The sequence below is a fragment of the Podarcis erhardii genome (assembly GCF_964252035.2).
Source record: "Podarcis erhardii genome assembly, chromosome: 6".
Lineage (NCBI taxonomy): Eukaryota > Metazoa > Chordata > Lepidosauria > Squamata > Lacertidae > Podarcis > Podarcis erhardii.
Window position 1 is genome coordinate 41515767 of NC_138510.1, and position 103501 is coordinate 41619267.

The window sequence follows — 103501 nt, forward strand, 5'->3', positions numbered from 1 at the left end:
GTTGAAAAAATAAAAAAACCTTGCTCCTGTTAAGGTGATGTGGCCAGCCTGGTTGTGCTAAAGGGCTCTGTGTTGTTGTTTTTTAAAGCACACCACCCAACTGTGTTTTTGTATACCACAAAGCAGAGGTTTTTTCCAGTGTGTGATCCAGTATTTCTACCACCCAGATAGTGTACAGGCTCTCCTTAGGTTGAGCAAGCTATGCAAAGCAAACTGCTCTCTTTTTAAACATATTCTGTAGCTGTTGTCGCTGCTGCAAAGCAGTTTTCAATAAGCCGTTTGCAGAGCACCATGCAGTGCAGGCAGTTGTATCTTGGAGAGTGTGGAAATTGCACATCCAGTACTGAAAAAGTTCAGGGAATGTAAAACTCTGCGATTGAGAAGCCAAACTCTTTTCCCCAAAGTAAGATACCCTGTCCTATTGGGTTCAAGAAATTTGAACGAAAAGAAGTTGCTGTAACTAGCTCAGGACCAAACTTGATATGATGTTAATTATGTGAATTCAATTAAGGTGCACTTTGTGGGGGGTGGAGTGGGTGGGATTATATTACTAGCAGCCTCAAAGAAGCCTGTACAGTCTCTGGAGGGACCACTGTCTCTTTCCCTGCTGTGGTCCTAACAAAAATTACCCCTCTAAAGCTCCTATTTGTATGTCAGCAGAAACCTCTACTGGTGCCACAGGGAGCCTCCACCGGCACCAAAAACAAATTGCTAGGAGAGGAGAAAAGCATCCTGTTCTCCCAGTTGTCTAGCAGATGCTCACAGGAAGCCTGAAAACATCACTTGAGTGCAGTAGCACTCTTTCCTTATACTGGCCACCCCTGGGAGTTTTAGTTCAGGGCCAAAGTTCTCCCCAACTTGGGCGGGGAGAGGCTCTGACACGCTCTTCTCCAGTCCTGGATAACCCCACCTGCCTGAGTAAATGTGTGCATCCAGTTGCTCTACGTAGGCGCGTGTCAACCAGAGCGAAGGGGACATTTTATTTAATTTGCCTCTTCCACATTATTTCTCAGCCTATGGACTCGCCTAGTTGCTCTTGACCTTGACCTAACAGAAACGAATGGAGCGACGGCTTTCACCAGCTGCTGATGGCAGTTCCTGCTCAGGGTTTGAGAGGATGGGAGGGCTTATCTTACAGGCAGCAACCCTCCCAACACCTGTGACACCTCTCCTCTCACAGCTATTCTACAAACCCTCTAGAGCAGCCTTTCTCAACCTGTGGGTCCCCAGCTGTTGTTGAACTACAACTCCCATCACCCCTAGCTAGCAAGGCCAGAGCTCAGGGATGATGGGAGTTGTAGTCCAACAACATCTGAGGACCCACAGGTTGAGAACCGCTGCTCTAGGGAATCCTCGTTGATGGCTTAGGAACCCAGCATCAAGGTCAGGAATTTTCAGTCTTTTGAAATCAAGGACCCACCTTAAGCCCATATGTGCAACGGAGGACCCACTCCTTAACATTTTCCCATCGCACTTGGTTCTGCTGCTGTCATGCCCCACCTTAGTTCAGGCTGTGACCCAGGAGTGAGTCCCAACCCACCAGCTGAAGACTAGGAAGTCGAGGAAATGCGAGTGGTGCTAGCCAGGAAGCAGGTTTAGAGGACGAGCGCAAGCTGGGAAGTGGGAGAGGCTCCACTCCATCTCCAGTGTCAAGGGAGGGGTGTGTATGTATGTGTAAGATGCGCCCACAACCCTCTGGTGCACCCCTTCTAAGAAGAATGGCATGCTGTTACTGGGCAAGTAAGGGCGACGACTGTGCTTGGAAACTGGCATGAGTACAAATTGGAATAAATCAGATCAAGCTTTCCTCTCGGGGAATTGCGCATTATGGGTGTGGTCCAAGTGATGGTTATAGATTACTATGTAGAAAAAAGTTTGAAGCTATTCGTACTAGAGGACACTGGCATCTGCAGCTAACAAGAGAGAGCCAAGGGCTTGAGGGATGGGTTTAGATGTGGGGGCCATAAGGGCTGAGTCGAATATCCCAAGTAGAGCTTGTCACCCAAAACCTAAGCTTGAGCCAAAATGATACCTAAAAGCAGAGTCTTGCACTCTTGAGCACTTGCAAGTATATCAGATATGGGGACTAGAGAAATGTCACTTGTGCCTGTATTCTGCAATATGAAACTTTGAAGCTGTGTGCCATCCTCTTTGAGCCTCTTCAGTTTCCTGTTTCCTGGAAGCAATGAAATTTCTGTGGTTGTGCAGCTGGAAAAGAATATTTTGAAACTTAAACCTGCCCAGGCTGCTGCTTTCTATCATTTTTCTTTGGTCTTAATTTGGGAGGGAAGAGAATGTTGCTGCTTCTAACCCTGCCCCAAGATGGATTAGAAGAATTTTACAGTTGGAAAGGACACTGCCTAGTCCAACACTGTCCAGTGCAGGAATCCTGCACTGCTGCATCCCTGCCAGAAGATTGCCCAGCCTCTGCTTAAATGCTTCCTGTGAGGGAGACCTCTCTACCTCCCGGTCTGTTCTGAGCATCCACCAGCTCCAGTGATCTGCAGTGTTGTATTCGGCAACCAGCCACAAACCTTCATCCCCTAGCAAATAGCCAGCTCTAAATAAGCACGGTTGTTAGGAACGCTCCCTTTTTACACTTGATATGGATCACTGAAGAATCCACCCAGCCATTGGGCAACAGATGGACACATCCCTACTATGGCCAGTATTAGCTCAGATACATATGGGGTCCATTTTGCAAGCTTTCTTAGAGATCAGTTGGGTGGCAAGTTCTGACTCCTATGTTACTGATGTGCTTCATCTGTCGTCGTCGTCCCCGCCACCCTCCAACTTTATTTAAAGGGAATTTATTATAATTGTTTGGGCCAATGATTGGGTGGTGCCTTTACTTCTCGACAAGAGATTCCTTTGGATCATTTGTTTTGGGGGAATGTATTTCCCATTCTGTGTCTTGCAAAGCACTGTCTGCAAACAAATTGTGATTCTATTTATTTAGGGAAGTAAATATTTTGTACAGTTTATGTGCAGGGGGTATTAAAATTTATTAAGGAGTGGAAACCTTTAAAAAAAGTGTATGTGTTTGTTTCTTAAATTAACGGATGCCAAGTTTTTTTTTTAATTATTAAAAACAATTTGTATACCGCTTTACTACAATGTCTACAATAAGCGGTATACAAGAAATAAAATACAAAAAAGGTGAAAATCAATTAAAACTATAAAATCTGACTTCAGCCAAAATGCCTGCTGGTAAAATGATATAAAATATAAAATAATATAAAATAGACACTGGATGACCTCAACTGGAAGAGAGCTCCACAAAATTGGGTCCATGTGGTAGATACAAACCATGCACTCGAGTCATTAGGGACCACTAACAGTGACTCCCCCCAAGACCTCAGTGATCAGGCAGGGATATAAGGGATTAGGTGGTCCTTATAAATTCATACAAGAATATTGAACCTGGCCTAGTAGCATATGGGTAACCAGCGCAAGCTTTTGAGCACTGCTGATAATTGTCTTTCCCCATCAACAGTTTACCTGCAGCATTTGGTGCCAATTAGAGCCTCTGGACCAGGCCCAAGAGTAGACCCTCCTGGAGCACATGGCCATAATCAAGTCCTGAGTTACTAATGCGTGAATCACTGTGGCTGCACCACCCCTTTCTAAGAATGGCTGTCATTGATGCACAAACTATAGGTGGTAAAAGGCAGTAGAATGGACCCAGGAGCATCCCGAAAATCTAAGCCTGTTCTTTCAGTGGGAGTGCAACCCCATTCAGAACAGACTAATACCCTTGTAGTGGAAAGAAAGGTTACGTTCCAGCCGTACATATCCATGCATAAGAAATTGAAGAAAGGGGAAATTGTGAAGAAAGAGTATACATGAGTAGCCAGCAGTTGCAGGGTGAAGGTCAGGTGGGCTGAAGCTCAGAATGAGTGAGGTTAAAAATAATATTACAGGCTTATTCAGCTATGTTTGAAGCAAGAAGAAGAACGTGCAAGTAGGTGCTTTGCATGGAGAAGGAGAAATGCTATTGGGTGACAGATGGCAGAACTGCTCAACGTCTATTTGACTCTGTCTTCACCCAAAAGGAAAGCAGTGCCCATGCTTGGGATAACAGAATAAACTACGCAAGGAGGGAGATGAAGCCCAAGATAGAAAAAGAGGGAGTATGAGAACACCTAACAACTTTAAATGAATTCAGATCTCAAGGGCCTGGTGAGCTGCACCCAAGGGTACTAAAGGAGCTTGCAGATGTAATCTCAGATCTTTGAGAATTATAGGAGAACAGGTGAGCTCCCTGGGGACTGTTCTCCCCATCTTCAAAAAGGGGGAAAAAGAAGATCCAGGTAACTACCAACTTATAGCTTGACGTCAATACCAGGAAGGGTCCTAGAACAGTTGGTTTTTAAGCACTTAGAAAAGGATGCTGTGATTACTAAACCCCAGCCAGCATAGGTTTCATCCAAAACAAGCCATGCCAGACGGCTCTACAATTCTATGATTCTACAAGCCTTCATCCAGGGAAGTAGGAGAATTACACAGTTCAAAGATGCATTCCAGCCAGGCAAAGATGCTCAAGGAAGTCACTGAGCAGGGGCAGTGAAAGGTGTGGACTACAGAGAAAAAGAAATGGCCCAGAGCAGGCATCCCCAATCTTTGGCCCTCCAGATGTTTTGGACTACAATTCCTATCATCCCTGACCACTGGTCCTGTTAGCTAGGGATCATGGGAGTTGTAGGCCAAAACATCTGGAGGGCCGCAGGTTGGGGATGCCTGGCTTAGAGAGAGCCACAAATTGGCCCACATGCCAGAAGCTCCCCACCACTGGTAGAAACACACACATGAAAAACTGAGCTCAGTATTTTCTTTGCTAAAGCTTCTATATGGAATTCCATTAATTTTACCCATCACTGAATATTCATGCCTGGGAGGGGGGGGAACCACCCACTGATTGCTGCCTGTCATGCAGCTGTTGGCACAACGTCAGAAAGGCAAAAGTGTATACAAACAGAACAAGGCAATAGGAAGTAGAAGATATCAAAATAGGTTTGCCTCAATAAAACAACCTTTGGCCTCTCTTAACAAATACCCAGAATTTGCTAAGGCAAGGATGGTGAAATATTTTTCTTCCTGAGATCTTATATTAACCTAATTTCTGCTGCAACACTGAATGAAGAAAGAAGTTGAGGGATCATCCTTTGAGGCTATTTCTGAATTTGCAAGTATAAAATCATAGAATGGTAAAGTTGGATGGGACTCTGAGGGTCATCTTAAGTTCAACTCCCTGCAATGAAGGAGCTCAACTAAAGCACTCATGACAGATGGCCACCCAACCTCTGCTTAAAAACCTCCAAGGAAGGAGAGCCCACAAGCTCCATTCCACTGCTGAACATCTCTTACTGTCAGAAAGTTCTTCCTGATGTTTAGTCAGAATCTCCTTTCTTTCTTGTAACTTGAATCCATTGGTTAAAGTTCTACACTCCAGAGCAGAAGAAAACCAGCTTGTTCCATGTGACAGCCCTTTAGATATCTCAAGATGGCTATCAGATCTGCTCTCAGTCTCTGTTTTTCCAGGCTAAACATACTCAGCTCCCTCAGCTGTTCCTCATAAGGCTTGGTTTCCAGACCCTTGATCATCTTGGTGGCCTTCCTCTGCAAAGGATCTGGTTGCAAAAATAAAGGCTTTATGAACAGAAATCTGACCAACACTTATCTAGTATGGTAACCCTAGGCCCCAGCGCTGATAAATATCAAAGACAAAATGGGAATTGGGGATGTAGTACTAGATATAATATAGACTAGTAGAGATGAATATGTGCAAAGGGTTCTGCTTTAAGAGGTAATGTCGCACTTAAAACTTTTTTTATAGGTCTTAATAGATAAATAGGTACCACTCTGGCGGGAAGGTAAATGGCATATCCGTGCGCTGCTCTGGTTCACCAGAAGCAGCTTAGCCATGCTGGCCACATGACCCAGACGCCAGCTCCCTCTGCCAGTAAAGCGAGCTGAGTGCTGCAACCCCAGAGTCGGTCACGACTGGACCTAATGGTCAGGGGTCCCTTTACCTTTTAGTATTGTATGCCAATGAGTATAAAGAAAATGTACAGTTTTCCTCCCTAGTTGATGCTGTCACTAATAAGCTCTTAGCTGCCTGTATGCTGGGAGTGTAGCATTTATCTTGCCAAAAGCCGAGCATATCTTCAAAGCCATTAAAGAAATTCGTGGAACAACAAGCCATTGGCTGAGGAGTGGCTTAAAGCGTGGAATGCTATGCTGTTGAATAAACTAACAGTAGTAATTAGATCTAAATTAGGGGGAAATCTCAGCTATAAATGATGATTTTGAGAAATGGAAGGAGGGACTACTTTGGGGTATGCTTCCATTTATTTAAGCATTAAAAAGGAGGAACAGCCCAAGAGAAATTTGGCAACTGACCCATCGATACAGGCCCATGCAACTTTACGCTTGGAAATAAATCTGGTTTGTTTCCACTGCTTCGGTTGCAGACCAACTTCCTTTGGCAACAGGTACCTGTTGGGGAAAGTGGTACAGTGAGGGCTGAACCTTCAGGCTGAAGTCCAGTTTCCCACAGTCTAGCTCCCCCCCCCCATTAGTATCCAGAGAGTGGCAGATTACGGGGGTAGCAGCAAACAAGCCCTATGTCAGCACCTAGACCCAAGTGGGCATGTTTTAAAAATATCTTTTGTAGACAGGAGGTGACCAGCCAGTTATGTACATTTACTATGTTTACTACAGTATATGCTTGTTATAGTATTTTTACTTTAAAATATATATTGGACATTGGCCAACAGAGTAGTTCCTTGAAACAGTCACAGTATCTCAGCCTATCCTACCCCACAGGGCTGTTGTGATGGTGAACTGGGGAGGAGGATGACTCTGTACTATGTTCAGCTGGTGGCCTTGCTTTTTTAACTAAGGTGTCAACTCATCAAAAACTGAGGCTGATACACATCTTGTCCAGTAGGTGGTGCTATAAGATGTTGTAAAATCTAGAAAGCATCACTGTGGTTAGGATTTTACATTCGATGAAGTCCCTTTATTTTGTGGATTTCAGCTAGTCCTCTGGTTACTGTCAGTGCATCAGTCCCTTCTATGTTACTAAACTTTTGGTCATAAATCCCAGTTTAGGGATCCAGCAAGTCCCACTCTGGAAAAAGCTGCTGCCAGCTTGTTAAACCTGTGATGGTGTCATAGAATCATAGAGTTGGAAGAGACCACAAGGGCCATCGAGTCCAACCCCCTGCCAAGCAGGAAACACCATCAGAGCACTTCTGACATATGGTTGTCAAGCCTCTGCTTAAAGACCTCCAAAGAAGGAGACTCCACCACACTCCTTGGCAGCAAATTCCACTGTCGAACAGCTCTTACTGTCAGGAAGTTATTCCTAATGTTTAGGTGGAATCTTTTTTCTTGTAGTTTGGAACCATTGCTCCGTGTCCGCTTCTCTGGAGCAGCAGAAAACAACCTTTCTCCCTCCTCTATGTGACATCCTTTTATATATTTGAACATGGCTATCATATCACCCCTTAACCTCCTCTTCTCCAGGCTAAACATGCCCAGCTCCCTTAGCCGTTCCTCATAAGGCATCGTTTCCAGGCCTTTGACCATTTTGGTTGCCCTCCTCTGGACACGTTCCAGTTTGTCAGTGTCCTTCTTGAACTGTGGTGCCCAGAACTGGACACAGTACTCCAGGTGAGGTCTGACCAGAGCAGAATACAGTGGCACTATTACTTCCCTTGATCTAGATGCTATACTCCTATTGATGCAGCCTAGAATTGCATTGGCTTTTTTAGCTGCCGCGTCACGTGTCTTTGCTCAGCAACTGATCCTTCCCTTGTTTCTCTAGCATACAAGAATAATTATAGGTTTCTCTTGGTCTAGGTAAGCCACCACACCACTTTTTGATTATTCTGGATGGTTAGTAATTAATTAATTAACAGATTCATATGCCACTCCTTTTCAAAGCTTCAAGGGCAACTAATAATAAAATATAGCAGCAGCATCAGTACACGAGATAAAAATAGCTGCAGACTCAGGAAAATCCCAAGGTTTTCAGACATACAAAAAACACCTTCCTGAGCAGGAGTGGGGAACTGTGGTCCTCAAGATGTTGCCAGATTCTAAACAGCCAATACCATTTTCCCAGAGAACTATGGGAATTGTAGCTCTCTGAGGGGAAAGGGGTCTCCTAACAGCTCTCTGCACCCTTAACAAACTACAGTTCCCAGGATTCTTTGAGGGAAACCAGTACTGTTTAAAGTGGTATTATACTGCTTTAAATGTTGTAGTGCAGATGGGGCACTAGGGAAGTCCCCCCCCCCATATTGACAAGACTTGTTGCCAGGCTGGCAGCCTTGAATTAATGGAAGTTTCTAAGCCCTCTTCAAGGTCTGAACATCACAGAAAAGTTGTACTCTGCAGAGGGCAATGCCTGTGCAATCACAATGCAATTGCAAGGAATGCTGGAGTTGCTAGTTCTCCAAGTTGCAGATGGGCAGGGACAAATTCAACAGGTGCATCTCCAGGATGGCAAAAGGGGCACCCCTAGGAATTATTTGTGTCATACAGCTATTCACCACGTGAATTTGATACATTAAACCGAGAATCAGCCCCAGGCTACATGATTACATGCCGTAAAACCCACAGCCATAGAATCACAGTATTGTAGAGCTGGAAGGGACCCCATGGGTCATCTAGTCCAAACCCCTGCCATATAGGGCAGGTGAGAAAATTTCAAAATAATCATCATCATCCCATTCATGTTTACTACTGAAATCTTCTTAATTTCATTAATATCACAGTCATGCTATTATTTTGTTTGCATTTCATATGCCCTTTGTCTGCATACCTGCACCTTCAATTGACATTCCCAGGGTGGCTTACTTTTTTTAAAAAAACAAACAACAACAACAACAACAACAAATAAATCAAAAACCACAATATCAACAATAAAACTGCTTCAGCCTATTTAGTCCCATTGATGTCAATAGCGCAACTGCTTGTAAGTTACTGCCTTGGAAAAAATGGGCCAAAAGTAAAAGCTTCAGGCCATTAAAACTCATGGCTGTTCCCTGCCTTGGGGGCACTGCCTGTTAAAACATACAATTTCACTGTGGCAGAAATCTGGGTAGTTCCCTAAATAATTTAAAGAAAGATCAGGCATGCCGGCAGCCTGCAGAAGAGAAGTTAATGATGGCAACTTCTCATTACCATTCCTAGTTAGCTAATTATCTGCAAGTTAATGCAAGCGCCTAAAGCCTTCTGGGGAGAAAGGGGTAATAGTAACGATCATGCCGGATCATGCTCTAGGGATGAGAGAGTACAACGGCCATGGTGAATGAATGAAAGAATTTCATCCTGTCATGTGTGGCATGAGACATAGCAGTCCTCTGTTGACAGGATGCTTTCCCAACCTGGTGCCCTTCAGATCGGGGTGGAAACACCCGCCATCCCTGACCATTGGTCATGCTGGCTGGAGCTGATGGGTGCTGGAGGCCAACATCTGGAAGGGACCACATTGACTACCTCTGCTCCAGATGTTGCTGGATCCCAACTTCCACCAGCCCCAGCCACCATGACCAATGATCAGGGAAGATGGGAGTTGTATTCCAACATCTAGAGAACATTAGGGTTCCTTCTGGATGAAGGCTGTTCATTGAGCATTCATCCCGATTTGTTCCCACCAGGTTTGCAAGGGTGCTGGATGATGTTACATCACTCAAACCGTTATTCCATTACGTTGCATTGCATTTCCCCTCTGTGCTGCTACTTATAGGAAAAAGATGGATCTTTTGGTGAAGTGGGTTTGTTGCGCAAGAGCTCTGAATCAGTTTTAATTGTGCAACCTTAATTTGATGGTTTGTGATTGAATCCCACCTGAAAATAGTGACTGTCTGGGAGCATCACAGGTTGGGGAAAGCTGCTATAGACAAGCCCTGTCTTCTACTGCTGCTGCTTAGTACTAAAATATTGCTATTTGAAGCATTTAACACACATTGTCTCCATAATCCTTAAGACAGCGCTGTAAGATAGGGCATTGTGATTATCCCACACTGCAAGGGGAGAGGGGGCTTGCAGAAGGCTGTTTATGCTGCAGTCCTGCACCCATTTACCAGGGAGTAAGTCTTCATGAACTCAGTGGAGCTTACTCCTCAGTAGACATGCTGCAGTGCTGTTGAACTCCCAACTCCCATCAGCCCCAGAATGACCAATGACTAGAAATTATTGCAATTCAGAAACATCTGCAGAGCCACAGGCTCCACATCCCTTTGGCCCAGTGTTTAAATCACTGCGGGGGGGGGGGTGTAGAGAGAGGAAAGGAAAGGACTGGCATCCGCAGCCAACATCATTGAGCAACTGCCAGGACACTAAGTCCCACTGGTGCTGCCCTCTTCCCTTGCCCCCCCACCCCCCAATACTGGGCAGTCTTAGAGACAACATTTAAAATTTCTCACAATGAACTCAGGCATTGTAGCTGCCCTACATTACAGCACTGTTGCCCATTAGGCCTAACACAGAAGGAAGCCTTCCAGACTGAGGCCAGTTTGCATAGGACCAGGGCCTGACCAAGACATTTTGCTGCCTGAGGTGAAGGGAATTGGTAGGCCACATGCCCCAAACTCCCATGCAAAAACTGATTGGACCATCAGGTGAGGACAGCAAGTTTATTTAGGAGGTGCAGAGCACTCACAGCTGTTATCAAAACACCTTACCACTAGTTCTCGCCCTCCAGTGACTGCCACCTAAGGCAGCCACCCTGCCCTACCTAATGGTCGGGCTGGTCTTAAGCTGCACATGCCAAAGAGGGTCTGACACACACCCCTTATTTATTGCTTGTATTTATATCCCACCTTTCTTCCAAGATGCTCAAGGTGGCATACATAGTTCTCCTTCCCATTTTATCTTCACAGCAGCCCTGTGTGCTGGGTTAGGCTGACAGGCATTGACCAGACCAAGGTCAAATAGTCAACTTCGTGGCCGAGTAAGATTTAAACACTGGGCTCCCAACACTCTGACCACTACACCACACTGTGATGACCCCATGGCTATTCGTTTTAGAAGGCTACCGGGAAGGGTGAGGTATATGGATGGCCTCATACTTCCACCCCACATAATCCAAGCGAATTGTTTGGAATCATATTTGGAAGTTGAATCACATAAGAGATGCTCTGGCAAGGACGGCACATCACTGATAAAAGTGTTCCTTGCCGTGTCCTGTGCCCTTGGCAGGACAGTCTGCTCAGTTCCCTCAGCAAGAGAATTCTGTATTGTCTGCAGAATCAAGTCGCCAAACAACGAAGCTTTTTCAGAGGATTTCTAGATGGCCTCATATTTGGAGGGGTGTGTGTGTTGAGGGCAGTGCTTTTCCAAAAAAGCAGAAATAAAAATCAGGTAGGGTATAATTATAGACTAATAATAATGGCAATACACAGTGTCCCTGACTTTGCCTGCCATTTAATAAATGCTTACGACATACATCCAGCATGCCAAGTTTTCTCCCCATTTTCCCAACTACACACTAAAAAAACCTTGCCTTAAATTGATGATCTGATATGCAATAGCAATAGCATATGGTATGTTCGAAGTTCTCAAAATTAATGGAAATGAACAGCACCAATAAACATGTGACCAATTTACGGCACCATGCTGTGCTGTGTATATTGTACACCACACTACTCGTGATACAATGCTGAACCACTTTGAGGTTTTCTTGTTTAGTTTCTAGAATCAAGTGGAATATAAATTTAATGAAATACGTATGATGTGCAGATCATATAATAAACTGCAGATGATCTTCCCACCATCTAAGTATAACATTTCATTCATTTGTTTTTTAAAAATATTGTTAATGTTTAACTTACCTTGGACATATTTTTTTTTTTAATGTTTCTATTTTATTTATTTCATAAAATTTCATACACCGCTTGGTTGTAAACAGACAAGCAAACACGCAAAGCGTTTTACAAAAAAGAGAAGGCAATAAAATTGTAAATAATACTTGAGTCCTGATAATTTAAGGTTTTCGAAAAGTAAAAATAGGAATAAATAAAAAACAGATTAAAGCTCACATCAGCTTTCGAAATGTCCTTCCAGTTCTATGATTCTATCTAAGCAGGCTTGTCTAAACAAAAAATGTTTGTCTACAAGCACAATCTTCAATCAGCAGAACTGGCACCATCGCAAGTGCCACATAATACCCATTCTGCCGTTGTAAGAACTCGATATTCTAGTGTGGCAGCACCCAAACTCTGGAACTCCCTGCCTGTTGATATCAAGCAGGTGCCTTTTTTCAGCACCTATTGGACATATTTTTTGGAAACACATGCACCCCGATCTTCACATACCTAGGTCTGGGGAGGCACACACACCGGGTTGAGAAACACAGATATAACTAAATTGAATATTGCCATGATTCAGAAGGTTTGCATGCTATCAGACTTCATTCTCTGATGGGATTTCAGCATAGCTGAGCAAGGGAAGGACTTCCCCCAGTGAAACCCATACCGACCCTAATAAACAGCTCTTGCAGATGTGTCCACAGACATGTTCCTTAATTAATGCCAAGCTGTGTGACCCAACAGCTGCACAACTTTTAATTATGGCATTATAAGCTTAAAATCAGTTCAAATGAGCCAAATAAGCTCGGTCTCCGGCCTCAAGACGGACAGCTTATCGCATTTTGAAGTAAATGACCTAATACACGATCAGGTGACGTTATGTGTTCGCACACGTGTGCGCATTAAGTCCAATTAGCTACCTGCGCCCCTCTCTGCAGCCACGCGCCGCCGGGCCGTGTTCTCCGCGAGCGGCCGCCACGTGGTTCTCCGGGACGCAGGCGAGCCCCTGAGACGGCCTGCCCAATGGGGCAGCTAGGATGGAGCCAAGCCTTCGAGGGGGCGGCACCCTTGGCTCCAGCTGGCACTTTCCCCGCGTCATGTGAGCGGCAAGAGCGCTAGAGGCAGACCGAGCGCCAGCAGGGAAAGGAGCGCGACGTCGCTGGCAGCTGGGCGATGGTAAGGGCGAGCGGAGCAGCCGAGCCGGTGCGGGGGTGCAAGATAAGCGCCCCCCCCCCCGGATACGGCCCGTGAAAAGGGATGGGGTCGCTGGGGCGCGCGCGCGCCTGGAGCGAGCCAGCGGCGGAGTTCTGCCCCCGAGTTAGAGACCTGGTGGGGAAGGGGCACCAAGTGTAGGGATCGCTGGGGCGCGCCTGACTTGCCCCATCCTGTTCAGCGCACGCGCCCTTTCCCAAGCTAAGAAGTTTGATCACAACTGGCTGAGTGGCGGGGATGGAAATTTGGGCTCACCTGCCCGGCTAATCGAGGTGTGTGATGTGTTTGTTGATGAATGTGATAAAAGACGTTGCCCAATCACTCCCACTGAAATCTTTCGAGTTCAGGAGGCGTATCTTCCTGTAGATTTATTCTCATTTTTATCCGCCCCTTTTTGAGTTTATTTGGAGCCCGGGGGAAAAGGCGGGGGGTGGAATCTCGCGCGCCAAGTTAACTTCGGGCTTGCTGTTGAGTCCCATGACCTTCGGAGGGAAATCTGGACGGCGAGCGGATTTTCCAGCCGATCTTCGCCCTGTGAAAGCGCTACTCCAGAAATGCAGACTATGCGCGTCGCTCCCTCCCCGCTGACAGATGCAATCGGGTTTTAAGTGCGGGAATCCGGCCAAGCGCGCTCAACTTCTAGGGCAAGGGAGACGTGTTGCAATCGCGTGGAGCGAAAAAAAGGCTGCCTGGCGGACGCGCAGGTCCCTCAACAAACAGTGGCAACGGGGCGGGATGCGGCCTTGCGCCGCCCTATGGGAAGCGCGAGGACCCGTTGATTGACGGCAAGCCTGCCCCTGCTGCTTGATTGGAGGGCGGGATTCCAGGTTGCCCTGAATGGGGAGGGCAGAGGGGGAGGGTGCCGTCGTCACTTCTCCGTAGGGCAAGTCGCATGAGCTCGGCGGTGCCAAGAGCGCTGCCCGATTGCACGGGGTGGTCTGCGCCGGGCAAACGCATGATTTCCGACTGAGCAGGGTGCGCGTGGCCTGCGCGGTTCCTATTGATGCCCTTCAGTATCTGATCGGGACAAATAGGCAGAGGAGAAGCTCGGCCCCGCCTTCTCCATTCCCCAAGCCCGGTGGTTGCTGGAGTGAGAGACACTTTTCACAGGGTTTCTACCTCCCCCACCCCGTGTTTAACCATTGCCCAGGCCAGAGGCATATCTAGATGCTGGCGAAACCTGCCTCCATTGGGGGTGCAGGGCAAGGGCAGGGTGCAAACAACCACCACTCTCGAAATCTCTCGGCAGTCAGAGGATCCAACTCTGAGGGGCAGAGGCCACACATAAAATATTTGAGGCGGCCAGCCATTCAGTCAAAATATTTGAGGCGGCATTGTCAGTCAAATGATGTGTGTGCATCATGTGATCAAGTATGCAGGGTGGGGCTTACCTGCTCCCCCCCAAAAAATATTTTATTCAAGTTGGCACCCCTCTCTCCAATTATCTGCGTAATGTCATGAGTTTTAGATTAGAGCTGGGAACTGAGGGGTGGGAGAAATGGCAATCTAGTATGAAAGTAGATCACTGGAGAGTGGAGGCTATGGGCTGTATGTCATATACATGTGTGGCGATGCATCATTTTGTGTGTGTGGGGGGGGTACCTTATTTTGTTTTCATGTGCCATCCTTTATTTGTATTATGGCCAAGGACAACAAAAGCTGGAAGTAGCCTGAGCCTCTCGGGACCTCGTAGAGCCTTGCCCATCACTTGCTACAATGGTTATTTTGAATGGAGATGTTTTTATATATTTAGTTCCTGTCCCACTTGTCCCCTCAAAAGAGCCCAGGGTGGCAGACACCAAAGTGGAACAACTATGCAATTAAAAGTAAAATAAGAAATATAAGCAAAACATTTAAAAACATTTCAAGAATTTTAAAATGCAAAGCAATGTGCTCTACCGCTGAGCTGTGGTTCTTCTCCTAAATGGAGCGTGGAAAAATCCCAAAACTTAAAAACTGAGGTCATATTGTAGTGATCTTGGTTATAGCTCTTCAGGTTGCTAGAGGATTAAAGAGGAAAAATATGATAGAGACATGACACTAATTAAAAGATCTAACTGGCTATTTTATTTTTCAGTGTTTAGTTTGGTAAGTTGAGAATAAAAAATAATAATTTATGTTTGTTGGCAAACATAGGCAGAGCACACCTTAACTCTGCTCACAAAACTTTACTTATACCTGTATCTAAACCCAGTTCACACATCCAGTTTTCATTTGACTGTTTGTTCTTGGGAATGCACACAAACACCCAGAATAATTGTACCCAACTTTGTGTATATAGACAAAGGCCATTACAGTGCCAAAATAAATGTGTAGCCCATTAAAGATAAAGTGAGGATACTTTAAAACACAGGTGAGATTTTAAAAATGGATTGTAGCAAAATTCCCACAAACACAAAATGTACCTTTCCTGCCTACTAAAAATAAAGTGGGACTGAGCCTTGACAGTGTTCATTTTCTTTACCACCTGCCAGAACATTAATATGTGAAAAGCCCTAACCAACACCTTTTTAAGGAAAAAAGGAAGGAAGGAAGAGGCATGTAATTACAAACAGGAAACATTTTATCAGTGAAAAATGAATGGTGTCGACTGAAAACTGGCCTGTATAAAACTAATGGTCAGGTCTCTAGCTCTTACTATCTCTTTGTTGTGGATTTGTAGGGGAAACACACATGGAATGATTAAGATTCAACAACCTCTGGACTTAATTTTAATCAAAGCCTGCTACCAAACACTCCTAGAGGAAACTAAGAATGAGGCTGGCTCCTCCCATTCTGTCCTTTGTAAACACCTGGAGTGGGTGTTGATCTGGTGTGGGAGCAAGACAAGAGGCACTTCCAATCTTGTGAATGGGGTTATGAAATGCATTGAGCAACATCAGGTCTTTGACCCTGTGTTGCCGCTGGCAGACCTTGAAATACTTTAAATGCTGCTCCCTTAAAGGCTGGGTGTGTTTATTGAAGAATGCATCCCCAATCTCCAGCGGGGCTTTCAGCAATATGAGAAGATAGCAGTGGCAATGAGCAGCATGGACAAAGCTGAAGGAATTTCATGCCTTCACACTCTCAGAGGCTGTGGGTTCTCTTGATCCAGTCTGGGTTACCTCCTCCCCACTTGGCTATGTTGTTGGCACCTTGCTAATACAAGCAAACTGCTGTATTAGCAAGACCGAAATGATCTCCTGGGATGCAAGCCAGGGCAATGTGTTTGGAGGTCCTGGGCTGACCAGACTACAAGACCGCTCCACTCAGCCTTGCTGATGTAGTCCAAAGGAAAGCAGAGCAGTATGTTTGGCACCAGCTGGACTACAGGAGTTACCAGAGGGCATCATCCAACCATTGTAGGGACTTCACTCCCGATTTGTGTAGGGTTTACTCCTTAGCCCTTTCTTTTCTCAAAGATATCCTGCAAGGCAGTGGAGGTTTAGGGTGAGAGTTTTCCTTCTCCTAGATGGAAACCTCCTTCCCAGCTTGACCATCTGCCTCTCATTCCCCTCTGCAGCATGTGCAGAACCTGCCTTCCTGACAGTTGAACCCACTATTGGTCTCATCCATTCAGTCCCTTGGAGCCTGTCTTCTCATGCAGGGGAAGTCCCTGACACATCAAGGGTTTGAGACCCATCGGCTACCCACACCTGGTTTAGACAGCCAGCTGAAACCACTTCCTGGGGTGTAGCCACTGTCACATGCTGCCAGCTTTCAGGAGCCCAGGTGAATGCTGAGTGCAGGGTGGGGACCAAAGATGGAGAAACTGCCCAAGAAGGAGCAAACATACGCCACACCAGATTTTACAATCCTTCCCTAACATCCCATACACCCCTTTGGCTATATACACATCATATATTTAAAGCCCAAGAATCCTGGGAACTGCAATATGTTAAGAAACTACAGCTCCTAGAATGAACTACAGCTCCCAGCAGGGAAACTACAGCTCCCAGGATGATTTGCTGGAAGCCATCTGCCTTAAACATATAGGGTGTACCCAGTGCTTTTTTCCCTAAAAAAATGTTTTGGGGTACTCTCACTTCCGTCTGAGACTTGGGAAACACCAAGAAAGGAAAGGAAGCTGCCAAAGGGGGTAAGAATGGAACTGACAATTATTCATGCTAGAGAAGAAACTAAAAATTTAATTTTTTGAAGTTTCTTCTCCTGTTAGATTCACAAAATGTTTAGGGGTATGAGTACCCCTGCGTACCCCCAGAGAAAAGCACGGTGTACCAATATTGATGTAAGTGTGAAGAGAGACATGGAACAGAATCTGAGGCAACCATTGTTTTTTGAAATGCTTTTCACATTGACCCTTTCTAACTTTGGGTGAAATTGAGAAACCACTAATGGGACAAATACGATTTTTCCCAGGCAAACCTGTCTATCATTACCACATAGTTTTGTAATCCATAGTATGACCTGTTTGAGGTTAATCAATATTTCTTTTGATTCGGTTATCAGATGCAGGCCTTATTTTGTTTCAAAGAACTACATTCTTGCTTTCAAGTGGGAAAGAGCCCTGGCAGATAGGCCTTGAGTTGGACCCCATTAAAGAAATTGCCTCTGTTCTTCAGTCTGTTAAACCCTTAGGGCACATCCTTCCAGATGGTTCTGAATGAGTGCATTCAATGCACTGTGTTGGCTAGAGTTCAAACAATGGGTGGATTCTCAAATAGATTCTTGCAAATTTGAATTTGTATTATCTTTTTTTTCCAAAATAAGGATTTTAAAAGGGGGAGGAGAAGTGGTTGTTTTTTTTTTTTTTTTAATACTGAATCAGTTTATAGTAGTAAATCAAAGTAGTATATACGTCCCTTCAGGTGTTCTGTATTCTCTGTATTACTATTTTTAAATTAAGGAACCTCCTTGTGGTTGTCTTCCTGCAGGTGGATCTATAACCAATATTCATGATTTTCAGCTCGTTGGCATAATAGTTATATTATATACAGCGATCAATACATCTTTTTATGAGGAGGCGGCAAACCAATGGTCTCAGTAAATCATAGCAAACTGGTGTCTGCTTCAAGTCAGCTGACTGCTTCAGCTCCCATTCAGTTAGCCAACGCTGCAGATGCTCTCAAGCATGAGATGCCACCACTGAATTTGCTGCAGGACTGCAGTGGGGAGCAGGCTTCTAACCCATCAGCTATCTCCAACTTAATCTGCACATCAGAGACGGGTGTTTCGCAGTCCAAGGTAAAGAAGGATGGGGAGAAACCACAGACCACTATCTATGAAGCCTACCTCAGACTTCCTGATTTTTGCCCGGAACTCTCCAGGGACTTCAGCCCTACACTGGAGGAGATTGAGGAGTTCCTGAATGAGAAAATGGCAATTCTCAAAGATGAGCTGAATGACAAGCAGCAGGCAGGAGGACAGCTTAAGAGAAAGTCTGAGATCAGCTTGGTCAGCCCCGGGGAACAGTCTGTTCCTGTAGCTGTTCCAGATGAAGGCCTCTCCTGCTCTGCTCAGTCAGGAGTGGTGGTTTCTGGTGGTACAGGCATCCCAGGGACTGCGGGGACTGTCCCAGTTGTCCTTCAGATCCAGCCCAACCAAGCGAGTGAAGGCAACTCGCCAACCCAGAGCCCTGTTGGTGGTATTAGGGTGGCTCAGTTGGTCATCAGAATGCAAGGGCAGAGCCTGACCGTTCTTCCCCAGGTCATCCAAAGCCCTTCAACAGGCACAGAACAAAAATATGTACGGATAGCCCCTTTGCCTGTGACACTGAGGCCTGGAGTTCTTGGAAGCATGAAGAATGTGGAGGCCAGGGCCTCCAAAGCCTCCCCTCCTGTCATCCGAGTCCACAAGTGCACACATCCCGGTTGCACAAAGATGTACACTAAGAGTTCTCACCTCAAGGCTCACTTCCGACGCCATACTGGAGAAAAGCCTTACACCTGTACTTGGCCCAACTGTGGCTGGAGGTAAGTGTGTGGCAATAAAAACGGCTTGGTTATTTGATTATTTTTTTAAAAGTTGACAATTAACTTCGTTGCTCAAGGAAAGCTTTGTGGGATCAGATAGGCTCACTTAACTACTGGAATAAACTACTGTAGTACTTCCAGCCAACAGTGCAATCATGTATATTTCTCAGGCACCAGTCCCATTGGGTTCAGCAAGGCCTACTCCCAAATCCTGTACAAGTGTGTTTAGGATTCCAAGGTTACGTATTGGTTGAGAAATAATTAAAAATGTATTGCCTGAACGGAAGTATACATGCGTCCTGGACACAACCCACTAGACATTTCTCTACAAGCTCTGCTGAAATGGATTGGAGCTGTTCAAGAATATCGGTGATCATCATTGCTGCTTTTTAATATCACCACCTGTGTCTTTTTAAAGGAAACAATTCCAATGAAAACAAACAAATCTCATATTTAGTCAACAGTGAATGAATCTTTCACTGATGGGATTTAATTAGCAATTCATGTTATTTTTCCATCCCTGGTCAGATAATGACTGATCCATACACAGCACTGTTGCCATACTTTATTCTTTTATTTCTTCAGCAAGGTTTCTGTTCCTCCTTTGACTGCCAGGCAGCTCACAAATGATAATGCTAGGGATCATTAGGAGAGGAATTGAAAATAAAACTGCCGATACCATAATGCCGTTATACATATCTATGGTGCAACTGCATTTGGAATACTGTTCCATACGGTTCTGGTGGCCTCTCCTTGAACAGGATATTGTAGAGCTGGTAAAAGTTCAGAAAGGGGCAACCAAAACTGGTCAAGGGGACGGAGCAACTTATCTATGAGGAAAGGTTGCAGAATATGGAACTACAGAAAAAAGTAAAAGTAAAAGGTGATGTAATAGATATTCATAAAATGATGCATATCATGGAAAAAGGGGCTCGAGAAAAGTTTTTCTTCTTTTCTCCTAACACTGGAGCTTGTGGACCTCCAATAAAACTGAATGTTGGAAGATTCAAGGCAGATAAAAGAAAGTACTTGTTCACGCAGTGCATGTGGCCTAGGACCCACATACTTACGGGACCGCCTCTCCTGATATGCCCCGTGGAGGACCTTAAGGTCCACAAATGACAACATTTTGGAGGTCCCAGGTCGCAAGGTGGTTAGCTTGGTCTCAACTAGGGCCAGGGCCTTTTCAGTACTGGCCCCGACTTGGTGGAACGCTCTGTCACAAGAGACTAGGGCCCTGCGGGACTTGACATCTTTCCGCAGGGCTTGCAAGACAGAGCTGTTCCGCCTGGCCTTTGGTTTGGACTCAGTCTGACCCTTATGTTTCCCTCCCCTTATGGTCTTGATCTATCGGCTACTTTTAAAACGAGGCTGCATTTTAAATTGCATTTTAACCTGTCTTTTAATTTGTGGTTTTTTCTCCCCTCCCTCCATTATGTTTTTACTGTGATTTTATTGGTGCTAGCCGCCCTGAGCCCGCCTCTGGCCGGGGAGGGTGGGGTATAAATAAAATTTATTATTATTATTATTATTATTATTATTATTATTATTATTACAGTGGTACCTCGCAAGATGAATGCCTCGCAAGACGAAAAACGCGCAAGACGAAAGAGTTTTCCGTTTTTTGAGTTGTTCCGCAAGACGAATTTCCCTATGGGCTTGCTTCGCAAGACGAAACGTCTTGCGAGTTCTTGCGAGTTTGTTTCCTTTTTCTTAAAGCCGCTAAGCCGTTAATAGCCGCTAAGCCGCTAATAGCCGCTAAGCCGCTAATAGCCGTGCTTCGCAAGACGAAAAAACCGCAAGACGAAGAGACTCGCGGAACGGATTAATTTCGTCTTGCGAGGCACCACTGTATAGTTAAACTATGGAACTCACTCCCCTGGGAGACAGCCATCTAACTGGATGCCTTCAAAACAGAATTGGAAAATTCATGAAGTAGAAAGCTATCCAGCAGCCATGATGGCTCTGCTTTGCTTCCATGGCTGGAGGCAGTAATGCTTCTGCATACAATGAGGATGAGCCCTCTTGTGCTCAAGTCCTGCTTGTGGGTTTCCCACAGGCCTCTGGGAGGCCATTGTGAGAACAGGATGCTGGACTAGATGGGCCATGGACCTGATTCACCAGGTTCCTCTTCTGTTGCTATTGCTATGATTTTATTTTCTTTGGGGGAAAGGCCATAGCTCAGTGACAGAGCACATGTTTCAGTGGAAAGTAGCCCAGGTTCAGTTCCCAGCTTCCTAGGGAAGGACCCCTGCCTAAACCCCTGGAGCCAGTTGTAGACAATACTGAGCTGCATGGACCAACGGTCTGATTTGGTAGAAGGTGGCTGTCTGTCTTATTAGCAGTACAGTGGTACCTCAGGTTACATACGCTTCAGGTTACACACTCCGCTAACCCAGAAATAGTGCTTCAGGTTAAGAACTTTGCTTCAGGATAAGAACAGAACTCGGGCTCTGGCGGTGTGGCGGCAGCAGGAGGCCCCATTAGCTAAAGTGGTGCTTCAGGTTAAGAACAGTTTCAGGTTAAGAATGGACCTCCGGAACGAATTAAGTACTTAACCTGAGGTACCACTGTACGGGGGAAAGGCTTCCTGTGTTGCATTTTTGCTTATCTTGCAACTGTTCAAAGGCATAGGACCTCTTCCCTGATGGGAGAGGAAAATAAAAGGGTCATTGCACTAGCCTCCCCATGCACTATAATTGTGCAACCCACCATTCTTTTTCAACAGCTTTGTGAATAATTTCACCTTAATCGTTCTGCATTTCCCAGAATTAATTCCATGAGTAGATTAGCTGCCGTTTACAGACTTCTGTGAACTGCTGGGGTGTAACTGATAGTCCAGGTACAAGCTCAAGGCAGTCATGTGGCAAGGAGTTCCTTCTTTTAATAGGTTCCCTTCTTTGTTGACCCTTCCCATGGGGAATACATCTGATGTGCTGAAGTTGCAAAGCCTTCAGGGATTGCATTCGTGTCTGCCCATGCTGCCCCTTGTACCTTTTCCTCAAGCAGATGGTTTTGTTTAAAATTTAAAAGCCTCCAGCTGTCATGGCATTGGTGGCAGGGACTTTCCAAATGTGGAGAGGCTGCTCCTAGTGAACCTGCAGCTGCTAGACTTTGCAAGGGCTATGCAGCCATTGCTCAGGGCATCTTGTGACAAGAGGAGCTCGGTGAAATATTGATATTGTTTCCAAAATACGGAGGGCATGTGCAGTTTCCAAGGGTACCAAATAGGGGAGAAGGGCAGGGACTGGAACAGGCCCCCAGGCAAGGGTTGCACATATTTGCTCCTCTCAAGCAACCTGAAATCCTTAACAACATATAGGGTTGAATTTACTGTTTCCTTGAGAATCATTCTCAAGGGGGTCCTGTGTGATCTTGGCTGATCTGCTTCCTTCCAGCTTCTTTGGCTGTAATGACCTGAGACTTTGGAATGTATCCCTGCTTAACTGCAGAAAGTGAACTCAGTGGGGCTTCTTTCTCCCCCTTGTAGCTCTGGTAAATGTATTAGGAATCTGTTTGATCTCTGCAGTGCTCTATAAAACCAGACTTCTCCGCTACATTCTATATGAGCTGCAAATGGAGGAGGAGTCAATGAGCATAACAAGCTTCTGATTCCACATTCTTTTGTGGACATTATGCATGGGCCATCTAATGACTCTACCATATGTCTGGGTCACTGAGAATGCACGGTTTTTAGTTCTTTCCTGCAGCATGTATGCGTCTCCTATATCAGCGATGGGGAACCTGGGGCTCTGCATATGTTACTGGACTACAACTCCTAATAGGCTCAGCTACAATGGTAGATGGTTAGGGATGATGGGAATTGTAGTCCAGCAACACCTGGATGGCTGTTATAGGTTAGCCACCCCGGCTTTGTATTTTCTAGATTTTTAAATAAGATTGAAGGAGCATCTCCACCCCGATCGTTCAGCCCAGACACTGAGGTCCAGCTCTTAGGCCTTCTGGCGGTTCCCTCACTGCAAGAAGTGAGATTACAGGGAACCAGGCAGAGGGCCTTCTCGGTTGTGGCACCCGCCCTGTGGATTGCCCTCCCATCAGATGTCAAGGAAATATACAACTATCTGACTTTTAGAAGACATCTGCAGGCAGCCCTGTTTAGGGAAGTTTTTTAATGTTTGATGTTTTATTGCCTTTTTAATATTCTTTTGGGAGCCACCCAGAGTGGCTGGGGAAACCCAGCAAAATGGGTGGGATATAAATAAAATTTTATTTTATTTTTATTAAATAAGTTTTCAGTAGCCCAGTGGGTTAGAGTAGATCTCATAACTGCCACTGAGTAGATTACCCAAGGTCATCCAGGGAATCTGAGAAAGCAGATGATCCAACTGGATTCCTTCTTTCTAGGGTTGGTGACTGTGAGATCTCCTTCATACTTGTATATTTGCCTTTACAAGGTGCAGAAAGTTATGAAAGGGCAGTGTACCAGTTGGGATTTCTGAACTGTTTTCAAAGGCTGCACATGTACTGGCATATTTGAAACATATAACCTATTTGCATATGCGCCCTGAGGATCTGTTGCCAATTGCCAAACTCAGTGGCATGTACTCATGGGTGAGATGGACACATACCATTTCAAATGCAATAATGTATGTTGTATGTGCATGCACAAAATCTTTAATATGTGATATATTCATTGAAAGTGTTTTATTCTGCTCTTCATCCAAAGAAGACTTCTAGAAAGAAAAGGGATTGGGAGAGAAGAGGTGTGGGGGATGGGATGATTTCAGGCACTATTTCCTAGTTACAGATTTCTAATAATCCTTAGTCATGAGCTATTTCTCACAATCTGAAGTTGCAGGGTTTTGTCTGCCCATAAGTCTTTTTGAGATTAGAAAAAGAGACAAAGTCATTCCCTTACATTTCCCCACTCAATGGCACCACTTTGGTTCAATCAAGGCCCCTTGACAATTTAAAAAAAAAAAATCTTGTCCAGGGTTGTTTCTGATGTGACTCTGAGTGGATTGTCAGTGAGATCATGTCTGGACTGTTCCTGAATTATTATGTAACATTGGACAAGTTGTGCTTCCTTCTTCCTCTTTGTTTTCCTCACTCCAAACAGAGAGACAGTATTTCACAGAAGCTTGATGACTTTGTTAATATTTGTCAAGGTCTTTGAGTTCCTTTGTTGGAAGGCACTCCTTGAACTTGTTTTAAGGCTTACTGCTCTTGTCGAAGGCTGATTTTGTTCTACATCATGTCAGCCTTGGTTCATACATGAAAAGAAATGAAGGAACCAATAAGGGGTGGGAAGGAGAGAGACAGACAGAATGTCAGTGGTACACAAGAATGAAGGGTCAAGAATGGGCAATTAAACCTCTGTCTTTGTGCACCTTTGAGAGGTTATATTTTATTTATTATCACCTTTATATCCCACCAAGGAGCTCAAGGTGACATACATAGTTCTCCCTGACCCCTTCCTGTCCTCAAAGCAACCTTGTGAGTTTGGTTAAGCTGAGGGACTGTGGCTGGCCCAACCTCACCCAGTGAGCTTTATGAACTCTGGGCTCTCAAGTCCTAGTCATCTCACTCTACTACATTATCCTTTTCACCAGAGATGGTAAATCTGTGACCCTTCACAAGCTGTTGGGATTCTAGTTCCCATCAGCCTTGATCATTGGCCATGCTGGCTAGGACGCTGGGAGTGGAAGATGAACGACATCTGAAGGACCATCAGGTTGTGCCATCCCTGCCCTGTCTGAGCCCAAGAGTGGTTCATGACCTATAGTCCCAATGCACCAGAAGCCAATGAATTGCACCTGCCTGTTTCCAAGTGGCAAAGATTCATGTCTAGAGAAGCTGCTTTCTAGCATCTTGCGGTTTCGAAATGTGAGTAGGGAGCATGTTTTTCTATTTCTGAAATAGACACTGGATTCTTGAGAGTCACACTAGAGCAGCATCTGCTAGACAAATCTGTTTTATATCCCAGAATCCTCTCTTGTAGTTTGCTTTGACTGCTTGTGAAGCCATTTGGTGAGAACAACCTCCTTGGTTCACACAACTGTGCAGTAAACATCTCTTCTTCTGTCTGGTAGGTTTTCCCGCTCGGATGAGCTCTCTCGCCACAAGCGCTCCCATTCTGGACTCAAGCCTTACCAGTGCCAAGTGTGTGAGAAGAAATTTGCCCGCAGTGACCACTTATCCAAACACATGAAGATCCACAAAGGGTCATTCAGTTTGGGAATCCGGACAGCTCAGGGTTGTGGTCATAGCTGACTCTGCTTTTCCTGCCTTGCCAAGAAAATAATTCCTGCCCAAGTGAGATGACAAATGCAAATATAAAAGACGGCTTTGTTTGGAAGGGAGGAAAGGAATTGACTTGTGTAAAGTCTATTGGGAAGACCAAAGCCTACTTCTACCTGAACATGTCTTTCAATCAGGACCTGCCTCCAAACAGGTCTCTGATACTTGTGAACTCTTGTAAAACTTGTAATTAAGTTTGTGGGAAATATGTGACAATAAAGGATGTTGGGGTGGGCAGGGTGAGATTCACTGTTTAGATCTGAATTTTAAAATATGGACTGTTTAGGCTAAGGATGGAAGAACCTTTGGTCCTCTAGACTGTGTTGGGCTACAGCTTCTATTATTTCTGACCATTGGTCATGCTCGGTGAGATTGATGGGAGGTGGAGTCCAACAACATCTGGAAGGCCACAGGTTCTCCACCTGGGGTTTAGGCATTTCTAATGCTTTTTCCTGTGGTGTACACATAGAACAGTATTTGAATGGGAGGGTGTGGGTTCTTTTGCATTTCTTTCTGATTTAGTATCCTGCTTGATCACTCAGCCACTGATTCTGAAACTGTAACCAATGCAATGAAATTACAGGTGAAATATTCACTAAAATGGCAAATCTCAAAGTTCAGAGCTTGAATATCAGTACCAGGAAATCATATTTTCCCAAGTCTTTATTTTCAGACTATACCTCTCTAAAGTCATATTTTGTCACTCCAAATTGGTTTCATGGCATTCAGTGTAATTTGTGTGGTGCATAATGGCTTGTCTTTAGGAAAACAAATTGCTTTGTGGATTACTGTGAGTTGTTATTCTATAGCCCCAATTTAAATGTTTATTCTGTGAGCTGTACACCGCTTATGCCTGAGAATGGGACTTGGGGCCCAAGACCTAACCTGTACACATGTTAATCGATAGTGGGAAATGTAATCTGATTTGCCTCTGAAATAAGGCAAACAACAGTGTCCTGAGTCTGCCCCCAGACTGTAAAGCAGAAATGAGGAACCTCCGGATTGCTGGACTACAGCTCCCATTATCCCTAGCCGTTAGTCATGCTAGCTGGGGCTGATGGGAGTTGAAGTGTAATAAAAGCCAGAGGGCCACAGATTCCCCATTCTTGAATGAAGTTTGGTGGTACAGCCTTAAGTATTGCACACATTGCCTATGGTTGCAATTCTATGCCAATTTGTTGAAAGTGAGCCCCACTGAATACAATGGACTTGTTTTTGAGAAGACATTTATAGCATTGCACTGTAAATGCCTCACATGCCTTTCATTTGAACTTATTTTGATCATTGTTAATCCACCAGAACTGTCATCATGGTTTGTTTTGCTTTTATTATTCAGGTTGCTTAACTTACCTTGCATCCATGGAATTCAGGGCTGGATAGAGAGAGAGAGAGTGATTGATGCAAGTCCCAACACAGAGTCTCATGACTGGGTGGGGATTTAACACAGGTCTACCATGGTGTTTCCGTGCGCTGCTCTGGTTTGCCAGAAGTGGCTTAGTCATGCTGGCCACATGACCTGGAAGCTGTCTGCGGACAAACACCGGCTCCCTTGGCCTATAGAGCGAGATGAGCGCCGCAACCCCAGAGTTGTCCGCAACTAGACTTAATGGTCAGGGGTCCCTTTACCTTTACCAGGTCCCCTGTAGTAGCCATTATGACAACTTCCACCTGATGATTAGTTTCTTTAGTTAAAACGACAAAGAGTTGTGCAGCACCTTAAAGCAGGAGTGGGGAAGCTGTGGTGCTCCACTTGCTGGGCTCCCAACTCTCATCAGTCCCAGCCAGCATACTCAGTGGCCAGGGGTGGTAACTGCTAGCCATGATGGGTACATTCTACCCCCACTTTTGGACGCAGTATTACCTATGAATGCCGGCTGCTGGGAATCACAAGATGGAGGGTTGCTGTTGTATACGGGCCATGCTTGTGGGCTTCCCACAGGCATCTGGTTAGCCACTGTGAGAACTGGATGCTGGACTAGACGGACCTTTGGACTGACCCAGCAGGGCTTTTCTTATGTCGTTGTTATGCATAAGGTTGCAGGTTCAATCCCTGGCATCTCCTGGTAGGGGTGGAGACCCCAGAGAGCCACAGATAGTGTAGACATTTCTGAGCTAAGTGGACTCATAGCCTCACTCTGTATAAAATAGCTTCCAGTGCTCATGTGTCTTGAACCTATGTGGCAAGATGCCTTGTTTGTTGTGTGTCTCCACCCTGTTTTGATGCAATGGTTCTTGCCAGAAATTGAGAACAATAGCTTACCAAGTGCAAGTCTAGTAGCCTGCTCTCAAACATGTTTACTTGGAAGTGTTTTGATTCTGAGATACATATGTTGAGTGTGCTTCTTGTTGTTGCCTGCCTTGGTTATTCAAGCCTCCTTCCCCTGCGGGCACCTTCTTTTTTCCAGTCTGTGCCAGCCTGAGTGACTCATACACCACCTCTTTCTCTTTCCCTTGCTCCAGCTTTCTATACATAAAAATAACTTTCCTTTCTCCAGCTTCATTATCTCACATTACCTTCTTTGGATCTGCACACACTATACCTTGAAAGCACATTCTAAGCACATTCTTTCCCTCAAAAAAATTTAAATAAATAAAATAAACATAGGCACTGTAGTTTAAGGGTTGCTGGGAATTCTAACTCTGAGAGAGGTCAACTACAGTGCCCAGAATTCTTTGAGGGAAAGAATGTGTTTTGAATGTGCTTTCAAGGTAGAGCATGTACTAATGTTCAGGCTCTGAACTGGGCTCTAAATGAACATCTAAAGAAGCTCTGTCACCATTATTCCTCCCACAGAATGAGCTTTTGTTGGCAATATCGACTTGGTCTAAAAGGATGTTTGAAAAGCACCTCCTACGGGAAACTGTGCTATGACAATTCTAGCTATTTAAAGCGCTGAAAAAGAACTTGTGCTCACAGGTGCAGAAATCCAGGATTCATGCCCAGCCATGCAGACAGATATATTTGCATATGTCACAGTAAAGAAAAACAAACTGAATCAGTCGTCATAGCTGACAGAGTTACTTGTCAACTGCTGCATTCCCTCTCAGAAAGGAAAATGAGTTTTGGCAATCTGTGTGGTTCTTCCCCACCCCCACTCTTTTCTTAGTTTTCATATAAATAAGATGGATGGCTGTTTGACTACCTGATCTCTTTTTAGGCATCCATCAGTCATCCTTTGATAAAAGCCCTTTATCTCACATTGGCCTCAGATTAACTTCTTGGCTGTGTAAATAAAGTACATGTTCAAAAGGTCAATCAGAGGTTGCTGAAAGTTGAGAGAGTCCACAATCCATGGCAATACTGGAATCCCCATTTTCTTCCTTTTCGTCCTAGCATGACACCATCATGTCAATTCTACCAGAGTCATTAACAGTTCACAGTTTCATAGGTCGATTGCCAGTCACAGTGATTTTCTAAATTCAGCCCACAAGGAAGGATGGCTGGAAAACAGACTGGATTATCATTTAAGCAGATGGGTGGTTAGCTCAGGATAACAAGCTTGGGCTAACAAACCTGAGATAGCAGGTACCATTGTTGATTGCCTGAATCAACCTATAGATGGGCTGACCCAAGTATCTTCAGATATAACATAAGTTCAATCAGGGGCAAGCAACATGCCCTCAGCCCAATTTCAATTTGGGAGACAAGGAGGGGGGAAAGGGGGTTACAGACAGAGAAAATTGAATGAAAGAGGGAGAGAGGGGAGGGGAAGAGCCACAGAGGAAGGGTACTCCTTCCTACTTTTAACTCTAGCCCTACCCACTGCCAGCATTCAGCTGCCAATATGTTCTCTTGTTTGTTCATGACGCTTATAATTTGTCTTTCTTCCATCATGGAGCCCTAGGCAGTGTACATCTGGTTTCCAGGGAGGCACTCATTAAAGAACTCTGCTTTAACTTCAGCAAGGTGCTGGCATGTTATGATATTATCTTCACAGGAATACAACCCATTTCAGAAAAAAAAAGGTTCCTGGACCGTGATTTAAAGGGATAAAGAACTGCGATAAAACTGGCATGATGACTTTTTTTTGGCGTTGGCGGGAGTGAATTCTTACTTTCTCAAAGAAGCCTGCAAGTTGGGCTTCAAAGAAAGGAATGCCTGGCTGACAGCAATAGTTTTTCAAGCAAAGACAAGGGATGTGGTGCACTTAGGCACGCTTGGCTATCTGTGCCAGACTTGTCAAGGCTGGAATTCTTGAGGTCTGTTTAAATTGCCTGGTTTTTTGTTTTTTTTTAAAAAAAATATTTACAGTAATACGTGTTGGATAGGGAGGACAGAGTATGGCTTCACACAGTAGCTGTAGCCTGGTCCTGTGCCTGAGACGTCTTGCACTTGGACTGCTACATGATGCATGAGAGCTCTGACTGTATTTATGCAAGTGCTGGAGGAGGAGGCAATACAAAAACCTACCGCTGTTTGGTTTCCAGCTACCTACAATAAAGTATGGGTCAGCTATATGCAATTTTGTCCCACAGAATTACGTGGAACTCACATGTCACAATTTTCCTCATAACCTCCACCATTTCATAGGGGAAAATAGGCCTAGACCTGTGAATATGTCTTTGGGTGGGCCCAGGGGTGTGACTTGGCATATAAAGGCAGCTCAGGAAGGTGTGGCACTGCAAATGTACCACAGGCAGAATACAAAGCAAGTGAGGCACATAATACACATATGCAGTGTACAGTTGACTGTTTAGAACATGGGTAGGCAAACTAAGGGCCGCGGGCCGGATCAGGCCCAATTGCCTTCTGGATCCGGCCTGCAGACGGTTCAAGAATCGCTGCGTGGATCGCCAGCACACACATGCTTTCTCTTCCCCTCACACGGCGCAGCCTCCTACCTCCCTCCTCCTGGATTCTCCCTGCCCTGCCTAGAGGAGGAAGGGGGCTGGGCTTTGTTGGTGCCAGCAGCAGCAGTGCTTGAGCGGCCATTTTAAGCAGTCCTTTCGCATGCCACTCATCGTCCCTCCGCTGCCGCCACCAGCCCCTGCCACTCGCAAGACATAGGTAAGCACCGGGGCTCGTGGTGCTCTTGCATCATCCCTGCCCCCCAAATATAGTCCAGCCCCCCACAAGGTCTGAGGGACAGTGGACTGGCCCCCTGCTGAAAAGGTTTGCTGACCCCTGGTTTAGAAGATATTGTCCCATTTTATATGCAGGATTGTACTTAAGTATTTATTTATTTAGCCTCCTTCACTGAATGACATGGGGCTACTTGGTTATCTGCGTGCTTTGATTCGGCCGTTTCCAGTCAGCAAAGCAAAAGCTAAACAAACAAATCCTTAAGCACAGCTTAAGTGATATTAGTTGGACCTGTGTTAAAATCCCTATTCCACTATGAACCTAACTCTGTGATTGTGGGTCAGCCACTTTCTCTTCTTGTACGCTTGCCTCCTAGGGTGGTTGTGAGGATAAAATCACCATGCCTAGCACCCTCAATTTCTTGGAAGAAGGGTAGGATGCAAACATAGCAACATATAATTCAGGCTCTTCATGTGCTTGTCCACTGGTGTTTGTAGCAGTAAAGTGTGAAGAAGGCAAGCTTGTAAATGCACAATTGGCATGTACCAGGAGTCTAACCACAATTTTAACTTCCAGAGCATTCCCACTGCATGTATGCCGACGCAGTGTGCATTTCCTTTATAGTTTACGGTGTTTCCTGCAGCAAAAACTGGCACGCAGTGGCAGATGCGCTAGCGTGCGAAGCATGAAACAGCTCCAACAGCAAGTAGCCTCATCTGAATTGTGTCTCATCTGACTTCATCTAGATTGTATCTAGAGGTTAAAGTGCTAAGGAAAGCAGCCCAGAGGAGAGTTCAAAAAAGCGGCTTTTCATGGCCGCACCTTGTGCCTTTTATCTTTATTGTGAGCAGGGTTACCAAATAATTGTGAAACAAGTTGCTCTTTGCCTACTTTGTGCAATCACTGTAACTCTTAGAATTTTCACTTTAGCTACTTGATAATTGGGCTGCCTTTATGGACACTTGTGCTATATAATCCAATATAGCAGAATCAATTTTTACCTTTCTAGTTTTACAGCAAGACATCCAATGTTCTCCCTCTACTCATCCTATCTCTGCCTTTGAGGAAAGCACATCATCATCATTTGTAAACCAATGAAATAAATTGAGAAAAATAAATTGAAAAACACCACAGGTTTCAGTGTTTTATTGCAGCCACAGACTTTGGCAAAGTGTCCACAGGGCAGCTTTTACTGCGGCAAGTGGGGGGCAAAGTTTGTTCAGAACATGAATTTTACTTTAGAAAGAGTATATGCACCCATGCTCCTTTGTCTCTGAATCCTTGCCTTTTTCCCTATTGAAAGTTATCTCCTGCTTGTTCTCTAACATCAGACAATTGGCAGAACACCATCTCTCCTCTTAAATCATTACCTATTCATCCTTCAATCACATCCTCTGGCTTAGAAACCACTGGCCTCTATCCCGGGTGCCAACTTAAATAAAATATTGGGGGGGGGGCAGGTAAGCCCTTCTACCACATAATCACAAGACACCATTTGAATGGAATGCCCAACAGCTTGGGAAGGGAGGGGGCTGGCCCTTCAAATATTTTATTGGAGCGTGTGTGCAAAGGTACCTCGGCCCCCAGGAGCTGGCTCCTATGCTTCGTATGGGTTTTGGTCTGTGGATTTATCGCTTTAAAGCTCTGCAAAATGATCGTGGCATTAAACGTGAATAAAAGCAAACTAAACAGATTATCGACAAGAAAGTGGGCGTGCCTCCACGGGCGCCCTGGCCACTTGCTTCGAGTCCATGCAATAAATATTACAAAATGACAAAACACAAGCATACACTCCTCCCCTCTCTCTCTCTATGGCCTGTAGAGGCAGCCAGCAACCACTTATTAGAAGGGGAAAAAACTCCAATCCCCACAGTGCCATGCGGGCGGGAGGCGGGCCGAGCGTTTTCATTGGTCCACTCTCCGACCGCGCCTCCTTACGATTGGCTTGGCCCGCAAGTTTCCATCCCCGGGAGGGTGGAGGGGCGGAAGTGGCGGGTACGGCGGCCGTAATGAGACCGCGGAGTCCGCCAGCTACGGAGTGAAGCTGCTGCCCCGTCAGCCCCCTTTCGCGACGCGGCTCGCTGCTTCCGCGTCGGCCGCGAAGGGATGGGGACTCGGACTCGGCGTCTCCGCGGGGACTCCCGGCCATGAAAGGCAGGGACTCGGCAGGGAGCTCAGCACCTGCCGCCGCACGGGGACCGCTTGGCGCGGGCGGCGGGCTCCGCCTAGGTGAGTGCCGGGCCGGGACCCCTTCCCCGTCGCCCTCCGTCCCGCCCCGGGCCCCGGCGCCACACCCCGGCCCGGCCAGGATCGCCCTGGAAGACGCTCAGCCCGCGCGGTGGCCTCTGCTTCCCTAGGTGGGACGGACGGCTGCGTCCTCGAAGGCTGGCAGAAGTGCTCTCTGCCCATGCTCAGGGGAACCGCTGTGTTATTAATCCAGGGGCTAAGCTAGGGCTTCCGTACAAGATTAAGCTCACCCCCCCATCGCCCGCCCTTGTGGTTCCATGGGGGGCTGCTAACCAGTTTCCCCCGTTCTCTGTTGCAGCTGCTTTATGGGTTTCTTCCCATTCCTTCTCTCAACTCTACTCACAGACTTGGCTGTGTTGTACCCACTCGCTTCTGTAATTAGTAAAATCAAATTGGTCAGCATTTGCTGCCAGTTACATTAGTTCCACTTGCTGGTGCATAGGTGCTTCTCTACAGCATGTTATCTCGCTGGCTTCTTTCAAGCAGCCCTGCCCAAACTACTGCCATTTTTTTTCACAGGTGAAGGAAGGAGGGAATGGGTGTGAGACTTCTGGCTATGCAATAATTCGGAAATGCCTTCCTGGCTCGAGCAGCTGAAATCTGTCTGCTGGACTATACTGGCAGAAGCCCATTAGTTTTTCTTTATAACTGATGTTTGTACATTGTCCTGCATCCCCTGGGGCTTAACTACAGACCCAGCCTATGGAATTTAATCTCAGTTTTGTCTTCTGGTTTCTGCAGAAATCTTAAGATGTGGTTCCTCAAATATGTTGTTATCTTCCCAGCTGCCTTGCTTTTCAGAATCTTTCATCATGGCTTTCCTGGAGTTCATGTCCCCCTATTTTGTGTTGTCTGTTTCTTCTGGTTTCTAGCACTTATGACAGTCAGTTTCTTGTTACCCGAGGCTGCATTTGCATGAATGTGAGTAAACTGTGTTGGGTATTTCTGCAGGGTTTATTCAGGAGGACACAGCTTCTATACTGGTTGAGTGTGTCATAACGGGATGTCATACACAGCTATCCCAGAGTTATGTCCTTCCTAAAATACACTCTGTAACTTACAGTTTGGGAGTGGAAAGAATAAGCCCTTCTCTTGTAATGCTCATATGAACAAACACCTCTTTAAAGAAGAGTCCGTGCTCATTTTAGCTTCTCTTTTTGCGTTTTTCAAGAGGTTGTGACTTTAAAAATAATTTGTTAGTTGAAATTCCTAATGCGAAAATGATCTGGACTTGTATCAAGGTGGCTAACCTGTGGCTTATCAGAAGCTGTTGGACTCCCATCAGCTCCAGCGTGTGTGGCCAGTGGTCACAAATGTGAGTTGTAGGCCAAATACAGGTTAATCACCCCTGCAGAGCCTGCCATTATACAAGATCACATTGATTGGCAAAACAATCTGAACTGTGGCCTGGCAGTTGCACAGTGTGGCAGAGACACCTCTGCATCTATAGCCCTGTCACCCATACCAGCTGCTGCGAGGGGAAAAGGAGCTCTGTACCAGTGGAGTGATGTAATCCAAACAAACACACATACCCCAGTGTGGGCAGTGGGGGTTGAATTATACCCTAAGCCTAGTTCTGTGTTTCTAGCAGAGGCATACCTAGGCCTTGGCAAGGAGCTGTATCAGCTCCGCCCTGTAAAAAATAAAAATAAATAAACCATTTCTGTGTTTGATCTTGCCACGACAGTGGCATCATGTTTCCACACACATATATGCCATACACTCCATAGTCTCCCATGGTCTGCCTTCATATCGCCTTGCCATTTCTCCTACTGCTCAGCAATGAAATTCTTGGCTAAACTCACAACCTTACACAGATAACTAGGGTATGCCTCTGGTTTCCAGTCATTAACACAAATTAGCATTCTTTACCTATAAACAAGACACTTGGACATATGGGTAGACTCTGGCCTATTATCTTTTCCTATAACAATCCTGTGGTTCCTAAAACCAGTTAGAAGAGATAATAATTGATCTGAATTCTGCATCCCAGACATGTCCCTCTGTTACCATTTGACTCCTCTCCTGGTGTCCTGTAATCTCTATTGTCTTTTCTTCCCACTGCCCCATAGAGTAAAATCCATTCAGCCCATAGATTGCTACTTATTTCTGGACCGCTTCCTAATTTCCCCCCTCTTACACAACATGCTTACTCTTTTCTGCCCCATTCAGATTTTCAGAATCTGTTAGCATTTCCTCACATTCTTGTTCCCTTTAAGTTTACTTTAATCTACTCCTGCAGCAACTAGTTTGCTTCTGTTCTAAGGGAGTCCTATCTTTCCTTCAGTATCCCCATTTGCTTCATTGCATGTGACCCTCATCCACTGTCACCCTCTTCTTATTGCCATTGTGGCAAAATACCCCTTTCTCCACTTTGCTTGCTTCATACCCAGCTGCCCAGCTTTGTGTTGTGTTTGGTTTGCTGCTGCTAACCTGGCCAAGAGATGGGAAAGCAGTTGTGGGCAGGAACTGGAGCAGGGAGGCATAGTGGCATGTTTTTGTGGTTGGTAGGAGCAAACTAGAAAAATAAACAAATGTATATTTTTGAAAACGTAAACTGGCAGAGGGGTTCATGTTTGCAAACTGCTGCAAACACTTGAATTTGCTTATTATGGGGATCCTTCTACCTCTCTTCTATTGGAAAAAGTTGCAAAAATTATGTTAAGAACTCTTTTCATTGAGTGCGTAAGATCCCTGTAGAAATGCTTCTGAAAGCAATTGGTGAGATGGGATGCTCTGTCAGTGTCTGAGTTATTTGTATGAAAATCCTTGGGCTTCATTTTTGTGGTGTGAAGTCTGAAGTCTGGTGTGTGTGTGTGTGTGTGTGTGTGTGTGCACGCATATACAAGCCAGGAACTTGGAAAATGAAAGCAACTGAAAGCATTGAAATCTTGCAGTTCCGTTCAGGACTTTGATCTCTGTAAGGTTATGGTAGCTATGTGTAATCAGCTCTGTAAGCCTACCCTTTCTCCTGTGTAGTTTGATTTCCTCCCCGGAAATTACTGAGATCACAGCATTTTCTTAAAACAAAAATATCTAAACTACAATAAGGATGCATTTATAAATATTTCCCCCTATTATAAGAAAGTGAATGGCTCTGTGCCAAAAAAAGATGGCATTGAAATGGGGCCACCCAGGGAGAATAGCTTTTGGCATATTCAAGGACAGAGCCATCAAAGGGGGTGGGGTACAGGAGCTGCTGCTGTATTTGTCCCCAGCAGGGGACCTAGACTCTAAACCTTGAAGAATGAAAGTCATGAAGCAAAATGTGCAGGCACCATTTGAAGTAAGCCCATACTGACATCCTTTTGGCACCAGGTGTTGAATGAAAATGTCAGTGTAATGTGGGGTGGAATTTAACGTAGCTCTGACTGGGGTATGCTTGCATAATAGGACCTTCATGCCTCCTAAACCCTCTAGAGCTGGTGGGGTGTGTGTGAGGGGAGGAAAGTTTAGCTTCATGAGCAGACCTTGTTCCATGGCACATGCAACAACTTAGTTGAATTTATGCTTCCATTTTCAATGTAAACCACCTGGAGACCTTTTAAGTAACAAGCAACTAATAGGTCTAGTAAATAAGAATACCTTTGCAGCTGTGCTGGAGGAGAATCAGAGTTGTTGAGGGATAAAAAGGAAAGTGTCCTAGTGCACAAAGCTCCCACCCATCCCTGTAGTGAGGGTGCATGTGTATTTTTGTCCTAGCTATAGGATAGTGGCATAACTATAGGTTGGTTTTTTTCCTATAAGACATCATTATTTGCTAGCAAAATGCCTGAACAGAAGCAAAACGGTAAGCACCTTAGAAAGGTGGCTTCTATACTGAAAAGTAAACACCAAATCTTAGTTTCTTAGCTGGATTAGTGCAAAGTGACAGAGTTGATCCTTTGCATGTAAAACTGGGTTTTCCTCGGTTATCTTACCTGGTTGTGTCTTGAGGCAGATAATCCTGTTGGTTCTAGTCAGAAGTAGAGTTATGGGGGGTTGTGATCTGCTCCTTCTGTATATCCAGCAAGAAACAGTTTAAAAGACTCAACACAGGCCTGTTCTTTTAACAGTACAGTCTTCTAGTGTTGCATATCTGTGTGGTGCGTGTCTTGAGTTCTTTAAATGACTCCTTCCCTTGGCAAGGTCCCATTAAAAACAGACGGAATGATAGACTCTACCTAAAGGGGAAGCAGGGAGAAGTACCTGCCCCAAGGCAAAATTTAATTAGGAATGCTTAACCCTGTTTTGTCATGCTAGATTGTCCTACGAATCCTTTTATAGAGCCAACTACATTCCATCATCTCCTTTGAATAGGCCGAAGAGTTTCTCCTACAGAATTATTTCTTACTTTTTGTGTTGATTCAGTAATACAGTGGTGCCCCGCAAGATGAATGCCTTGCAAGACGAAAAACTCGCTAGACGAAAGAGTTTTCCGTTTTGGAGGTGCTTCGCAAAACGACTTTCCTATAGGCTTGCTTCGCAAGACGAAAATGTCTTGCGAGTTCCTGCGGGTTTTTCCCCCTCCCCCCCTTTCTAAGCCGCTAAGCTGCTTATCTGCTTATCCGCTAAGCCGCTAAAAGCCGCTAATCCGCTAAGCCGTCAATGGGCTTGCTTCGCAAGACGAAAAAACCGCTAGACGAAGAGACTCGCGGAACGGATTCTTTTCGTCTTGCAAGGCACCACTGTATGTACATGCCACCAAAGTTATTCTGGGTATCAATTTGCACCACCTGCCCTGCAACTGGCAGTTTGTATATCTCAGCAGTTAGTTTAGTGAAAGGACCTTGAGGATAGTGGTGGGCCAAGACTTCAGCTCCATCCTCATAGTGACCTTCCGATATGTCCTCCTGCTACAGCCTCTGCTGTTTCTACATCTCACTTTGGCCTGTGTGAGAGGAAAAGATAGCCCCCATTAGACTGAACTTTGCACACGGTTTGCCAATGGTGAATTTCACTCAGGTGAAATAAGAGCTAGGTGAGATGAATATTTCCATCACTGAAGAACCTCTTTATTTCAGTGTGCTCTTTATTTCAGTGTACCTGGGGACCTCTCCTGCTTTCTTCAGTTGTAGGAGTTTGGAGGACAATGTAATATTAAAGCTAGAACTTGCATGGTGCCTGCACCAGCGGGTAGCCTGGCTGCTCATCTCTCCTTCTTTGAACAAGGATGTGGTAGCAGGTTTCTGTCTGTTCAGACCCTACAGTTTTTCAGGTGTCCATGTAAGGTGGTCACATGTGAATATGACCCAACACATGTTTGCAAATGTGTGGATTTACTTGAACATTCATCAGATAGCCAGGATTGGTGGTTGCTTATGAAGGGTATATTTGTTTGCATAATATGAAAATTGGCCTGGGCGCCTTTCATTCTCTAATCCAGAGCTGGCCAATGTAGTAGCTTCCTGGTGTTGCTTGATTACAGCTCCCTTTATCCCTATTAGCCATGCTAGGAGGGGCTGATGAGAGATGGAGATCAACAGCATCTGGAGGGCACCACACTGACTATCCCTTCTCTAATGTGTTCTACTTTATAACTCGGATTTCATTCAGAAGTAGAATTTGAGTGCTAAAATAAAAAGCAACATGGTACCCAATCCTTGAACAAGACGACACCCTTTGCTCCTCTAGCATCCGTAGTAATGCATTTTCTTAAGAGAAAAAAATGTACCGGTAAATTGTAATTGTGGCTGTTTCGCTTTGTGTGTGCTATTTGCGCTATTTTTGTTTTGAACGTTCTGCAAAGAGTGAGCTGGCTGCTGCACTGGCACAGTTTCTGATGAGCAAAGCTAGACTTATGGAGGGACTTTTCATAGATAAATGTAATGTGTTAGTGTGGCTCTCCAAACGGTTTTGATTTAACTAAGTGAGACTCTAAATAGTCCCAGTGTAGAGAATGTGGCCCTCTTAAACTTTTGTCTTTTGTTTCTGTTGGTAACTCGTGTTTCTCCTCTGGCAGTACTGATTATTATTTATTTTAGGAGAGGTGTGCATGTGCCCCCCCCCAAAGCATTGTGCGTGACCCCTGTGAGAATCTTCTCAGCTCCTCTTCTTCTGCATTTCAGCTCACTGCTATGGACAGTGCGATCACCTTGTGGCAGTTCCTTTTACAACTCCTCCAGGAGCCTCGGAACAAGGATATCATCTGCTGGACCTCCAATGACGGAGAGTTCAAGCTGCTGCAGGCGGAAGAGGTGGCCCGCCTCTGGGGGATCCGTAAAAACAAGCCCAGTATGAACTACGACAAACTCAGTCGTGCTCTCAGATATTACTATGTGAAGGTAACTCCAGCATTTAGTTTGTATCAGATGTGTAACCCTCCTTTCCTTTTGCCTCAGCCTAATGAGCTTTTCTGTTTTCCAAGGGTAATGCAATGCTATGCAGTGGTACCTCGGGTTAAGTACTTAATTCATTCTGGAGGTCTGTTCTTAACCTGAAACTGTTCTTAACCTGAAGCACCACTTTAGCTAATGGGGCCTGCTGCTGCCGCGCCGCCGGAACACGATTTCTGTTCTTATCCTGAAGCAAAGTTCTTAACCTGAAGCACTATTTCTGGGTTAGTGGAGTGTGTAACCTGAAGCGTATGTAACCTGAGGTACCACTGTACAAGCTTGGGTATTATGAGAGCTGTTTTCTGTGGCTGAGAGTTTAGATTTTCAGGCCCTGAACTACTTCTAAAGAGTTATTAAGTGTCTTAGACATTTAAGTGAGGCTTTCCAAGAAAATCACCTGTCAGGTTGCCAAAAATGAGTACAAATTTCGGGGAAATGAAAGCCCTAAAAACACAAAGTAATTACAACTTGCTATACTCCTGTGATGCCATTTTGTATTTGGCACTGTCCTAAAATATTTTGTTTTAAGTCTGAATTCAAGTAGACTTTAATCTCCCCCACCCTTTTACTTCACATATTTATGCATTGTCTTTTCCAGAATAGTGAACGACATAGGAAGCTACCCCACCTCCTGTGCAAGTACATTGCTTCCCCCCCTAGAAGGAGCCTATTCAGTGCTACCCAAGAACAAGGAAGAGGGATATTTTCATATGATCTTTTATTGCAAACTGTCCTTGTGTGGGTGCATGGGATAAGAAAATAAATGTTCCAGAGGCCTGCAGATTAGAACTTAAAGTTGAGATAACATTGGCTTGCTCATTAAACTTACAATAAAGTACTTCAGTAAGTACAGAAGGAAATAAGTGTTGCTGAATACGGCTTAGAGGCATTGAAGTGGCTGCAGTTCATGCTGTTCTGCTGAATGTCAGCTGCTTATTTCCCATCAGCTACATAAAAGTTACATAAATCTTCTCTCATTTGAGTACTTCACCTTGGTGCTGTAACACAGTACGCCCACAGATGCAAACACAGTGCCCATCTTCAGTATTTGGGCTTAAGCTTCCTTGCTTTTTAAATCAAGGCCATAAAATGTGTAGGTAGCAGTCTGAGTCTGGGCCATTATGTGTGACATAAGTTCAGGGCCATTATTATTTAATGCACATTGCGGATGGGCTTTTTAGTGTGCGAGTGGCCAGACAGGAGAGAAATGGCAAAACTTTCCATGATGGGTGAATGTTCTGGATTCAGCCAGTGCTGTAGCCTTGTTGGAGCTAACTGTGGGTGTGACCTGATTACTGCAGGGATGAACAGTACCCAGGACTCCCCCCACCCCCTTAAGCCACTCTGAGTTTCTAAATGGAAGGGAGGGATATAAATGTAGGCAGAATCCAGGCTAAGCTAGTTATACTTCGTTTCCATTAAAATCAATGGGGCTTGGTCATTGCTGATTAAGTGTTAGCAACTTAGCCTGGATCCAATAACTATGTAACTAGGCTTGTCCTCAAATGTAAGTAATTTTCTTATTGAAGTGGGGCGTCCTTGGGTTGAGCCGCCGAAGCAAGACTTCAAATGAGGGGAGTGCCTGACGCCTTCTTATTGCTTGATGTTTCCACAGAACATCATCAAAAAAGTGAATGGCCAGAAGTTTGTTTACAAGTTTGTGTCTTACCCGGAGATTTTGAATATGGACCCCTTAGCGGTTGGCAGGATTGAGGGTGATGCCGAGTCTCAGACGGGCTTGTTAGACGTTAGCAGTGCTGCAAAGGATGTGGAGAACTATGGGAAGGAGAAGCCTCAGCCCTGTGCAAAGTCCTCCAGCCGCAATGATTATATCCACTCAGGCCTATATTCTTCATTCACTTTGAACTCCCTGAACTCTTCCTCTTGTGTAAAACTCTTTAAGCCAATCAATATGGAGAACCCGACTGAGAAACCGGTGGAGAAGAAAGGTCCTCAGGAACTGACACCGTCGGTCATAAAATTTGTGACCGTGTCCTCCAAAAAGCTTTCGATCTCCCCCCTCGCATCTACTGCTCAGCCACCCTCTACTCTGTCAACTGCTTCCACTCTCCCTTCTGGCTCAGATGAGAGTCTCCAGGCTTTGGAGTCCCTGGTAACACCGAAAGCTGAGACGTCCACATCCTTGCCATGCTTGAACGCCAATTTCGCCCCTTCGCCTCCTGCAGCCTCCGTTTCTCCTCCTCTCCAGGTTCCTCCCAGGTCTCCTTTGCCACCTTTAAGTTCTGATCTGGCTATAGAGACAGATCCTGAGCCTGTGTCGTGCCAGCAGCTGGAACATTCTCAGAACCAAGTCTTGGAGTTCAAAGAGCAGGGTTCTTCCATGCTAGAAAAGGAGTTTCGTCATAGCCGAACTAGAAAGCCTAAAGGGCTGGAAATTGCTCCCACTCTGGTCATTACTGGCAGTGACCCAAGTCCGCTGGGGATACTAAGCCCTTCTCTCCCTACTGCTTCTCTTACACCAGCACTTTTTTCACAGGTAATCCTGTCTTCCGTTACTTCTAAACCAAATCCTGTATGTGTACAGGAAGCATGGCAGAGAAATGACCTCTTCAGAAGAGGTGTGCTAACATTTCTAAAGATTATGAGTGAGCAGACAGGGATTTTTTGAAGCTGGATGGAAATCTAACCTGTTGTCTGTGATCAGGTACATAGCCAACCAGACCGAGGTGTGTTTAGTGTAATATGCACTGATCTTTACATGATGGAGGTAGAGCATAGTGTCAGTTTAGAATGCCTCAAGTTTCTGGAACTTTTTGACAAGGGTGGTATGAAAACCATTTGAGAGATCCAAACTTCTGAAGCTGATTTTTCATGTTTGGATACACCAAAAACCAATGCAAATGTAATGCTCTTTTTGCAGTGTGTCTGTGCTAGCTTTATTTCAAAGAGACAAAGTATACAGCAAGGTTTAGGTGCATGGTTGTTGTTGTTTTTTAAATACTAGCTGTGTGAGTACAGCATGAACAAAGCTTAGATGTCAGAAATTAGTTCAGATCACTGTTAAAAGTGGCCATCTTTGCTTGAATCTGTTCTATCTAGCTCATGTTCAATTGTAGATTTGCACACATTCACCAAAAGCTATTAAACTTAAGTATTGACTTTCCAAACTTGATCACCTGCTATTTTGGGTGTCTGGTGCTGAAACAACTGCCTTGGCTTCCTTAGAACGTGGTGCTGATAGTGCCAAGGTTTCAAGTTCGATCCCCGTATGCTGCACATTCTTGCATTGCAGGGGGTTGGCATAGATGATCCTCAGGATCCCTTCCAACTCTACAATTTGATGATTCTAAGCCCAGGTGACTTCGATGGCTTGGAAGTGTTAAATGCTTGCTAGTTATACTGCTGGTAATGGAAATTCAGGTGTTAAATGGTTTCTTATGTTAAGTTCCTATATTAAACTGGTGTTGTGACATTGTTTTGTATGTCTCACAGACGCCTATTTTGCTGACCCCAAGCCCCTTGCTCTCCAGTATCCATTTCTGGAGCACTCTCAGTCCAGTTGCCCCTCTCAGCCCAGCAAGATTGCAAGGTGCTAACACCCTTTTCCAGGTAAGTTCCAGTGGATGGCTTCAGAGGTGGAGCTAGCTGCTCTGGCACTCGGAGTGCCGCACGTGCTGTGTACCCGGGGGCGGGGTAAGCATCCCAGGGGGGTGGGGGGCGATGTCATCCCCCTTCAGGAATGACAGCAGGGGCGGGCTGCACCCACCACACCCCCCTTACTCCACCAGTGGATGACTTATGTGAAAGAGCCAATGAGATTTGCAAAAATAGAAATATCTCCTCTTCTTATAGGTTCATTTAGAAGTTCATCTCAATTCAGATGGTTCTCCATTTGAGAAACACGCCATGGGCTCCTGCGGTCCCTCCTCTTCTGCACAGTTTCACTTTCACTTTGCAGCTTACTGCTGACTTTAGATGCTGTGACAGTGAATCAGAAAACTGTGGTTAACACTTGCACTGCAAACCAGAATTTTTAAAAAGCATGCTTTTCCAATTCTGACTTGGAGGGTGAGTGCTAACAACAGTCCATGTAATCCAGACTTTGTAGTACCCTTAGTTCTGGAAGCCTTCCAGTTTAAGCACAATGGACTGGAAAATGTTCTTTTAATGTGTTCTTTTTAGCTTTGTTCTTTTAATGGAAAATCCTTAATGAACCATGGAACATGAGCACAGTAGAGACCTTGTGTTAATCCCAAAGAGTAAGCATAGTTTTGTCATTGGGATAATCCAATGGTAAAATGAGCAAATAATTGTTTGCTTTGAGTGCCACACCCGATTCCAGGTGAAGGATACCGTTTAGTGATTGAATAGGAACAAATTGAGTATGTTGTTATGTTGTGTACAGTGGTACCTCAGGTTAAGTACTTAATTCTTTCCAGAGGTCCGTTCTTAACCTGAAACTGTTCTTAACCTGAAGCACCACTTTAGCTAATGGGACCTCCTGCTGCTGTTGCGCTGCCAGAGCACAATTTCTGTTCTCAACTTGAAGCAAAGTTATTAACCTGAGGTAATATTTCTGGGTTAGCAGAGTCTGTAACCTGAAGCGTATGTAACCTGAAGCATATGTAACCCGAGGTACCACTGTACATAAGAGTAATTTTTTTTGTTGTAACCGCCCTGTGATCTTTGGATGAAGGGTGGTGTACAATTTTTCACTATTATTCAAGCCTTTCAGAAAAATTAAGGTACAGCTTGTATCTTTAATTTGTGTGACGCGGTGTGTACATCAAAATGGCGTAAGTAAATTACTCAGTTCTTGTATATGGATGCTGAGATGAAAGAACCAAGGTTGTGATATGCAGGTTCAGGTACACGTATGAGATATATATATATATAGAGAGAGAGAGAGAGAATACTCAATGTAATCTACAGCAAACTTTGAAGCTTGAAGTGGCATTTATATATTATGTGCTGGCAGGAGCTAGGAACAGCTGTCCAAAGCTGCTTTTTAAAAAGGTTTTCCAGTTGATCTGTTAATGGGCAGAATAAAAAAATAACAATCTCACAAGCATTTTGGAGTAAAAGAATTGAACCCAGGATAGCCTTTTATCTCAGTCTTGTACTGTAGTCAAAAGTGGCCCAGTGAAAACGCCCTCTAGTGGCAAGCTGTTATAGTACCAGGTTAGAAAAATGGAGGCATTTGTCGCCACGTCATCTCTGGTGACTTTGCTCCCCTGGTTTGTTTCTGTGAGATCATTTTACAGTGTGAGTAAACTGAAAAGGCAAGTATGAACAGACTTGAGCTTCTTAGAAATGGTAATGTTAAATTGTTAATTATTCTGCCGAAATGAATAGTCTCAACACAGCAGCTATCAGTGGAAAAGATAAATGCTAGTGCACAGAAAACTTTTTACACTGGTGCAATCTTAGTATCTGTTTCTGTTTTTCAGTTTCCATCGGTGCTGAATACTCATGGACCATTTACGATATCCGGAATGGACGGGCCCTCCACGCCTGGGCCTTTCTCCCCAGATTTGCAGAAGACATAGGGTATGGCCTTCTGGGAAAAGGACAGGTGGAAATCAAGATAAAGAGGTTTCATCGAAATGATGGAATCTGTTTTTCAATATGGGGTTTGCAATTCCACAGAGACGATATGAACAGGCTTGGGGTTTTTTGCTATTCCCGGTTTAAATGCCTTTTCAAAAATTCCTTTCAAGACATAAGGAAATTTTTATGGAAACGCCTTAATTGGAGACTGTTCTCCAAGATCACTTTTCTCACCTGGTTCTTCTGATTTAAGAAGGCTTCTCTTGGTAAAGCGATTTTTCTTGAGGGGGGTGGAATGCAATGATTGACTCTGCAGCAGCTGATACCAGTCACAACTTTCCTTTTTGACTGGTATCCTTTTGCCCCTTTGCTTCTTGTATAACCTATCAAAATATTAATCTCCATTGGAAGCTGGCATTCCAAGAAATACTTGGATTTTTTTTTGATTTTTTTTAAGGCTTGCTTTAGGGTTGATAATTTCTCTATTAGTAATGCAGGAATGCTGTACGAAAATATATTATCTCTTTGTAAGAGGAAACTTTTCAGGAGCATTTTATGGTGATATAGAAGAACTGGGCAAAATTTTAAGGGTGTTGCCTGTAAATAGAGAAGATCTAGTTGTGTATCCTTTAGCCAAAATTGTCGATTCATCTCCAGAGAAATGCATAGCACATGGAATGAATGAATCGTTTTGGTCTTTAGAAATATTTGGATGTTTTACGTCTGATATTGCTTGGTAGGTTTAAAAAACAAAACCCTGATATTTAAAGAAGCACACCACTCTAATTGCAGGTCTTGGCAACTGATGTTTTGTGGCATTGGGGTAACCATATATCTGATATGCTGTGTGTGGTGTTGTCTTGATGCTAGATAAGGTCGTATGTAGATCTGACATTTGAGCAGTGAATGTTTGCTTGTATTCTATTATTTTATTCTCCCCTGTCCCCTTTCAACAAATAAGGTATCCAAAGAACAGTCAGTGCTGCTCTTGGCCCCTGATACCTCTGGGTGATCCACTTTTCTTTTGGGCCACACTCACTTGGATTTAAGGTTTGAGCATGTTGATGCTCCTAAAAGTAGAAATAATGTGTGGTTATTTGAAAGTGTTCCTGTTGATAAGAAGGGTGTGAGCGGGAAAGGGCAAGGTGGTGTGGGTGCTTTATAGCCTGAAAGAGCTAAAAGCTGCTTTCAGACTGCACTTAATCTTGCGGCAAGGGAGTGGTTAAACCATACTTGAACTGTTCTTGGATGTCTCCACTATGAGGATAGTTTAGACGTAATTTGGTGGTCATGTTATGCTGGCTTCCTGATGTGGCGGTCTGGCGTATGATGGGAACCTGGATAGATGTTTACAACATTAGTTGTTATCTCTCCATAGAAAGAGATGCATCGAGAGGCATAGTATTTCTGCATAAGTGCTACCCTTATCTTCTAGATTTGGGCCAAAGTCCCGAAAGTACCACAAGACCTGTAGCATCACATAGCTATTTGATGGAAAGGTAAGATTAATACCAGGAATGGTGTTTGGCAGGGTTTTGCTTTTTTTTTTTTTTAAATTGGGAAGTGTTGACCAGCTACTTATTAAGGACTAAATGCAATTTCCCACCACAATTTTAATGATGACTTTTAGTAGTCTGCAGAAGCAGAGAGCGTGAAAAGCAAGCAACTATTTGAAATTTCACCTCCATTGCAAGATTAAACCTACTGGATTTGAGAGAAACTTGAAATGCTGTGCTTTTCATCCATCCCATTCTTTAAGATCAGCAGGGGACTTGAGCACAGTCATCCAAGCGCTTCTGCAAAATCTCTGTTAATTTCAAAATATGTACCTATTTATGAGAGTCCCCTAGGGCTGAGTACCATGCTAAAGGAGAAGACATTGGCTGGTCGCCCCCCCCCCATGCCCCCTGAAATACATGAACTAAATTTCTCCTTCTCCCATAGAGTTTGCGATGCACCATTCACAAGAACAGTCAGAAGTTAATTTCTTGGACTGCCCTTCCAAAACCATTTCTGGTAAGAGGAAAGGAATGATGTAATATAGCTTAGAACCCAAAGAGACAGCAGAAGGTGTGTTCTTGTGTGTTACTGAAGGTGCATTGCTGTCATTCATTTTCCAGACATGATCAGCTAAGTCATTTGAAAGGTCCATGTCTGTTGTGCCTAAATTGAATGTGCAATATTTCCATATATTCTGTTTAATGCAGACATGCAGAAAAATAGCTGCAAATAGTAAGTAAGAGGAGGCAACCTGCATTCCCGAGTTTGCGCAGGGGGTTTGTATTCTGCCTCATGGGCTAAAGTAATGATAGCACTTTTTAATAGGAGCCAATCTAGGCTGGCTGCTATTGACATATATATTGGGGGTAGGAGAGAAGTCAGAGCGAGGTTTTGTTTTGCTTTACATTTCTTCTTGAGCACTAAAGGAATGCAATCAAACTATTTGTTCTTTTGTCTTCTTTCTCCCATCACCAAAGGAAACAGGCAGGGCATCTTTCGTCAAATATTGTGTGGTATATGGTGCACCTGTGCCGTATGTATATTTAAAAACATGTAAGTGAACCAAAGTTCTTGGTAGCAGTTTTGTTTATCCAGGTTTCACAATCTAGCCCCACCAGTCTCAAAAAGATGCACTGTTGTAAGCTGGCTTGTTATGATAGAGCTCCGTGGCTTCATTTTGTGGAGGCTTTGCTTTTCTATTTGGTGTTGACTAGCTCTCTGCTTCATCCTTGACATGGTAGGTTGTTGGAGGGCTTACAGCGAACAACTGTCTCGTGCTTTTAGCCACTATGCTACAGCACCTTCTCTCCACCCCAGTGCCACCTTTGAAGGGTGGAATTGGTGCAGCTCTATTCTCTCAGTGATCCAAGTGCTAGTAGAATTGGGATTTCATGCTGCAAGGTTTCAAAAGAGATAACCAGCTAATATAGATATTTTGTATTTGTGTTTCAGCCAGTTCCAAGGTTGGACAGGTTTTTTTACTTTCATGCATGTTCTCTTTTAGTTTTGTTTTTTGATGTGTTGAAAACATTTTAATTTACACAAGAAGTTTTTCTTATGCTTTCAACTGTGTGCAAACCTAAGTTAGAGTCTGATCTAACTTTAAATGCTGGATGTTATATTTGTATGTGTGTGTATGTATGTATGTATGTATGCGGAAAAGAAAATAACTAGGTGTGTCACCGAGTTTAAGGGAGTTAACTGTTTCTTATTTGGGAGAGAAGAGCAATCCTGATTTGTATTCTGCATACTATGTTGGCATGAATTGGTGTCTGATTGCTCTTACCTCATTCACTCAGTTTTCGCAGTCTTTGGGGTAGCCCTAAATCATTCATTGTATCTGCTAGAATTATATTGTTGCCAACTGTTTTATTGCCTTTTGAAATATCTAATTACATGTAAGCACTTGTTCACACAGCACATCTTTGTATTGTAACAAGAGGGCTGTTGTTTGTTTTTTAAACAGAAAGAGTGATTAAGGGATGCCCAAGAAACTAAATGTTGTTTTTCAAGTTCTAAGTCAGCAAAAAGGACTTCCTTCTCTCACCTTGTGTCAGTTTCCCCAAGCACGTGTATTGGATTTCAGCTGCCATTCACAGTCACCACACCAAGTTTTACAGTAGTTGAGGTAGAAACAGATTGTGAGAGGGCGCAATGAACCCATTATTATCTTTGATTCTGTGTTGAGATTCCTGCATTGCACAGGGTTGAAGACCCTAAATTCTGTGATTCTAAGAAATGCCAGAGAACTTTAAATTCTCCACGGCTGTTAACAGCAACATAAATAGTATCAGTAAGCCACAAGGGAATGACCTAATCTAGTGCTGCTGAACACAACAGCTCCTAATCTTGCCAATGTGTGCAGGCTTTTTTTCTTGTGGAGAAAGCATTAGGCTGATGTCTGTGGCCCTGGAGAAAAGTGTGATGTGGTCCTTAAAGGGCTCAAGGGTAGAGGAGAGTATTTAACACAGTCATTTGCAAAGTGAAACTGAAGTACAATTAATGGGTTGTGGCCTGATTTGGCAGCACATCTTCTCTCCCCCCCCCCCCCGGGGCTGTAGTGGTTAGACCTATCTTAAAAGATGGATGGATAATTGATTACCTTGTATTGTGCTTTGCTTTATTTTGCTTTTCACATGTTGTGTATCATATTTGTTAGTTGCTTGGAGATGCTTGGGTAAAGTTACTAATAATCTTAACAAATGGTGATAATTCCCAGCTTGCTAAACCATAGCTTAGCAGTGTGACTATTTCACTGCTTGCTTCTTGGTTTAATAAAGCGACGTTTAGCTGTTGCATCCCAAATGGGGAACTGAATGTTCACCCCGATCTTAAACCATCTTCAAACTCTAGTTTAATATCCTGGCTAGTAAATCAACATTAAACCACAATTCCCCATTTTTGACATAACAGCTTGCTTTGGCCGGAGCACACAGTTTTGTCATTTGTTCCCCAGCTACTGAACAGTGGTTTAAGCAAGCTGCGAACTCAGCATCCAAATGGGCCAGTATCTGCTTTGATATATAGTAATGCTTTCTTCCCCTTAATTCAGGGCTGGGCAGTACCAGAATAGGATTTATGCAGAAATGATCAGGGCTGGCTAACCATTTTGGTCTCAGAGCTTCTTACAGTAGATCAGTGAGTAGCAAAAATCCTGCTGAATCCTGCTAAAAGGTCTATATAATCCAACATCTTATCTCCCCCTGCATAGCTAAATGGGTGCTACAGAAAGTCCAAAAGCAGGAACTTAGTGTTGCTTCTAACAACTGATATTTGGTGACAGCTTTTCCCTGAAAGGAGAAGACCCTCCCTCTGTTTCATGAATTGATCCGATCCCCGCTTTAAAGCCATCGGCCATCAGAACATCTTGTCACCGTGAGCTCCGTAACGTAAGTGGAGCACTGTATTAATAACTGGAAGCTTTTCTTTTCCCATGTGGGAGTCTTTAGAAAGTCTCTCTTTGGGAAGGTTTGTGGGATCAGAGGAGCAAGTAGTGAGTTGAATGCACAGGTTTTCTAGCTGGTCCTTCTAGAGTGGTGAGATTTCTTTGGGAAAATGTTTTGAAACTGTGGCTTGGCGTTGACTTTTGGTCTTGCTGTTCAGTTGCACCACTTTTAAATGCTACATACTAGGAAGTTTATTGTTTGTTTTTTAACTACTCTTTCAAACTTGTATAGAAAAGTCTTGTTCTAAAGTATTTTTAAAATAGTGTTTGTATTTTTTATAGCAGTGTTACCAGATGGCCTTATGTACGTCACAGTGTGGGTACAGTAGCATAATTCATGCATTCCCCCCCCCTCTATATTTGTATTCGTAAATAGTATGCTCATGTGTATCTAAGAATACGCAAAAGGTAGAGGCTTGGGAGTTAATGAGAGAAGCTAGAACATGGTGCTCTAGCATGAAATACTTGGCAAATGAAAAAAGCCAGAATTAATATTGTGAAGGAGCAGATGACTTTACATAAATTCCAGGACTCCAAAATGCTTCAATGTTCTGTCTTTCTGTCAGGACATTATCTAGTCCGTAAACCCCTGTGTTGCAATATGGACAAGCTGAACAATATAACACAACACGATGGCCAATTACAATGGCACTAAACACAATTTACAGACCAATACAAATGATCAGAAATTACAACCAAAGTCTCCAAATCTTCTTCACCAGTCACGGTAGAATAATTCAAAAGTTTGATATATACATAATCTGTCACCAAATATCACCAAAACAGAGTTTCCGGATAACCAATCTGTTTTGTGCAATGCTTTATCAGCCAATCTTGATCAATTCTTCATCACCCAGACTTGTAAGAATTAATATGAGAAGGATGCAGTTCAATTTCTTAACAAGCCAATCTTACATGTAAGCAAATATAAACGCTGTAGGAAATAGGCTCTGGATCAGTGCTCATATGATACTGTCTTGGCTGATGAAGCATTGAACGAAACAGATTGGTTATCCGGAAACTCTGTTCCGGTGATATTTGGTGACAGGTTATGTATACAGTGGTACCTTGAGTTAAGTACTTAATTCGTTCCGGAGGTCCGTTCTTAACCTGAAACTGTTCTTAACCTGAAGCACCACTTTAGCTAATGGGGCCTCCAGCTGCCACCACGCTGCCGGAGCAAGATTTCTGTCCTCATCCTGAAGCAAAGTTCTTAACCCAAAGCACTATTTCTGGGTTAGTGGAGCCTGTAACCTGAACCGTCTGTAATCTGAAGCGTATGTAACCCGAGGTACCACTGTGTATCGAACTTTTGAATTATTCTACTGCGACTGGTGAAGAAGATTTAGAGACTTTGGTTGTAATTTCTGATTATTTGTATTATTCTATAGAGAGTGTTTAGTGCCATTGTTATTGGCCGTTGTGTTGTGTTATATTGTTCAGCAGGACACTATCTAGTGCATTGGTTTTCAGTTGGTGGGTTGAGAGTCATTACCATGATGGGAGACTTGATCTGAAGCTGGCTGCTGCAGCAGCAGCAGCTCTACCACCATTCAAATACATGGTAAAAATTAAGGACGGTATCCATCAAATTAGTTCTGTTAGTGCCATGGAGCTTCCACTCCCTTACCTCTCAGAGGAGTTAGGGAACCACCAAAACAGATTTAGGGGGCATCAGAGGAGAAGCAGGAGAAGTTCTGTAGCACAACTGGAAGTCCTTGCACAAACAACTACTTCATTGGATGCCACCCAAGGGGACGGGTTTCCAAATGCATGTTTGAGGTAATGCTATGCCTGAAAAGGCTTGAGGACTCCTGGTCCTAGTGCATTTATAGGCACCATTTTGTGGCAGGAGGAAGTTTGGAGGCTCCTGATGAGTTTCAAGTGGTGGCTCTGGGACATTACTTTTCAGATCTGAGCCTTCCATCTCTTTTTGTTTGGGTTACACCTGTTTTAAGATGGCAGAGCATGTTCCTGCAATTGCCATTTTACTTATAAGTTCATGCACTGTTGATTTCTCTCCCCCCACCCCAGCTTTCTAAATGACTGCTGTTCCTAGAGCAAAGTCTCTGCTTTTGCTCAGTTCTGGCATCAAAGTAGAACTGTCTTGAGTCTTCAACTTAAGGGCTCCAATTGGTTATCCCCCAAGCAGACCAATGCAGGGAAGAGCACTGGCAGTGGATTACGCTAGCTTCTCAGGTTATCACTACTTACAAGAAGTAACAGAGCAGGTTTACAGAAGGGAAAGGGCTTTCTTATTTTAGCTCCCTTTGGGAATAAAGTCCCTGTTCTTCTCCCAAGGCCTTTGTGCGGCTGGTTGTAGAGAAAATAAAATTGGCTCTAGCCAGGCAAGTACTCATTCTAGTACAGAGGACTTTGGGCTGCATGTGTGTTCTGCAATATGCATGCAGTCTCAAACATGGAAGGGACTGTGTTGGTGCATCTTAGAATGGATGCACTATATGAGCCTCCGTGTGTGGAAGGTCTGGCTGGCTAAACAGGATTTATTTGGGAAATAAGTGAATTTAGCTGGGGGATAGTAGGTTGTTGATGTTTTGTTCCCATTTTTTTAAAAAACTGAAAATCTGTACCATTTGATATATATCCAGTATGTTAATGCCATTCTGTAAAATATTGCTGATATGTAATGCAATTGCATAATAGCCAAAGTTCTAAGTATGTTCTCAGTGTTATTGTTTTGACTATATAAGCACCTCTGGGTAAGATATGAGGGAGGCCTTCAAAATGTTAACAAGTTGGCTAGAAAAATCTGCCTCTTAAGAAACAATTTTATTACAGGAGTATAATTCTCGGTCAAAGCTAGTCTTAAAAGTCTCCAAGAAACTGTACAGTGATGCCATTTTTGTGGATTGGTTTGCTATTAAAAGTCGGTATATATTGGCTGTTGCACATCCAAACATAATGAAGGTCTTTGCTGCAAAATCAGGTGACTATTTTCTATTGCTTAGACTTTTGTGCAAAAAAGGTTTAGGGTTTTTTTTTTTTAAAAAAAGAAAAGTTTGGAGGAAGCATTGCTTATTTTGTTTAAGAACTGACAGAGGGATATGTTTTGTATAATAATGCAAGATGGCTTTAAACAGTGTAGCAAATCATGTTAATATGTGCAACCAGACTTGCAAAATAATTGTATTTTTTTAAATAAATATTTTTTAACAAATGTCGTTATTTGGAGTGTTACTCTTCTGCAGTGGAAAGAAGAAGTCACTGCAGTTCAGTTATAATAGCCATTTCACTCTGGATTCTTGAAATAGAGGTAGCAGCAGTGTAATCACCAAGCATTGTCTGAACCATGTAGTATATAAATGTAGATGTGCCTCTTCTCTATCAGTAGTGATGGTACCATTCTTGAAGATCTGAATGTATTCAAATGATGCCTATTCATTGCTAAGTACTGATCTAGGTTTCTCAGCCACAGCTGTAGCACTGTAAGCAAAAATAGATTGGTGCCATCATGGTACAATTTGAGAAACCTGCTTTGGAAGAAACAGACTGAACCTCCTACTTTCTGGCATTTGAAATATCTGAAACTATTAACCCATTTATGGTTTGAAGAACATGAATAGCAAGGAAATCAGACTGGAGAAGCAGATTTAAGAGACCGAGGCTGTGAGGCTGTTTACAAACCATACCTTTAAAACACCTCCTGCCCCGAATAATAATGGAAACTAGTTTAACAGTGCTGGGAAGTATAGCTTTGAGGGGTAAACCACAGTGCCTAGGATTTTGGGGTGCTTTAAAGGGATGATGTGTATACAGCCGTTCAGTGCCAGTTTACGACAGTTTTCTGCTTGAATTAAATTACCCCCAAAAAAGATTCCTTTTTCGTAGAACCCAATACCTTAAAGCTTTAACTCAGACTTTATGCATTCATCTCTCTTGCCTTGCACCCATGGTGCATCTGAAACAGTTCAAGAGAATTTATCAAGGTTCCAGTTTTCTAACTTATATTTCCTGAGCAGGCACATGTGTTGTTTTTGTAGTTATTTTTAGCTATTACAGCAATATTTTTTCAAAATTGAGTTTAAAATGTATACTTATGTAGTTCATACACCTTTTCAGTTACAGAAGCTATACCTATTTAGTAGAAAAATTGTAAAATTATGCTTGTTTGTCTTTCTCTCTACACTCGAAAGGGACATGAAAGAATTAACTTTCTATAAAGGCTGCTAGCTACTGGGATGAACAGTGATGCTGCAGTACATGTGAGGTGTAACCTCAAAATAAGCCAAATCTGGAATGCAACTTTTACTCCTGCTGTTAACACAATGGTTGCTATCAGATGCAACAGCAAAGCATGGTTTGTCATAAACAAGCAGGTGTAATTTTTGCTCAAGCATGTTCTTCATGTGCACAGTGGAATGAAATTAAAAGTCCCCACTTCTGGTTTATGGCAAATGATATTTTGCTGTTTCACCCACACCTGGTAAACCATGGCTTGCTGTAAAGCAGCATGAGAACTCTATATTCTTGCAATGCTAACATTCTGTTAAAGACAAATTATATTGTTGCTCAGGTTCACATGAGAAATACAATGTTTTGCTTAATCGGATTAAGGTCTACCTGGTTCTGCTGCCTTGTCCAAGAATCCTAGGGAGCAGTTGCTGTAGGTAGTCCACTGGAAAAGGCTGTGGTCCAACACACATATATAAACTTAGAGCACAAGATGACACAAGCTCTGTAATCAAGGCGGGTATATTTTAAGGATTGGACAACATGGAAATCAAAGATGAGGGCGCATACCCATGCAACATAGCAATTGAAGTCAAATGACAACAGAAAAATTCAGTATAATGCACAATTTTGAAATGAGCAGTGCAACAAGCCTCTAGGGGGAAATAGCTCTACTTGAGTGAAGTTGCTGGGTCCCATCTTAGTTACTCCACGAGTTCATGCGACAAGAGCAATCACATTAAACATTCCTTTATATACACACACACATGTATATCTATCTGTGGGACAGAAATTGCAACAAAGCCAGCTCAAGTTTGCTAAAGCTAAGTTTTAAACCATCCCAATACCTTCTCTCTTTAGAACAGTCAAGAACATGGCTGCCTTCTTAATATTCAGTACCTCTCAAGTTCTGCTTCCGGAAGGCACCTCATTATATTGCACAAATGGAAGAGACTTGATGTTTGGCTTCATGTACTTCAAAATTTTCATACTTCATGGGTAAAGCTGTCCCATCAACAGAAGTAGCCTACAGCTCTCCTGTTCCTTCTACTGTACTAATTGTGAACCGTCAGTATATTCTGGTTCCACTGAACTCAACCCACCATTAGTTTCACTGTACCTTTCCCACTGCCCTGGCATTTCCGCCATGTGAAATCCCATCTGGAGATGCACAAAACTTGAATACTTCAACCTGGGCGATGCAGTATTTTAAAAAAAATAAAATAAAATTCTGGATGCCTGTTGTACAGCATCAGTGAATAGAGTTCATAATGCTGCAGCAAACGTTTTGCAACTTGATCAAATTAGAAATATCTATAGTTGCCTCTTGGTTTGCAGTGAATGAACTTTAGGAAGGCTCCCGCCACCCCCAAGGTTCTAAAGTGACAGGAATACACCTTTCACTGCCTGTGTTCCTGAAGGGATATGGGAGGTTACCAGAAGAGTTAAACTTTCACATGTCAAGATTCCAGCCCTTCTAGTCTTCATTCTTGCTACAGTGATTCTTCTCTAGTGACGGACCGACTGGCTGATGTGAATGAGTTGTAACCGACAAGTCTGAGAATAGAAAATCCAGGTAGTTTTAAACCAGACGGTAAGAGCAAATCTTTCTTTTGGTTGGTGTGACGGTGTGCTTGATCCAAATACAAACTCACGGCTTCCTTTAGCTCTGATAAAGTCCAGGTTCTTCCATTGATGGTGGTGGCTTGTCCGGTGACAGATCCAGATCTGCAAAACAAGATTCCTCTCAGCAGCCATTAAGAAACGAAACAGCCGGCGGATGAGCTTTGACTTTTAAGGTGGAAGTCATTGGCAGGCTACGTATCTTCTACACAACCATGTGCACACTTCAAAGAGAGCTACGTTTAGCTCTCTGCATGTTCTAAGACATGCATTTCCATTTCACTTTTCTTGGTTCACTGTGTCTTCGTGGCACTGCACTGGGTGGTTCCGAGTCTTGCCTACAATTGGCTCTTAATTGGGTCGCAGGGTGAAGCTGCTCCGTTAGCTTCCCATCAGGTGGGTCACTCTTGTTTACTGCGGGAGGGTGGCGAGATCGTGCGGAAATCGGCGTGGCATGAACGCACCAGTGGAGCCAATCTGGTGCTCCTACCAGTGCATTTGCACTGTGTCCACTGCCTCGTCCATCTCTCTCCTGGTAAGCAATAGCAACCCTCCTGTTAGGAAGCTAGCCGTGGCTCTGCCCCCACCTGGTGAGCCACTTCAGCTCATAATGGGACATTTGCTACTACTTGCATAATACATTCCTAACTCAGTTGAGCTCATATCTCTTTATGTGGAAAAACAATGGACTTAATACACTGTAGTAAGATGCTCATGTTGACAGCAGCTGTGTGCAGATGCAACAAGAAGTGGAAATAGGATTAGTTTAACCATCCTATGCACAAAGCTCAAAGCGCATCTGCTCTGCTCCTCCCTTAACCAAGCAGGGAAAGTTCATTGAACCACTGGCTGCAGCCCAAACTCTGGTTTGTTTGGGGGAGAATAAAATAAAACCACAACTGGGAAGGCAGGAACAAGCCTTGGCTTCAGATCATGGCTTATTTGTTTCCATGTTACAAGTGCTGGTACAGATGCAAAGCTACACCAGCTGTCTTCTGCCATGACTTAGATTGTAATTTTTGAATTATTGGTTCTACTGAGACTGCAATTTTGTATTCTCTCTTGGTGAGTTGACAGCTTTGCGGCCTGTTTTCCCCATTCTACATGGTGAGTTGTGTGCACCAGCATGTAACGTGTGGGTAAAACAAACCATGCTTACTTAGTTGTTACTGCATTGATATCCTACTTCTCCCCCAAAGAGCTGGAGGGTGGTGTACATGGCTCTCCCCCTCGCCATGTTAGCCTCCCAAGAACCCTGAGAGGTAGGCTGGGCTGAGAGTTGATTACCGGCCCAAGGTCACCAACTTAGTGAGCTTCATGGCTGAATGGGGGATTTGAACCCTGGTCTCTCATGTGCAAGTGCAGCACCTTAACCACTACCTCCCAGCTTAGGATTTAAGAGCAGGATGGCTAATCTGTGGCCTTCAAGATGGTGTTGGGACTACACCTCCCATCATCCCCCACCGTCCGACATGCTGGCTGGGGCTGTTGGGAGTTGAATTCCCAACATTTCCAGGATGCCACATTGGCTACTCCTGGCTTGAAAATGTTGAAGTCTGTTTGCAGCTTAAGCAAGGAAAGCTGACTCATGCTTGTTTTTAAAAATTGATTTAGCACCTTTTAAGCTCTTCCTCCACCCTCACTTTCCTGCTATATTGTTTTTTAAAAGCGCTTTATTTCACCCCCTAGCCTCTTTGTCCAACAGTAAAGAAAGTAAAGTTCGGGGTGCCAGACAGATCATTGTGGGCCAAGCCAGGCAGGAAGAACAGGCAGGAAGCAGCTGTAAAGCAAACACTTCCTTGCATTTTCTCCTTGGAGCAAGACACCCTGGCTTGCTTTGCACTCATGTCGTACCCCCCTCTTCCATTCTTTTCAGAAGTGTGGAAGGAAGGGGGAGAGGTTGAGATAATGGGCTGGCAGTCCTTACCTGATTGGGGTTGAGGGTACATCCTGTGGGAAAACAGAAGGAAGATGTAGAAAATGAAGGCAAAGGCTCCAAAGATGGTCCCACACACTAGGAAACTGTAACTGCCCTGGTCATGAATGATCTGTCGCAAAAGAAAAACAGCAAGGTTCAGGGCAGCCTTTGCACCTAATGAGAGCCACACATTGCCTTGAATGGGTCTGGGAGCCAGAGGAATAACGTCAGAGTGCACCAGCCGTGCTGACGGGGGTTGGATAGGATCCATTTCCCATGAGTGGGCTGTTTCAGACAGATTGTCTGACCTTCAGAGAAAGCAGCAGATGCCATCTGTTTCCCTAGGGTGACTACCTGCCAGAAAACCTATCTCAGAAGGGAAAGAGCAGTAGTTCAAGAAATGTACTGCCCAGCTGTCAACTGCAAAGGTGTCTTGAGCCACTCTATGCAACGCCCTGATTCAAAACACAAAAACTTTGTTTTCACCCACTGGATGAGGAGGCTTTCTGTCAAGAAATTTGCTCAAGTTAAATCTCTGTGTGATTTCTTAATTTGGTATCCTGCCCTTCCTCCTAGCAGTTCAAGGTAATACACGCCGTTCTTCTCCTACCCCACTGGTGGAGGAAGGGGGGTGCGGGGTGTGTGGTCCACCCTAGGTGTCATCCCTGAGAGGGGGTGACATCGCCACAGGTGGCACCCCCCTGGTGGGACAGAGGTGGATATAGCCATTGCACCCCTGTGGGATGCTCGCCCCGCCCCCGAGTGCATAGCATGTGGGCCGGTCCAGGTGCTGGAGCAGCTAGCTCCGCCTCTGTCCTACCCCCCAGCTTTATCCTCACAAGCACCCTGCAAAGTAGGTTAGGCTGAGTGAGAAAGACTGTCCCCACCCCAAATGCCACTGAGGGATTTGAGCACACACCACGGTGCCTTCCTCAAGGGTTTGAAAGAAGGCAAGACGGAGAAGCTGGACAAGTGCATCCTCCCAAGCAGGGGCATGCTTAAAATACCACCCAGGGTTCTATGCTGCAGGACAGATGACATGAGGATAGCTGCAGGTTGCATGTTCTGCCACGAGAGGCCCCCAGGTGATAGCCGTCATGAGTGGTACTGCATACACTTTGCATACAGCAGATAAGAGATTCAGTCCAGTTAAAAGTGGCAAGGGGTGTGGACTAATTCCTATGGAGACCCCAGAGAGCTGCAAACAATCCTGGCCTAGGTAGACAAAGTGCCTTGGCAGAAGGTTGCTTCCTCTGTTCCTTGCACACTTTATTAGAAACAGATCACTTGCCCTTTGCTTCGGAACAAGCCTGGCTTTCTAAAAACTCCAGAAAACCATGAGCAGCATTTCCATACATGGTGACTTCCTTCTTGCAGGAGTATTTGGATGGAGACAGCCATTAACATTACGAAGCATGTCAGGACAGGGGTGGGACACACAGGGTTGTAGCCAAAGCAGTGCTAAGCAATGTATTCCATTAGCACAATGGAGCTTCTCCTGCTTACCTCCCCAGGTCCGCCCCCAATCTGCGCTGAGTTTTCCCCCCAACCCTCTGGTAAAGATTTGGGGAGGGCATAGGGTGCAGACAGAGGGAGAAGAGGAGAAGTTGCATTGCACAAGTATAAATCCTTGCACTAATGGAACAAGTACACAGGATAGCATCCATGCTTTGCATGCAGAAGGTCCCAGGGTCAATTGCTGGCTTCTGTAGATAAGGCTGGGAAAGTCTCATGTTGAGCTGCTGGACCATGGATGGGGAACCTACAGACCTGCAGATATTCTGGACTCCCGACTCCCATCATTCCTGGCCACCAGCCGTGCTGGCTAGGGATAACTGAAGATGGTCAGAAATGATGGGAACTAGAATCCAACCACAGTTGGAGGGCGACAGAGCATCAGAAGCCTGTTGGATCAGACCGATGTACCATCTAATCCAAAATCCTCTTTCCCCACAGTGGTCTACCAGATGCCCATGGGAAACCAGCAAGCAGGTTCTCTGCCCTATTGTAGACAATACTGAACTGGTGCTCCTGCTGATGGCCATGAAATCAGTCTCCTAAGCACTGACCAACAGAAAGCTTACGCCCAGCAGGGCGTTGGTGGATTCGGCACACTTACCGACCCCACCAGCAACTGCAGAACCATCTCTCCAATACCTGCTCCTGTCACCAGCACAGTAGTGGCACAGCCTGGAATGAAAGTGGCACCATGTTACACCTTTTGCAAGAAGCAGATAAAGGAGACTGAACAGATGCAGCAAGATCCAAATGTCCCATCTTTAAGAGCAAGATACAAAGGTTTCTTGGAGATTTTTGAAATGTTGTGTGGTATAGAAATGCTTTTAAATATACACATATTTCCCCCCCCAGGGGTGTGATAAAATATGAAACAGAAGAGGGCACCCAAATGTAAATGGCAGAAGTCTGTGGTACAAATGCTGTGCCGACGGAAAGGACAAAGGCTTTCCTATGCGAGCGAGTAAGATACATGAACGTTGCTCTTGTATGATAAACCAAGTGCTTAAAGCAGTCGTCCTTGCACATTCCCCTGGCAGTAAGCTCCAGTGAACATAACAGGACAATGGTCGTCATCCTGTTGCCTTCCAGATGCTGTTGGACTACAAGTCCCATGAGTCCCAGCAAGTAAGACCAATGGTCAGGACTGATGGGAGTTGTAGTCCAGCAGCATCTTACAGACTGCCTACAGTTAAATACGCAGAGGATTTGGTTGTTTGTTTTTATTTTTTTTTTTTCACAAGCTAAAGAAACCAGGGATTACCTTTTATTGGAAAGTTAAAAGCATGGCCCTCATTTAAAGGGCTCTGCTTTTATGGTGGTTGTTGAAGCTATTCTTTCTTGGTAGAAAGAAAGAACAAGGAGAGACCTGGTTTACCTTTGTACTGGAGGATGTCTTCAGTGTAGGCCAGGACACTAGGGAAAGTGCTGCTGAGGAACAGGCCCAGGGAGGCAGTCCCCACAAACAAAAAGACAACGCTGTAGGAAAAGATCAGGAGCAGGAAGAATGTTACAAGCACTCCAAGCTGCAATGACATAAAAGGAATGGAGAAAAAAAATAAAATTAAATATGGAGTAAGATTTTTTTTGCGCTCAGCTAAAAAGACTTGAGTAACCACCACTGCCACCGGGACACACCCACCCACCCGACTGTATGAGCCTTGCCTCTGGAGAGATTCACAAACACGGCATCATTTGGTATCTTGTCTTCCGATAATGCCCAGCTGAACATGGAAAATGCTTCAGAAAAGACACACGTTGTGTGTCTGAGATAAGAGAGCTTTAGCAGAAGGCGGCTGATCTGAGCCATTTCATGCATGAAAATCACCACTTGATGCTACTAGTGCAGCACATCGAACCCCCCCCCCTTTGATTTTACAGATATGGCCACCAAGCTCTACTAGTGTATCTGATGTCCCCAGCAGACATCACAGTGGGAGCAAAGAACAGGCTCACTTCACTAACCCAGGACACAGCAAATTCTGCACCGCTGGCTGTACTCCTTATTTGTGTGTGTGTGTGTGTGTGTGTGTGTGTGTGTGTGATATATATATATATATATATATATATATATATATATATATATGAGGTGGGTTAGGCTCAGGGCCACCCAGTGAGCTTCATTTATGTCTCCAAGGTCCTAGTCCACATAATATCCTCCCACCTTACTGCACACTCTTGAAAATAAGATGCAGAAGACAAGAAGTTTTTTTTTGGGGGGGGCAGATGCTCTTTTCCTTAAGGACTAGAAGCTTATTACTTCCCTTGCTGACAGTCCTACATAGTTAGGGCCTTTGAGACTAACCAATTTAGGCTGCATTTTTATACACGCTTGTCAGGGTCAGGGAGTAAGCCCTGTGGAATTCAGGGGTGAACATGGGTAAGAGCATACACAGTTACTGTGGCATAAATCGATTCCTGCCTAATATAAGATTAAGGCATAATAAACGTGTTTGCTGGTGGTTGCAGTTTCTCTGCAGCTTGCTTGGGACAGGGGAAGCGGGGTGTGTGTGTGTGAGATAAATACTTTATAGTAAAGTTAAGACGACCTGCTGCCTGCCAGCAGAGAGAGGCTGGTTTAATTAAAAAAAAATTTAAGTGTAGTGCTTCTTCACAAAACACACAAATACAAACATGGGGGGGGGGGGGAGAGACATACACACAGACAATCGCACACCCACAAACACAACAGGGGAAAGAGGGAATCGGCTTTTATGCTAGAGCAGTGTGTTTTTCTTCTTCTTCTTTTTACCCCAGTTTATATTTTTACGTGAGAACAGGAGGAGAGAAGGGGCTTGGTTCCAGGAGCCATGCTTCTACCTAAGCCACCTACCAGCCTGGTGCCTGCCTTTCAACAAGAACCTGGCTGGGTCTCTGAGGGAGAAAGTTCCCACTTGGAGGCTGTCAAGCTCCGCCTGCTCGGGAGACAGAGCGCTGAGGAGGGAGGGAGGCAGGCAGGGGAGATGGCAGAGAGTTACCCTGCAGTGCACACACAATTTCCCAAAGAGAAATTTTTGCGTCAGCTTGCTGCTGCCGCTACAGGACGCACAGAAATGCAGCTAAGGCAGAGTTAGCAATAGCAACGGCCGCACAGGACAGGAAGCAGACCAGCTTCCCAATTTTTGCAATACAGTCATACCTCGGGAAAAAAATGCTTCAGGATAAGTATTTTCGGGCTGCACTCTGCGGCAACCCGGAAGCAATGGAGCGCGTTACTTCCGGGTTTCGCCGCTCGCGCATGTGCAGACACATGCATGGAAGTGGCAAAACGTGACCTGCAGACGCACAGTCGCATCTTACGTTCTATTCAGGATGCGAACAGGGCTCTGGAACGGATCCCGTTCGCATCCCGAGGTACCACTGTATCCTGTTTTTTGACTATTGCACACAAGCACGCACACACGATTCACGATATACAGTGGTACCTCTGCTTGCGAACGGGATCCATTCCGGAGGCCCGTTTGCAACATGAAAGGCCCGCAACGTGAAACGCCATATCTGCACAGGTGCGCAGCGCGATTTGGCGCTTGTGTGCATGCGTGAGTGGTGAAACCCGGAAGTAACCCTTTCTGGTACTTCCAGGTTGCTGCGGGGCGCAATCTGAAAAAATGTAACATGAAGCAAACGTAACATGAGGTACGACTGTATTGCCAGGTAATTTTTTTTAAAAAACCCCCGTTATCACAAACTGCTCTTAATATCGATATAAGACAGTATATTGAGATATCGCCTGACCCTAATAACAATTCCCTCAAGAAACCCTGGAATTGGAAGGCATGCAAGGATAAGGAGACTGCTTTGCTAGATATCTCCAGTCGCCCCCCCCCTTCAGCACAATTTCCAGGGTTCTCTGAATGAAATGTCCCAGGAGTAGGGAGCCTGGGGCCACCCAGAGGTTGTTCAGCTGCTTGGGGCTGCTTGGAGCTGGAGGCCAATGATGTCTGAAGGGCCACAGGTTTCCCATTCCTGCTCTAACCAATTTGCTTGCATTGCTCTCAGCTGCAAGAATACTACGCTCTTGCTTCCAAATGAGGGTGCCAATCGCTGGTTATATCCATGTTACTGGTCTGCCAGACATGCCATAGCCAGAATAAGCCTCTCTGCTACCTTGGAAGAGAGGGAGAAGAAGAAGATATCGCCATACCACATTGATGAAAACCATAGTTGCTGGCTTCATTCTGTAGGACACAGGGATGGAGATGAGCCGGCCCAGAGTGATGAATCCCCAGAAGAGGCTGGGCAAGTAACCAGCCACCTTGTGTCCCACGGAGAGTGGTTCCTCCACAGCGTAGCTGTACACAAACCCAGAATACTCGCCCTGCAGGAGAGACCAGATTACTTACATAATCTATATATCACACAAACCTCCAATATAGATCTATATTCCCAGGACACACACACAGCAGTAAGAAATGAAAAAGCATAATGTAAAATAATTGGTTTACTAACACATGCGAACCAATATACAAAATTAAAACAAACTGAAATCACAATAGTGCATTTAAATTTATTTTACTTTTTAGCGTTTAAGAATGCTTGCCTTAGCAGTTCTGAAAAGCCTGGAGAAAACAGAAATGCTTTTGCCTGGCACCTAAGTTCTAGTCATGAGGTCTCTGGGTGGGCTTCCTTGAAAAGGGCATTCCAAGGATGAGGAGCCACCACAGAAAAGGCCCTCCATCTGTGCAGTAACCACGCACCACACTTCAGACAGCAGGGGCCTGTGATGGGGATGTTGGCGAATGAACAGATTGAGATGGGACAAGGCAATCCCACAAAATATTTGAGTCCTAAGCCATGAAGGGCTTTGAGAGTTAAGACCAGCACCTTAAATCTCATTGGAAGTCAGGGATGGTGTTTCATTGCAGCCAGATGTGAGCTCTTCACTCAGTCCATGTTAGGAAACGAAGTTAGTGTGCTGGGCTAGCTGCAATTTCTGAACAGTTTTCAAAGGCAGCCCCATGCAGCCCACCCTCAAAGTTACCAGGGCATGGACAACGGTCAAGATTGTATCTACTCAGGAAGGACTGCAGTTGGATTAGCCACAACCAACAGAAGGAACTCATGATCCTGGAGGCCCAAGAGATAAAGATGAATCTAACAGCACTCCCACACTGGCACCTTATCCTTCACAGAGAGTACAATCCTCAGCAAAGTTGGTTGAACAGCACCTCCCTGGGCAGACTGACCCTGCTGACCCACACAGCACACCTCTGTGTTATCAGGAATGAGTGTCAATTAGTGCTTCCAAACCCCAGATAAACACTTCTTCCAATTCAGCTGGAAGAGACAGAGGTGGAGGACTCCATTCAACTCCATTCAAATGCCTTCATAAAAATGCTGTAACATATTGGGGGGGAACAGAATGGATCCCTGAGGGACCTCTGCCCCCAAATGCCGTGGGCCAGAAGTCTTGCAACTCTGCCTTCCAGAATGGGCCCTCCAGGTAGGAGTGGAACATCCATCCCCAAGTCAGAAACCCTTTCCAGAAGGAAACCATGGCCAATGGTGTTGAGCACTGCTGAGAGATTTAGTAGAATCAACAGAATTACATTGCATTCCCCCCCCCCCACCCTCTCCTAGCAGAAGTCGTTTATCAGGGCAACCCTGGCAGTTTCAGTTCCAAATCAAAGTCAGACTCCAGACTCAAATGGATAATGAGTGCTTGAAGTTGACCAGAAAAGCACTCACTCCACCAACCTGCCCAACGAAGGGACATTTGAGATCAGCCAATAGTAGTTACAATTCTCTGGGCCTTGTTTCTTGTGGTTTTAAGAGTGGCTGCCCGCTGTAGTTCACCATATTTAACACTCTCAGGCCATGAAAGGCTTACAGGATAAAATTGTAAAAGGTGTGTGTGGTGGTGGGGTGGTCCTCAACTTTAAGTGGGTGAGAATTCAACATATAGTGTAAGAGAGCAACTGCAGTGCCAATCTTGGGCGAACAGCCCAATTAAACAAAGGGCCAATTCCTCATACTCTTAGGTGAGATCAAATCAAAAGAAGGCAGGAAAGACCATGAGCTTTGAACTAAAGCAATGCTACTAAGAGTGAACCAGCAGGCAGTACCTGCTGGGTGGAGGGAGACAAGTTTTTAGCTGAAAGCTCTCCATGAGCACTCAAGCCAAGCTACACAGATCAAGTAAAAGACAGTCTTGAAAGCACTTGTTCAGCCCATTCTAGGGAATCTGGGGTGCCCCAGTAGTGCAAATTGGGTAGGTCTGACACTGACTCCTCAATTGTTGCTCTTACCAGGATCCCATCGGTCATAAAGAGGAGAAGGGCACCCATCACATGGACAGCAAAGTAAGAGCAAGGAGCTCCTATGAAGTTCTTGCTTTGGCAGCATCCGAAGAGGTCCTCATGCCCTGGGTAGAGAAAACAATAGCACACAAGAGTAGTGAAGCTTCTTGGGTACCCAAACGGTCTCTCTCTCCGCAGCAAAGACTTGCAATGTTTCTATTCTGCTTAATGTATGTGTGGGGTTTTGTGTCAGCGTCGCTTGTGCAGGTTCTCTTTACTATTCGCTTGTGTTCCTTTGGTGGTGAGAGAGGTTGGGGTTGGCCTAGGGTGTGGTTGTTCGTTTGTGATTGGCTGTGGTGAACTTTGTTTTCATGTGTGAGTGGGGTGGGTGGGTGTTTTTGGATCAGGTTAGCCATATTGATTCATATGCTGTTGGTGGGTTATTGTCGTTGTCTTGTTGGGCTGTGTATGTGATAAAGGGAGCCATACCAGGGTAAAGATGTCTTCTTCTATTCTGACAGGTTACTTCTGAAGGAATGCAGTCCTTGGCAGGATAAAGGCTGCCCATAATTTGACTAGATGGACCTTTGGTCTGATGCAGCTGGCACTATGGGAGGTGAGGCCCCAAGGCAGATACCACCATTTTACTGGTTTTCTACATGCACCAAAGTGGAATGGGCATTAATATTCTATGGCCTTTAAAAATGTGTCTGTGGGAGATGGTCTATTGGTTTATTTTGCTTTTGCTTTTATTATGTATTTTGTGTTTTCATTTTCTTTACATTGTAAAATGTCCTGTGATATTCAGATGAAGGGCAGTATACAAATTTAATTAATAATAATAATAATAATAATAATAATAAAGTGTTCCATCTCACTGCTGCATGGCTTGTGGGGTCAAGAGCAGCCAGAAATGTTTGCATGTATATAAATGCATCCCAGTGTGTGTGCATAGAAAACGACAGAAATATGCAACACCTGGCATTCTTGATGCATATGGGCAAATGCATCTGTAAGCTGCTACACAACACAGCAAAAGCCACCAAATAAATAAATGAGACATTTTTAGAAGGTACACAGAAGTTACTTCTTTCAGAGTTCCAGTAGTAACCTTCCTGGCAGAAAGACAGGCTGCTTTTCGTCTTCAAACCACTCTGTGTGTGAGATAATTGCTTCCCTTTTGCTCATGGGAGTTATCGCAATGCAGGGAAACAGATGCCTTGGCCCAGAAGGAAACACCTTCCTTGCTAGGAGGCCAGAGTGGGCATAAAAGATCATTCCCAATTTGGCAAAGGCCTTAACATGGACCAGAACAAAGGCTGGTATTAAATGCAGGACAGGTGAGAAGCTTTTGCAATCACACTGACATTCCTTCTCTGCTACAAACTGGGGTGGAATCTACAAACATATAAAAATCGTTCTGAAAATGCTTTTTTTAAAAAGCGTTTTTAAAAATACATTGAATTTTCTATAAGGCTCACGATCGCCATCTAGTGTCACATTTTATATTGCACTTAAAACAGATTTAAAATGTTTTATTTGCAGCTGTATAGCTGAGTCCTGGGTAAACGCCAGCAGAGAAACCTGCCCCCAGGAATTTCAATTCATTGCCTACAGAGCTAATACTAAACAGAAGCCAAGGACAAATAATGTACGATATTCTAGGATCAATAGGATTCAACCTATTTGGACTGATTTGGCTTCCTTAGTTTTATATGTGTTCTGGGAACATAACCAAAACTATGTAGCTGATAGCACAAATAGGGTTCTAGCCTAGTACTCAGGGGTTTGCTACGCCGCTGTCTCAGTGGCCACCCAGATGCCCATGGCAAGCTCACAAGTAGGACCTGAGCTTGACAGCCCTTTGCCCTCTTGCAGTTTCCGGCCAGAAGCACACTGTCTCTGTCGGAGGAGGTAGAACACAGCCATCAAGGCAGTAGCCACAGACAAGGAAAAACATGGGAAGCTTAATGCAGAATATTTCACTCTGTGCTTTGCTTCATCCCTTTCCAACAGCAAAACAACACACCCTGTCGCTACAACCTGTGGAGAGAAGGCGGCTCTGATACCATGGCAATGGGCTCTGCATGCACAGCCCGGATTGGCAGCTCTCACCTATTTCTGGCTGAGTTCTTGGCGAGGAGGTGGAAGAGTCATCCCGGTCGGCTATCCGCGTTTCCAGTGCCAGCTCATCCGCAGGCAGTAGTGGGGGGCTGCCGCTTTGACACCAAGGCACCAGCCTCTCCTTGTAGAGCAGCAGGAAGACCGCAAAGGGGACTGGGAGCTGCAGAACAACAGGCAAAAAGAAAAGTCAGCCGGGCGCACGGTGTGTGTCTTATAACAATTTTCAACCCCTAGGGTTGATATCTGCCCTTCTCCATGGGAGGGGGCTGCTGTTGGCTCAGATTTTTATTTATTTATTCAGGGCACATCTTCAAAGCTAGAGCTTGTAAACCTTTGCACCTCCAAATTGCCACTGAGCTCCCGCCAGTCCCAGCTGGCATGGCCAATGGTCAGGAATGATTGGAGTTATTTATCTGTTGTATTTAAAGGTAAAGGGTAAAGGGACCCCTGTTAAGTCCAGTCATGACCGACTCTGGGGTTGCGGTGCTCATCTCGCTTTACTGGCCAAGGGAGCCGGCGTAAAGCTTCTGGGTCACGTGGCCAGCATGACTAAACTGCTTCTGGTGAACCAGAGCAGCGCATGGAAATGCCGTTTACCTTCCCGCCTATTTATCTACTTGCACTTCGTGCTTTCAAACTGCTAGGTTGCCAGGAGCTGGGACCGAGGAACGGGAGCTCACCCCGTCGCGGGGAATCGAACCGCCGACCTTCTGATCAGCAAATCCTAGGCTCTGTGGTTTAACCCACAGCACCACCTGCGTTTAGATATCACTTTTTCCCTCCAAGGAGGCTCAAGGTGATGTACATAGCTCTCCTCTCCCCATTTTATCCTCACGACAATCCTGTGAGGTAGGTGAGGCTGAGAGGCAGTGACTGTCCCAAGGCTACCCAGTGAGTTTCATGGCTGAGCAGGGATTTGAACCCTGGCCTCCCAGGTCCAAGTCTGGCACTCTGTTTCACAGTGGAGCTGTGAGTCCAGCAACGTTGCTTGTAGCTGAATTGATGAAATGTGGGCTATAAATCTTTAAAATCAACAGTTTTGTAACAATAACACCCCCACCCAGAAGAAAGAAAGAAAGAAAGAAAGAAAGAAAGAAAGAAAGAAAGAAAGAGGTTCCTCAGCCCTGCCCTGGTATACTGGGAATCCCAGCAAGCCAAGCTGCAAAAAACTTAACCTAGAACATAACATTTCAGACATCTTCTGGAAAGAAATCCTTCTGCAGCTCACCACCACTAAATGGCTCATTCCCTTTTTAAAAACCTAACTTTCCCTGTGAGTTATAAAGAATACACCCGTTTTCAGCTGATATATTGATGTCCAGAATGCAGTGCCATTTCTTGCTCTGCCAGCAGATGGTAGGCGAGCAGCATAGATGCCCACAGCGTTTGTGTCCAGCCCAAACTGCCTTGAGAAGCTACACATTTGGAAAGGAGGGGCTTAGAAGCCACGGTGTCGCCTCGCCTCTCTCCCCACAAATCTGAACAGGCGTTGCCTAAGCTTTCACATGGGACAATTCAGTCCTGCTTTACTGTAGAGACCGCTGTGTAATTCTGTGTTCAGGTACACAGAAGCAGCGCCCTCTGCTGTTCCTCTGCGGTACCAAAACAGAAAATATGAATTTAAAACTCTGAAATGTTACAGTGCTTTCACATTACTTTTAGTTAACATCTACTGGGGTGTATTCTTTCATGTGTGGGATGGTGATGGGGTATGAGAGGAATAAATGAAGCCGTCTTCCTCCTCTCCCCACCAGACTGATGGCAGAAGCCAGGTCGTCTGTCATTAACAGCTGGCTTCACATATATTGTTTTTGCTCTCCTCTGTGAATGAGCAGGAGCTGCAAGTGCACATTTCCTGGTTTTTGTTGGCTGGAGGTATTATTTCAATGTATGGAGCATTTTCTCCCTCTTGATTCCCCCTCCTCAGCTGAATTCATTTAAGAGCCCTCCATTGTTCACAGAACAATAGGAACAAGAACAGCCAGTTCGGTCCCATGGAAGAAAAACGTTTTCCCCTAATAGTTAGAATCCTTCCGGAGGTCAGGAGCAGTTTGCGTTAATGGCCATGAAAATCAGAGCAGAATAAACAGACCTCCCGCTGCCCTTTGGGAGAACAGCAGGCTAGACATGTATAAGGCCGGTATCCTGTATTTCCCCTACTGTCTCAGCCTTTACTTTGCCCTCTGTGAAATGGCAATAGTGACCTTGTTTGCAAATGCTGCAAAGGTGAGTTCTGGCTGGGGAAAAGCACTACCAAACATTAAAGTAGCATACAAAATATCCGTATTAATCTTCTTATGGGATCCCTGTGGGATATAAATAAGATTTGGTCTCTGAATTGCACACAAGCCGTCACAATGCTCCAGAATAAAATGAGGAAATCAATCTCAGGCTCCCAAGAATGGAAAACTCAAGACAAATGGAAGGCCTGGATTTTAATGAACACAAAGAATTAAATATGTGAAGAGGAATCTCATCTAGAGTGTCACCTTTGTGAGCAAAGGTTGGAAGATTATCCCGGAATTGCCGTGATTTGCTTAACTGGGTCAGCATGTTAGTCCAGTTCAAAAGCAAGAAAATGTTAATTAGAATCTTTGCTACAGCTTTTCTTCTGCTAGCTCCTCTAAAAATAAACAAAGCCAAATTAGAGAGAACACATGCAGCACAGCCTTCTGATATTACAGTCTACGGATATCACACACACACAAACCCTACATGCACAACGATCTCCTGCTTCTGGTTTAAGTGCTGGTGCAGTACAGCTGAAATGATAATTTTTAAAGGTAGCATTCAGTAGCTTGTGATGCACCTCCAATGTCTGCTAATCTGTTGTAGGCCCAAGCTCCTTTTCTGCCTATAGAGCAGCAAACACTACTGGGAGTACGAGCCATGCTGAAATATGGGACGCTGCTCTTAGGGGGAAAAAGTGACCCCAATGGAACCTTCAGCGCTACTGTCTGCTAGCTCTGCATGGTTCATTTTGCAGGTGGCACCTGGCACAACTTTTGCCCGTGCAAGCCACATTCTGAGCCCTGAAGCTGCAACTGCCAGAATTCCTTGGGGTGAAAGTTTCTGCACACATCCCTGGAAAGTTCAGCCAATATTCAGGACGCTGAAAACCCCACTCAGAACTTTGATCCTGATCCACAATTACAGTAAGCTCGTAACTTACCCAAAGGTTACATTCTGTGGATCGTGCCTAAAGCCAAAATCATGTAGAGTCAAAATTCATTGGGTGCAATGGCAGCTCTGATTGCCAACGTCATTTCCCCTGGAACCCCAACCCTTTTAAATTTTTTTTTGCCACGCACGTAAAACTAAATGCACACGTTCAATGTGCGTAGGTTGCTGGCTTACTGTACCAGAACTTCAGAAGTATCAACAAAGCTGCAGAATGCATTCTATAGTTGTCATATATCCTCCTTTTCCAGGAATTAAAACTTAAAGGGAAATTGGGGCTATTGCTGGTAGAGCTATGAGAACAAATGAGATCTAAAGCTTGCATACCTGCACAGACAGCTTCTCTCAGAAGAGTGTGGGTACTTATCATGTATTTATTGAGAAATTAATATTTAGTCAACAGGAGTTGTTGTTTGGTGCTGCTTTTCCATAAAACTATGCCCAAAGCAATTTTATAATGCAGAGGGCTGTGATTTATGTATTTATTACATTTCCATCCTACCCTGCCTCCAAGAACACTGTACATTGTTCTCTTCCCCTCTCAATTTAGCCTCCAACAGACCTGCTTGGTAGTTTTGGCTGATGGGCTCAAGATCTCCCTGCCCCCCACCCCCCAAGCCTCATTAACAAATGAAGATTTGAATATTGGTGTCATCTGGGATGCAGGTGGCACTGTGGTCTAAACCACTGAGCCTCTTGGGCTTGTCGATCAGAAGGTTGGCATTTTGAATCTGTAAGATGGGGTGAGCACCCTTTGCTATGTCCCTGCTCCTGCCAACCTAGCAGTTCTAAAGCACACCAGTGCAAGTAGATAAATAGGTACCGCTGCAGCGGGAAGGTAAACAGCATTTCTGTGCACTCTAGCACTTGTCACGGTGTTCTGTTCCGCCAGAAGCAGTTTAGTCATGCTGGTCACATGACCCAGAAAGCTTTCTGTGGACAGACTCTGGCTCCCTCGGCCTGAAGCGAGATGAGCACCGCAACCCCATAATGAGCACTGGAACCCCAAAGTCGCCTTTGACTGGACTTAACTGCCCAGGTGTCCTTTACATCTAGTCCAGCATTTGAACTGTCATGCCACATGGCAGGATAAGGAGCACATGACTTCAGCCAATTTCTATCCTGAACTCAAGGGAAAATGTGCAGGTGGCAGTCTGCCTCCCAGATAGTGGGAGCACTATTGCCTTCTTCAATACTGGTGCTGGGGCAGCCATGTTGCAGGTGAGGAGAAACAATCCACAGATCAACCAAACTGGAAACACACAGGTGGAAGGATCAGTTTTGCAAATGCAATTTTTATTTCGGAAAGTTCCAAGTGCAAAAATGCAGCTTGCGAAGTTGAGCTCAGACTTGGTAGGAAGGCATCCAAATGTTAAGAAAAAGCAACAAATGTTATTGAGCATGGGCAGAGTGCTGTGCTTTCCTCTCCCCTCCTGAATAAGCACAACCCCCACTCAAAACATCTGGGGCAAGGGAGCTAGGCCTCCACTTGGAGGGAGTGAAGCTTCCATGCAGGCAACTCTTTATTTTTCTTTGTTAAAAAAAGGAAAATAAAATAATATTGTGGCCCCTGAAAGACTTAACAGATTTATTGTAGCACAATCTCAGATGAATGGACAACTGAATACTATGCTTGGGTGAAATCCCTCTTCCAAGTCCATCCAAGTGTTTCACGGGCACAACGATCCCTTTTCAATATCTGCTTGTGTTTTTCACCTTTAAGAAAAGGGGGAGGGGAGGCTGAATGGTGCTGATGAGCTTGTTTGGCTTCCACAGCTGGGTTCATCTGCCAAGATACACACAGGCAGGGCCAAGGCATTTTATTACAGGATCTCACAACTCGGCATGCTTGCTTTGGGGTAATATACTAGACCTCCTGGTACACTGTTTAATGCGAGGCCTTGGCACAGGCCTCACCAGCCTAAACAAACAGCAAAACCATTTCATGGCTAAATGCTCTGCCCACAATGCGAAGCAAAACCCAGCCTGTGCATTGATGGAAAAGGTCACGGAAAAGGTGGCTCTACCTATCATATATCTTTGCGGCAGAGAATGCTCATCTAAGAGGTTTTCCTATCCTGTGGATGCAGGGGGTTGGCTTAATTATGAATTCACATTCTGTATGCCGTATAACAAGTATTTATTGTTATTGCTGGCATATGGTCCAAACAGCTAATTTGATATGATCTGAAAAGTATAATAGTATTTAAGTAAGTACGTCTTTGCCTCTCTAACAAAACTAGCAGTTTCGCACTTGGGTGACATTGCTCTTCTGAACACCAAGGGTTCTGTTGGTCGCACATCTGCCGCTAGGAGTAAATCACACACCAAATTTTTAAAAACACTAGTGGTGTTCAGCCATGCACATTGGACATGATAAACACACACACACACACACACACACACAAATCTAAGGGTGCCTCAAACTGGGTAGTTTTCAGGTGATCATCAGGGGCTGAGTGATGCAACTTCAGTTGCCAGCTTTTTCTTCTGGCAGGTGAACCTTTTCCTACAGCCAGCTCTGGAATATTTTCATTTGATAAATCTCTGCATATCAAACAACTATTAGAGGAAAGGAGAAGCCAGGGATTGAACCTGAGACCTTTTGCATGCAAAGCAGATACTCTCATACTGAACTGGTCCTCTCCCATTATATCCCTTGACCCATCACCCATTTGTTTTTATTTAGTGCTCTACCTCCAAGCTTGCTCAAGAAAAAGCTTGCTGCTAGTACAGTCATACCTTGGGTTACAGCCGCTTCAGGTTGCATTTTTTGGGGGTTACGGACTGCCGAAACCCAGAAGTACTGGAACAGATTACTTCCACGTTTTGGCGGTCACGCATGCGCAGAAGTGCTAAATTGCGCTTTGTGCATGCGCAGAAACGCCAAATCGCAACCTGCGCAGACGCGGGTTGCAAACACTGCGGGTTGCGCATATGCATCCCATACAGATCACGTTCGCAACCCAAGCGTCCACTGTATAAAAAAGTACAAATCTTGCCTTGTTTGTCTACTGTAAGCAGAAGACTAGCACCCCCACCCTCACTTAGTACCTCCTGCCCTCTGTCCCAATTCTAAAAAAGTCATGATCCCATTTCAAGGTGCCTCTACCAATATGTGGGCATATTTTTCAGCACAATGCACCCAGTTTATTAGCGTGTTTGGCCTTCAGGAAAATAGCCCAGATATAGTATATCCCCATAAGAAGTGAGGTTATAGATATAAATACAGTCGTACCTTGGAAGTTGAACGGAATCCATTCCAGAAGTCCGTTCGACTTCCAAAACGTTCGAAAACCAAATTGCTGCTTCTGATTGGCTGCAGGAAGCTCCTATAGCTGATCAGAAGCCGCAGAAGTCCCATCGGACCTTTGGGTTCCAAAAGAACATTCGCAAACTGGAACAATCACTTCCAGGTTTGCGGCATTCAGGAGCAAAAACGTCCGAGTTCCAAGGTATGACTGTATAAGCTTCTGAGTTCCCCAAACACAGAGATTTCTATGGACTATCACCCCAGATTTTAAATGTCCCCTGTTTTCTTGATTACTTCATTACCAACATATGGCCATATCCATTGCTTCAACAAACAAAAGGCTTTGGGACAAGGGTCCATTTTTAGAAAGACCCCCAGAGGCTTGCCTTGAATTGCACATCAGCCAGTACAGAGGAGGACTTGCTTGTTCATGCAACACATTGAGATGAGCCCACTTGCTCTTTTTGCTGTCACCTGCTGCATTCACCTCCAGGTTCTATTACTTAACAGGCTGGTGTAACAGGAAGAAAAATGTAACCATTTTCAGCACAGCTGTCAAGTGTTTCCGTGCTCAGGTGCCAACTATGACAAAGTCTCTGAGTTCATGGGGCGGCAGGTTCTCCTTTTAGTCAAGACCTCTTTTAAGAGTGCTGCAACTGCTCGTTTCTATAACCAGGGGAGAGGGTTCATGAACTTACACACAAACCTTGCCCAAAACCAGCACTCGGGCAATTTAAGAATGACTGTGGACCTTTAAGAGTACCACTGCTGAAATTTTAAGTTCCCACTTATCAGATACAACTGCTCTGTCTCAAAAGCTGCTGTGCAAAGGCTCTGCTAGATGCAGGAGCTATCCAATGCAATATTGTCTTCCCTGAGCAATGGTATTGAGTAGTTTCTGTGTCTTGAGCCTAACCGGACCTTGCAACCATCATCTGAGGCTCTTCTTCATGTGCCTCCTCCACAAAGGGCGGCAATATGAGAACAGGCCTTTTCTGTGGTGGCTTCTTGCTTGTGGGATGCTGTCCCCAGGCAGACTCACCTGGCACCTTCATTACATATCTTTAGGTGTCAGGCAAAAACGTTCCCCTACAACCAGGCCATGGGCTAATTAAGCAATCAGTGGCCTTCTAAACTGTTTTTGTTTGTCATTATCTTACATATTTTTATGTTTTATATATTGTAAACTGCCCTGTGTTTCGCTACTAAAGAGAAGCTACATAATTCACATCATTTTAATAAATTCCATGCAGTATGTTGACTGTTGATGCCCATTTTTCACCTGTTCTTTCCTCTGTGACCAGAGATTTTTCACTTTTCACTGAACCTGGTTATAGTGCTTCTGTTGCATTTTGCAAAATCTCAGGCTGGAGTTTTTCACCAGCCTATCTTTAGGCAGAGAACATTCATGTCCTCCTTATCCAACCAGCTCCATATGTTTAGCTTGACTACATCAGATCTGGCATACAAGCAGGTGGTTCTAATATTTCACAGGCGAGGCAGAAAATAGAAGTTTCAACGCCCACCCAAGGGCTAGAAATCCTTGCAGAGGCTGTGAAGTGTTAAAAAATTATGCAAGCATATTGTATGGGATATCTTTAAAAAGATGAGGCTTATGATATCAGGAGGAAATAAATATAACCAACTGTCCCTCTAGCAACAGAATTTATGGAGATGCTACCCAGAAAAAATTACTTCAGCTACTGAAGTTCAGTCATAATTTGGTACCAAAATGCTGCTTCAGAATACCTCCAAAATGTATTCAGAATACTTTTCTAATGTATTCAGACACTAATTACCTAATAATGCAATATTGTTATGGCTACTAGCCAGAGATTGCTGGCTCTCCGCCCAGAATAGTTAGCTCCTGCAAGTGAATGGTCAAAAGACGGTCAGAAATCTGGGTTGAATGAGACACCTACCAGGTCTTGGAGAAAGAGACTTCACCTGCCCCCATCCTGGCTAAGAGAAAAGGGCAGAAGTGTGTCTGCACATGAACAGGTATCAGTTTGCAAGAGAAACTGTGTGTGTGCACGCGCATGGAGAAGAAAATAAACTACAAGTTCACTAAAGCTGGGATATAGGGCAGACATGGGAAACCTGTGGCCCTCCAGACACTGTTGGACTCAAAGTCCCACCAGCCCCAGTTGCTATGGACAATGGCCAGAGATGATGGGAGTTGTAGTTTGGCAACAGCTGGAACCCCATTTTTGATTTAGGGAGTCTCACCTTGGAGATGCGATGTGGGCCAGCAGATCAGCTGCCTCATAGGAACACCCGCTGTTTGTAATTTTTGCTCTAGGTAAAACTATAGAGGCAAAGATACCCTGTGTCTTCAGATGCTCTTTCATCCAAACCAGACAGCCCTGTCCCTGGATCTTCTCAGCAGTCAAGGAAACGGGAAGTGCACAATAACCCAAGGACACACATAAGCATAAGGCACAGTTAATCTGCATCTTACCAGCAAACATGCTGGTGAACACTGCACAGATCACTGATGCCCACCCTTCCTTTGCTGTGCTGGGAACAAACCGTTACATGCAAACCAGTATTCCTTGCTTGCTCTTCTCAAACAAACAACAGGGACAAGCCAAGAACAAACCATGGCTTATTCTTAGCTCGTTCTTGTAGCTTTCCCCTTCCCAGTGTGACAAAAGGAGGAGAGGACAATTTGGGCAGTGAGCACCAGGGACCTTACTCTATCCTGATAAGCCAGTTAGTTAAAAACTCTGGCATGCCATTTTTGCATCCTTCTGTTAATCCAAGAAGCTCAGTGTGGCTTATATTATTTCCCAAACAGTCTCCCATCCAGGCAGCTTAGGGGGCCAGCCAGGTTAGGTTCAGTACCAGAGCTGGCAAGGAGAAGCTGGCAAGGTGAGAACAAATCAATGATGTAAGAAAACAAAGCCTTTCACTAAATGTGAACTCTTGTCCTGTTTGCTTAGTTTACACCTATATTTTCTCGGTAACGTGGCAGTAATATTTCTGAATCTCGCCCTGCTTCTCACAGAGCTCGAATAACTGGTTTAGTTCATAACTAACAGCAAAGCACAGGGAATGAGGCTAGAGAGAAGAGAGATAGGGAGAAGAGATAGAGAGAGGGATGAAGAGAAGAGAAGAGGAGAGGAGAGGAGAGGAGAGGAGAGGAGAGGAGAGGAGAGCCTGTGCTTGAACTTGACACTCAAAAACTAGCAAGAACCTTAATAACAGAGATGCTTTAAAAAAGCATTTCCATTTCCTAAAATATTCCCCTTTGTCTCCCAAGTCTTTCCTACCTTTCATCATGAACCAAGCATAGTGAGTATTATCATCTTGGAAACCAAGAGGCATGTGTGACAGCTGTTCCATGCATAATGCTCACAGTGGAGGCTGTACTATACAAGACAATGTTCAAGATGGAGGTGTTACTACTACCCAGCTTAGCCAGGCTGCACTAAGCACATTTGCTGAGACTCAATGATGCAGATCCACACCATACATTTAAAGTACACCTAAACATACATGTAAAGCACATGACTTGCCCCAAATGATCCTGGGAAGCGTAATTTGTTTAGGGTACTAGGATCTGTAGCTGTGTGAGGGGAAGACTCTTAATTCCCCAGATTCTTTGGGGGAAATCACATGTTTTTAACTTGCGTTGGGTGTGCTTAAATGTATGGGGTGGCTCTGCGTGCAGTACCAAATTTGCCTGGAGAAGGGAACTTGTGAGAATCCCTACTTTTACAGAGACAGTGAAAACCTTCCACTTCTTCATTTGATTCCCAGACAAAATCTTGCCACACTTATGGCTTGTGAGGAATCTCGGCAGGAGTTTGGTGAACAGGGCTGTAGTGTCCCCTCTCTAGAGCATTTGTCCCCAAAGTTTGCTGAACTACAGATCCCACCATTCCTGACCATGGGCCATGCTGGCTGGGGTTGACAGGAGATGGAGTTCAACACTGTCTGGAGGCTACAGCAGGATGGGGAAGGCTGCACTCGAGTTTCACGTCAACTGCTTTTGCACATGCATGTATGTGCAGATCATTCACACTCCAACAGAAACACAACCATACGTCCAAAGCAACACAGGCCCCTTTAATTCATGCTAACCAGCAGGAAGACTGGAAGCTACACACAGGCAATTTAAAAAGCAGGAAGAAAAGCGGAAAGGCAACAATGCCCCTGATATCAGTATGCCCAAAGCCTTCTATATGCTAAGGGGGGTGATTGCCTGTGTTTCCTATGGTATATGTACACAATAAAATCGTGCCATAGGTTTGTCATGCTTATTTTGTCCTAGAGACCTTCATAACAAGGGTCAATTTTCCCAGGAGGGTGATTTGCCATGCCTGTCTGTGCCACCTGTCTAAATAAATTCCTTCTAGTGTTTTCCAGGCCAAGGTTATCACTGCCTGTGCTGCCACTCAAAAGTGGTTGATCAGTTCTTTGCTCTTTGGACCTCCATTAGCCACTGAAATGAAGTCAGAAATGCTAATGGGGGCAACGTAGCTGTGTGTTGCTTGGTAATAGGTGGATATTAGCCGGGTATTGACTATATTGTGTTTGTGGTTTTAAAAGTATTGATCTTAATAAGCTTGTATTTCAGATGGCTGTAAACCACCTTGATATTTTTGAATGAAAGGTGGTATCAAAGTGGTTTTTAATTGATCATAATACAAAAAATATAAAATATTAAAGCCCAAGATTTGCAGGTGTGTGTGTGTGTGTGTGTGTGTGTGTGTGTGTGTGTATATATATATATATATATATATATATAAAGAAATAAACCTGGTGTGGACTTTCAAAATGGCCCAATGAGAACTGAATAAGCCCAGAGGCCTGAGAATGCTGACTGGCTGCATGGGGTGTGTGGGTAGATGTGGGAAAGGATAATGGAAAGAACGACGAATGATGGAACACAGTGGCTGAAATCCTGGACAGCAGCATCCCACACTGCCACATTCTGTTGCAGTTACCATTTCTTTCAATACCATTTCACTTTAATGAGAGAACAATGAAGGCAGGAAGACAGAAGAGCTGATTTGGTGCCAACATAAAACCAAAAACGGTTTTAGACGTGCAAAGTGGAATCAAGTTACTTTCCCTGACACACCACCTTATGCGGGCTCCTCTGAAGAAGCCAGCCAAGAGACACATCCCCCCCCCCACTGCCCTGCTGGTCAAACCACTTTAAGCGCTGGGCTGGAACAATCAGCCAGGAGAAGGGTGTCACTACTTACGTTGATCAAAGCCATAATCCAGAAGGCGTAAGACACCCGCGTCACCACCAGCCCTTTTGTGGGCAGGTCGTAGTGTGACAAGTTTCCAGGATGATGGGGGACGAGCGACTTCCGGATGTGAGGGAGGTTGCTGCTGCCAGTGGCCGTGCTGTTTGTCAGGATGCAGTTGGTGTCCGAGAGAAAAGGGTCGGCTATCAGAGGGCTCAGCAGGGCACCAAAGCCCACAAAGAAATGAAGGGCCTACACAAAGGAATGAGAAAATATCCTTATGATGTCCAGCAACAAGGCACACACAGCACCTCTGACAGCACATTAGAACCCTTAACAGTAAGAACCCTCAAGTAAGAACCCTCTAGCATCCTTCCTGGGACAAGCCTTCTCCCATCACTACTGGTGCATTATCTCCAAAAAAAAAAACCTCCCAACATGCAACTTTTAATGGCACACAAATCCTTTGTGGGTTAGAATGTGTTATTTCATTAGGTCTGCAAAGGGTTTTATATGTGATCCTCAGCAATTGAAGTGCTCTTGCTGCTGTGATACAAGTGACTGGCGTATTGTGCATGTATCAGGTGCAGACATATGATGTGCTGCAAACACTATGAACTAGGACTCCAGCTAGCACAATTAAGACGGCGTCACTGCTGCAATAGTATTGGGTGAGTGTGAAGGGAGCCAGCTTTGCAACACAGGGTTACTTCTTTGCATGCTTTTTTGCTGGGGGGACGCAGGGGTATGCATAACCCTAAACATTTTGTGGATCTAAGTTTGACCTCATTGAGGGGCTGTATTTCAATATGAGTAGGAAAATGAGAGTACCCCTAAAAAAAATTAAGAAAAAAGTGCTGCTTCTTCCACTTTGAGTTCATGTCAAAGCACTTGGATGGGGACATGGCCTGTGGAAAGATGCCCCAAGACACACAAAATTGGCAATACCTACACAGACCAGTTTCTGTGCAGATATTCAATGTCAGCATGAACTCTTCCAAAACAGAATTGAGTAGTTATATCTGAACCTGCTTATTTAGAGTGAGATTATTAATGGTGCAAATAACTTCAGGAAGACAGTGGTGATGCAAGTGTGGCTACACCACCATCTTCAGTGCACAGGATGTTGTGCATGTGTGAGGTAACTGGATGTGCTTACAGAGGGCATTCAGTCTCTGTGTTCTCAAAAGACGTATGCGCTGGTGATCTTCACTGTCTATGTGAAAGATGGGCAGAACATGGAGGCAGGACAGCAACGAAGGAACAATCCAAGCAACTAAGGAACACTCTGTGGGTTAGATTCTGATGCTAAATTGTAGCTTCTTTTGGAAAGTGATGCCTGGAAACTGTTTCCAGTTTCACAATTTAATGCTAACCTGAAAGCAGGAGAGGTTCTGTCCTGATGTGACTCCACAATTCTAGCTGTACAATAGGGATAGCATTCAACCTTACAAAATACAGTGTGTGTAGACAGAGAGGAGCAAGGATTTGGGACACAAGGAAAGATCAAAGGTCCACAAATGCACCTGCCATTGGTGACTGCAGATTGTTCTGGCCACTGGTCCTGAATTAGGGAGAGTCCTACCTTTCCGCCAAGTTTAAAGACAGGATAGGGACTTTTCTTCTGGCTGCATTGATTCCAGAGCCACCCAGGAAAGCAGCAAGACTGGCCAGTTTTTCCAAGTGCCTCTGGTGTTCAGCAAAACAGAAACATACCCCTCATCCTCCTCTGCAGGATGGCAGCGCTGGCAGGAGTTCCTCACTAATGGTCTCATTCAGTGTGGCAAATCAGAGGAGATTGCCAACCCCTTCCTTGGTGGGAGGGGGCAAGGATACCAGGCCAGCCAACATGTGTGGGTCCCTAACAAGGGCTCAAGATAGAAAAAAACTCCAAGCATCTAGAGAGAGTTAAAAAAGGGGCCAACCACCCCCTGTTACTTGTCTAACCTGTAGGAAGACAGCAGAGTCCTTCTGATAAATCTTCACCAGCTGCATATTGGAGAGGGTGTCGATGCAGCCCATGGCCAGGCCAGCCACAGCCATGACCACTGCAAGCACCACCACATTGTGGCAGACTGGGATGATGGCAAAAACCACAGAGATCGCAAGTGATGACACAAAGAGGGCGAACAGAGACTGAGCCAACCTGGACCAAAGAGAGAGAGAGAGAGGGAAAAAAAGCAGTTTCGTTATTTAAAAGATAGACATCCCACCACCCAACTGTAGCCTTTGAGGCATTGTGCATCAAAAGAAAAACTATATCGCACACACATATATTATAACAGGACTAAACAGAAATGTACAGTTTTCTGCAGATTAAAAACAGCAGCAGAGTTGAGCACTTGGTCCTCCGGTACAACAAGATGTTTACATGGTACTTGAAAACAATCAGTGTAGGAATCAGAATAATGTACAAAGGAGACACAGATGAGGCACCACCACAGAGAAGGCCCCGTCTCTGGTTGCCACTACTTTACCTCCAAAAGTAAAGGTGGGTTTCCATTTTTTTTAAAAAAACAACCACCCAGGGGTGGGGAACCTGCAGTCCAGCAATACCCAGAGGGCCACAGCTCCCGTTATCCTGGACCCTTGGCCATTCTGGCTGGAGATGTTGTTAGCTGGAGTCCAACAACATCTGGAGATCACCAGGTTTATCATCCCAATCTTAAAAATACTGGTAATGTTAATATGGGACCAGACATACTGCCTCCTATTTCTACCAATCTGCACAGTAGCAGCTGTATTTGGGACCAATCAAAGTTACTAAACTTTCATGAGCACTTCCTCATATAGTGCATTACTGTAGTCACACCTGAATGCTAACAGAATATGAGTCACAGCTATAAACCAATCAACTTTGTCTAGAGGTGCTTTACACTACGAATGACACGTGAGTGTCCGCAGGGTTGGAATTAATAGTACCAAGTTTGATTCTTTAGGGCAGCCTTGGCACTTGACACCTTCCAGCTGTCTTAGACTATATCTGCCATTGACAGCTGTGCTGGCCGGAGCAAATGGGAGCTGTGGTCCAAAAGCGCTGGAGGGTTGACGAAGGCTGCTTTGGGGGCAGTGCAACCCAGCCTAGAACAAGCTATATCCCAAGTCTTTGACCAAGTGTATCACCAGCCAATAGGATGCCCAGTTTACTGGCACCCCATTGAGCCCATTACTGATTTCAACCACCTTTTCAACACTTCACCTCACCTGTATTCGATATAAAAAAGGAACAGAACTGTCCACCCCCACTATACTGATGACACCTAACTCCAAATCCTCAAATAACCTCCCTCAGAGCTTTTTAAATACCCATGGTATGGCTCTGCCCTTAGACTAGAACCATGTTCAAATCTCACATGGAAATTTTAGCTTGGCCTTAAAGCTCAACTGGGGTATCTTTTGGGCAAATCAGTATTTCCGCCTAACCTACTGGAAGGACAGCAATGTATATTTGCCTAAGCTCCTTCAAGGAAGAGTGGGATAAAATCTTTTAAAAATAAAAATAAAAAACAACTTTAAGTGAAATGCCTTTAGGTAAAATAAAGGAAGCCTTGTTGTGTTCTATGGTTTTGTGTTACAGAGGTGAGACAATAATCTTGCTAACCTCATAAAAGGCTATAATCAGTTAGCAAAATGCAGAAAAACCAGGAAGGACAGCTATCAGTAAAACTGGATAGCAGCTGGTGGAGTGGGTGCATTTTGACTGTACCACTTGTAGAATCTAGTGATTCAAGACATGCAATTAATTCTGCATAGAGAACCAGGCCAAACCATCCTTTTTTGAAAAGAAGAAGTTTGACTGCAATCCCAATCCCACTTGCCTAGGAGTAAGAGCCACTGAATTCATAGAATGCTTCTATGTAGATGAGGTTAGAATTGCAGCCAATGTCTAGAAAAGGGAGACGGACGGACTTGTTAATAAGCTAACATAATAGCAGCTTTCAACAGGAAAAAAATATGTTTTCCTATGTTTGCTACAGTAACCCCACAATTCACGTGCATTTAACTTGTGCTTTCAGCTTGACGTACTTGGCTAAATAAATAAATAGGGGGTGGAAATTTGGGGAAAATACTTTTGTAATCCCACCCCCTATTAAACCCAGTGTGTTTTCACTATACACGATTTTGGCTTTAGGTGCGACCCCCAAAACGTAACCCCTATGTAAGTTGCCTGCTTGCAAAAAAGTCTCCATTAAAGAAACTGGCCTCACATTCTGAATTATACAATTGTCACTTGAATAAAGAAAAAAGCCTAAATATACTCAGGCTGCCACATACACTGCAGGAAGAACTGCATTTAGAATTGGGGGGGGGGGGCAGAACCTGCCTCTGGATCTGCCCAGCAGCCATGCATCAGACATGAACGCTTGTGTAGATCTCTATTCACTTGGGCTTTCCAATGTGGCCTCTTATCCTGAAAGCAGTGCTACAACCTTCCTAACTAGTAGGCATGATGGAGAAAATAATAATCTTTAAAACTGTATCATTTTAAAGATTCCTTTTTCTTTTGAGCTTGTGGTCTAGCTAAATTGGAAAGGCTCATGCCTAACTTCTACTGTGCAGAACTAACTAATTGCTTTCCAGTACAGTACTGTTATGTGATGCCTGTTCTATCTGGAACGCTGAAAGAATAGACTGATGGAATGCATTGAATTGAATTGAGTTTATTACGGTCATAGACCAGAGAAACATAAAACAACAATAGTTTACAAAGGGAATAATGGTGTCAATTTAAAAAATTGTAAAATTATACATAAAAAGCAACACATATGCACACACACACACACACACACATATATACACATTTATGCACTGCAATATATGTATAGGCTTAAAAGATAAGGGGGCTTGTCCAGGGGTCAAGTCTTTTACTTTTTTACAGCTAATGCCCTCCGCTTGATCGCAGCCGCAGAAAATTTGGCCACTTTCAGTGTTACTTCTGGGTTTTTATCTCCTAGTAGAATTTTCAGCCGCTGAAGTTCAGATCGACCTGGAAATTTCTGAACGATGGGGGAGATAAACAGTGACCTAATATCCCCGTAAAGGTCGCAGTGTAGCAACACATGTGAAGCCGTTTCCACCTCTTTCAGACCACATGGGCAAACTCGTTCAACATAGGGTTTGCCCTCGTATCTGCCCTTTAGTAAGGCAGATGGCAGTACATCAAATCTGGTAAGGGTAAACGCCCGCCTGTATTTTGCGATTTGTAGATCCAGCAAATATGGTGTTAGATTAAACCCTTTTCCATAATCTTGGATAGCTGGATATTTATCTATCTTGCTCATATGATCCTGAAGCTCTACATCTCCTATTCGCTGGCTCACCATCCTTTTAGCCTTTTCAAAACCTGAGGCTATAAGTTCTTGTGAGGAAAGCCCCAGGCCCTTCAATTTTTCATAAAGTGACAATCTCCATTTAGACTGGAACGGGTCTAATAGAGTCAATGGAGCCACTCCCACTGGGAAAAATATGAGTTTTAGCCAGAGGTGAATCTTCAAGATCCATATCCTGGCATTAATAGAGAGTTGACCTACCTCCAGCCTAATGGCTGCGTTGGAAACGCAGGTAGGTAACCCTAGTAGGGAGCGGTAAAATTTAGTTTGTACAGATTCCAGGGACTTAAGTTTTTGACAATTAAATATCTGGGTGCCATACATCAGTTGTGGGAGTATTTTTGCGACAAAGACCTGGGAGGCAGCAGGAACATATTGACCTCCTTTTCTGTAGAAGAATCTTATGATAGCTCTAGAAGATCTTTGCGCATTTGCAATGGAATTCTTAATCTGATGGCACCAAGATCCCTTCTCGTCAAAGATTATTCCAAGGTATCTAAAAGATGTTACTTGCTCAATAGGTTGGTTATTAATTTTCCATTTATGTCGGAGTTTTCTCTTGGAGAACACCATAATTTTTGATTTAGTGTAATTTATTATTAGGTCTTCAGCTTCGCAATACTCTGTAAGAGCTCGTAAAAGTTTTCTTAGGCCCACAGCCTAAGAAATGTTTTATGGAATGCATAAAACACTGTATGCATTAAAAGAAAACCGGCTAGGTGTGGCAATTTTGCTTCATCTTGCATTGTTTTGTAGACGGATGAAAGAGGATGCTGGGAAATATTTAATGAACAGGAAAATTACTCTAAGTCTTAATTAAGAAAGACATGGAAAAATGATTACCGGTATATGTAATCACAAGATACTATGAGGAGAGCTGATCTGAAGAGAGGCATATCTAGGGCCCCTTGAGTCCTTGGCAAGGAGCTGCAATGGCAATTCCCCATCACTTTACCCACCAGCCAAGAAAGCCCCACACAAGAGCTACATGCAGGGAGAGAGGGAGGCAGGCAGGCAGGGCCTAGTTGGGTCCCCAGGAAGGGGGGACTTCGAGGGCTGTGCACACATACAAAATGTTCAGAGGGATTCTGCTCCGCCCTCTGGCTCCTCATGACATCACGCACGTGACGTCAGGATGTCCTGTGACATCACATGCGTGGTGTTAGGACCCCTCAATCATCCAGAGAAGATGGTGCCTTTACCTATAAATATAACAATGAATAAATCACAATGAAGGAAAGAGCAATGCTGACAACAACCCAGACTGGCGCTTCCTGGTCCAGCTCCCTCCTGCAAGCAGAACACCTCACACTACGGCCAAGGAGCTGATCAGCCCACTGCTAAGGAGGAAGCTGCTGAAGACTGAAAACAGGCAGGCAGTAAGATACCAGGCAGCGAAAGGCTGGGAGAAGCAAAATCAGTGTGGAGTCAGGGAGCAGAAGCAGCCGCATATAAATCTCCCTTAGACAGGAAGAGTGATGTCTTCATTCTCAGTGGCTTCTAGGGCACACTGCTGCTTTGAACAGGGACATGCATCTGTCAGGTCAACGTTCGGCTTCTGCTAGACCTGGGAAGGAGCAGGAAGTGAGAGGCAGCAAATGGGAGGAATTCTGCTCAGCATCCCTCTGGCGCAACTGAGCCAGACATCACCCACACTTTAAAGCCTACCTTTGTAATGTTAGGGACGAGAAACTTTAAAAGAACAAGGGAAGGTGAAATTCTTAACAGTTCTTTTTAGCAGCAGTTCTGTAAGTGCACTATATGAGCTCAGAATGACTTGGGACAAAATCTAATGCTTAAGGGTTGCATAAGCTTGGGCCTCAGCAACCACCTGAACCCTCCCTGAGATCATTTGCAGGAGCATCTCTGGCTGTGCCCATCCCCTCTGCCCTGTGTTGGTGAGGCTCATTGATATGAATGTGAAATAGAGCCTCCAGTATCGCTGACCCAGTCTTATGGAATGTTCTTCCAATAGAGATTCACTAGGCATCTTTTAATATGAAATTTTATGTGTTTGTTGAAAACTTTACACTGTCATGGCTTATGCAGACAAGCCTTTTTTTCACAGCTAGATGGTGATCTGCAATTCTGGTTGTTTTCACATGGTGTTGTGAGTGTGCATTTATTCATTTATTTCAGGTATTTATATACCGCTTCTCAGGTTGACATAAAAAAGCAGTTTACATAAGCTTATTGCAGCAATAAACACCACCTTTTTTTTGAAAGTTACAATAAAATGGAAAAGAAACTTCTTTGTTTAGAAGAAACTGTGCCTGCTTCTTTCTATGTCCCTCAGGGCAGAGTAGCTCTGCAGAAGCCCATGTAGTGGCAGCTAGGGAAGGGAGGGGCCAGCTACAATGGGTGGTGGGTGGCAGCAATGCCTCAAGCATGTGAACCTGTGTGTTGGCCGTCAGATGTAGGGAGCACATCTGTGTAGCTGCAGATACATTTCGGAGAACGGTTGGGTGGGTTTGTTTTTTTACAAGGCTTCCCTTGAGCACAGGTCAAATTTCAAAGGGGCAACAATTCACACATATCTATATTTATATACAGAAAGAGAGGATTGCGGGGGGGGGGGCAGGGAGAATATGAATGTTTTTGTACCCACACACGGTGTGGAGTTCTATTGCGTTTTCCCTGCTGCCTGCAGTAGCCTTTTTGTGCCAGAACCCATGCCACTTTAATCAAGATGGGTAATAGCACCTCATTTTATAAAAATAAAAAGCTCTCTCTCTGTGTGTATGAAATTGCAGCAGAAAAGTATTCTTACAAATAAAGAAATAAGGGCTACAGCTCCCACACTGGATAGGAAATGCAATTCATACTTAAAAGCCTGTTCACCTATGCAGTTATGGCCACATTATGTGCCTGCAATCCCATACAAGGACTGTACACTAGGTCCAATGCAGCTAGCAGATTGCAACAGCTCTGTCTCCAGCTGCTGGGATCATGATACCAGAAGGAGACATCTTTCCACTTTCTCCCACTGAAGTCAGTCAAACCGTGGTCCCCATGCCTTTTGAATGCCCTGACACCTGGAGGCAAGTAGACCTACTCAAAAGGTCTGTAGGGACACCTGATGTTCTTGGCCTTCCCCAGGAAGACCAAACTGAGCCACAATTGGTTTTAGTTGCATTTTGTTACCGAATGTCATTTGATATTGAACGTTTGTGTTTCTGGATGATTTTGTTGTCTATGGTTGCCTTTATTAATGCATTGTGGTATGTTTCCATCCTTTAAACTGTATTTAAGCATTTTACACAAATAAATAAATTAATATTGGGCCTAATTATGAATTTGATGCAAGTGATGAATCAGTAAACTGGACCAGTTTACTCACAGTATTTGAGGTGAACCTAGTAAAACAAAACAAAAAACAAAAAAGCCCAACCCACTCTGAAATAGCAAACGTCCTCAAGATTTGTCCAAATGCAACAGATTCCCTACATAGAAAAGACTTGCTGTGTTTGCAGCTACATGGATGTACTCCACACATGCAATTTCTTACAAAGGAGGACATCATGTAAGCAGCCTAAGTTGGTGCTTAATGTAAAAACACACAGCCACGCGAACAAAATTTAGGATCGCCAGACGAAAAACAACTGCCAAATGCTAATGCTGCCTCAGCAACAGGTCCAGAACTGCAGAATGACACCTCTGGGAGACAAAATAGCACGCCAGGGGATAAAGATGCAGGTGCAAGCAACAGATACGCTGGAGATGGGAACTGCGCCAAGACTGGAACTCAATGCGTGCTCTGTAGAATTAACAGGAACAGCTTCCCCCTCTATCTTCGCCTGGCTTAAGAGCACACAGAGCAGTTAAACAATCAATCATTGCTTGTGGGCAGCAGCATAAAGATCTGTACTACTTAAAAGAGTGTGTGTGGCGATGGCGGCAATTGGGGAGTAAAGACCAAGTTTTGTTCCCTAATCTATAACAGAGATTATGAAAAAGCTTTGTTATGCACTGCCAGCAACCATCGCAATAGCCTGCTTTTTGCTCCACTGCATGGATCCCCTGGGCCTGGCCATGAGGAGGATGGAGGAACTGCTTGCCTCCTAATATCGTATCTGGAATTCAATTGCCTGTTTGTCTTAAGAGCACACCACAAGACGCCACCTCAATTGGAGAGCCGCAAATTCTTTTGAGATTTTTAGGATTCTCTGGGACGGATGCTAAGTATTGATCAGGGCCCATTGGAGGCACCAGGAACACAAAACAGTCCTCTCTATACCACTTGCTTGCAGTGCTGGCCCACCCGCAAGGCAAGGTGAGGCAACTGCCTTGGGCAGCAAGGTCAACAGGGGCAGCAGACAGCTCAGAGGCTGCAGCTAGTGCAAAACAGCATCTGGACTAATGACTGGCACTACTATCACACTGCTTCTGATATAATTGTATTGGCTGCCTAGCCACTTTAATATCTTATTTTTGATTTATAAAGCCCCAAATGACCTGATTTCCAAATACCTGAAAGACTACTTCTTCCTTTATACACTAGCTCAGGAGTTAAGATCCACAAGAGACACAATGTTGGCAACTCCAGTGCCCTTGGAGGTCTGCAAGGTAGAAGCATGCGAGAGGGCCTTTTTTGTGGTGGCCCCAGATTTTGGAACAACACCATTCACTGTGGAGCATCAGGGCAGCAGTGTTTAGAGACTATTCTAACTTGATGATGCAAACATAGGGTTCTTGGTGGCTGCTCAGTGGCTTAGCATCAAAGCCTGGCCATCTGCATCAACACAGTGTCACCACACAATAAAACTGCTCTGAATTGAAGAAGGGCATGTTTTACATTCCCTGCTATAAGTTGGAATCCAGGTCTAAGAGAGATAGTATAGGCTCCTTCACACATACTGCTAAATAAACTTATTGCATTTTCCTGTGTCTGTGCTGCAAATATAAAAGCTCTGTTCACTATTATGTCTGTTCCTCCCCTTAGAACTCTTGCTTCCCACTAGCACTGCAAGAGGGGGTTGAAAGTGCTTTTATGAAAGCCATTAAGGCTAGCAAAAGGTCTCTAGGGGATACAATCAAAGTAAAGCTTTCTAAATGGAATTTCGAACACTCAAACCATGTTACTGAGCCTCCATGTTCAAAGGCAGTGTACCTTGAACACTAGGTGCTTCGTATACAAATGGGGAGGGCTGTGGCACCAGTGTCCTTCTTGTAGGGTCTTCACAGGCATCCAGCACTTCTGGCAACAAAGTATTAAACTAGGTGGATCTTTGGTCCTATTGAACAAGATTCTTCTGATGCTCCCATGTTTCTCTCTGTGTCTCTCATGTTTTTATAAATGTACATTCTGGACAAACTTGCCTAGAAAACTCAACAGAAACTTCTGCTTTCAGAAATGGCTCAAAATGCAATCATAAAGAAAAACAACAACACTGCTTTTAAAAATCAGGGGTGGGGAAAGAACTAAAACAAGCAAGTGCAGTCGTTCCAAAACATGCTGAATGTTTACAGCATCTCTTCTTCTCAGATTGTGCTAAAGGAGGCTTTTCAGTGGGAAAAAGAATGAGCCTCAAAAAGCATAATGTGTAAACTAGGAAAGCACTTTAAGAAAACCCAGGTAGGATGGAAGGCAGATGAGAAGGAGCAGTGAGAAAATGTGTGTGTGTGTATGTTTTTGTGTGCATGAAAAACACAGAGGAAATAGCAGGCAGAACAGCAGCAGACTCCCTTCTATTTGCAAAGGGCGGGGGGGGGGGGAGAGAGAGATGCTATGTGCACAAAAACAGGACTAGTGTTCAGAGCTATTAAGTCCTTTGCAGCATCCCAAATCAGAACACATCGGAAGACTCCATATTAAGCTCTCTTAGAAACCTGGCTCAGGGAATATTGCAAAACAGAGCTCTTTAATACATCTTGCCAACCTTCAGTAAAACCACAGAGCCACTTACAAGGCAGAAGCCAATAGCGACGTACAGGCTGGCCAGCCCTTCCTTGCATGATTAAAGAAGTTCAGATCACCACACACTTCCCCCATCATCTCAACAACAGGGCATAAAGAGCTGACAATACAGAAAGCAACATCCCTTAACACTTACTAACATATGGAAGGAAATAATACCACGGGGTGGATGCAGTACAGATCTATGCATGCCTTCAGTCCTAAAATGCGTCGTGTTGGGGTGGAGCTGGAGCTATTAACTGGTCAGCTTCTTCCAACTTGAGATGCTTTGCTTTTAGCAACATCCTGTTGACCAGCACAAGAGGGGTGTGCAGTGAGACAGACAAGAGCAGCAGAATAGCATTGCCAGGTCTTGTGATAGCATCTCGAGCCTTATTGCACTTGGTTGTGTTTCCCCACCCGCAACGAGCCAATCCAGCTTCAAAGAGTCTTGGGAGTTGGACTTGGTCAAAAACATAGAGACGTCTAAAAATAATAAAAAACTTTTGTGATGATCTAAACCTGAACTGCAAGCCAACATTTCCCTGAGTTTGGGTTGTTGTCACTTTGGCGTGCTTGGGGTCTGCAGCTGCTAAGGCCAAAAATGCGGTGTCTTCCAGCAGTACGCTTGAAGCAAGGGGTGACTGCAATTCTCTCTCCAAATATAGTAAGAACAGGATTCACCACAGCCCAATGTGCTAGCTTGCTCATTTACTGTAATTTAGATGATGGATGGACTGATAATTTTTAAGACACAGCAGGCCGTTGTGTGTATTAGCATAAGCTAACTGATTACAAGACCCACAAATTAAATCTCCCTAGTAGGGGGACCAAGAGGTACAGAAGTCTCTCACCTACGCTGCATTTATTGCAGAAGAAGAAGAAAAGTTCCAGTAACAAAGATTCATGCTGTTTTGGGGTCTAAAAAGACCCATCATGGTTTGGCTGTGTTTCTATACATAGACATTAAAGCTTCTTCAAAGGGCTGTTACTGAGATGAAGCAGAGAGTAAGATCTAAATTAATGGGTTCAAATTTCAAGAAAGTGAATTTTGATTAAACATGAGCAGAATCTGCTAACAGTTCAACTTGTTTAACAGTGAAATCAGTGTTAGAAACTGAGATATGAAAGCTAGAAGCTAAATGGCACCTTAATCCTAGGTTATGGGTGCAACAACAGAATGTTTAGGCACTTTTTAAATATATAACAAGAATACAAAGCTGAAAATGAATGAACTGCAGCTAAACTATTATGTTCATTTTTCACGTCGTCTAGTCCTTCCCCTGCCCACCCCCTAATATTCTTAAGAGGATCTCTTCTGCAGTCTTCAGAGAGTAGCTGGAAGTGGGGAGACAGAAACAGGTCCTCCTTTCCTTCTAGTAGTGGCAGTTTTCCCTGTCGCAAAATGCGCCTAGAACAATGGGAGTTTCAAACACTGAGTGAAGCAGACTGCCATGGAAGGAGACAGGACTCTCCTTTGTTAGAGGTTTAATAAGAGACTAGATAGCTGCCTATCAGTGATGCTGTAGCACCAGATTTCCTACACTGTCAGGCAGTTGGACTAGAGGACCTTTGAGGTATCTTCCAATGCTTATGATTATATGAAAGAGTTACTGAAAATATAGTGAAGAACACAGGAAACCGCCCTACACAGAGCCAGGTCATTGCTTCATTTGGCTTCCTATTGCCTATACTAGATGTAGCTTTCCTCCATGGGTTTCAGAAACCAAGTATTTCCCCGTCCTGCTTGGAAGAGCTGGGGACTGATCAGTTGTGTCCTCTTAACGACATCTTTGGAGGTCTTTAAGCAGAGGCTTGACAACCACATGTCAGGAGTGCTCTGATGGTGTTTCCTGCTTGGCAGGGGGTTGGACTCGATGGCCCTTGTGGTCTCTTCCAACTCTATGATTCTATGATTCTATGATAAAGGTAAAGGTAAAGGTAAAGGGACCCCTGACCATTAGGTCCAATCTTGACCGACTCTGGGGTTGCGGCGCTCATCACGCTTTACTGGCCAAGGGAGCCGGCATACAGCTTCCGGGTTATGTGGCCAGCATGACTAAGCTGCTTCTGGCGAACCAGAGCAGCGCACGAAAATGCCGTTTACCTTCCAGCCGGAGTGGTACCTATTTATCTACTTGCACTTTGACGTGCTTTCGAACTGCTAGGTTGGCAGGACCATATACAAGTACTACTATTCCAATGGGAGGGGAAAGAGTGCATATCCATTCAGACTATGCAACTTCCTCTCAGCATGCTTTGAGGGATGGTTTTCTTTAGTGACTAATAGTTTTTATTAGGATGGGACACAGCTTATTTGTTTTGAGCTTAATGATTGTGTGTTTGATCATTTACATAACTGAGCTACATTTTAAAGCTCCTTTAAACAAGTATTAGCAGAATGGAATTTACATTATGAAATAAATAAGCACCAATTCATATATGTCCATGCTGAGAGCTGGCACTGTTACATGGGATGGGCAGAAAAGCCCCCTAGAACCATTTTTGTAGGATGGCAAGTAATTAGCTGTCTTCTGTTTTGTAAGTTTTGTATGAAGTTCTGAGAATCATTAAATAGGATACAAATTGGTCAATGGTGTCAGTCTAAGAAATGTGTTCTAATAATTAGTTCTACTGTGCAGACAGGCTGGAGAATCCCAGCTCAAGATCAAGAGAGCACATCACAGAATAGGAAATAATGACCACAGCCTGATTACAGCCAAATAATTAATCTCTGCTACAGCTTTTAAATGTTGGGGAACTGGCTTCCCACTCTCAATAGGAACTGGTGTGAATATGTAGATTTAAAGCATGGATGGTGAATGTGTGTGGTTCTCCATCTTGTCAGATCCTGACTCCCATCAGCCCCAGCCAGCAAGGATGAGGAGAGCCGTTGTCCAGGAGAAGTTGGAAGGCTACAGGTTCCCACATCCCTGATTTTGAAACCTTGATGTTTTTACTCAACCAGTAACCTGTCCATAGATAAGTTTGCCCACCGAGTGCTTACTTCCTATGCCAAGCTGCTCATACACAAAATCCATGTGTAGATAGCACATGCACAAAAACAGAGTTCTCTGGGTGTATTTATGGTGTGTGTATGGTAAGGATCTGTGTCACAGTACATCTGTACGAAGCAAAACACACACACACACACACACACACACACACACACACACACACACTTGTTCTAGCTGCCAAACTGCACACAGGAGGTGGTGAATTACTTCCTGCATCATGGAAATACTTTCTGCTTAGAAGAAATGTTGCTGATGAAGCCAGCTTCTGAACACATAGTATCTTGGGCAGTAACTGGAGTCAAAGGAAATTAAGGAGTTATGCACTTTCCAGATGCTCTGCAGAGACAGGCCTGTGCTCAATGTTTTCTCAGTGACCTCAGATGGAAGGAGCACGCTTACGACCCACTGTCAGCGCATCACCAGCTCTCATGAGGAGTTCAAAGGTATGCTGCTCCCCAGGTCACCAGCTCCACAGAAGACATTAAGTATCTATTAGACCAGAAGCCCACGTATCTGGCATGACTGCATCAAAGGAGAGCAGTGCAGGTAGCACAATCGAGAATTTAGTTGGCAGAAGCAAGGGGTCTTCTGCACTAAATTTTCAACAACCTTCTGACAAGCAAGAGCTGTTCAGCAGTGGAACCATCTCCCTCGGGAGGCTGAAGATTCTCCTTCCTTGGAGGTTTTTCAGCAGAAGTTGGATGGTCGCCTGTCATGGATGCTTTAGCTGAGATTCCTGCATCACGGGGGGTTGGACTAGATGACCCTCAAGGTCCCTTCCAACTCTATGATTCTATGGTTGTCGTTTGGGGAGCAGCTTTCTGCCTCTGTTTCCAAACAGTGTCCTGGACTACTACACCCCAATGTTGCAGCAGGTCAGTATGTGTGTATAATAGCAGCCAACGTCAACCTGCTGTTGATGTTTTGGACAGAAACTCCCATCAACATCGTCAGGTTTATACCAAGTTATTATACGGGATAAAGCAAACCTGGGCATATCAACAGTTAAAAGAGCTGGAGTTGTACTTCTAATGTGCTGTGCAAACAACGTAAAATTATATAGGCTAGTACGCCATGATAGCTGAGTAACCCAGTCCATAATTGTAGGGCTGAAAAATAATAATTGGTGTAATTAATTTTAATCAGAACTGTTCCTTGTTGAATTGTGCTCTCTATCTAGAAGACTATTTTGATTACTCTACATGCTTGCCCTGATTGGAGCAATGTGTTTTCAGAGGGATCTTTAAAGCATGAATCAGTAAGGAAATAGCTCTTTAAATATAATGTAAATATAATATTTATAAGATAAGGGTTTTCTGCTTGATTCATTTTTTTTTTTACATTTATAGTCTGTCCAATGTGCTCAAGGTGACACAGATGCTCACAGCCCTGTGACGTAGGTTAGGCTGAGAGTGAGTGACTGGCCCAAGGTCCCTCAGTGAGTTTCATGCCTTGCTTAATAATCAGCTGACTGGTTTAATCAACTATAACTCCAATCTTTAAAATGCTCAAGATTAGATCCAGGATAAGTAAGTTGCACTTGGGTCCCTTTAGAATCTATGCAAAACTAACCATGAATTCGTTCCCACTGAAATAAATGAGAACTAAATCAGGATTAATTTTACATATTCCAAAGGGATCTAAGTGCTAATAACTTTACAGCAAAATCCTATGCATGTTTACAGATAAGTAAAATCCATTGTGTCCCCTGAGGCTTGTCTAAAGCAGCAGACTTTAGCCTGGGTTCAATTCTCAAATTTATAATCCTGAGAAAGCCAATATATCTGCAGACCAGTTAAACAGTAGTTTGAAGATGTTCATAAGTTCAATGCCTCAAAAGTAGCACTTAAATATTAGCATGAAGTTTCAGTCCTAAAACAAATCCAAGCAAGATTGGTGCTCGACAGCAGCTAAGGAGTTACAGCAAAGGAAGATTGGTGTGTGTGTGTGTGTGTGTGAGAGAGAGAGAGAGAGAGAGAGAGAGAGAGAGAGAGAGAGGAGCCACCACTCACAAGCTGTTTGTTTTAAAGTGATCTCTATGCGAGAGACACTAATTCCTCATTGATGGTATCATTGATGAATTGTCAAGCATAACACTGTTCTTTCCAGCAACTGCTGTGTGACAATGGAATCTTTACTGTGCCTGTTTTATCCTACGTCAACCTTTAAGTGCTTGTTTGATACTGGATGTTGCTTGCCAACTTTCTGGAGAATGGGAGGCCAGCTTGAGTTTTGACATCAAGGTTATTAAAACAGGTCCTTTACAAGAGAACCACTGGGTTACAGAAAAACACATTGAGAAATCCCTGAGCAGATTTCTGCAGCCTGAGGATTCCTTGTCCATGTACAGCAATGTTCTGTTTCCTCAACGACATATGTTTTTGCATGATCATGCCATATGCCCCCAGTTTCCCAAATTCTGAAACCAGCTCCATGTGGGAAGAGACCTCAGATATCCATGCTGACATCACAGGAACAGCAAGCAGATCCGAGAGTCTGCCTGCGTAGGCTCTGCAACAGAGCCAGGGTCCCACAGAGCAAAAATCCTGCAGCCGTGGTGATTTCAGGGGAGTCACTCAAGTGACTCAGGGCTCTAGAAGTTATATAAAGCTCATTCTGCATGGCTTCTGTGTCAAACCTGTCTAAATTATTTTTGGATCGATCAAGAAGCACCCAGATTACTTTGATCTTATTTAGATGAGCCCTTTGAATGCTTTTGAAGATATGCCCTTAAATAATTCAAGAGGAGATAAACACAGGCAAAAAAGGAAGACGGAAAGGAATGGGGGTGGTGGGAAAGGTTTCTCAGATGCCAGTGGAACAGAGACACTGGTGATGGGCTTAGGCCAATGGGGAAAGAAAGACAGGAAAGTAGCAGGAGAGGAGCAAAGAAGAGTATTGAGCTAAATGTGAATTTAGCTCACAATAGGTGAACAAATTCCATGACGCTGCTACCAACACTAGTCAACTTTTGTTTTACTGCCTCTGCTGCCTTTAAACAACCTGATGGTGGAACGCTTGCCAGGAAAACCTCCAACTTTTCAATGTGGAATAGCAGATATTACCTGCCAATTTACTCCTACAACAAGGATGGAATGTGTTGCCATTATGAGCTATCAAATCTTGAAAAGTACTCAGAATACAACCCCCCTTTGATCAATAATAGGAACTCTCCAAAATGCATCCTTCCTACTTCTTATGACTGAACTGTTACTCATTGAAATGGGTGTCCACATTAAGCTATTTAACTTCTGATACAAATATTAGACATAGGAGACACCACATTATGATCAAGAGTATTGTAAGCTTTGTCTTTTTAAAAAGAGGGCTTTCTTGGTTTCAAAAGACCATAAGGTCTGCAGTAGCAAAAGCTCTAGTTAAGACAGAGGGAGAGATGCATTCACACATACACAACCCAAGATATTAAAATCAAGTTCAGTCAAGGCTGCCTCCTGGAATCATATGCTCACACACATTTTGGATGAGAAAGCTACCAGCTCTTCCAAAAATACCCAACCAGGAAACCTCTGACCCTCGTGCAATTCAGCAGATGCCTGGCACAGTCCCAGGATAGTAGTTACAGTAAAATTCCTTTAAAATCTGAGACATTGTACAAGACCTGCCACATTGCTTATCCCAATGGCTGCTGTATAAAGAATTCAGAAGCAAAGACTTGGATGCAGTGGCATAGCATGGGGGGGGGGGTGGACAGAGGGGAAGTGGCCCTGGGTGTAAAATTCGGAGAGAGGCGCAAACAGGTTCCCCCATGACAGGCTCCCTTATCAAGACCACGTGGCTGAGCTCCTGCCACCTTCCGGAGGCACTGGAAGGCAAGCTGTGTCCAGGCCTTCAAGGCTTGGGTGCGCACTTCCACCCCAGCTGCCCAGTCCACCAGGGGGTGCAACACTTGCCCTGCCCCCAGGCGCTGGCAGCCCACACTACGCCACTGCTTGGACGACGACAACATGCTCACTGAACAGGACCCATCTGCAAGAACCTGGACTTGCTAAAAAAGCAACAAAATGGAAAAAGATAGCCTCTGTTGTATTGACAATCAAAAGAAGGTCTTGGGGGAAGCTTCAGTAGTTAATTGTTCCCAGGGCAACTGAATTTTCACTTCTTCTGAAATTGTACTGCAAATATGCCTCATTCTTACTTTATTTTTGAAAGGGGTCTACACAGATAAACATGTACTGCTGGAGCTGCAAGATTTTGACATGGGAGGCTGCTACTACAGGCACAGAAGCATGTCTGGCAAAAAATAAATTTGGCCACTCTAGAACTGGTTAGAGGTGTCATGGCATTGAGTAAACACCACTGAACTAGCGCTGTTGACCACCAAAGCTCTACATGACCACCGTTCTACAATATCTCCCATTTTTTTCTGTTCCATTGCCATGCACACACTCAAAATTAACCCAGGCACAGTGCGTCTTACCATCTATGCACAAGGTCTGAGCAGCCACACCGTTTGGCTTTCTGCATGGCTGCCCAACAACAGCAGAACTCCCTGTCCCCGGAGACTTCAATCAAATTCCCCAAGCCACAGTGATGAATGTGTAGCAAGCATCAAGAGACCTTCAGGTGCCCACGTTATAAACAGGCACCAGGTCACTTTCACAGACTACATTCCCCCCCAGGCTGCTTCAAGCTCGACGGTTCCTATGCACACTCATTTGTTCTGAAACAAACCCAGCTGAGTTCATTCACCCAAGCGCTGGCAGAAATGCGGCTGTGCATCCCGGTTCTACGAGGAGCTGGGCACTGCTCCCACTGGGTTCAGGCGCGCCTAACTTTGCCCGGGATCCCTAAGTAAGAAGGGTTAGAGACCCAAGAGAGAGGCTGGAGCGTCACAGAGGGTGATAGGAATAGATCACTGTAAGGATGGGGTGCTGATTTGCAGGGCAAAGCCTGGCACAGAGGGCAGCTTCTCAGGGGCATCAGGACCCTTCTCATTCCAGAAGGAAAGCGGGCTGGGGTGGGGGCAGTGGGTAGGCTGGCAGGCAGGCAGGCGATGCTAATGGCCGGAGAGCGAAACGCCCGCAACTGGGGGAGGAGAGAGAAGGAGATTTGGGGAAGGGGGGGGGGTCGACTTACGTTCTCTTGAAGATGCCTCCCAAGCAGCTGCCGAGCAGCAGGCAGAACTGTTGCGAGAAGAAGACCCAGGTGATCTGCGAGAGGGAGCTCTGGGTCTGGCAGCGCAGGTCCAGCAGGGTGGGCCCCAGGAAGGCGATGCAGAGGCCGAAGCTGAAGAAGACGCTCCAGTAGGTCAGCGTGGGCTGCAGGTTCCTCTTGAAGAGCGTCGTCACCCGCGCATCCCACCACCACATCCTCGGCTCCCGCGGCCCGCCAGGAAGCAGCGTCCGCGGCAGCTCGCTCTCCCGCCACTGCCTGCCTGCCTGCCTGCCCGCCCTCGAGAGCAAGTCCCCGGGCTAAGACCGAGAGAGAAACCCGAGCGGGCGAGTGGCGCCCCCTAGCCGCGCGCAGTCCGCCGCGGCCGAGAGGGAGAGCCGGCTCTTCGCTCCTGCCCCGGTCCTCGCGCCGGAATCCCCTCGGAGAGCAACACCTGCCCGCCGGATCTGCCGCGTCCCGCCCTGGGCGAGCCCGTCGTCGATCACACGCGAGGAGCCTCCGCCTCCGCCCGCCCCGAGGATCCGGCGCTCGCCTCCTTCCGCGGGCGCTGCAGCCTTGCCCGCGTCCCGCTCGCCGGGCTTGCAGGCAGCAGCAGGCGGAGCGGCGCGCGCGGGGCGGGGACTGGCTCCGCCCCTTCGGCCCGGGGAGCCGCGCACAGGCGCCAGCAACGCCCGCCTCCCGGGCCGGCGGAGCGGCGAGGGTCCCAAGCTGCGCTCGCCGGGCGGGGAGCGCCGGTTCTCCCCCCGGCCAGCTCCCAGGCCAAGCCCCCGCGGGGTCAGCTTTGCCAAAGGGGCGCCGCCAGCTAGCAAAACCTTCCGGGCGAGGAAGCAGCTGCAAGTGGTTTCCCTACAACCGAAAACACCTGCGCGGCTGCCCATCGCCAGGTGTGATCACTGCACACGCGTCTCCATCACTTCGGAAACGCGGCCCGCCTGCGAGAGAGCTGGCGTGGCCGAGCGCAACTACCTGCCTTTATCTCGTTTGCACGCAGTTGAAAATACCCGCAGTAATTACACGCGACGATCATTTGTCGTACACGGGACGGAAGTAAATCGTAACGTCTGAAACAACTCTTTTGCGCTGGTTTCTTTTCCCTCCTTTATTCTCTCTCTCCCCCCCCCCACCCATAAGTGAGACTCGCAGGTGACCTCAGTCTCTCATCCACACCATCATCATTCCCTTATTGAAGTCAGCGCTACTGACACGAGTAGCTTACTTACCATTCGCTTCACAGGGAGAGAGTCAAGTTGAGCACGTGGGTAAAGGTCTTTTAAACGTCCCTTGAAATGCACATAGAAGCTTAGGAGAGGAGATGGTTGTGGAGACCAGGGCCGCAAAATTGTTATATTTCCTCTCTCCTCCCACCCCCGCAAACAGAGGTGCCAACTTGAATAAAATATTGGGGAGGGGGCTGGTAAGCCCCGCCCCACATAATCAATCACATGACATTGTGCATGCACACTATTTAAATAGCAATGCCCATCAAATATGGGGGGGCCCTGGCCCCCTTAAATGTTTTATTGGGGGTGAAGACCCCTGGGCCCCAAGGAGCTGGCTCCTAAACTCACAATTCTGAGAATACAGAGGTTTCCCCAAGTCTGCTGCAGACCCTCCAAGTGCCCCTATTTACCAAGGACAGTCCTGGATTTACAGAAGCCGTCTGGATTTCTGATTTGATCCTGAAATGTCCCACTTTTCCTTAGGACTTCCTTATTTTCATCAGAGAAATGTCGGAGGGTATGGAGTTATGTGACCCCCTGAGCCAAGGAGATAAGTAACTATACAAATTCAGAAGACATCTGAAGGCAGCCCTATATAGGGAAGTCTATTTAATGTTTAATGTTTTATTATGTTGGAAGTTGCCCCTAGTGACTGGACAGATGAGTGGGGTATACATAATAAAATTATTGCTATTATTATTATTATTATTATTATTATTATTATTATTATTAAAATGTTGGAGGGTATGCTCTTGTGTACATAACAAACCCAAAGGGGCAGCACACTGATATTTGCACTCACTAGGTCTAGTTTGGCCCTAAGCCTGCAGAAGCTACACTTAGTCAAAGACCAGTCTTTCGTCTGAGTTCAGTTGAACCCTTTACTGATCATGCTTGGGGATTCTGACTTCCCTTAATCTTGGGCCTTTCCACCCAGTCTGTTAGCTGAGTGCGATATCAGAAAATAGCAATAAGATATAAATGGGTTGGATAGTGTTCTCGAAGCTACCAGCATGAGTTTGACGAAACTGTGGGAGGTAGTGGAAGACAGGAGTGCCTGGCGTGCTCTGGTCCATGGGGTCACGAAGAGTCAGACATGACTAAACGACTAAACAACAACAACAACAACAACATAAATGGGCTCACCTGATGATGAGTCTGATATGCAATACTGTACTGTACTTCATGTAAAGAGTAACCAAAAAGACAGCCATGAACATTATGTATCACTTCCGGTGATGCATAATGTTCTGGGGCAAGGGTATTAATACAGCAGGCCATGTGCCTTTCTTGCAGGGACTTTTTGGGATCCAGCATCACTAAAAAACCTCAGCTCTGCTTGACTTCCTTGAAATGGTAATAAGGAATCTTGTGCCTTTCTGTACCACAAAGTGCAGAAAGCGCAAGCGCGCGCGCACACACACACACAGCAACCTCTGAATACTGTAATTAGCACACTTGCAATATGGCAAGAAAATTTTTCTTTTCTTTTGTCGATTCTCCATGGCTTTCTCATTTGTTTGCTTAAGGGATATATGTAACTACTATGACTGTCAAATCTGGGGCTGGGTTGGAGTGGTTGATGCTTTTGCTTACGCAGAAAACTCCCTCTGGAGGAGGCTGAGTTTATAAATATTTCACCTGCTGCATTTGAGACGCTAACTGGCAATTTTTAGAATGCTCTCGCTTTGCTTCCTCTCTTCTCCAAGGCAAAGCAATACACAGACGTGCTCAGCTGATTCAAGTGCATGCTGGAGCGCCTTGCGGTTTCTTTCCTCTTCCTGTGCCTGAGTGCTCTGGGGAGGCACCTAATGTCATTGCCCACTTCTGAGATGTGCGTTTTGACAGGCTGAAGGTGCCAATTTGTGCGACGCAATTGTTGTTTTAAAGCTCATCTTATCTAAACAGTACCTACCTCAGCCTGTTCCTTTGCCAGGCATCCAAGCAGTGTGTGGGAGGCGGTTTTGCTGCCAACACCCCCACATTTTGTGTGTGTGTCCCAGAATCCAGATTACATAATCTACAGAACATACTTCAGTTTGACTGAATGCAGGCTAATGCTGGCTAGAAATACATCTCCACATGGACAGAGGATCTGTGGGTGAGAGGTTCCCAGATCTGCGAAACGGTTCAGTTACCTCCAGGGATTCAGGAAGGGAGTCTTTCTCCAGCCTACCTGGAGATGCCAGGGATTGAATCTGGCTGCAGAGCAAATGCTTTACCACTGAGCCACAGCCCTTTCCTAAAGATGCATAACATTCCCATAGGTAAAGGTAAAGGGACCCTGACCATTAGGTCCAGTTGCAAACGACTCTGGGGTACAGCTTCCGAGTCATGTGATCAGCATGACTAAGCCGCTTCTGGCGAACCAGAGCAGTGCACGGAAACGCTGTTTACCTTCCTGCCAGAGGTACCTATTTATCTACTTGCACTTTGACGTGCTTTCAAACTGCTAGGTGGGTGGGAGCTGCAACTGAACAACGGGAGCTCACCCAGTCGCGGGGATTCAAACCGCCGACCTTCTGATCAGCAAGCCCTATGCTCTGTGGTTTAACCCACAGCGCCACCCGTGTCCCATAACATTCTCATAGATATTAGTATATATGATGGTTGTCCAGTTTTTGGAAGTAGATCACTGTGCTCAGGCTCTTCAGCACTTCAGTGCATGGCACCTTCAAATCATGTTAGAAGAAGCTACAACCAGCAATATAAATGCACCCTTGCAACAAGGCTAGTAGCAAAACAACTTCAGTATTGAGATAGTTAGGGTGCTACAGTTGAACACGTCTCCTCAAAATCACACAAATTGACAAAAACACATATACAAACACACTTCCAGCTAGCTATCCCTTTCTGTCTCAAGGGCAGCATGCCTGGCAATAGTTATCTGGAGGCTTGTGCAAACATAGCATTAATCTTGCAGTTCCTTGTGGTGTCCATGTTTATACCAAGAGCAGGTAAATTGGCCTTTCAGATGTTGGACCGCAACTTCCATCAGCCACAGCCAGCATGACCAATGGTCAAGAGATTAAGGGAGTTGTAGTTCAAAAAAATCCACAGGTTTCCCACCTTGGTTTATACTAAAATTTGAAAGACACTTTCTAGTACCAGGAGGGTCTCCTAGCATGACTCACATAAAATGTAACAAACGCATAAGTAGGCAAACATATACAGCCAAATAAAAACTATGTATCAGTTATCTTTAAAATATGTCTTAAAAACATTCTCTATTGCAAAAAGTTAGTATGCATTCCCAAAATGAATAGTGGAAATTGAGTAGGGAATGGGAGGTTTCAGAAAATCAAACTAAAAAGCCATTTTGTGTGTAGGAAACTTTTGGCCCTCCAGATGTTACAGCTCCCATCATCCTTGGTCACTGGCCATGCTTGCTGGGGCTGATGGGAATTGTAGTTCAGCAGCATCTGGAGTGTGAAAGGTTCTCTATCTGTCTGGTCTGTTTTAGTTCAATTTAGTTCAAAGGAGAATCTGACTAAACATAAGATCTGAGAAGAAGCTTTTTGCCAGTAAGAGCTGTTCGACAGTGGAATGGACTCCCACAAGAGGTGGTGGACCTTTTAAGCAGAGGTTGGATGGCCATCTGTCATGTATGATCTAGTTGAGATTCCTGCATTGCAGGGGGTTGGACTAGATGACCCTCGAGGTCCCTTCCAACTCTACAGTTCTTTGATTCTGTTATTCGATTGTCTCTCAGTGCTCATTCCTTCAGTTGCACCAGAGTGAGAGATAAGGCAACAAGGCCTCCTCCACTGGCTCAGCCAGGACCAGCTGACAATTAGCTTCTTCCTCCCCAGAACTGCCTCCGGTAGTTCTGCTTAGGCAACTCCAAAATACAACATTGTGAAATAGTTGGTGACTTTAATTTGCTTATTTCCTTCACTCCTTTTCCCTCTAGTAGCATGCCTCATAGACTGTAAGCTGTGGTATTAAACGGCAAGCAACTTTGGGAGTGCATTGGCAGAAAGATGTTAGATAAATGAAGCAAGTAAATAAATTTAAGAATCAAAACATTTAGATAGATCCCATTTATATTAGTGCTAATTAAGAGGAGTAGCAAGAACGTGTCACTGGTGCAAAACAGTAATTTCAAAGGAAAACATCATTAAAGAAAGGATCGTTGCATTTAGGTTAATGCGCTAGCCGGGTGAAGAGTGTGCGGCTGGTTTTGACTCATGCTCTAGAAGTGGTGTGCATGTTACAAAACATTCTTATGCTTATGACAGCCTCTCCAGCTAATAGGGTGCAGTGGGAGGTAGGAGAGTATGTTGGCTTCTTAAAGTGTAGATCAGGCCTCATTGTAAAAGATTTTATAGCATTGATTAGCATGCGGAACAGAGGAGGTAAACAGGCCAAGTTGATAAACAACTTTGAACCACTCAGAGGCTGA

General features: G+C 44.8%; 3 protein-coding genes across 5 annotated transcripts; 2 read left to right on the top strand and 1 right to left on the bottom strand.

The window, feature by feature from the left end:
- Window positions 1-12900: 12900 nt before the first annotated feature.
- Window positions 12901-31361, top strand: LOC309343581 (Krueppel-like factor 15). 2 transcript variants are annotated; one of them, XR_014157341.1, is made up of 4 exons: window positions 12901-13001; window positions 17912-18949; window positions 25003-27003; window positions 27215-31361. XR_014157341.1 is itself a non-coding variant. In XM_081865264.1 (3 exons), exons 2-3 carry the CDS (start codon window positions 18012-18014, stop codon window positions 25181-25183), a joined length of 1119 nt encoding a protein of 372 aa, XP_081721390.1. In that variant the 5' UTR covers window positions 12901-13001; window positions 17912-18011; the 3' UTR covers window positions 25184-31361. The 2 variants fall into 2 exon arrangements, 1 of the variants encoding a protein (XP_081721390.1); XM_081865264.1 differs by having other exon boundaries at window positions 25003-31361.
- Window positions 31362-32241: 880 nt separating this feature from the next.
- ELK4 (ETS transcription factor ELK4) lies at window positions 32242-59095 on the top strand. 2 transcript variants are annotated; one of them, XM_081865262.1, is made up of 6 exons: window positions 32242-32462; window positions 38528-38743; window positions 40410-41291; window positions 42248-42364; window positions 44206-44305; window positions 58939-59095. In XM_081865262.1, exons 2-5 carry the CDS (start codon window positions 38537-38539, stop codon window positions 44302-44304), a joined length of 1305 nt encoding a protein of 434 aa, XP_081721388.1. In that variant the 5' UTR covers window positions 32242-32462; window positions 38528-38536; the 3' UTR covers window position 44305; window positions 58939-59095. The 2 variants fall into 2 exon arrangements, with proteins under 2 accessions (XP_081721388.1, XP_081721387.1); XM_081865261.1 differs by lacking the exon at window positions 58939-59095 and having other exon boundaries at window positions 44206-44740.
- On the bottom strand, window positions 53948-98454 carry MFSD4A (major facilitator superfamily domain containing 4A). Its single transcript, XM_081865251.1, has 10 exons — window positions 97841-98454; window positions 80448-80646; window positions 78513-78752; window positions 66852-67020; window positions 64746-64861; window positions 62642-62815; window positions 59876-60023; window positions 59102-59172; window positions 56992-57112; window positions 53948-55169 (listed from the first exon to the last, which is right to left on the bottom strand). The coding sequence occupies exons 1-10, from the start codon at window positions 98071-98073 to the stop codon at window positions 55105-55107; spliced, it is 1536 nt and encodes a 511-aa protein (XP_081721377.1). The 5' UTR covers window positions 98074-98454; the 3' UTR covers window positions 53948-55104.
- Between the last annotated feature and the right edge of the window lie 5047 nt (window positions 98455-103501).

Coding starts and splice junctions, on each gene's coding strand:
- LOC309343581 (XM_081865264.1), top strand. CDS start 18,012: ATGGTCTCAGTAAATCATAGCAAACTGGTGTCTGCTTCAAGTCAGCTG. Junction 18,950..25,002: donor TGGCCCAACTGTGGCTGGAG/GTAAGTGTGTGG, acceptor TCTGTCTGGTAG/GTTTTCCCGCTCGGATGAGC.
- ELK4 (XM_081865262.1), top strand. CDS start 38,537: ATGGACAGTGCGATCACCTTGTGGCAGTTCCTTTTACAACTCCTCCAG. Junction 38,744..40,409: donor TCAGATATTACTATGTGAAG/GTAACTCCAGCA, acceptor ATGTTTCCACAG/AACATCATCAAAAAAGTGAA. Junction 41,292..42,247: donor CACCAGCACTTTTTTCACAG/GTAATCCTGTCT, acceptor TATGTCTCACAG/ACGCCTATTTTGCTGACCCC.
- MFSD4A (XM_081865251.1), bottom strand. CDS start 98,073: ATGTGGTGGTGGGATGCGCGGGTGACGACGCTCTTCAAGAGGAACCTG. Junction 78,753..80,447: donor ACTCTGCTGTCTTCCTACAG/GTTAGACAAGTA, acceptor TCCTTTGTGTAG/GCCCTTCATTTCTTTGTGGG. Junction 62,816..64,745: donor TTATGACCGATGGGATCCTG/GTAAGAGCAACA, acceptor TCTCTCCTGCAG/GGCGAGTATTCTGGGTTTGT.